Source organism: Onychostoma macrolepis, chromosome 04, assembly GCF_012432095.1.
Source record: "Onychostoma macrolepis isolate SWU-2019 chromosome 04, ASM1243209v1, whole genome shotgun sequence".
Taxonomy (NCBI): Eukaryota; Metazoa; Chordata; class Actinopteri; order Cypriniformes; family Cyprinidae; genus Onychostoma; species Onychostoma macrolepis.
In genome coordinates this window covers 29,971,465-30,115,643 of record NC_081158.1, presented here as the reverse complement: position 1 = coordinate 30,115,643, position 144,179 = coordinate 29,971,465, and the positions used below count along the sequence as shown (strand labels likewise).

The following is a 144,179-nucleotide window of genomic DNA, read 5'->3' as shown; positions in this document are numbered from 1 at the left end:
TTCAACTGAAACATGATACATTAATAATAATGAACAACTTGGCTAACAATGTCCTTTACAGATGGCAAAGCAAGAACTAGAGTGTGTCATCATTACAGCAAACACTAGCATAATAGCATTTAGATAAGGCTAAGCTAGCAAGCTTTTGAGGGGAATTTGACCTATTCAACATGCAAGCCCCTGCAACACACACTCCTCACAGTCATCGTGGACGGTTCACCGCCTGGGTAAAGCCTATTGATTGGAGCGGTCAGAGGCGGCTGTGGGGTTAAACTAATTGTGTCACAGTTCCAAACAGTCTTGTATGAACTTTCCTCCCTAAAGTATCTGTCCTGCCCTCATTAGCATTAAACAACCACAAGCAGTTTGGCAACAAAGCTCAGACCACTCAATCCCTCCAGAAAGGTGAGAGCCCGTGTCCAATCAGAGGGTGGCGCTGAAGGCTGAGAGGGGTTAAAGGAAATTGAAGGCTAGAGGACGATGGCATCACTGGACACGATCTGCCACTCATCCTTTTTCTCGTTTTCCACCCCCTCTGGTTAAAACCGCACTGTCCACAGGCATTTTGAGAGCCGGGGAATGAGAGAAAGCCGCTGGATTGACATCCCTAGCAGTCATTACACGCTGGGTTGAATACTAGATTACTCCAAAGTGGCTCAGGGTCAAGCGGCAATGTGTTCGCTTTTGGCACACGATGACTTTAATACCGGGTGCTGTATTAGACAATTACCGCAAATCCCAGTGCCGCTCCAACCAAAAAAAAAAAACACAAAACACACAAAAAAAAAAAACACCTGCCAAATGGAGCTTCAACCTCATTCACACCAGACAACAAGCAACTCCATTTTGAGACAATAGCACACAGTCTGCTGTCCAAAATGGCCACTGTGAGAAAGCATGTCCCTGTTCGAACCCGTGACTTGCTATCCTTTTTCTTCTGGGTGAGTGATATGACCTTTAGGTGCTTTGGTGACAATTACAGAAAGCGAAAAATTGAATTATTAGCTTTTTCTTTGCCTGCCAGTGGCTGTGTAGGCGTAGCTGTAAAACGCGGTAATTATTTAGCTAAATTGCCATATTATAATTCTTTTTTTCCCCTCCTTTTGGAAAATGAGTAATAAAGGAGATGGCATGCTGGTTGTTGAGAGGGGTTTGAATGAAGGTAAGTGATTTAAATAGCTGGTGTAAGCTCGGCTTGATGTTGACTGTCAATAGGAACAATAGACGCGCTTTCCCAGAGGTCACTGGGAGACAGTTGGAATGATGGGAGGCCGTAGTCCTCCATTTTGCCTCTCTTTGGCTTTCCTAGATTCAGACAAGGTGATTTCCTTGATGGTGTGCACTTCTCTGGCCTTCTCTCTCCAATTCCTCTTCCTTTCCTTTTTCCCAGCGTGCCTCATTGTAAGCATGATCCCGCAGTGGCTGTAATTATTTTCCCCTCGGTATCCGCCTGAGATGTGCGTTTTGCTTAGTGGCTTGTATCCGGCCCTGACAAGCCTCGTTTTGATTATTGCATCCAATGATTTGGCAAACCCTAAACCACGGTGTCGCTAATTAGGTAGCGATTGAGTGGAATAGATGACTGCGAGGTCCTCTCAAGGTCATTCCTGCCTCTCCGAAGCCGGGCAATAAATTTGAAGTTTGAATGGAGAGGGGAGCAACGGGGCCAGTGAATATGAAGATGAAAGTCCCTGGACAATTCGTTTTTGTGCTCACTGGGATGTGAGCGCTGTCATGTGCACTCACACGTCGGCATTAACCTTTTCCTGCCTTGCCCCTCTCATCCCTACAAAACGTATTCCTCCCCCTGTCTCCTGTCCTGTTTGTTTTTCCCAGATGTATGTTTCGGCGAGTACGTTCTTGCATTTATTTGCCCCGGGTGTGTGTGCGCTTTGATTCCATCACGCTTATTCCAGTCAGCTCTTGAGATGTCCAGGGACCAAAATCCTTAATGAAGGCCTGATCAGAGACCTTCTCCGTGCCCCTCTGTCCTGGCACCTGAAAAGCCTGTCTAGCGTGAAATAAGATGCACCAACTGTGGCTCTTTTGTTTCATCTCTTGAAGGGTTAGCCATTATCATTAGCACAGTCCCTCATAGCAGTAAGCAAGGTTAGACTCAAGTAAAGTATTGTTAAGTTGGAACGTCACTACTCTATTTAGAGTGACATTCGCACCGATATAGATGATATAGTCTTCTAGAACAAATCTCTGAATGATTCCTGTCCACCTTAAAGGACATTTCTGTCAGTAGTGTGCAGTGGTGTTCTGAAATGAGGAGGCAAAGTCCTCAAAGTTTTTTTTGTTTTTAAATCTAATGTAAATTCATGTGCCAGTCACATTTTCTTGGTTAAATAAACATTACATTCACTATCAAAGAAAAAAAAAAATCTATTTTATATTTTTACATTAAGAATGTAATCAATATTCTATTTATTAACCCTCTGGGGTCTGAGGGGGTTTTGGGGCCCTGGAGAAGTTTTGATATGCCCTGACATTTGTGCTTTTTTCAGTATCTTAAAACATATTAATGGCTAAAGTCTGATTACTCTGTAATCAGCACACACTGGGCTACAGCCAAGTATGAATTTCATCAAGTTAGCATTTTATATATTTATTCCAAAATAATAACTCAAGGCAGTAGCAATTTAAACAATATATTTTATTTATGAACTTATATTAAGCTGTTCTTTTTAATAGTTAACTTTTAACTATTTTTTGAGTCATCAGTCATCAAAGCTCGGTAAATAATGGTCACAGAACACAGAAATTTACTTTTTTTACCAAGCTGATTACTCACTAAAAACTCCCACAGATCATGTTTTCATGCCATTTTAAGTCTTATTTTGACGTAACAAAGTGGTTTTATCTAAGTGTGTGAGATGTTTACTTACATTTTTTTAATTAGTCTTCCCATTAACACCATTATATTGGTCATTCAGACTCATTCGCGAATGCGGAACACGCACGAACACAAGGTGGGATTTATCGCACGAACCAATTACAGCCGATCATAGCCAGTCATATCCAATCATATTGAGATGGAGGCATTGCCTTCTCTCATGTGACTTTTTCCCATTCATTCTCAATTACCCCTCACAAAACTCACCGCACACTTTAGGGGGTCTGTTAAAACTCAGTGGGCTCAGGGGAGGCGAGAGATACGCTGTAACTTTACCTGCTGGTGTTGCTGTTGGACAGTGTTTCTTTAGAAAAATTAGTGTTTTGTACACTTTTTATTGTTATATTTTGTAATATTTGTGTTTTTATTTTTGTACTAATTTTTTACTCACCCAGTAATTTGAGGAGGCACTGCCTCCTTTGCCTTCTCGGAGGAAATGCCCCTCGTTTCTGTGTAGCGCTACACATCCCCCATAACTCATTGTCATAATTGATGAAACTGTATTTTTTATATTTTATTAATAAGGGTTTTCTGAAGAACAAGTACATTGAAAGAGGACCATTTTTGCATTCAGACTGCTACCTAAATGCTTGTGATGGTTATGACTTTTGCTCATTTTGAACACTCATTTCTCATAAATGCATGATCTGTGTTGAATTTCTTTGAATTGCTATTCAGGAAATTCACATATTTGTCATCACAATTCCAATTTAATTTCTTGTTGTGTGCGGACAATTCAACTAAAATTCACAGTTATGGATTGAAGTGGAGCCAATTTTTCACAACCAGGGTGTCCAGTTTTTGTTTAGTTGCTGTGTCATTTCACTGATAATGTGCTTTTGTGCCCTTAAATCATTGTTTCTCTGTAGAGCCGATGTTTCTTTTAGGCAGCGACAATGGGGGTATATATTTCTTGCCTTTGTGAGTCTGTCTGCAACCGCAGTCGTGGGGAGTGAGTTACCTGTTATTCTGAGGGAACTTCGTTCAGGGAGGCCAGAGACACATTTATCTGTTTTTCAGATGGTGTTAAATCACACAGACGCAGAAAAATGGAAGGTCACATCCTCTTGCAATGGGAGGCCCGAGACTCACCCTAGTCCAAATATTGACATGGGTATGCTAAACTCAAGGCAATAAAAATCATCAATGACTAGCTTTAACCGCCAGTGTTATTCCAACGCCGCGTGTCCTTGAATTACCGCACAACACAGAGGCCGCTCTTTAGTTTTAAGTAACTCCGGTGTTCATTTGGGTTGGATCGTTTTCCCGGTCCGTCTTGTAGCACGTCGTCTGCGTGCATCTCTGGATACTTAGTGCAATAAGAGCACCAAGTCTTGCAATATCAATAAAAACAGTAAGGTAATGTGGTAAAGGGGTCTGCATTAAATCAGAAGGGCCTCCTTCCTCATTCAAGGTCGGATGAAGAATGAGCTTGTGTGCGTCTGAACTGCTGGTCAAATGGCCCTATGCCGATCTGCTGTGTTTTTAAATATGCAATGAGGACTGGAGACCTTCTGGCGCACTCTATGTAACCCTCTTTATGCAACAAGGGGTGAAATCTGCATTCTGTGTTGTGTTGAGAGGCCTTAAATGATCACCTGGGAGTGGGTTTGCCCTCATCCGTGACCTCTAAGGAAGCACGCTGGAGACGGAGGGTTTTATTCCTCCTGTATGGGTGCCAATAAATCCGAAGTTGCGTCGCACACACTCGGGCTCAGTGAAGGACACCTGTGTCAGATGGAGTACTAATAGGCTCACACCTGCCCACTGTAACTCAAAGGGCAGCGATTCTCATGCGGGATAACAGGGGCTTGTGTTTTCTGTCTGTTATTATCATTCTGGAAATGAATATCATGATTTTTTTATGACTCATTATTTTCCTGGCACGGGTAGAGGGCTGATATTGATTGCGATGCAGAATTCATACGGAGACAGACTCGGCTTTTGTTCCTCCACTGTTTCCCTAGTCATGAAGTGTCCAGTCGGTCTTCCAAAGGAGAGCAATTTTTTTTCTTCTGTTGTATCTCTGTTGTGTCAAGCACTGTGGAAAGAATAGATATTTCCCCTTTCAAAGTAGTACCTCTTCAGGAATTCATTTATCTTGGTAAGGCCTTGTGTGCAAAGTGACATGGAAACTGAGGCGCTTTTGTGGCGGGAGGATTAATGGGACAACCGGAGCAATAAAAACGTCCAGCACCCAGAATCCCACTCAAACGCTGATCGTCTCATGTTCAGAACATCCTGTGTTCATCATAGAATGTGGTTCAGTTAGGGTGAAAACATTAATTTAATTATATCGTTTTTCTAAGTCTTAAATATATAAATGTGTGTGTGTGTGTGTGTGTATACAGAGTGTATATATATATAGATAGATAGATAGATAGATAGATACACACACACACACACACAGTATGTTAACAGTATAAAATTGTCATATTAACATTTCTTTAAATTACTAACTACTACTTAGTCAAAGAAAAATGGCAAAAAGTTATATTTTTAATGCACACATGCAACTTTTTAGAAAGTGTAAGTGCTTTGACATGAACAAACTTGGTATACTTAATTATATTCAAATTATGTTTCCTTGAAGTTAGCTTGAAAAAAATTTGCCTAAGCGTAATTTTATTTTGTACTTTTTGATTTTATCAACAACTAGTACCTTCTTACAAACTCTTCTTAGAAGTTACATTTATTAATGAGAACCACAGAAAACTATTTGTGTAAGTAATGTAGCTAATTAGTCAAACTATATGATGTTGCAAGCAACATTAAATTTAGCATATCAATATAGAATTCTGTTAATATGCAGTCAGAGTTTGCATATACTGTGTATTTTACTGCGTCTTCAAGCATTCAGGTTTTGAAGTGAAACAATCCAATCTTAAAAAAAAAGGAAAAATAATTTATACCAAAGTCATACAGTGACCTCAAACGAAGCCCCACACACTTATGAAGGGGAAAATTGCGCTTCGAGCAGATGTAGTTAGTCGTTCGCCATTTAGCAGAATCTTTATATTTAAAGTGACTTACAGTGCACTAATTGCATGGACAGTCCCAGCGGGTCGACCTGAGGTTAAGTGCCCTGCTCAGGGGCACAGCGGTGATACAGCAAGATTATGATCTCTGTAACTCTCTGATTTCGACTTCAGACTCAACTCGCAATCCGTGTTAGCAGCGTAGATCTTTAACCAATAGGCTAACACCAGCCCAGAACAATAAACAAGACAATTAACAATTTACCACATGGAGAACGGCTCATATTTATTCATTAAAGACAGGATTATCACAGCGGTAGCTCAATAAATGTTGCACGCTGCGTTCGGCATCAGGGTAAACTGCGCATCGAACCTTTGTTTGAAACCAAGCAGGGCTTATAATTTTTCTACGGAGGTGACATATCCAAATAAAAGAACCAAAGCATGGAGAGTGACATTTTCTTTTTCCTTTTTTTAAATTTTTTTAAAGATCTCATGACAAATGGTAACCTGACACTACAGAATTACCGAAGTGTGTCTGAGAACTAATGAGAAAAATTTCCCAAGGGAATCTTTATCTATTGCTCCTTGGAGTGCACCTTGGGGACCTGCTCACCCGCTCCTCTGTCTGTCACTCCACCCCCTAACACACACACACTCACACACACACGCCACAACTTGCACTTGACACCCTGCTTCCTTTACACTGTCGGGGAGTGAAGCCATTTCACTTTGCACCTTGCAATTAAAATCCGAGAGAGAGGGAGCGAGAAAGAGAGAGATACACTTACTGTTGTATGACGCGCACATACTTGCCACGTTCCCCACCCCTGAAATATGTGGCATACACATGTACGCAGAATGTGTCAAGATTGTGGAGTTGAGAGCAATGACAGGTATGGAATTAATTAACAAAAGAAATCACACAATTCCCCTTTAGCAGCAGCATTTTATATCAGCTTTTTACATTATGCCTGTATGATTGCACGAGAGATGTGGTATCGCTGTGCTATTTACAGATGTCTGTTACACTTTTAGCTCTCGGATTTGTTAAAGTAGGTGTTGGTGTTTATCTTTCAAGTGCACCCTTACAAAAGAGTACCGTGGCGGTACCGTAGTACAGTAATGGTGCCTGATGGTAATACTGTGGTGATTTTGGAGTTAAAAAAATGTATGTTGACATTTTTGTAATAACAATTTTTGTAAGAATCTAGTCCCAACATTATTTTAATTAAAGTATAATTTCCCTCAAGTTCACACAATTTGACAACCCAGATATGTCCAAATATGTTTTGTGTTAATTTTAAATACACAGTTAAATATTTTTATTGTTTTATTATTTAGAAGCTAAACAATCACACTGATATTGATATTTTGTTATTAAATGCAGTGATATTCATACATAGTTAAATGTGGCTTCAGTGTCAAACTTTGCTTTTCAAATTTCAATTTACAAAATTTGAAAGCAAAAACAAAAATTTTAAATGAAAGGCAGAATATAACAGTCATTTATGCCTAGAAAAGCAAAGTTAGTACAATTTTAAATGGCTTGTCAAAATCTTGGTTTTGAAAAAAAAAGAAAAAAAATGACGATGGATGGACAGATATCGTTCTGAGCATCTTTAAAATTAATCGGGTACATCTGGCCTCTCCTCAGGTGAGCTGTGTCTGTGTGTGTGTGTGTGTGTGTGTGTGTGTACAGTGTTGTTAGAGATCATTTCTAATCTGTGGCGTTACTATACTGACCTCTACAGGAAGTGTATTTGTCTGTCTGTGTGTGTGTGTGTGTGTGTCATGATGTGACCCTCTTACATTTTCTGGTAAATAAAGTGCCGTCTCGGGCTGCAGAGGCGTGTGTAATAGCTTCTAGCGATGTCCCGCAGTAATGTTTGAACACAGCACCACAAACAGACCTGGACAGAGGAAGCTGTAGTATAAAACATTAGAATGGCTAAGAACAAACACACACAGCCAGCACCACTACACACAGGTCAAAGGTCAGGGTAATGTAAACAAGACGCTTGATGAGTATTTCGTAACTGTTCAATTTTTCATTGAGCAACAAATTGGAATTTCATGCGTTACATATGTGGACTCCTCCAGATATGATATTAAACATGTATTATGAGCATCTCAAGCTCCAAAAAAAAAAAAAAAAACCCGTTTGAAAGCATGAGTCCCTTTGGGTCAGGCCATATCTTTACAAAGGTACTTAGTGCATGTTGATATGTAGCTGTTAATTGTAAAAAGCAGCCACTTGACACACTGGGGCCTCTGAGCTCTTATACCAACGTACTGTTCTTATCTGTTACCTGCTTATCTGTTTCTCAGATATTAGATGGTCAGATTGTATTTTCTGCTTTTGCCATACCAACATGATCAAATACATTATCTAACTGAGGGAAAACACTACTTACCAAACAATGTAGCCTAATCTTGGTGTACTTAAGATCGGTTGATATTATTATACAGCTCTCTAGAATGCTTGATTATGAATGGTCAATTGCAGAAAAAAGTTTAATATTTTTATACAGATGTTAGTTCTAGTCCTGGACTGTGAAGACTGTACATTAGTTGTGGGGATGTTGCATCAGTACTTCAATAGATGATGATATCAAGTCGTTAAATGATTAATTGAACCAATTCAGCCAAGTACGAAACAAGTGTATACCTAAATGAGTAAGTCATTGAATCATACATTCGACCATTTTGTTCAAAAGCTCTGATTCGTTCAGGATCTAAATGTGGCTATAGGGAGAATTAATGAATCATTTACTCATCCTCAAACAAATTCGATTTTTTTTTTAATTATCTTGTAACAATATCAATTGTTTTTCTTTAGGCAGGCGTGACATTGAATGCAAAGCAAATGGACACTTTTGTTTCTCCTGATGAAAATGTTTCTCCCCTCATGGCTGTCTCTTTCGGAGTTTCAGAAGAGATCTCCACAGACCGTGCTCATATTTCCAAAGTCTGCAACCAAAGGTCAGTGATTTCAATATGAATATTTCCCTTCAGATTTGTCCAAAGCCAACTAATCTTTGATATACACAATATCATTATAGCTTTATGCTTTTCCAGCACATCAACAGTTTTCTCATTAAGTTATCTTAGAAGACATTTGAATGATACCTAACGGGGAAAAACTTTACATTTCTTTGAAAATGTATTTGAAATGTAGTACATAATTCTATGAATGTAACAGAATTCTGTGAAAGTTTAATCTCTATGCAATAACATTTTCCTCTGGGTGAAGTAGAACTGTTAAAATATGTGACTTTAAAGTCAACACGAACTTCTGAAGTCAACTTTTTTTATACTTAACTTGTCACACACACACACACGCACGCACAAAATGTCCTTTGCCCCACTTTTTATCACTTGTCAAACCTCTTGTATGATCCAATCAATTCTTAATGGATACAATCCAGTCCCACCCTCCTTTTTTGTCACTGAATATCATGTTTCACAAACACGAAGTAAAATTTCATATTGATTTTAAAATGACTTATTTTTTCAACAGTTCTTCCCTCTTCATGTGTTCTGCAATGGACTCTGTCCACACCAGACATTTCACATTTAATTATGTGTCTCTGCGCACCTTACTAAGGGTCTGGGAGACACTTGTTTAGCTTCAAACACCTGCAATCAATACAGATGTCATCAAACATTTATGAGAACACTAGTTTCTGTTTATGGATTTATTTATTTATTTCAATCCTGACCATAAGCATCTCTATCTCTCATTCTCTCGCACATACCTCAGGGGGTTTATAGATTGAGGACAGCGATCTTTGAGATGATTGACAGCTGATTTGTTCGGTGATGATGAGGTGCACGTGTCCAAGGAAAACAGACATGATGGAAAATTTGAACAGGGGCTGGTTCTAATTTCTGCTCGGAGTAATTATGATAAATGACGGGGGGGGGGCGGGCGCCATCCGGGGGCCGTGCACTTCTCCTAGTCACCTTCAAACGCGTGTTTGCTCAATAGAGGAATCACCACGCATCCCAATTAACCCATCGACTGACAGGAGGATGACAGTATTGCCGCTTCTGCCGCCTCTTGTTGTTATGGTAAAACTTTGATTCGATTGCTTTGATTTTATTTCCAAACTTATGAAGCGTTGCACAGATTTCCGAGCTCTTCTGTTGACAATAATGCAACTTCAGTCATTTTCAGCGAGGTGATTGTGTTGAGCAACGGATGTCTCGATTTAATTTCAATTACTCTTTTGAAGGGAGCAGTGTGTTGTATCCTCTGGACCCAATTAAAGCTGTTTTTAACCTGTGAGAGAGACTTCAAGAATAACCAAAAAAAGCAGATCTTCACACACAGGGCTATGAAAAATGCATCCGCTGGTACTCGAGGGTGCATCCGGCATCAAATTTGATTTTGGAAATGTGTGCTTGTGTTTTTTTGCTCTTTTTGTAGTTCCCCCATGGTCAGGCACTTCAATTCTCGATTTGGATTGGATTTAGATTTGAAACAAAACCCAAAATGAGTCTTTTTCTTCGCAGTCTTGATTCAATGAATGTCCGGCCCCGTTTTTCAGGAAGTTAACATGTAGATTTGGTGATTACTTCTCCAGTTCTCTTCTGGATCTTCCATCCCACCATCCGCCCCTCTCTCTGTTCTCCGTGAGCGGTAGGGTCGGCAAACCAAAGGCTCGCTCCTCCTACTGTGGCCTGTGTTGTGTGTGCGTCTCATTATCTCTCTACACATCTGCCAAAACACGCACGTCTATAGGCCTCTCCTGCGCGTCAGCTGCGTTTACCATGGCTTTGAACACCTGGCCCTGCATGTTTTATTGATTGCTTTGTTGGTTGATGCTGGATTCCCCTACAATGTCCAGAGATGGGCTTATGTATTAGGAATGCGGCCCGCAATGGGTCAGGCAGGATGAAAGGAGATCCGAGATGGGGCTTTTTTTATGTTACCCTGAAGAACTGGAGGCTGGATCCTTCATCAGATACCTACATTTATGAGCTGTTTTTGCAACTGTCTGTGTTGGTATCGGGTTTTTTTGTCAGACATTTTTCGTACTTTTTGTAGTCGGCCGCAAAGTATTATTCACCTCTACTGGGCATACTGTAACAAAATATCATCATATTTTCCATTGTTTTGTCCTTGTGTTGTCAGAAAAAAAATGAGGTTGTACCCCTAGGTAAGCATTGCGGATATCAGGCGGATTTCATGTGTTGATGCAGGTTTAGCATTGATGAAGTACCAAAAGTCCTCAGGATTTGCAGGATTAGTTCACTCAAAAAGTAACATTTTTATCTTTTAATCAAGCTTATGCTGTTCAAAACACATATAACATTGTTTCATCTGTGGAACACAAAAATAGAAGTTTAGTAGCATGCTCATGCTGTTCTTTTCCCTATAATAAAAGCATATTGTGACCAGGTGCTGTCAAACTCCAAAAATGTTACAGTCTAGATGATTTGTGCACTATATTCCAGGTCTTCTAAAGCAGTGGTAGGCATAAGTATTTGGCAAAGTAGAAAAATGTATATTGATGAAATATATTAAAATTCCTATGGACTCACAAGATTGTATTAATTAAGGTCTCGAAATCACACTTTTAAAATTGATCTAATTCATATACAGAACCCTGGTTCTTAAAAAATAAGTAAATAAATAAAAAATATATAAAATATAAATAAGTAAACTGTTGTTGATTGGGTGAATTTAAATAATCTAAAGTAAATTTCACTTCTAATTGTAATGCGTCAGCAGTGTTAACATCTCCTTTTATGTTCCACCAGAGTCAAACAGATTTGTGATTCCTTGAATCTGCTTCCCAGATTCCAATGTTTTCACCTGTCCTTTGTGACTCAGTATTAGTTTTAGCTTCAACAGCTATTGTTCCACATCGCATATAGAAACAAACCTAAAGTCCCTCAAATGCTGTTAATTACATCACTAATTCACCCAAGAGAAAGCAAGACAGCACACTGGCCAAAAACAGAGAATGTCACATTAATTAGAGGAAGAAGGGGAGCAGGGAGGAATGTATCACTGTGAAGTCATTAATTACATGCTTAGTTTAACCTCTTGACTCGGTTTCTATTTGTTCTAGAGGGGGTAAGACAGAAACATGCAGATGTGTCAGGACCTGCATTAACGCTCCATATTTTAGAGCCTCTGCAAGTTGCAAACAGTCATCAGATGAAAGGACGCTGCCTTGTTGTCAGACGGTTGCTCCACGTCGACTTTTGTTAGCGCGTGCATCGGCTCGTCTCCCTGCGGTACAACTCTATTGTTAATTCTCGTAATGCACAGACTCTTGTTTCTCGGAAGCTTTTGTTTGTTTAAATGCTTGTAGTTGTTATGACAGTGTTTAAGAAAGGGATCAGAACATAACAGATGGTCGTAGTGACTGCTTGCAATTATACATGTTGGAATATAAAAATGGCTGCTATTTATTTGAATGGAAACGCTCGCAGCGGCGCCTGCACATCAGATTTGAGGCCGTTCTGCTGATACCAGCGTTGCTTTTCAGTCCGAGATGAATAATCTCCCCTCATGTAGACTAAACACTAAATTAAAAAAAGCTCTTTTTTGATCTATCTCTCTCGCTTTAATAAGGCGATGGTGGAAGTGCGCACCGGTGACTTTGAGAGATAAAAAGTGGCGGCGGTAGCCGCGCCGTGGGATAAGGGGAAATACATTTCGCGCATATGTAACGGGGCTTGATTAACAGCCTTCCCAAGCAAAAAGCTAATTATTTTATTGAGTCAGGAGACGGAATCTCACCCGGGGGATTTGGCATTAGCTTTCGAATAGAGAAGAACTATGTCTTTTCCACCGCCTCTCGGACGACCAGCAGTCTGACAGAGGGATGAGCCCCAGGTATGGGTGGTCTCAGCACATGTGTATCAATAAGGAGCTTACCGGCAGAACTGCAAAAAGGAGGGAGTACAATACCGGAGCAATTTGATTCTAAGCCCCTTAGGTCAATCCGTTGAACCCTTTTTTCCCTCCACAAGAGCTTTTTTTTTTTTTATTATCAGGACTCTTCCCATTTTTCGTAACTCAAGTTTTGAGTTGGCGAGAATAATGTTTGCTGTCTTTCATCCAGTCCTTGATTCCTCAATAGCACGGTTTTCAGGAAATGTAGCAATGTTTTGTCGCTGGACTTTGGTTTAACCTTGTGCTGTGGTGAAAATCTTTACATAATTTGGTGCTACTGGCCACAAATGGCTGGCTTTTTTTTAAAAAAAACGTTTAAATTTCTCATTATGCTATATTGTCACCAAATCTTGGGTTCAGTCTTTTAAATAGCACAGGTTTTTGTTTTTCTTTTTGGAACTGATTGCTTGTAGGCATCAGTTTTTGAGTGAATAAACTATTATTTGTGGATAATTTTGACAAAGTTTACTCAAAAACTGAGGTGTGTAAGCTCAAAACAAGTGATACCTACGGTCAAGAAATGTTTGGTGATGAAAATTTCTAAACAATTTTTGTAGGCTAGTTGTTTTTGACCATGAGCACCACAATTGTAACAAGGTGAGGCAAAAATCCTCAAAAAGTGGTGGAAAAAATGTAATAAAAGTTGTTGTACCCTGTCAGTAAGTTTTAGTCCAATGCAATAACATTAACTTGGCAGTTTTGGGAAAAAGAAAATCCTCTCCAGGTTAAAATGACCAGAACACGATATGAGGGTTAAAAAAAAAAAGCGTCATACATATACGTGCCCGAACAATCCATATCTGAAGCGGTGGCACTCCGACAACAAATCGCCCTCTGCGCGGGTCGGTGTCTCCAAACGCTAAGGTTAGAATTTAATTGTGACGCAAGGGGGAGAGCGCGATGGTTATGGACAAAATAGCAACGTACATGTCACAGGACGTGTTGCGAATAGTTCACTTAATACCACTGTATACACAGCGGACAGAGAGCGGCCACCTTTGCTCCCCGCTCTGCAAATCCCTGAATAAGAATGTGACATAAATTCTGCACATATAAAATTAGTAAATGCCACTGTAGCCATAGTTAAATATCACACAATTCCCCAAGGAGGCCCCTTGCAAGTTACCTTGCCCTATTTTGCAATAAAAAAGAAGGGGGAAAAGAAACGGATGAGGAAAAAGGGGGGTTGTAGGCAAAGAAAAGACGGCGACGAAGAAGAAGTGGTGTTGGCTACAGCTGTACGTAGTTAGACACAGAAAAGAGAAAGAGAAGGGTTACGGTCCAGGAACAGCCAAGGTGGCTTTTGCATTTAGCGAGACCTCCCCTCCTGCCGACTCATATTGAAACTATCAAATAAAATGCGGCGTCGAGAAGGCTTTCTCATATGGCTCATTAGGGGTTAAGTGCGGCCTAATCTTTTCTCTAATAAAGTTACTTTGAAGTGAGGAAAGTGGGCGGTACGGGGGCCGCTGAACATTTTGTAAATGAGCTCAGCTAAAAGCCTTGAGTGCGTGTGAGCTTCTCAATGCGATCCGTCACTTTGAACCGCAGTCACGTTTAGATATGCTCTCCTGCGTGTCTCTCTGGTTAGGGTTTCCTCAGCTTCGCTTTGCATGATGGGAGATTTTCTTTTCCGTTTCACCGCCTGTCGCTGGCGCGGTGCCATGTGCGCAAGGGGAAGCCCCTCATTAATTTAGCCACAGATTGCTGTTAGCTCCTTGCGCTCGGGTGAGAGGTGTTTACAACAGTTTAGCTGCAAACTGTCACAGACTGAAGCCTTAATGTAGCACAGAGTCGCGCCGCCTGGACGGGGCTTGTTTGTTTTTTTGCGCATGTTGGCATTTTCCGTTAATAGGCAACGTTGGGCCTCTGCCAGGACGCAACAGGTCCTCTTTGAATGCCTGCAGGGTGCCAAGCGCTGTATCTAACACGTTGCAATATGGTTGTGATTCCCAGTGTAAATGTTATTGTACTTGTCTGTGTGTGCGTGTACGGTGTGTTTTCTATCCATCCCACGTTTTTTTTTTTATTCTCCCGCTCCAATAGGACTGGAGGGGGGTGAGATTCTTTCTTCGAACAGATCATGTTAAATTACCCAAAACCATTTAGCGTCCAGCACAGAAATGGCATTTTTAACATATGGAACTCTTTATTTAATGTTTTCCTTGTTGATATACAGAATCTATAACAAATGGTAATGATTCGCAGCTGCTGAAGGGATGTCAGATGTTTGGTCGAGGCTGGAATGATGAAGAGGTGCCTCGGTTCCACAATAATGTACATTTACTGCTGATTGGACACTTGGGTCAATCGACTCAATACTCACAGGGACAATAAAAGATAAATCGAGAACGATTTTCAAGATGTGCAGCCACATACTATAAATGTCAATCAATACGCACTTTTTGTATTTGTTCCATATGTTTTTATTATTGTTGGTATTTAATCCAATTTTATTTTTCCATATGTAAATATTTTAGGATCTTTTTTGCATACAAAACTGTCACCTATATTTTCACCTGTAGTGGAAATATAATTATGTTATTGTCAACATGACAGTAAGTGTTATTTTAGTATCATTGAGATATTAAAGATTTTATTAATATTTTGAATCTTTTTATATTTATCTTTTTCATTTTCATTTTAGTTCAAGTTTTAACAATGTTATTGTGTCTTTATCTTTAGTAGTTTTTGTCTATGTAGGTTTTATTCATTATTATTTCAATTCTTTTTTTTGTTATTTTAGTAATCAAGTTAAACTAAATTACAATGATAAATGATGTCTTGTCAACTAGCTGAAATTTGATTTCAGCTTCAGTTTATTTCAGTTTCATTTTATTTCAGTTAATGTTTATTTCAAGTAACGAAAATGTTATCTTTGTGGTTTTAATTTTAGTTTTAGTTAACTATAACCATGAGTATAAGTGAAAAAAGCTGCTTATTTGATTAGTTACTTAAATCTTAAAATAAAGGCAAATAATAATTTGAAAAAGTAAGAAATATTTAGGTTTTCTAATTCCAGGTTAAAACAGATTTTGAATCCCAATTTTTATTATTTTTAATTATAATTATTATTTTTAATAGAAATAACTTGTTTAATTAATTTAATTTAGTATTTTTAATTTTGTACGCAAACTTTCTTCAACTTTTTCTTTCATACATACTTTTTTACTAAAATATATTCTGTATATTAACTTTTCCCATATGAAGCTGACGCCATAAAATAAACCAGACAGCCTTGACAAGTGTAAATGAAATCAAACACGCAAGTACATATGCAGGGAAACTATTTGACCTTCTTTGCATTTATGTATGTATAACCTGGAGAAATGTATGTTTCTTATTCAGCACCTCTGTGATTGCCATATTCCCCCCAACTCTGGACCATCACAGGCCTAGTTAACATACCATGCCGTGTTTCAGCCTGTCATCAAATTGACTTGATGTAGCATAGCATGGCAGCGAGAATGTTGATTTTCTGAAACCCCAGGCCTTGATTATACCTAGCCGACTGTGACCAAAGCAAATCATAACAATAATCGCACATTCGACGGTCTCCAGGGGGCCGATATATGAATGTGCCGTCAGTAACAACGGATATATGGAACTTTGTTTCCAACAACAGACCTGCTGTGATCGTTATAGACTGATGACTCAGTCCCTAAGTTGGTACCAGTTCTCTAAGATGAGATTTCTTGGAAAATGAGCAATGGTTAGGTGGCAAATAGTGCTGGTGACTTTGTCTTTTGAAAAGTTTAGAAAATGCATTTTAAGAAAGAAATAACTTCTAAAAATTCAAATTAATCACCTAAAATTTAAATAAGCTGAAAATGTACTCACCCGCCAACCATCCAAATACTGTATGTTGGCGGATTTTGATGTGAGAAGACAACAGGGGATGGACTTTTTAAACAGGCTGTTTAATGAGAGAGACCAAAATGCATAATTAAACCAGTAGAGAGCGCATTAAGAAAGTAAATAGGAACACTTTTGATTTCATGTTGACTTTAAGGTCTGCCAGAGTACAAAGCCTTTCAAAAAGTAGGCTTGAATCCAGCTAAGCTTTTGTTGTAACAGAAAATACAAGGCGCTGCCTTCAGAAAATACCCAATTCATTACTGTATATCTGTACTCTGACATAACATGACACCGAAACAATGCAGAGAGCCTCTTTCAAAATCTCAGAAGTGATTTTCACATTTGATTTCAATGACAGTATTTGGTTACAAAGGGAGTTTATTGGTTTAAAGTTTTGGCCTTTTGGAAAGCCAATAGATATTGGCTTGGCTTTGAGGGGAACGTGGATCATTTTGGTGGATTTGTCCTCAGTCATTTGTGCATTGTGTTTTTGTTTTGTTTTTTAGCCAAATTGGCTTTATTGCATTTTTGAGCAACCGGCATAAAGCTCAAAGCTGTCAGCGACTATCCCGCTATTACCTGCACGTGTTTGTTTGACCGCCTCTATCGATAAAGATAATCTTTGATCAAACAGTGCGTATTGAACTACATGCAACTCCAAACCGATGCCTAGATAAACAAGGCGCTCAATCACTGCACTGTCAGAGGATTGTCCTCCGCCAGCGTAACCATCCAGGCCTGTTTTCCTGACAGCTTCATAAGAGCTTTTTTCCTTGTGTAAGGCATCATGGAGTGATCCATTCTGACAGCGCATGTTTGGAGTCCACAATGGGCTTGTCACGTCTTTGTGCATTTGGATATTTACTTTGTGTTCGTCTCATTTGGGCCCGTGGCACTGAATTCTCTTTCACATCGAGATAAATGTCAGAATACAATGTTATTTTTTTTCCCCCTGGCTTGTTGTGCTAAATAAATATTTAGGCTCGGGTGTCACGCCTGTGTTGTTTTTTTGCGCTTTTATGCATATCTGTTTATCACCCTGCTGAGATAAGAAGCGACCGGGGAGATCGTTTGAATAATACAACAAATTAGCAAACACAACAAGTGCTTGCTATCCGTTGGCAAGCGGCAGCGAATTAAATATCTATTATTTACAGTTACATCTTGTTGCCAGAAGAGAAACAGTTTGTTTACTAAACATGCAGATGCCGAGATGAAAGTGCCGCGGTTGCATAATTCATGCACCACATGTTTGCGCGTGTAAATCGGGCGTCCTAAACTCTTCCTCGTGCATTAAAAATACACCACTGTAACGCAGCAAAGCTCCCAGTATTGTTATCATTTATTCAGTCACATTGACATTAATATTGCACGTGCACCACTGCCCTCCCGGTCTGTTTTTCCGAGCTACCGGGGCGCCATTCGGGAAACCCGTCGCGGCGAAGCCGTCCTAGGTTCTGCTCTGCACCGAAAATGAATCCTTATTATAATGACACCTAGATTAGCCCAGGTGAGACAGCCCGCCGCCCTTCGGGGCATCTCGGCATGTCGTTTAATCCAAATGCCAATTTGGCGTGGGTTTGTTTGGCGCGAGGGAGGGTTGCATGGAGAGGGGAAGGCGCTCCTCCCAGCTTGGTGCGTCTCTAATTGGAGTGCAGGGAGCGGGTGGAACTGCCTGGCGTCAGTCAGTGTTTAGGATGCCCGGGGGCAGCGCTCTCCTGTGGGTATCAAAGTGCTCTAATTAAATGCAGGGTTCGTAGCGCGGCCCTCTGCATTACGGGCCGGGAGAAAGCGAGAGCGGCCGGCTGCCTCCTTGCCTTTGACTAGCCTCTGCTAATTACCTATTGTCCAATTGACTTCCCATTCCACTTCCTACCAAACAATAAAGCTCACTCTCGTCAGGCCGACCCCCATCTTGCTGTTTTTATTTTTTTCCCTGTCTTCCTCACCTTGTCTTAGCCTGGCCGGCCTAATTAATCTTATGGAGATCTCCCTCCTCCGCCAGGTTCCAGCGCGCCTGGCCTCCTGTTTATAATTTGATTTGGAATGATAAAAGTATGTGTGGCTATAAAAGACGAGTGTCATTTTCCCGAGTGCTGGGACGTGCCGGGGCTATCAATCTTCCCAACGTGCCCGGCAAACTGATTTCCCAGAAAATTAACTTCAATTAATAGCACAAATCCCCTCGGCGTGGCCGTGGAGGCAGGCATCGCTTTGAAGGAGAACCTTCAAAGATGTCTCACAATGGTGTTTCGCTCGCATCCGCACATGCCCTTTTGTTTCCCATAGCATAGGAAATATTTGCTGCATCTACACAAATATTCCCACATCAACATGAAAAATTGATTACGCTCGCGCAGCGGAATGCTAAAACAGAGATCAGGTTAAAATAAGGCATTCAGGACGTTTGTTTTTTTCGAGCAACTAACACCTTTGTACTTTAAATGGAGAGTTCTGGGGTATATTTATTTATTTTTGGAGGGTCAAAATGTGAATTTTTTGGGTTTAGCCCTTCAGTGGAGGAGTTCAAACTGGGAACGAGCCCTCTTTCTTTGCTTTTATCCAAAACAACTTTTTCAAATTTTATTTAAAGCATGCATTTAATTAGTTCACGCATTTTCTGGGAATTGAACCCATGACCTTGGTGTTGCTAGCGCGTACTGCCACTGTTTTAGCAAACAAAGAACATTAAAACATGTTGTTAGTCAACATGAAACAGTATTCAAAACCTATTTTACTCCTGTCATGTGATATCCCTGCTGAAAAATATAGAAAATCTTAAAACATATTTTATTTCAACTAGTTGCCAAAGCAACATTTCTCATTTTCATTTATTTTAACTTGATGTACTAAAATAACTGAAACTAAAACTGAAATAAATTTTAAGAAAACTGATACAGAAAAAAATCAACAACTAATAAAAATGACAAAAACAGACAACAAAATGGATTTATTATTTCAAATAACATGCAGTGATGAATCATTCACTGTAAGATTATGAGCGTTTATTAAGTGAGTATACAGGGCCAATTTTGATTTCATGTTGACTATACATTGGGGGTTTTTTCTAAGCTAATGTAGAGTTCTGTAAATCACTAATCAATTTCTACTTGTTAGGACAGCTTATATGGTTTTGTATTGTTTAAGGCTGTAGTTTCCGGCTCCCAGCGCTAGCTCTGCAGCATCTGTGGGCCGTTTGCTGTTTAGCAGCCAGCCTTCTTCTTCTGACTGCACTCCAGATATCACACTACTAAAGCAGTTGTGTCAACAACCGGCAAAACCACAGGCTACAGCGAGGAGACACGCGCACACACATACAAATAAAATATGGATGCCGTGGCGGCCGTTTGAAGGGTCCATTAGAGGGGCCGTTCGAGGCAGTGATGGAGGGAGATAAGTGTCAGACCCCCCGCTGCACTGCACTGGAGCCCTGCCAGCTGTTTACTGCATCCTGGTGCGGCTGCTTGTTACTGTCTGACACAGTCAAGATGAAATATCTTTCTTTATCTCTCAGCATAGAGTGGAGCGTTTCTTCCCAACAAAGCCGCTTTTGCTGACTCACAGGGCCTGCGAGCAGGCCGAGGGGACAAAATAGCACAGCCGTTATTCTTTAAGCATGTTTTTTTTCACATTTAGACCGTAGCATCTTTCTTGGAAACTGGACTTTTGTATCTGTCAGTCTGAGACTAGTTCACTTTGAGAGCATTTTTTTTTTTTTTAATGGTAGGGACCAAGAAAAATGATTTCAAATTAAAATATGTATGAAAATAAGGAAGTATTTGAAAAGCATGAGAAAACAACTATGAACTGTGAACATGAAGTTGTCATTGTATTAAAGCCTAAAGACAAAATATATTGATTGAGACATTTACTTTGAATTTAATGATCTTTTTTCCAGTTAATAATAAATAAGAATTATTTTTTCACAATAAGAGGAGCAGATGTTTTTTTTCTTACTATTAACTAATCATTGCCATTATAATAAAATATTGTAGTTGAGATTAATCTCTATTCAGTATTTAGTATCATTTAAGATTTGTTTTTATTTTTATGTTTTTTGTTTTTCATTTTAATTATATTTATATTACATTATTATATTATATTTCGTTATGCCATGGTCTGTCTGAATACTCGATTCTGATTGGCTGGCAGGTGCTGATTAAATTCGTTTAACCGCACAGGTAGTTCCAGGTCAGTTTAATCACGTTCTATATTAATGCGCTTCCTATAAACATTGGTAACCATAGTAACATACAGTTACAGTTGAATAATAATCAGACGAAAATAACCGTCATTTTTACTGTTAACATCTTTAATATGTGAATGCTGGGAAATGACCATGGAATAAACAGGATAATCAACAGCTAGCTGTGCATTAAACGATTTGAATGCACGATGCACGTCGGGCGGTTCTTCGCCTCCATGTCGTGCATTCAAATAATTTAATGCACAGCTAGCCGTTGATTATCCCTTACATATATATATTATTTTTATTTCAGATTCAGTTTTATTTCAGTAACTAGGTGGCATGAAATAAGTTTTTTTTTTAATTCATTTATTTATTTATAGTTATTTTGTATTCAAAAAGTTTTTTTGGTTTAGTTTTAGATAGCTAAAATAACCCTGTCTGTATTTAATTCTCCTTATTTTATTTATTTAGTTAGTATTCAAAATGTTTTTTTGTTTACTAAAATAACCTTGTCTGTATTTAATTTAATTAATTTAGTTAGTTAGTTGGATAGTATTTCAAAAAGTTTTTTGTTTTGTTTTTTGTTAACTAAAATAACCCTGTCTTCATTTCTTTTATTTAATTCTGTTTATTTTACTTTTAAATTTTTTACAAAAGTGCTTGTCCTGTCCCAGCGTCTTGTTTAAACAGGAAACACGTCAACACAGGAAAAACAGTGTGCCTGTTAAGCTATTTTATAGGGTTTACGAAGAGGCATAGAAAGCAGCATCCTCGCCTCTCAGGTCTTGTTTGGTAACCAGATGCATTTAAAACACTTTTATCCCACATTTTCCCAGCAGCTGCTGTTGAGAGGGCCTTTACGTTCATCTTGGTTCGCTCCACAGGCGTTTAAACCAACTTACCTTCCATCAATAATGCAGAATGACAGTTTCATATAGTCTGACAACACAATAATGCCTTTATTGAGATGTCTTGAGATGCGTCAGAACCTATCGCACACCTGCTGCTCAGTCTAGAGGAATTGTTGGTGTGTGTGATTGAATGAGCGTGAGAGCGAGTGGGCTCTGTGTAAAAGCCAATGTTTCCTGCCTCTCTACCCTGCCTGAGGCACTGCCTCCATTGGGATGGTTTATATGCAATAGTAGGCTTCTGCTTATTGATCAGTGCTAATGTCTCAATGATCTCACACTCATGAGTCAGTTCTCTCTCTCTCTCTCTTTCTCTCAGTCGGGGGATATTGCAGCCCCAGCTGCTGCCTTCATGTTTCAGACTGATTTACAACTGCTCATTAATTAGCCACCATGCTAATGAAGAGACAGTTCTTGTCTGCTCCTGTCTCGTGAATTTACACCTGCTGAAAATAACTGCTTAGACCAGTCTGAAGTGGTTTGCTGGTCTTAGCTAGCCACTAAGCTGTTTTTTTTACTGGTCAAACTGGTCCAAGCTGGATTTCACAGGTCAGGTTGATCTCTTTTAGCAGGGACATTTGTTTTTTGTTTAGATTTGTTTTCTTAGCATCCTTGCATCAACAACTCACAACTAATATACTGGTTGGTTTTTGAAAGAAGTTGCATTTTGCAAGGCTGCATTTGTTTGGTTAAAAAAAACAAAAACAATAAAAACAGAAATTTTGTGAAATATTATTACAATTTAGAAAACAGTAAAAGCAGTAATATTGTGAAATATTACTACAATTTTAAATATCAGTTTTCTAATTAATATATTTTAATATGTAATTTATTCCTGTGATACGAAGCTGAATTTTCAGCATCGTTACTCCGGTCTTCAGTGTCACATGATCCTTCAGAAATCATTCTAATATGCTGGTTTGTGATCAAAAGATATTTTTGTATTATTATTATTATCAATATTTAAAACAGTTGAGTACTTTTTTTTCAGGATTCTTTGATGAATAGAAAGATCAGCTTTTGTAACATTATACACTATATCATTCAAAAGCTTGGAGTCAGTTTATTTTTTGGAGGGGATTATAGAAATGAATACTTTTATCTAGCAAGGATGCATTAAATTGGTCAAAATTGATGATAAAGACATTTATAATGTTACAAAAGATTTCTGTTTCAGATAAATGCTGTTATTCTGAACTTTCTATTCAAAGAAACCTGAAAACTTATACTCAGCTGTTTTCAATATAATAATAATAATATTGTTTTTTGATCAGCAAATCAGAATATTAGAATGATTTCTGAAGGACCATGTGACACTGAAGACTGGAGTAATGATGCTGAAAATTCAGCTTTGAAATCACAGGAATAAATAGTATTTTAAAATATATTCAAATACAAAAGCAGTTATTTTAAACAGTAAAAATATTTCACAATATTACTGCTTTTCCTGTATTTTAGATCAGATAAATGCAGGCTTGGTGAGCGGAAGAGTATTCTTTAAAAAACATTTAAAATCTTACTGTTCAAAAACTTTTGACTGGCAGTGTATATATATATATATATATATATATATATATATATATATATAAAATTTGGTGTAGGCTCATAAATGTAGTAAATTTAACAAATAATTGCAAAGAAACAGCAAATAACACTTAGAATAAAATGTGAAAACTTTAAGTAGAAAGACTGAATATTATGTAAACACAAGACTGTTTATATTATTGTAATATACCCAATAATCTTATCCAAAACAACTTATTATAATTATAAGTTACACTATTCTGCAGTCTTATTCTCGAAAACGTGGACACAACTCATCAATATTTTATAAAGACTACGAATTTTAAGTGTTTATATTTGCTAAAATTAACACTTTAGTCCAATTTTAGGAGTATTTATGTGTGTATATTAGAGTCAAAGCTAAACTCAAAACTCACATTAGTATTTTATGGTGTTTTCCAACAGTATGCCACACCATTCCCGGTCTTTATTACCCAAACGTCTTTACTAACCCAAAGCTGCACTTGTTCATGTGCGTTTGTGCATCATTCTCTCTTATTTAAAGATGAGGTCGTAATTCAACCGTGCTTGTAAAGTCTCCAGTCTCTGTGTTTGTGCTGAAGTTATTCTCTCAACCCCTTTTGTTTCCCCATGCCTTTAAATCTCCCCTCGAGTGGACCTAAACTGGAAACAGTAAATTAAAGAACAATGCTGAGGTACTGACCCTTTAGATCTCTCTCTTTATCTCTCGCTCTCTTTCTCTCTTCGGCTGGTGTGTTTGATTACGGAGAAAGCGAGCAGACTCTGCCTCGTTTGTTTTCATTAGGGTGATTGCCTCAACGTCTGAGCGACCTTCAGCTGTCCTCTCGGTCCAAAAGAAATCCACACACACACACACACACACACACTGGCTGTCTGTCTGTGACTAATGGCATGTGTGTACAGATTCAGTGTTAGGGTCAGCACTGGAGCATGATGGGTTTGGTGTAATAAGGGAGGGTTTGACTGACATGGTCGCAGAGTTTTCTGCATTTGACTCTCTTATACGACCCCTTTATTTAGGGCTTTGTCTTCAGATGCCGCTGTGTTTTAGCAGGTTGTGGTGAGTTGGCTCGGATGGATTTGGAAGTGTGCTCGGTTGGCTGTGACACTGTCTTGTTTCTGATTGGCTGTGACAGTTTTTCGGTTGTTGTTCCATGCTGCTGTGTCCTGCAGCTCAGATATGATGCAATGAAATCTGAGAAGTTGTAGTTGAGATAAAATCCCATGTGTAACACTCACAGAGCTATGAAGGACTCCCAGAGTCCCTTATTAAATTAGACTTTAATGTCTGTAGCAGGGCTGGAGCTGGGTGTGATTATGTGTATAATTATCACATGGTGCTCTGGAATACTTGATTCTGATTGGTCAATCACAGCCTTCTGCAGTTGTTTTAGTAAATCTTACATCTATTTATTTATTTATATATTTGCGCTCATATGTTTACAAATGTAAACAAATTTTTATTTCTGACGGTGATTAATATTAATTAGTGGCAGTGGAAAGCAGGATGCTGTGGGTGGTGTTGTGCAGTGTGATTGAAGGCCTTTGTTCTGCAGAGAGGCCCATGAACTCTCCTGAGTCGGACACCCACGCAAAAAAAAAAAAAAAAAACCTGAGACAGAGGGGGAGAGAAAGGAAAAGGCTGTTCTACTGCTTCCCCTGTTTTCCTTGACAAAGGTGGTGAAGTGTGTTCGTCATGGTATTATTGGATAAATTCATGTCTTGTTTTATTTTATTTTATTTTCACTTTCTAGTGTTACTGAAGTATTTTTAGTATTTTTATTTTAAATAATACAAAAAAAAAATCTCAAAATTAAAGTCTTTTGTATCTATTTTGTATGTATTTTTTTTTTTTTTTATGTGCTTAGTTATCAATAAAATAATGCCACAAAGCCAAATATCTTAATGATCCTTTATGATTTTCTTTTAGCAAAATATTGTCTTATTTCTATCTGTTGATTTTGGGATGAACTACACTGTAAAAAAATAAATAATTAAATAAAATAGTAATTTTCTGTCAGGACATTTCCGTTAACCATAAAACACAATGAAATGCAAAATACAGATAAAACACCTGTAAAAAATCAATACGGAAAATTCCTTCTTATTAATACAGTACGTTGTGCTCTCTTCTTGCATGATTTATTTATATTTTTTTAACACATTGAGACTACTGACACAAATAAAGCACTTTTTTCAACATCCCTAGACATGGAGTGCTGCTTTTTTACAGTTTTGTATATACGTGCAAATTTAAATAAACACATAAGATCACACACTACACAACTGCTGCCAGCGGTTGACAAGTTACAGTACAGTGAGAACAGTTAGACCAATTATATTGTGTCAGTGTAACTGGCTTCCAAACGACTTTCCCTCGTGTGTGTTTGTGCCTCATGTTTCTGTGTGCCATGGAAACAAAACTGGTGCTAAGTGCGATTGCATGTTAAGTTTAATGCTGTTTTCAGCACGTTTTGCAACACAAACACTAAAGCAGGCGCATACAGCTATGTGCATTGCAAACACTCTTTATTAACCAAGAAATATTGCGTCCTATAATTTAAGACGCTAATTTAGACAGCTGAAAGGGGCAGTGAATTAGTCGTGGGACTGAATTTGAAGACACAGGCGTTCTTTGTGTGCGTTTGTGCAAGCCCTAGTCTGCAACTTGATGAGTTTATAACTGTCAGCAAAATTGAAATTATTATCAGGTTACGTCAGTTAGCAACATTTCTCTTGGCCATACTGAGGGTGTAATTAACTTTTAGACCTCTCCGTTTGAGCCAAGTTTCTCAAAGCAGGTGTGCCAACTGAAACAAGCGCAGAGCCACCTTTTCTCGCCTGCGTGTCTGTCTCACTCTTTTCTGCTCTCTCTGGCTTTGTGTCGATGTAGACGAGCGCTCGCTCTGGAGGGCCTTGTTACCAATATGAGCGCCTTTCACTTTTCAGCCATCAACGCAAAAGCCTTTCCTTGCTTTGTAACAATTTAGCATTCCCAGGAGACCTCCTTGTGTTTTGAGCGCGCTTCAGTCGCCCTGGCACTCTGGAATCGCTTAACGCAGCAAATTTCTCATCAGCAAAGAAATGTGCAGAACTGAGAGGAAATAAAATCCAGGGCATGTTTTTGTTAAATACATCCTGATGCACTCATATGGTCTCTTGTATTCGAAAAGTGGATGTGTTATTGACTCACAATTGTTGTTTTATTCTGGCAGTGAAAGTTGGACAGTCCTCTCAACGAATGCGTGTTCTGATGATTTCTGTTACTGTTGATCAAACTATAGTGCATTATATTTGGGCTTCTGTTATGCCTCAGTTTGTAGAGAAGAGTTGTGCTGTTGCTTTTATTAGGTGGACAAACACTCAATACTCTGTTTGGCAAATAAATAATTAAACAGGTGAAAAAATTCTATAGACTTACATTAAAGAATCATAGAGACTTGGAGGTATTTTTTTCCCACTTGGGCCAATAAGCAGCCATTTAGATCATCTTGCAACCACCTAGCAACACCCTAGTAACCATTCAGCGCACTACATATATACATAGCAGTGTTAGGGTCAGCACTGGAGCATGATGGGTTTGGTGTAATAAGGGAGGGTTTGACTGACATGGTCGCAGAGTTTTCTGCATTTGACTCTCTTATACGACCCCTTTATTTAGGGCTTTGTCTTCAGATGCCGCTGTGTTTTAGCAGGTTGTGGTGAGTTGGCTCGGATGGATTTGGAAGTGTGCTTACATTTGGGCTTCTGTTATGCCTCAGTTTGTAGAGAAGAGTTGTGCTGTTGCTTTTATTAGGTGGACAAACACTCAATACTCTGTTTGGCAAATAAATAATTAAACAGGTGAAAAAATTCTATAGACTTACATTAAAGAATCATAGAAACTTGGAGGTATTTTTTTCCCACTTGGGCCAATAAGCAGCCATTTAGATCATCTTGCAACCACCTAGCAACACCCTAGTAACCATTCAGCGCACTACATATATACATAGCAACTGCATAGCAATGCCTTGGCGTCCATTTGAACTTTATTTGCAGGATTTTATACCAAATTAGCAAAGCATGAGAACATTAATATTAATATTAATTATACATTTAAAAAGCAGTAATAAAATTAAAAAATAATGTTCCAGTAAATTAAATTAAAATATTAAATTAAATTTAACAAAAATAACAAAAATTATCAGAAAATTAATTGTTTTTTTCATTAACATCTTTTTTTCTTTTTGAAAGAATTTAATGATTTTTTTTTCTTCAAGGATGCATTAAATTGATCAAAAAAGTTACAGTGATGGTAATGCTACAAAAGATTTCCATTTCAGATAAATGCTGTTTTTTTTAACTTTCAATTCATCGAAAAAGCAGTGAAACTGTTTTAAATGTTAGTATTAATAAGAAATGTTTTTGAGCACCAAATGAGCATTTTAGAAGGATTTCTGAAGGATCATGTGACACTGAAGACTAGTGTAATGATGCTGAAAATTCAGCTTTGCATCACAAGAATAAATGTTAATTTAAAAAATATTAAAATAGCAAACAGTTATTTTAAATGTTTCACAATATTACCATTTTGACTGTATTTTTGATCAAATAAATGCAGCCTTGGTCACTTTTTTCAAAAACATTAAAAAAAAAAATGATATAGTGAGATCATTTACATGAGAGTCGGTTACAGAATTACAGATTGTTACAGAATGCATTCAGTTTAGTGTGAAATAATGAAATGCACCAGTTTGTTTCTAGTGTTTAAGACGATCAGTTAAAGTGCACTGTAGTTGAGTGACTGGAAAGTGGCCCCTTAGTGCAGGTGTGCACCTTTGCGTTCACATTCCAGGGCCCCTCCATCACTAATGAAGGATGATGCCTGGATCTCTGTTTATTTACTAGCTGCGAAACCAGATCTGGCCAATTTAAAGCTTCCCTCCCGTCCTCTCTCTTTCTCTCATCCATTGATACGTGGTTAATGGTTGTCAGATGCGGCAGTGTTAGTGGGGCCCGAGATGTATTTGTTTGCTCTGGCTGATTTCCTCAGACTAAACTGGTATCGGTCCTCTGCAGTTGGTTTATATCAAAACACGAGTGACTGTGGCGGCTCCACCTGGTAAAACAAGATGGGAGCCGCTCTGACAGGAGCGTAACATCTTTCTTAACATACGAGCAGTTTACTGAGCGAAGCCACCTGACCTGCGGCTGTTAGTTTAGTGCTAAATCCTGCAGCGCGGATGGGTGATAAGGAACGTGTGAAAATAACATTTCTGTGTTTGTCTGCAAGAGCTATCCAGACTGAATTATGAGGCTTGGACACCACAGGCCACACGCTATATTTAGTTTAGCAGATTGTTGTAGGAGAAGGAACATATTGCTTGATTTGAAGTAAAACACTTTTCTGATTAAACCGTTTGGTCTGAGAGGTCTGGTTTCAAAACACTGTTGGGCATTAGATCCAAAAAAGTCCAGAAAGTGCTGGGTTTACATCTTCTGAAGCTGTTTTAGGTATCTCAATTATGGCGTGCTGTCTGCGGCGAACCGCGAGTTTCTTTTGCCGTTACGAAGTGTTTATGCGCAGATCATCAGCTGTCTGCTTGAATTAGCCGTTTTCTGAGTGCTCCATATGCTCGGTCCTGGTAAGTTCAGCGAAAAATGATCTGTCTTGAGATGTAGTTTACGTTTCCATATCGCTGATCCACAGGTGCGTCACGTCCCCATCACAGCTGTGTGGAACGGCCCACCTTGAGCTCACCCCTTCTGGGCTGGAGAGGCACTGCGGCCCCCTGTTTCCCTCCACAGGTGCGTCGATATCCAAGTTCAGTTGATTAGCAGGATAAAGGGCTGTTCTCCAGGGAACCTCTGTGATTTCTTCATATCCTGTTTTTCTGGCTGTGAAAACCACAGGAATATGTGAAGCTTCAAAACAATACAATTGTATTTGAAAGAAGCCGTAGAAGATGGTTATACAGTTAGAGTTAAAGATACAGTATCAGTGATGTTTCATTCAGAGAATAGGGCCCTAAAAAGTATTTTGACACTTCAAAATGTTTGACAATTACAAATTGTTCAAATACATTTGTCTTAAGCTGTATATTTTTATTTTATTTTTATTTAAATGTATTTATTTGTTGTTGTTTTTTTAATAACACCTAATTTGTTGTTCCTGTCAAAAATGGCCAGCTTTTTTAAATTGTTTGCAAATTTTTTGTCATGCTATATTATTACCAAATATTCAAACTGAATGGTCATAGTCTCATGAGCTTGATCTCAGTTTTGGAGTGAAAAAGTATCATTTGTGGATATATTTGGCAGTATTTGCTCAAAAACTGAGGTGCATAAGCTCAGACCAGTGAGACCTATCAAATCAAAAAAGAAATACAAAACCTGTGCTAATTGAAAGAATACAAGTTGATAAAAAGATTGAATCCAGTATTTAATGGTGAATAATGGTGAAGCAGTTTTTGTATGCTGGTCATTTTTTTAATGGGAACACCTTAAGTGTAACAAGGTGGTGGGAGGGGTGGGGGGAATGTACAAAAAATATCAATTTTAAATAGCATTTTAGAGAAAAAAGAAAATGACCAGAACACAACTTAAGGGTTAAATAAATTACACTGGATTGCATACTTTGTAAAGTAACACAATGATTTTCAGACCTTTTTAGGTGTGCCTTACATTTTCAAATAGTTTTTGGAGCCGCAGTATGTGCTGAACGTTAAATCAATTTTAAATGCTTCTCCTCAAGTTACAGATCTGAAAGAAATGAAGACGTGCCAATCTGCTTGGACTTCTTTATACATCACAGTCATTCCTGTAAGGCTGTTTTTTAATAACTATCCTATCTGACTGTGATCAATTCAGAACTCTAGAGTTTCTCTGGTCTGGAGTTCAGATATCCATCATGCAGTTGTTTTACACTGCCAGGACTGATCCAGGTTACTGCGCCAAGTGAGGGAAGGAGATGGAGAGCCTCATTTATACAAGCTCAAATTCAGAACAGCCATTTAAAGATAGTCTACTGTCAGAATGCTTTTCTGTTCTGTCATATGTGGTTTTCTTTACAAAACAAGATATGGTGGTACTATGGTACAGTGATAATAATACCATGATATTTAGGTAGGTTATTGGTAAGTGGAAATGTCATGTATATCTACACTTTAGGTACTAATATGTTCCATTTAGTAGTAAATAAAATACCTTTTAGCTTTTGTACCTTGGGTGTAGTGGGACATTCTAGACCGTCCAAAACCATTTTAAACAGTGTTATACTAATTATTTGATACTTATAATTCATGCAACTTCATGACCTCATGTTTGTACTTTTTAAAAATTCATTCGTCACACAGCAGGACCATTTAAAATGAACCAATTATTGAATTATTGAAAGATTAGGGAAACTTAAAATAAATGGTGACCAGTCACAGCGTCCTTATACATTCATATAATTTCTTAACTTAAATCTTGATGTATTTAAACCATGGTACATATCCAAAAAAAAAATAAATAAATAAATACTATATTCATATCAATATATGAAGAAATACTATATAATGTAAACACTATATCTTGTTTTAATGCTAATTGTATTTTAATTGACTGAATGTATTATTACTTTATAGAGATGAGTTTGAGAAAGCAGAATTCATTCTTGATTTGACATAATGGATGCATTTTTGTTTTTGACGTCTACCCATTTATTCAGGTCTCTTCGGCTGTAAAGGAAGCTCGTGGTGGGCAGACTTCCATCATCGCATCACGTTTGTCCTCCCAGCGGCGACTGCAGCCTCTCTTCATCCCTTCACGGAGCTGTGCAGGAGAAACAGGCGGAAAAGGGTCCGAGCGAGAGGTGAGGCCTCGCTGAAGTGTGTTTGTTTGTGAGGAGTTGCAGTGTCAGGTGTATCTTTGTTGTGTGGTGTGTCTGGTTTTAAGAGTTCACTTTTATCACCTCTACACTGAGGGCTGATGGAGGGATTACGACTCTCTCTCTCTCTTTCTCATACACGCTCACTCACATGTCTTTTTTCTCTCTGTTCTTTCTCTCCGGTGAGCAGTCTGTCATTTTTGGAGTAGTATGCAGGTAGGAGACATTGATAAAAAAATATATATATATTTTTTTTTTTTTGGTGTGTGTGGTATAGTTTTTTTTTAAAGAAGCAGTTTGAAAAGCTTTTTTTTTTTTAATCTATGAAGAAGAATGATATTAAATGTTATTTAAAAGTGATAAGATAGATAGACAGACAGACAGACAGACAGACAGACAGACAGAGAGGTAGATAGATAGATAGATAGATAGATAGATAGATAGATAGATAGATAGATAGATAGATAGATAGATAGACAGACAGACAGACAGACAGATAGATAGACAGATAGATAGATAGACAGATAGATAGTTTTATTTCAGAATCACTGAGATTATTACTGTCTATTATTCTATATTTTAAATATTCCATTTACTTCATTTTAGTTTTAATAATTAGTTAAGTTTTAATAATTTAATTTAATTTTGTTTTGTCTTTGTCCTTTTCATGTATATCGTGTGTGTGTGTATACATACACACACACACACACACACACACACACACACACACACAAACAGTATATCCACAAACACAAACACACACACACACATATATATATATATATATATATATATATATATATATATATAAGCAACAATGGTTTTAATTTTATTCTTAGATAACTATAATAACCCTGATATAAATGTAATATATACTTTTTTATTTAATTTTATCCTTTTTTTTTTTCTGCTAGCATATGCATTTCACTTATCCGATTAATTTGTAATTTTTAAATAACTGGACAATCTTGCTACTCTAAAATGTAAAGGAGTGTTGAATTCTGAGAAATCATTGCTGGAAAAAAATAGCAAAAGCAGCGCTGCTCAATTGTAGATGAGTGGACGTTGAGCAAGGCATTCTGGGTAGGTCTGTACAGCACAGTTTTCTGGTGAAAATAGTTATTGTTAATAAAAAAGAAAAACTGCTCAGATTTGGGCTTTCAAATTTTGATATATGCACACATGGAAAATTTGATGTGCAAATAAATAGAGGTACTAATATATATATATAAACACCCATTCCCTCCTGCAATGTTTACTTCCCCGCTCGCTCACACTCCGTCAATCCCACACTTGCGTTTAGCATCCTTCAGTGGAGATCATTATTTACCAAACAGGCTTCCTAATAAGCATGGAGTGATTACCGAGAGCAACGCATGGAGGAAAAAAGAGAAAAACCTCCGCTAGAGGAATATCCATCATAATTGATGTGTTGCAAAGCAGATTACACACATTAGCGCACACAGTTTTGAATATGACAGCTCCAACTGAACATGACAAATTCCATAATGTGGAAAAAAAGGAAGGTATTTGACTCTCAGGGTATTAGGATGCTCGGCAAGCAACAAAGCAGCATTTGCATGTGAGTGTAACCAACCCCCACCTCTGTTCCTTCGGCCATAATTATCTCTCATTTGTTCTTTATTTCAGACGGATCCTGCGTGCCGCGTTTGCTGGACGGCTGTTGCGTTTGTCTCGTAACGCGTCTCTGATTGAGCCGGGCTAATCCACAACACACCGTATTAGATGCATCTGATTTACTGAAGCTGCTTACTGTAACAGATACACAGAGCTGCTTCACAGCTATCAAGTGCTCCTTTTGAAGACATTCATAAATAAAAAGGATTTGAGAGATTTACTAAAGCACTTCTACACCGAATGCATATGTAGAATAAGAGAAATAGAAAATTACAATTACATATCATTTAGGTGTCATACAACCAATCTTATAGTATTTTATGTATTATTATTATTATTATTATTACAACAACAATAATCTAAAATATTACATTTATATTGATTATTATTTTTTATATGCATATAGAGTTATCTACCTTTCATTTTTCTATAATTTTTCTATTTATATTTTCATTATGGATTTTTATATAGATTTTTAATGGCATTCAATTATTATTATTATTATTATTGAGTTGAAAATGTCTACATGAACTTTTATTTTTTTTAATTTTTTTTTGTATATGTATATAGAGTTGGATAAAATCTACCTTTAATTTTTTGTATTTAGATTGTCATTATGGATTTTTGCATTATGGATATAAAGAGATTTTAATGGCCTGTAGATCTATTATTATTGTGTATATGTATATAGAGCTGGAGAATGCCTACATTATTATTATTATTATTAATAATAATAATTTAGATTATTTTATATAGAGAGAATTTTTAACGGTGTGTAGATATTACCATTTTGTTTTTGTTTTTTTGTTGTTTTTTTTGTTTTTTAACTATAGTTGCATTTCACATGAGGATTTATTTGGATTGTTATGTTTCTGATTCCAGTTCTCATTCATCCTCCTTTTATCAGGCTAAAATGTGAGGGTGTTTGATTGGAAACGCTCCTCAGAAGTGTCATTTCTTCCACACAAATCCTCCATCCCTCCACCTCACACTTCATGATAATCACCTTCCAGCACAAGAGAAGGAAAGAAATAATATCCCACCTTCTGATTGTAACGCCTTGTACAATATTTTCGTCCTCTTTACCAAATATGAGCTTGAATTGATTTTATCATGCAATATGTGAATCTGCTAATAGTACATCACAAGTCAGGTGGAGTAAATCTGTCGAAAGACAAAAAGTAAAGCAGTACTCTCTCCTCCACGCTCGAGCACAATTAAACACTTGTGCTCAGATTTCTCTCTGGATCCATATGTGGTTTCTCCCACACAGTCTCTCATGTTTTCTTCAACACGTGTAAATTCTAATAAGGCTGTTTAATTTCTGTCACACTCCTGGGTGTTATTGAAGTCCTTGGCAGATATTTTACTGAACGTACACTGTCGTAGATTTATATAAATTGTAAAAGCATGTTTGCTGACTAAAAGGCAAATGGAAAATGTGTTCTCTGCGTAACTGCCTTTTTATTCTATTTATACTGATAAGAATGAAATGATTTTTTTTCATATGCTCTGGAGTAGTTCCATCAAATTCCTCCTGGGATATCAGTAATTTTGCTGAGAGTCAAATACCCGTGTTCTTGTTTGTAAGAATTATTTTAAGCTTTTAGCGATTGCTTATGGTGCTGCTTTAATCGGTGTTAAATTAAAACAATCAGTGAGGTTGTGTGTGGCTGCATGAGTTGTTTTGAAATGCTATGGGTTGTAGGGTGGCACTCAGATGAGTGAATTCTGCTGCAACACTGACCTCTAGTGGCCCGTCTTCCCTAAATAGTGCATAAAAATGTCACACACACTAAACAGATCTGGTCTCCTGATACATGCTCAAACCGTGACCTGTTTGAATGACTAATTTAAGTGACTTTTCCCTTAATTAGGAAGAAACAATTATAGCTAAAAGGAATTAAAGTGACCCATACAAAGAACAATTAAAACATGTAATTAAATTAGAATTTTTACAGTTATAATAACTTAACTGTCTAAGGAAAAATGACAGCCTTTACCCATGAATCTATGCAGAAAGACAAGTAAAAGAAATATACTGAAAATAAAACAAGTCACTTATTGCATTCATTGGCGGGATTTATGTACAACATAATAATAATAAATTGTTACTATTCTATACTATACTACAGTATTATTATGTAATAATAATCTAATAATACTATTGCATATATATATAAATGATAGTTATTACATGTTTTATTATTGTTGAATTTAATGTTAATATTATTTTGAAATAATAATAATATGACATGTATATATGATAAATGATATTAGTTTTTTCATTAGTTATTACTATAGCATTTAATATTCATATTTTATTATTGTAGTATTAATTTTTTCACTATTTTGTGAGAATAAATTGGTTTAAATGTATTTTTTATTTTAATGCTATTTTATTAATGTTGTATTTCATATTAATATTTTATTGTATTCTATTATTGTAGTATTAATGTTTTCACTATTTTGTGAGAATAATGTTGTTTAAATGACTTTTTAAATTTATTTTAATGCTGTTTTATTAATGTTGTATTTCATATTAATATTTTATTGTATTCTATTATTGTAGTATTAATGTTTTCACTATTTCTGGAGAATACTATTTTTTGTATATAACAGTTATTTTTATATTTTATATTTATGCTATCAATGTAAGGACAGTTTGTATTGTGATAGCAGTTTTTCGTTGTAAATATCCAAATGTTAAGATATGTTGAATACATTTTTCTGAAAAAAATAAATAAATTAAAATTAAATAAAAAAGTATAATTTAGTGTTTAGGCTGAAAACTGATATCCCAACCTGCCTGCCATCTGAAGTTAAGCACATGACCCTCAAAAGCAGCATTAACTCGGTCATAAATATGTAACCCTGACTCCCTTTTGACCCTGCACCTGTTAGTCCGCTTTCTTCTTCATTCCCTATCATCCTCTTCATCAGCATGTCGTCCCACACCTCCCACCTGTCCCGCAGCTGTAGGCCCCGCACCACGTCTTTCGAGTAGGTCAAACGGCGAGTGTATACTGCACAGGCTGTAATAGGCATAATAGGGTCAAGCCTCTGCATTTAATAAACAATTATCCATTAATAATAAATGTGTCTCTCTCTAAAGGGCGTGGCGACGGCCCGCTTAAAGCCTGGAGATGAATAATGCACAGAGTCCTGGTCAAACGGGCCGACCCACACAGCGCCAATTATTCCGGCGTGATAACGAGCCTCTGAAACCCGACACCGCTGCATGAACACGCACACACACACACTCACACTCTCCAACACCTCCAAGTGACGGTGGCAGTGTATCTAGGATTAATATCTCACTCCCGCTTATGTTATTTTCTTGATTTCCCTGCAGTGTTTAGGAAGGAGAGGGCCCCAGACCTGTCGCTCTCGTTTTGAATTACAAATCAATCACAGGTGCTGTCCGTCGCCCCGCCAAGGTCACTCAGATTATCAGAGGTTATGAGGAGAGACTGACGGACCGCCTGCGGATTAGCATAGTCCGGCACGGGGTCTCGAATTAAAGAGCCCCTGTGGACCCTTTCAGAATTCCCAGAATTCCCAGCTCGGCCTCCCCAAACACTCTGCTACTGCTTATAATGGAATGAACGCTTTGCACTTTGCACTGGTCAATTATAGATATTAAGCATAAAGAAAATATACAGGGCTCCCACAGGGCCATGGGATATCTGACAGCACTGGGACAGATATCGGTCAGTATGAGATGTGGGTTATTTTGAAGCTCTTTTGACTGTCCAATAAACTTAATGTACATTAATAGTCATATTTCTTAACTGTTTACTAGTGACCAGTATAACAGCACATTAACTGGCCAGTTAGCTGATATTTGACCTTTTTTTAGCGTCCGTTTAGCCAAATTGTACAATTTCAAAAATCTTCTGGCAACATCATCAAAAGATTATAAACAATTTCTGTTGTTTCTGCCATCACATCAGATTTTGTGATTATAAATTACTATACATTTCTGCAAATTAACATTAAGTTAATCAGTTTTGTGATCACAATGCCACATAGTTTTTAACTAATTTTATACCATTATTCATTCAGTTTATTCAATCTATTTTTGGTATTTAATATTGTGTTAGATAACTTAGGTGAAAACTGTTTTCACCTAATTTATCTAATTTTATATCATTGTTTATTCAATAATAATAATAAGTATTATTATTATTATTCTATTTTATTATTATTTGCCAATATTATAATGCATACAACTTTTTTAAAATTGTGATTAGTATGATTAAGGTCGAATGATTAGAACTGTAAATAAAAAGAAAGAATTAATCGTGTTTATTTTTTAATGTTCTAATGTTTCCACATGCAACTTTTAAATAATGATTAGTGTGATTATGATTATGATTATAACAGGGATTATAACCGAACGTTTAAAACTATTTGTTTAATTTAATCATGTTAATCATCTGTTTTCACATACAACGTTTTATATATAGAGAGAGTGTGTTTAAATTATTATTAAAAAATAATTAGGACATATCATTATATGACAGAAAATTCTCTCTCTCTCTCTGTTTTATTCCCTTTTTCACATTATTATAAACATATATACATACGATATGTAATGTTTGTATTTTATAGTTGGATTGTAGTGGCCCTGCTTTCCAGATATCTGTATCTACATCAGCCACTGACAACCAGGTATTGGACAATCGCTACTATTTATGGTGGTTTCAAAACAGATTCATTGTGGTACATTTGCAAAAGGAACATGCGTAAGCCAGAGTCTCGGTGCATTTGCGTCACACACGCGCTAGTAAATGTAAGTAAACCTGTGAATTAATATGCACTCATGTATATGCATTAGAAAAGCAGAGCAGCGAGTTTCCCTCTGATTTCATTTCCAGAATGAAGGTTTGGCAGGAGGCAAATTAGCATTAAAGAAATGTCTTTGCTAGATGACTGCTCCCCAGCACCTCCAAAACTCTGTCTCTCTCTCTCTCTATCTATCTCTCTCTCTCTGTAAATGATCTTGTCCATTAATGGCTGTCTGGAACTCTGTCAGTTCACTTTGTCCTAATGACACTCTCTCGTCTCCACATCCGCACCGGCCGTCTCAACATCCTGCCCTGATCCCAGTGATTTAAAACACACTCCACCGTACCCCATCTTTATTGTGGAATAAAGCGCAGCGCGGGCCTGAGATACCTTCGCATCTGCGGCACATCTGGAAGTGTGCGTCTAAATAATTGGAAGTCAATTTGTTTGAAGTTATGTTTTGGCATCTGGTTCAATTCATTCGATCTCTGGAAATCACATTCAGGGGTTTTATAGCGCTGCCCCAGCTGGAGGCTTTTCATCTCTTTGTGCTTCATCGTTAATTCGGCGCTCTCCGGCCAGTGATGTGGGAGTTTGGGAAATACTGCTGGGTGTGGTCCTATAAACACAAAATGGAGGCTGGGCCCCAGAGGATTATGGGAAGGCTGTGTAGTGATGTGGCAGAGTCTGGTCAGTGGGGTTCACCTGGGGACGTTACGATCACCTTTATATCAGTACGAACCTTGCGGTCCTGCTAACAAACCTGATTTGTCACAATTAAACACACATTGTTCTTACTAATGATTTGATTAGAATTGGAATATTCTATTCTAATGAATTATCTTTACCTATAATAGTGAAACCTGGACATTTACCTTTTCTAGGACCAGTCAATGTTTGTGTAAATTGTTTATTTAAATGTTAAAAGTTATTTTAAGTGGCCTCACAGCAGATTTTGGGAGCATAAGTTGCTCTACATTATATTTAAGCATTATTTAAATTATTTATTTCAGTGTTATTTTGGTTAAATTGAGAAAATTATTTTTTCATAATATTTTATAATTGATTTATATATATATATATATATATTCTGTTTTTATAATTTTGTTGTGTTTTAGTCATGTTTAATTGTTTTTGTTATTTATTTATTTTTGTAAATATGTCTATTGTAGGATATAGTAACATACATGCTTTATGGTTTTAGTTTTAGTTAACTAAAAAAAACCCTGGTTGCAATGCCAAGTAGATTTGATCTAATTTGATCTAGTTTATTGTTTTTACATGCACCTCAGATGCGTCAGATGTTTGTTTGTTTTGTTTTTTTTGTTCAGATGATAGGAATGATCTCAATTACAGATTGATTTATATAGTCTTACACAAATAACATCTGACGCTTTTACAAATCTAAGATGCAAAGCTGTATATTTTCCGCCTAATATTTCCCATTTTCTTTTGTTTCCCAGATTTATAGTCACCAAAAGCTGATTGAGGCACAATCCAGAGGTTGTTTTGAAGCATATTCTTATCCTGTGTGAGATCAGACCGTGTGGCACACATGAGCATCCCAGTCTGTTACCACCATCTGCTGGTGACACACAGGACAGCGGCGACAAATTCAGCTCAGAACAGGTACAGTAACATTACGTTTTCTGGGATTGATGTCCCATGTCAGTGTCAGTTTTTCTAAGAAATTCAAATATTTTGACCTGTATGGCTTAAGATCTGGAATCTGAGGGTGCAAAAAAATCTAAATATTGAGAAAATCACCTTTAAAGTTGTCCAAATTAAGTTCTTAGCAATGCATATTACTAATCAAAAATTAAGTTTTCATATATGTACAGTAGGAAATTGACAAAATATCTTCATGGAACATGATCTTTACTTAATATCCTAATGATTTTTGGCATAAAAGAAAAATCAATCATTTTGAGCCATACAATGTATTTTTGGCTATTGCTACAAATATACCCCAGCGACTTAAGACTGGTTTTGTGGTCCAGGGTCACAAATGATTTTTGTAGCGTGTAAGTGAGACCATTTAACCAGTGAAAAAATCCCATAGAGTTGCATTGAGAGATGGACTTGTAACTTTAGAGACCTGAATATCACAGGCAATCTTTTAATCTGGACCAGTAAGAAACCATGTAGCCATTCACAAAAACACCATAACCCTTGCATTACGGCAGCGAGTTTTCTATATGCAAGTTTCACACAGATTGTCTTCAGAAAATGTAAAATTCTACACTCGAAGTATATACCATTTCATGTGTAATTCAGTGTTACTTGTTGTTTCTTTGCTATTATTTGTGTAATTTACTAACAATTTCTGAGTGGCAATTGTTACAACGTAAATCCTACACCATTTTTTTTTTCAGTATACTTTCTCATCTGACTACAAAAATTGTAGATCTCTAATCTCGCAAACCGTTCTAGCATATAGTATGATTGCTTTTTTGCACTGAACATAATATTTGTTCCTTTTTCAATTCTTTTATCCATATTGAAATAAATCAAAGGACTATATTTGCGGAGGAAAAATGGTTTGGAAGTGGCTGAGCAAAAGAAAATAGGAAATTGCACTTCCATGAGGCCTCGTCCATGTTTGTAATTTAATGAAAATCCATATTTACTTTGGGTAATTGCGCTGGCCAATTAAGCGTAAACATCACTCAGCACTTTGTAGTTGGAGTATCAGAGCTTGATAATGATGTGGCAGTTCAATTTTATTTTCAGTCTGCGGCGGAGATGCAAGTCGAAGCTTTTTCGATTTCATTACAGAGAAACATATAAGCTAATAACATTCTCAAACATTAATTTAGCCTGGCTTTGATGAACACGGGCTATCTGCCGAAATGCATTGACGTGTTTTTTTTTCAGCAAGCTAGTGTTTGTTGTATTATTAATGTGTTATTTCATTTTCGATTTTGGTTAAATAATATCTGCTAATGAAATGTTTCTTTAGAAGCCTGCCTATTCTGGGCAAGTGCAAAATAAAACTTTAAATCAACTTGACTCATAAGAGACTCAGAGCTGCTGTGTTACATGTTGTTGCTAACTATTTATGATCGTTAGTGTTTGTGTATGCAGCAGAACTCAACTCGTTTGGGATTCAAGGTCTCGTGTGATTTTGATCATGACTGTTCTGTGGTAAACTTCTGCTGCGGATGGGTTTTGTTTCAGGAGTTGTTCAGAAGACGGTTAGCGTGTAATTAGGGCTTGTTTGAGAGTCATTAGCGTCCTGCGGTTGGAGGTCATCCTCATCAGTGGTCAATCAACACGTCACTCAATCTGTGAGTCTCCCAGTGGGCGGTACCTCAGACAGCCACGGCTCTCATCACTCGGCAGGGGTCCACAATCTGGGGCCATATTTAAAAAAAAGTTCCTAACGTAATTGAGCGTTAAGAAATAAATGTCTGTGTGTTTGTTTTTTGGTCAGCAAAACAGTTCAGTTACCAACATTCTTCAAAACGTCTCTTTCTTTGTGTGTGTGTGTGTGTGTGTGTTTCAGAAGAAAAAATACCTACAAGTTCGAAGCTACATGAGGGTGAGTAAACCATGAATTAAGAATTGTATTCTTCACAATGTTTTGATAATCCAGAATATAATAATGGCTTATATAGTATGCTATGGAGCTCATACTCACGGAGGAATACAACTTAAATTTTATTCAGAGCCCAAACTGACTAAAATATGCAATTTGGTGGAGTTTCTGATATTTATATGGTCAAAAAGCAAAATGAAATGCTGAACGATTATAATCACTGAGATCAGTATAGCTGACTAATTACATAAAATTCATACAAATATCAGTTGTAACTCTGTATCTCTCGATAATTTGTCATTTTAAGATGTTATTTAAATGCTTAGTTTTATGATGAAAGCTATGTAGTTCTTATTGTGGGGTTAAAACATATAATGCATGATGTATCGTACTTAATACTAAGATTTTAACAGGATTTTTCTAAAAAAAACGATGTGTGGATATTAATCAAGTAAACCTGAGTTCATCTTGAAATATTACCAACAATATAGAAGTAATGTTTACAGTACTTCATAAAAATAGTCAAAAAGACACCATTACCTGAAGGGGTCTATATTTTGCTTACTAAAAAGTATAAACTATAAACAGATAACACAAGGCATGTAGTAGATTCAATGCAATAGTTTTTTTAGCTGATGATTATTATTTTAAGGCCTTAGAGATTTGTGTGTCAAATATGATACAGTAGGCTTTATGGTTAGGAGCTCGACTGAAACTTTGGATATGAATTAAATGAGACTATATATTCAGTTTATGAAAAAGGGGGTTTATTGTGTTTTCCCACACCCCTAGAGTTATATATAAAAAGTAACATGGTAGGTTAAGAAATGTTTTTTTAAGAATACAGGGATTAAAACATAAATACATGAACAATATGTTTCTGGAAAAATACAGAATGTATGAAACAGAAAGATGCGTTAGGGTTTTTTGCATAGCATAATAACAGCTGCATTGCTTCGGGTCTCAGTGGTAATAAAGTTAGCCTGCTCTGAATAAGGCACAAAAAGAACTCTCTCTAAAGTGGTCCGTCTCAACAATGCCATTAGGTTTCAGAAATATACATTTTGTGATCCAGTGATCATACGTAACCAGTGTTATTGCTGTATAGACAGTCTTTGAGGTCAATGTCAGTAGATCAATCAGTCAATCTCCCTTTTTTGATGTGTCTGACTCAACATTGGAGTAAGATTCTCGTCGTCTTTGTAATCCAATGGAAACGGGAGGTCAGTTACACAGTGTTACATGTCAGCGTCTGGACGGTCAGAGCTCGTCTGCTTCATCTGAGCTGAAGCTGCTCCTGTGGCTGCTCCCTTTGGACGCGGCGGGCGATCCGGCGGAGAGGAGCGGGTCGGTCCCGAAGGGCGAGAGAGGGTCGTCCATCAGGATCTCGTCCAGCCGGTGCTCTTCTTTCAAGGTGCTGCAGAAGAAGTCGGTGAAGTGGGAGAGAGGATCGGAGTAGGTGTTGGAGCCGTCTGTCTGTTCTCCGGCGTTCCCTGCAACCATGGCCGCCGGTAAAGGTGTCCGCTGGGTGTACTCCGGGTTGCTCATGTCCTCCGGAGGGTAGATGGGTGGCTGGCCTGGCTGCGGTGGGGCCTGGGTGCTCGGAGGGGCGGGTGTGCCCGGCTGGTGCTGCTGTTGTTGCTTTAGGAGATGGGATGAAAGTTCAACAGCTCCCATAGAAGCAGCCATACTGGGCAAACCATGAGCGCGAGCCTGGATTTCCAATTCCTGTCAGAGATAACACACAGGCAAGCGAGTTAAAGAAAAATTATAATAAAGAACACTCTAATTTGGTCTCTTTCCTGCTTCTTTTTTGCTCTAGGCCTTCATCTGCCCCATAAACACATGAAGGGATGCATTCAACTTCAAAAACTCATTCATCACAATGTTATATTCTGAGGTAAGGTCCAGCCAGCAGGGCTTCCCATTAAAACAGTGCAGCTAAATGCCACCATTGCGAAGGTTTTTGGCAAAAGCATTCTTAAAAGCTCAGCATTTCATCGTCATGTTTATATGTTTATTGATTTTAGTCAGTTTTATAGACTAAAATGGCATCTAATTATAGTTGGTGGAGAAAAAAAAAAAAAAGAAGTATTTCACATATTTTCTATATTTATAAGACCGTTTGGTCTGAAACCATCACAATGGTTTTTAGAGAAAATATTAAATAAACATTAAATAGGCCAAATTCATTGTAAATTTTACTGAGATTAATGTCAACTAATTTTTGTTGACAATTAACATCTAAATAATGCAAAAAAAAAACTAAATTGAACTGAATATTTTATACATTTATAAATATCTGATTAGTATCATATGTATAGAATGCATTTGGGTGGGTTAATTTACCTGATTACAAAATTAATATTATATTAATATTCTGGATTTTTCAATAATATCAGGCATCACTGTTTGGTGTTATTTTTATTTTTTAATACTAATTTATTTTTATATTTTAAAATCTACTTTTTATTATCTGGTCTTTATTCATATTATTTGTTTTAAGTATAATGAAGATGTGCATGTTTTGACTCATCTTCACTATCATTGATAAAATCAAAAAATAATACAAATGAAACAACACTTTTGTCACTTACATTGTTGATGAGATGAGCACTGATTTCTAACCTAGTACTCTTGTGAGTGTCTACACTAACAGCTATAGCTTCATATTTTTCTCTTTTCATTACTCCCACACATTATCTGTAGCGGAGACAGTTTAAATGAGCTATTGCATTGCCTCTTAACGTGGGTATCTTCAGACACTCAATTGAGGCATTATTAGCATTAGCTTTTGGATAGGGAGCCTTGGGGTAATTACTTTGAGGGCTAATTGCGATGTCTTCACATGTGTGAAGAAGACTCGCGCCCGGTCTGCGAATATGTCAATACTGTGGAAATGTAATGCATAAATTCAGACGAGGAGCCCGGCTCTTCAAAGTTATTAGCCCTCATAATCTAATTCTAGGCCCATTCCGCTCCTGACGAAGCTGTAGCTGCTATTTATTAATCAGGTAATTACCTCAGCTCGGCATGTTTCAAAGCGGGGCCGGATAGGCCGTTACAAACATCAATAGGAGCAGGCCAGGCCGCTCAGCTGTCAGGCACATGGACAGCTGTTTTTGTACCTTTGTTTTCAATGTAACCTGGTTTAGATGGCGATCATGTGACCAGTTAAACCCATTCATTACAATGATAAAATATATTTGAGGCCTGGTTTGAGCTGCTATTTTATTGATACTACTAACAGTCATTTGGCTGATTTAAAACAGCTTCTTTTTTTTCCAGTGACAAGCTACATTTCCAAAGACTATTAAAACACTATATGACTGTATTTTCACCGCATTTTACCATGCACAAACGGTTTGAAGAGCAAGTTTAGGGAATAATTAAATATGCTAAATGCTCTTATGTAATGGTGGAAAGCCATTCATTGTAGAGAATCACTTTTTTTGTAATTAAATGATTTACTGGTCAAATAAACAGCTCACCAATTCATTTTTTATTCATTTTAGTCAGCTTTACCTGGAATAAAATGGCGTCTAACTTTAGTTGGTGAAAAATAACATTTACTACTAAGAAATGTCAAAAAACAAGTATTTTACATACAGTATTTTATAAATGTATAACATCTGAACTTTTGGCCTTACGCTACAACCATTACAAGGGTTTTTTTGGCAAAATTATTCCTAAATTGGCCAACATTTCTTCTCCATATTTATTCATTTTACTCAGTTTTACTCTAATTAAAATGGAAACTAATTCTAACTGTATTCACTGATTAAATAAATGACTCGCCAATTCATTTTTGCCCTTTTGTCTTTTCTACTTCTGCCATTGTTTTTGACTCAGTTATATGGTTTTTTGTTTTTTTTAGGTGTGTTTATTATAAAATTAAGGTTAATTCAATTCTGTTAGCCCAATTTAGATGTTCTTGTTTCAGATAAATGCTCCATTTGTAGAATTAAACTGTTTCATCTGCTAGTTTATGAAGATATTATAGTCTTTAAAAGCTTCAATGCAGTTGTTCTACTTTTCTGGAAAGTAAGCTAGTCTTTTTTCAGCGGTTTTGTTACATCCTTGTCGCTCACTCCTACAACCGTCTCTCATGTCTACATCTCATTCTCGTTCTCTCTCATGGCCATATTCCCCTCGTTCTCTTGTTCTTTTTGTCTCTTTACCTGGATTCGTAGCAGGAGTCTTCTGTTGGCCTGTTCTAGTTTCTTCTGTCGGCTCTCGAGATCACGGGCGTGCTGCTGCTCTTTCTGCAGCCACTTAATGTATTCCACCGAGGCCTTGAGGATCGTCCCTTTGTTCCAGCGCATATCACTGCCAGAGAAACGTAAAAGATAACCTTTCTCAACACCGCCTTTGCATCAGCAGAACTTTCATACACAGAGAAAAGCCTCACAAGGGTCTCCTTTTTTCCCAGGACTTAGAAACTGTGATTTACATGGCCAATTATTCATTCTCGGACATTACCTTGCCTTTGAATGGGGAATTTTAATGGAATAGTTAAGTACGTCTGCAGAAAGACCATTCTGCGGCCCCTTGTACGGTAAAATTAATCCCCGAGCAAAAATAGGTGTCGGAAGAGGTAGAAAAAAAATTGGACTTCGGAAGCCGAAGTAAAGTGCAGTCATTCCCGATACCATTACTTTTTAAAAGGAGGAAAGTGTCGTCAAATTGTCTCTTTCTTTGGAATAAGACGTTGGCCTGATCGCAGCTAATAATCTCCTTTATCTTGTGTTAATGGCAAGGTGACAGCACTAGCCTTCCATTTAAATTCGATAAAAAGTTCAATTAAGCTGGGGCAATGGACTCACCGTCTGCACTGTACTTCATCTCTGGGTTCAGTTGTGCTTAAACTTTAGTTCAAATGCTCTATACTTTGCCTTGAACCTCATTTTCATCATTCAGATGGGGGTCTGTTCGCGCTGTAGGTATTTCCTTGAGAAATGAGCACTGTACTGTCATTTTCTCTCTACTTCGGTGTCATTTTGCCCTGTCTTCATGAGTCTATCTCTGATGTGATTTTTTTTATTTTTTTTCTCAGACTTTTAGAGTTCAGCTCGACTGTTATTGCGTGAATCAAGGAATATTTTGACTTACGGGTCGTTTGACTTTGGTATCAGGGTTCCGAGCTCCTTGATCCTGTAGTTGATGTTGTATCGCCGTCGTCTTTCAACTGGCAATTGTGAGAAAAAAAGTATGTCATACACCACAAACCTAATATTAATATTAAATCGAAATGATTCATAATGCATACTTTATTAAAGCATTAATTGTGTATTATTAAATATAAATAAATTAAATATAAAACCTCATATTTTGTTGAGAATGACTTGACAGTCTTTAAAAATAAATAAAAATACAATTATTCTTCTCAGAATATTAAAGAGTATTTTCTCTGACCTAGTCAGAATCCATTTGACAAATTTAATTGAATCAAAACAGACCGTTTTTGTTCACAATAGTTTCTTGGAAATTTAGGAAAAGTATCAACCTTGACAGCCCAAAATGAAAATTCTATTTTCATTATCTAAATAGAAGATATTTTGAAGAATGTTGGTAACCAAACAGTGGAGACGGAATACTATGGAAGTGAATGTTTGGTTACTAACATTCTTCATAATATCTTGTTTTGTGTTCAACAGAAGGAAGAAACGACATGAGGATGAGTAAATGATGACAGAATTTTCATTTTTGGGTAAACGAGCCCTAATTTGAAGTATTTTGGAAGCATTTACAGGACCTCTAAATAGAACATAAGGATTAAATAACCTTTTTTTTTTTTTTTAAGTGTATAGACCTCCTTACTTAGATTGTGGTTGTCTTTTTTCTGTCTTTCTTTGGCCAGGACTCTGGTGTCATGTTCTATAAGAGAAGAAATATGGGAAGGTTATTGCAGAAACTCATCAGTGTATATCCAAAGGTAAGTTGAACACCATGCTGATGCAAAGCGTGTCTTTAAAGAAAGCCGTCAGATTAGTAATGTCATTAGTTTTGGTAATTTCCTCAAGATTCCTGACCCCTGCCTAAGACTCCCCAAACAACACTAACCTCTGTTGAACCCATCACGTGCAGCCACGCATCAATACAAGCCCTCTTTTTGTGTGTGAATAAGCTGTTTTCATTCACCCCAGACTCGTCAACACCAGATCTCTGTCTTAATGTAGAAAAGCTGTGTATCTTCTTTTAATCCTTCCTGACCTTACCATTAACCAATCTGCTGACATCCCGGAGCGGGTGAGAGGAGGAAGGCCAAATGCTTCTGCATTCATATTCACATTCACATTCTTCCAAATTATATAATTGGGAGCAGTGATTGGATTTCTCAATTCATTTCTGCTGATTCAATAAGGTCATTTGAGCCGCGCGTAACCAAACAAGAGCGCCGTGCAGCACGCTTCTGTGAAAAAGACAGTAATGCACTTATTTTCCTGCCGGAGTGAAGAGTTCTCCAGGCATCCTTTCTATTTCCTGAATCAATTAGCTTTACTTGATGCATGACATTCATAAGAAAAAAAGGCGCCCACAAAGGAGGCATTGTGCCGTGTCTATCATGCTAAGAATACATGCTACCATATTCCGCTCATTGAAGCATTGATAATGAAGAATGAGAGCAACACAATGGTGAGCTAAACACAGAGCGCGCTGACTCTTAAAATAAGACATCTGGATAATAACATGAAACATACAGGCTTGTGTTTGGCTTTCAAAGCCTGGGCCTTTTGGAATGAGCCCATCTGGGTTTGCTTTGCTAGATCTATTTACAGTATGCTCTTGATTTTTTTTTGGGGGGTCCTGAATTTCCAGAATGGAAGACTATATTGTGGTGTTTGTTTTTAATAGTCTTGCCTACATAAACCTTTAAAAGACATTGTATTTGTGTAAATTACATTTACATTAATGGATTTGGCATACTTTTTATGCAGTGGATGTAGCATATTTTTATTTTTATCATTTTCATACAGACTTTTATTATATTTTATCAAATTATACTTTGTTTGAAGTGTAACCAAGAAGCATATTTAGTAGTAGTAGTATTGTTATATATTTTTATATTTATTATGAAAACATTTATCATTGTATAATATTACAACATATAACTGAAATATAATAATGTAAAATAATTATTTGAAGAAAAAAAAAAGTATGCCAAATGCATGAACATAAATGTACATACACTACAATTTTGAGACCGCTAATTCATCTGGTAAAATAAGTACTAAAATGCTATTCATAATTTTTATAATACAGTTATACAATAATATAGAAAAGTTTATACGTTGATACATGTTTTATAAATACTTTAAAATGACCTAATTAAATAATATGGAATGGAATGGAATAACCCTAATTACTGATATTCTCCAAATATTTGGGTTATGATTATCATATTTCTTTTTCCAACATAAACATAGAAGCTTGAGAAAAATTTCAGATGGCACTTAGAGGCTTTTGCATCTGAACTCTTCATATATATATATATATATATATATATATATATATAATGAAAATAAGTCAAATATGGCACTAACAGAGACAAGGTGTTAAATTTAATATCCTAATAATCAATTTATCAATATTTATTTATTTAAATGTTATTTTATTTTTGTGGACTTCAGCTTGACATTGTCATTGCTATCGTGACACTCTACCAGATGAACAACAGAAAATTAACTGTCTCAAAACTGCAGTTTTGTGGTTTAGATGCATTTACATTTAGTCATTTAGCAGATAAGATAACCGTAACATAACATGAGATATAAGATACCCTTATACCTTATATCTACAACATAAGATACCCTTAACTGATTTCTCTTTAATGTGAAACTAAACTGCTCTTGTAAATGTTTCTTTCTGAAATGCCTTTGCTAACAGCACAGGTCCTGCTCGGACAGGCGTCTGTGCCCTTCTGTGCTCCGTACCTGTGACTTCCATTTTAACTGAGAGCTTTGTGGGCAATGAGGGTGTCAGTCCACCGTGAGGGGCAGTCATACCTTGGTCACCGCCGTACACCTCCAGCATGCTGTTGTTCAGGGACACCTTCAGAAGAAAGAGAGAAAGTAAGTCTAGATTTACACACGGACATTAAATCTTCACCATGTGTAGTTCTTCTGCATGTATGTAATCTTTTATCCAGTCTATCTTGCTCCACGTGTAATACGTTTGGTGTTTTGTTACATGCATGATTTTTTTATGCAGACTTACTGTATATTAAGAGTAAAAACCTAAAACAACACCAGACATTCTCTGTTCATCAGACTTCGACTTCAACTTATTACACACTGATTTTGTGGAATAAAATGTGTTGATTAAAGCATAATCAAATGTAAAACATAACACAAGGATGTGTAGGATGTTATGAATGATGGGCGTTTAAATCCTGGATATATGCAGCGCTAACATACAAACCTTGTAATTAAATATTATTCAAAAAGTTGTAAATAAAACAAAGATTATTGGAGTACATTTTACTAGAAAACACTATTTCAGTTTTTCTACTTCCCAATTTTTACACATAAATCAATGCTGTTTCTTTGTAGTTGAAAAAAATAGTTTCCACACCATTTTTTGTGCAATTCAATATAAGTTTTAAATGAGCTGAGAAAATCAGCAAAAAGATGCAGCACTTCAAGAGACAAAAGAGGGCGCTGTGGAGCAAGTGATTTTTATTTATTTGTTTGTTTTTGCTAAACAAAAATAAACAAAGATATTATTATAGTTTGCATTACTATTTTGAATTATTTTTTATTTTTATTGTGATTTTCTATTTTCATTTTAAATTTTAGTAAAAGTTTTAGTAATTTTGTTGTGGTTTTGTAGTTTTTATTTTATTTTTTAATATCTATAGAGTTCTATACATTTCAGTTATTTTAGTACAAATTAAACTAAATGAAAATGAGAAATACTGCCTAGGCAACTAGCCAAAATCATTTTTTTTAAAATATATAATACATGTATATTAAGTTAAAGATTATTATTATTATTAACTATAATAAGCCTGAATTGAGTATGATTTTTTTTTCTTCCCTGACTACCAATCCCACAAAAGCCAGAGCTGTGGAAAGCCAATTTCTGTCAGCGTCATGGATGAAAAAGCGAAGTGTACAGGATTAAAGAGGAGGTCAGAGCGTTACAGCAGGCGTTATAGTGTTTCCTCCGCTCGTACACGCTCTCCATTATCTCAGTGGGGGAAAGAGCTCGCTTATCAACATGAAAGATTGCCACGGCCCCTTGACTGTTCGCGTCGTAATCGCTTCAATCCATTCCCATCATGTTAGCAGATATGTTGACACGGGGAAGCGGCTTGATGCGTCGTGCTGTATTACTAATTAGAACGAATTGATCCGTTTAAGCATGCTATCATTTCTGAACAAGTCCACTGGGAGAGAAGATATTAGCTCAATCCGATGCTCGACTGCTTACTCAGATACAAAACTCTCGCTCGCTCTTTCTCTCTCTCTATCTGCCTTATTCGTTCCCGTCATGCTCTTTATTTTGTTCAACAGTATCACATACCTCTCTAGTGAGTTCAGGTGTTGCTGTAATCACGGCTCAAGAGATGCTTTGTCCCTCCACAGACGTCAGTATGACCTTTACAATTTCATGCTGGTCTCACACATACTTGGGCCGCTTGTGTGCGCACATGCTTACCTAAGGCTTTTCTCCTTCTGTTTTGGAGAAGTGATCACTCATTAACATAGTCGGGCTCTTCTAAGACATACCTCTCTGCATGCCCACATCATTACCAGACTAATCTGTATTGTTCCACTGTTTAAAGCCTGAGATTTAAGTCTGGTTCCCCTTTGACTCTCAGCTGGACTCGGTGTGACCTCACGCAAAGACAAACCCCTTTTCGCAAGCATACCAAAGACCAGCACGTGTTTGTGTTATTAATGTGTTTAATTCATTATATATGAATGTAGCTTACATTTTGGATTCAGACATGTTTTATTCATCTAAATGTGTGTATATTTACGGTCGCGGCAGCCGTTGTGTGAAGACCGAAGACGGACAGGGACACCGGCAAAGGATATAAGTATCGCCTATTATTTTTTCCTCTTTCCTACTACTTGTTTCACTTCTGTTTCAGTTTTTATAACCATTCCTTACCATGTGTAAGTAAGTTGTTGTTGTTTTTTTAGCATGTGTGTTTGGCTCAGTGTTATTTTTTAGGATTACTGATAAACTAATGTAGTTTGATTTGTATTTGTTATCTATTTTAGCTTTAGTTACAGTTGTAGTAATGTTGTCATTTTATTAGTTTTTTTATGTCTGTCTAAGTTTTAGTTTTATTTAATTCGAGTTATTTTAGTACTTCAGCATACTACATGGAAATGAAATAATATATATATTGAATTTATATATATATATATATATATACAGAGCTGGGTAGTAACTGATTACATGTAATCTGGATTACATAATCAGATTCCAAAAATTAAGTACTTGTAATTAGAGTAAGTTACATTTTAAAATACTCATAATCAGACTACAGTTACTTTTTTATGGATTACATGATTACATATTATTCACACAATAGCAATACATTATTCATAATTCATTGATTCTCCCTAATTTCTCTTTTTCATCTTTTAAATTTTCATTTCTAAAATAGCCTAGCAATTATATACATATTATATATGTATAAATAGTCCAGTTTTGTGGACATTCACACAAAGATCAGTCATTAGTCAGGTGGCGACCACTGGACCACTGGATTTACAAAAATCATTTCAGGTTTAAGAAGGGTTTCAACATTGCATCAGCTACTGATGAACACATTCATTTTTATTTGAATTATTACTCTGTAGGTTTTTTTAACCATGTATTATTAATTATAACTAATTAAAATGCACATATTCACATTATTTCTTAGTTACATGCAATGCAGGCATTCCAAAACTTTTCGTCATCTAAACCTTATTCACCAAATATATTTGCTTTAAGTACCCCCAAGATTTTAAAATAAATATTTCAATAATTAAGTATCACATTTGCATGTTCACGGTTTCTTTTATGTCGATTAATGATCACATGGCATGCAGGTAAATAAAAATATTTCATCTTTTTTAGTAAGTGTTTTATTTAAAACAATGACTATAAATACAAAGACGGTTCTCTCCTATACTTATGAATGAGAGAAACTGCAACGTGCAATATGGAGGAATAGTCCCACCTTCTAAATGAAAGAGCCAAATTTCCCATAAAAACCTGACTAGACCAGCCAATGCACATGCGCTGTATAAGCACGTTAGGACTCCGCATGCGCATTGGCTGGTCTAGCCTGAAAAATAAGCTTTTAAACGCTATTTGAGCATAAGAGACAACATTCATGGGGCAATTAATTTCAGATTTTTGTTGCTGATTTAATTGTGGTTTCAGCGAGCGAGGATTCCCCCATTCATTAAGATAGGTCTTGTACGAGCTGATCGTTTATCACTAAATCAATGTGATCAACGAGTTAAATCAAAAGTAATCCAAAAGTAATCCAAAAGTAATCTGATTATATTACCTAAAATGTGTAATGTAACGGATTACGTTACTGACTACAATTTTTGTCATGTAATCTGGAATCAGTAATGGATTACAATTTGTAAGTAATCTACCCATCTCTCTCTCTCTCTCTCTCTCTCTCTCTATATATATATATATATATATATATATATATATATGTATGTGTGTGTGTGTGTGTGTGGCTGTACATACAAATATGTAGTTGTTTTTTTGATGTTTAGCTTAGTGTTATGTTAGAATCATTATTATACTCATACCTTTTGTTGTTTTAATATTTTGAATTGTTTTTAGCTTTATTTTTTGTTTTCATTTAAATGTTTAGTTTTGAAATGTTGTTGTATGCATTTGTCATTTTTATTTAATTTCTTTATTTTCTTAAATGTGTATATATAGTATATTTAGAGTTTTAACTTTTAGTTTTAGTTACTTTTTGTCATTTGTAAGTCGCTTTGGATAAAAAGTAAAGTAAAGTAAAAGTATATTTATGCACTTAAATGTACTTGATTTTGGCATTTTCATTTTATTACATGTTAACATGTTACTGAAGGTTTATATGATGCATTAAAAATCTATGTTTTATAGTTATATCAGTTTTATAGTTATTATACTTTTTCTAACACTTTATAAACATTTTATAAATAATATAAAATTACATAATGATATAAACTAGTATTTAATATAATTATTGTTATTGATATTATTCTACAAATATTCAAAAAATTATACTTGTAACTCCTTATGATTTCATACAAAGTACATATTTCAGTGGTCATCAAGACTAAAATTAATTAAGTGATAAAATATTAATTATTTATTCGAATAAAATACAAATGAACATTCTAGAATTAATATTTTAGAATTATTATATAACTTAATACTTTGAGTCTACTTTGAGTTAACAGCTCATTACTATACATATATATTTACTTGATATTTTGACTTTTAGCTCAGTAAAATATTGATATTTTTAAATTTTACATTTCATAATGTTATATTAATATTCTAGAATTATTCTAGATATATTAGATATAGATATCTTATTCTAGAATATTGTACAACTTAATGTCTACTCTGAGTTAATAACTCATTACTATATGTTTTGTATGATTTTTTTTATATTTCGACTTTAGTTCAGTAACATTTTGACATTGACTAACAGAAATTAATTTTAATTCCCTCCATACTGTTTACACCCCTATACACAGGTCGTTATTAAAAACACTCAACGTAACAGTTCAACACAGTGAAGAGATGAACTTGACTTATACTTACATTATTTTGCATTATGATGCCTGGCTCCATACAATCCAAAACCCCATCTTTGAACCCGGTTTCAAGGCTAATAAGATCATCAATAACTTCATCCATTGGAAACTAAAAGAAAACAGTGATTATAGCGCACTCTTTGTCCTCCGTCAACAGTGGGTGAATTTGTCAATCTGAGATTTGTTGATTTGTTTGCTTGTTTTGAGTTTCATTATCACTATCATCATGTCAATGCAGAGTAAAAGTCTGAATAAAACCAGGCCACTAATCCAATAACAGCTGATTCATCATCTCAGAAAGACGACTGTGATGAAGAAACGCCTCTTATCAGAGCAGCTGGCCCATCCTTTCATTGGCAACGTGATCAGAGCTGAATGTTTGAAACACACAGACCGTGACAAAGGTAGATGAGATCACAGGAAGTACTCACCTCACTGTCGTGATTGTTGGCCAGCGTGAGCAGGGTGACGGGGCTTCCTGGCGTGCTGCTGTCGCTTACGGGCGGCATGTGTCCATTGCGCATGATGGGCACCGTTCCCAGGGCCTGGCCCGGGTGAGGATGTGCGACCGGGTGGGCCTGGCTAGCAAGCTTGCTGCCCAAAGTTAGGTACTGCTTGACCTGCTGGGCCTGAGTCTGGTGGAGGTGGTACTTGGAGTTCTCCAGGTGATTTTGAACCTTCAAAAAGAAGAGAAAAAATGGCATTTTTAGGCCTATAAATTATGTCTTTATGCGCAAGTGTCTTTCATATCACTTTTTTCCCCAACATCTGTGCAACCAAAACCAGCAAGAAAACGGCAGGATTTTACAAAAATGTGCACTTATTTACACATATAACAAACCCAACATCTCATTTTAAGGACATTTTTAATATGTGACTTAAAGGGATAGATCATCCAAAAATCTAAATTCTGTCATCATTTACTCACCCTCAAGTTGTTACTTGTATGAGTTCCTTTCTGCTGCTGAACACATGTTGAAGAATATTGGTAGCCAAACAGTTGACAGTAGCCATTGACTTCCATAGTATTTTTCCACGCATACTATGGAAGTCAATGGGTACCGTCAACTGATTGGTTACAAAGATTCTTAAAAATATCTTCTTTCATGTTCAACAGTTGAAAGAAACTCATTCAGATTCAAAACAACTTAAATTTTCATTTTTGGATGAATTATCCCAGTAAAATCCAACATCAGACAAAATATACGCAGGACAGTTGACCCCAAAATCATCATTTACTCACCCACATGTTGTCCTGTACGACTGTGAAACACAAAAGAAGATATTCTTTTTTTGTCTATGCAATGAAAGTCAATAAGGCACCAATACTGTTTTTGGACCCCATTGAGTTCCATTATATGAACCAAAAATCTTCAAAATGTCTTTGTTGTGTCCTGCACAAGAACGAAAAGGTTGGGAATGACATGAGGATGAGTAAATAATGACAGCATGTGAACTACCCTTCAACCAAGTGCCAAAACAGCCCTCGTCTTGCACAAATCAAAGCAGAACATAGCAAGTCCTTACGTTGGAAACTCGAGCTCCGTCTCTCATCTTGTAGAAACTACAGTCAGTTAAATGTGGCATTCTCAATCCCTGTACGTCCACTAAAGTAGGATCCCAAGCTGTAGAGAGGAAAGTCCCTGTCCGGTCTTAATAAGCAAGCAGGAGGATCTCAGTGACCTAATAAGCACTAAGGCCAGGCCTTTCCTTTTTATTGCAGGTCGTAGTAATCACCTCAAGCAGAGATTACTGATCTGACAGGTTTGATCACCACAGGGCCGAGGTCTTTTGCCTATATCGCTAATTCGTTGGGACCGCCCAGTTCTGTTTGCGTGAAGCAGCCAATCCCAGACTTCCCCCTTCTGCCACTTCTGCTTCAGGGGGTCCAAGACAAATACTGCTTGTTCTGTGCGGTTTCCAAATGACCCAGGGGCCCATCTCTGGATCAGACTCACTAGACAACATTGTCTTGTATCTGTTCTCAAAAACTAACTGTCATGAACCCGGTCGCTCCTCTAATTTTAGTCTTTAAGATATCGTAAAGCTAAATATAGGAGGGAATCATTCATTCTGGGTGATGAAGGCGACCTCTAGTAGTCATTATTATGTTGTCTACGCTCACAAAAGCGCAACTGTTGAGTTACTTTAATGGTGCTCTGTGTATTTTCGGAAAAATCCAAAAATGAACTTTTGCTGACCACTGACCAAAAAACACTCAATTGTGTGAACTAAAGTTATGTTTAATTTGATCGAAATGGCTGTTTGCTCTAACAAAAGAGGCGTTTATTACTCACGCTCGTTGAATTAGAAACACTTACTGGATGGCAGACTGTATCGCCCTTCAATGGAAATCTTAAATGGAAAATATTATCCCATACGCACCGAAATAGTTATTTAAGCCCTTGACGGATGAATCCGAAGACCAAATCGGATCTTCTATGCCCTTCTGACTGCGCATTCAACAGTTCAGCGGAGGTCTGTCTCTGTTTATCAGCCATTGCAAAGCTCTTTTCATTACGCACACTGGATTTGGCTTCAAAAAAGACCCAAGAGTGTAACTTCTCTCTTATCCCAGGCAAAGGTGAAAGAAGCCATTGTGTGTCTAAGGGCTCATCTCTGCAGTGTGGAAGGGAAGGGTTAACCTGGTTGTGTTAGAGGGCATCTCCCCTGTCTGTTGTGAACGCAGGATATACGACTATTAACTAATTACAGTCTGTAATGTGATTGAAGTTGAAGTGATTTTGATCACAAATGCAGTGTAGACAATGAAAGCACTATGTGTGAAGATGCATTAGAGACCATAGACACTCTAGGGTTCATTTACTAAACATTCAGCATGCAGATTATGAGCTGATTTTACATTAACTCGTCGTTGATACAGTTTTCAGGGTAGGCTTTCCAGCACCCCCTAGTGTAAATGAGATTTGATAGTTTATAAACCTGTTGTTTTGTGTTAACGTAATAATGTTAATAAATTGTATTCATTCAAATAACTTTAAATGTCTCTGTGTGTGTGTGTGTGTATATATTAAGATAAGCCCATTTAGATAAGAATGCCACATAATAGCAACATATTAAATTAATAATTGTATTTTATATTATATTATTCAAAGGCACAAAAGGCAATGATGCAATGACAGTATGGAAATGCATAAAACTAACAAACAATTTCATCACCTTTTGCAGATGGACACACAAATCAATTTAAGATGAATATATTTTAAAAAAATAATAATAATAATCATTTACCTTAATTTGGACTGCAAGTGTGCATCTTGCTTAGAAAACCTATAAGTGTGTCTTGAATGGCGAGGTATAATCTATTGTGCATGTGTTGATGTTGCTTAATTTTGTTTCAGCATTAGCCAAGTTCTGGTTTCACTTCAGAAAAATCTGCGTTTTGAAACACTGGGGAGGGGAATGATTTTTACCCGCTGTACAAATTATGGACAAAACCTTTTCCTGGCCAAAAGGTCAGGTGCTATAGTAAGTTGGAAAGAGAAGTTAAATCATTGCAATATAAACATTTAGGATATGTTTTTACTCTGACAGATGGGAGTCAGAGCTGGTTCTTTTTTTTTTTTTTATACTTGTTTTGTTTCTAAAGAAATGAGTTGTGCTATACTGAATATTCCTCCTTAGAATCAATGCTGTTAGACCACAAAAGTTTCTGAGGGGAAGAGAAAGTAAAACACACACACACACACACACACACACACTCACTCACTAAAAGAGCAGAATCACATTCACATCAAGTATTCATCCTTTACCTTAAAAAAACAGGTTTAAGTTTGTGAATTTATAATTTGATGCTGTCTTCTTGCTATTTTGATGTATGTTACAGCAGCAATAAACATATTTGGACAATTTAGTCAGACTCAAAGATGCAAACCATCAAAGTATCATTAATTTTAAATATAGCTTTATTGTATTTTATATATATATATATATATATATATATATATATATATTCATTTTTATATTTATTATTAAAATAATACATGCCATAATGTTTCATTTTTCTCAATAATAATTTTAAGAAATATAGCTCTAGCATTATATTGACATATGGCGTTTTTTATTATATTATTTTAAAGATATTTTGTTTTCATTTTTATTTTTGAGAGTAACTAAATACTTTTTAGAGAGTGCACATTTTTAAAACTTGTCATTCACAAGATAACCTTCTACAAAATATTACAGATATGTATTAATATTTAAAATTTTTGCTAGAATCGATATGCTTGATTATATCATCTTCGTCCATTTAACAAGGAACCATCCTAAATATATATAATAGATCAATACATTTATGCATTAAACAAAAAAAAGTGTGTATTCATTCAAGCTATAGATTTTATAAGTGTGTATTCACTGGGAATCAAACCCATAACCTTGAGTGCCATACTGTACTCTACAAGTTGAGCAACAGGAAGTAATCTCTCCAAAAAAACAATTTCACAGATTCAGAGTAACTAAAGTTCAACCTGAACTCAATAAGCAGGTTTCAAAACCATTTCCAAGCGTTCATTTAACATTACACACAAACAGTATTTGAACTTAAACTCTCATCCCAATTTCTCTCTCTTTTGCAGCTACATACCGGCAGCAGTTGAATCTCAGTGAAAGAGATGACTTTAACCACACAGCAGCGGCTCATGGTCCAAAAGAAGGCCTTCAGGTATCACGCAAGCAAGATGCACAAACGGCCTACAGTCTTACCCTTAAAACCACAACCCAAGAGGAGATGGAATCACTCAGTCCAGTGTGAATGCAACCCGGCTGGGAAAGCAGAAGGATAACTAAGCGTGTGTGTGTGTGGCTTTCCTGAGCTGTGTGTGCAGAAACACTGGCCTGGAGAGGAAGGCATGACACATCAGCTTTCTCAGCTCTCCAGCTTCCTCTGTACGGGATCGTTCCTGCTCTAGTGGTCAGCCAAAGGCCTGACTGAGGCAGAATTTCAGGTGCTAGAGACTCTGAGCATTTTGTTCTTGGTGCTTCCTGTCTGACCATCTTTACAGCCTTACTCAGCACATTCCCCTGAGAGGTTATCTCTTTAGCGCACACACGATGTACATAAAAATTAATCAAACGAAACACAAGTGTGGACACACTTGCTTGCATGTGCACTCCTAAGTAGGGTAGTGCACACACGTTCACTACACCAACAAGTACACTCAAGGCCAAAGAAGTGCAGAGTGCTGCTTGCTGAAGCCTCTTGGGTTAAAATTACTCCGCAAAGCTTGACTGAAGCACATTGTTTTGACTGTTTTTCATTCAATTTTGTCTTCCAGGGCAACTTTTTTTATATTGTACCATGGATTTTTTCCCACAGTCTGCAGTATTGTTTGTTTCTCTGTACAAACACTACAAATCTGCCATACTGCTAGTTTAAACCACAAAGTCAAGCTCATGTTTAGCAGTTTCAGTGTTTTTGAGGTGAGGCAGGTGGGAGAAATCAATAAATAAAATAAAAATAAAATAAGAAATAATCAAATTGTGAATTAAAGTCACATTTATGAGATATAAAGTCACATTGTGAGATTTAAATTGGCAATTGACCCTTCGCAAAACCCTGCCCTCCTTAGTTACTGTTGCCATGTCCAACAAACAATGCCACTCTCACAGTACACATCATTTTCTCAAGCAATGAAATATTGAGAAGCAAAGAGGAAACTGAACACACGCCGACAGACAAGACAGAGCCGGTTACTTCTATAAGTCTCAGCTTTCAAATTTTGTCATTTTTTAAGAAATTCAAACAATAAATAACGTTTTGTGGCTCTTTAATGTGTCGTGACAGATCGCTGTATTGCCTCCATTTACGCTGTACATTCATCTTTTCATATTTACTTAAAGCACAAAATAAACATGAACATCAGAACTTATTTTATTTCAACTGCAGAAAAACGTCAGCACACAATATTTCAAGTTTAATTCCACCTTAGTTAATCTACTCTCCTCTCTGATTTGTTTGGTGGACAGGTTCGGCGTTATGATTTCTCAGATTTCTTTGTGAAGGGTCAATTATGAGAAATTAAGTTGCACTTAAAATATGCACTTTTGAGATATGGAGTCATATTAAGAGATATAAAGCTGACATTTTGAGCATCAATTAGTACTCTGCAGTTGTGTAATATGGAATCATATTGTGAGATTAAAGTCACAATTCGGAAATATAAAGTTGCAATTATTAGAAATTAAGTAGCAAATGGGAGATATCAAGTCACATTGCAAAATATAAAGCCACAATTGAACAATAAAAGTTGCAAATTATGAGAAATGTCACAATTCTTTACTTTTGTGCTACAATAATATAAACTAATCAGAAAAATCAAGACCATTACAAAACTAGTATCTCAAATACTCAAGAACTCTTCTTGAAAGCCAGAAGATGCTTTGGAAAGTGTTGAAATCACTGCAGAGCTGTAAAGAAGACAGGACGTGTGTATCAGCATCCTTTTGTTGCCTTGTTTCCTGTGTTAAAGGAAATGCTGAGGAAAGTTTCTAGTAATGGACCAGAGTGCCTTTGAACCTGTGTGTGTGTGTGTGTGTGTTTGCCAGTGTTTCTGTATGTGTTTGTATATTTACTCCTTACTGAAAGTCCTGGTTGGCCATTTTTCCATGTTTTTCTCTGGGCCCGGTCTGAAATCTCACCTTTGTTAGTCCCACATACAGTATGTATAAAACATGAGCTACTTCCTGTAAGAGTTGGGCCGCTTCTGAGACAAGACTTCAAAGTCCAGCTCACACATCTGAGAGCTGTTTTATCCAAGTAGAAAAGGAATGCATAATAACCAGAAGACTTTAATGATTCATATATAAATTAAATATTACACTCATTTTAACTGTATGATAGGAGTGCCAAACTGTCCTCCCTGAGCTCAGTGCTGCAATCTAGTTTATCAACAAAAAGAAATATAGTATGTGAAAGATGTCCAAAATTTATTCATGAAATTCACCTGGATTCGCTTTCATTGTAGGAAACAGTGACCTCAAAATGTAAGCACTTCAGCCACTGTTAAAATTAAAGTTTGTTATTTTGTTATTAAATAATTAATCGAATAATCTTGAAAAAAAAAAAAAAGTATTGCACTTTACACAAAAATATTAAGCAGAGACTGTTTTTAATAATAAAAGGAAGAAATGTTTCTTAAGCAACAAATCAGCATTAGAATGATTTTAGGATCATGTGACTCTGGAAGACTGGAGTAATGATGCTGAAAATTCAGCTTTGGATCACAGGAATGAATTATATTAATAAATTACAAAAAAAAAAACACTTATTTTAAATTGTATTAATATTTCACAATATTACTGTTTTTCACTGTATTTTCAATCAAAAGCAGCTTTGGTGAATAGAAGTGACTTCTTTCAAAAATATTTTAAAACAATTAGATCTAAAACCTTTAAATATATATTTTTTCAGTTTTATGGTAATTCAAATTATTTTATTGCATTTTATTATTCGGAGTGTCTATTTACACTAAGTGCACATAGCCCGTCTTGTTGGCAAAGGCTATTTACACTAACTCCGCCCACAAACGTGTGATTGAGTTTTTGTCAACACTACAAAAAGAAGCTAAATAAATATCAGTTTCATTGGCGTAGATGGTAAGACATATGCTTTTTGATGCGATCGACCCGAGTTCGAATCCACCTTTTGCTGAACTTTTTTTCTCTCTTTTCAAATCTCATATTGCATCATAAAGGCATTTATTTTAAGTAAAAATGAAGGAAATAATCAAAAAGTTTAAAATAAGAGTATTGGGTAGGTGTAGGGAGGGCTTTATTATCCCAATAAGGTGGCATCCAGTTAATAATTTGAATTAAAACTATAATTTACACTCAATACGTTATTATTGCGTACTGTTTCATAATGTACTACAATACTGAGGTGCATATAATTGCCATTATTTGCAATAAGTAGTATAAATAGCAGAAAATCTTGCTATTTTAACATAGTGTAAATAGAATCTATAGCTATTTGCACTTAGTGTAAATGGAATATCTTTAAAAAATACTGCTATTTTCACTTAGTGCAAATAGAATCCATTGCTATTTGCACTGAGTGTAAATAGCATCTTTCGCTATCATAGGCTGCTAATAGGTTTGTGCATTTAAGAGTGGGATGAATAGAAATTTGGTTCCCCCAGAAAAGATGTGATTATGTCTAATGAGATTTTCGATTTAAATCAATTAGCCTCTACTCCTTCAGGGGACGACAAGGCAACCCGTTCACAGGCACACCTGAGAGATATTCACTCTACCCCGTCCCATTCAGTCCCACCGTCCCTGTGCACGGGCAGATTTAATTGCAGACCCAATACAAACAGTGACTCTACAACACATTCAAATACAAGCTATCCGCTTCAAATGCACTGAAAAGTAGCTGTAGTGAATCTGATCAGTTAACTGCTTTCATTAGAAAATTTATCCTCAATAGTTGGGGGCCGAACCACTTTTCGTACGCATCTAACCGTATCCCATGATCTTCTAACTCGGCCCCCCGCTTTGCACTGATCCCCTTAAAAACACAAAATGACCAAACCGAATCACATGACTTCCCTCCACACGCCAGACTCACAAAAAGGACCCAGCGCGCTCAGAGCAAGGGCTTATGGGTAAGCTGTGGTTTTGAAAGGCCTTCTTTATCTGGGTTTGGGCTAATCACTGGGTTGAATCACCTAAATGGATTTGCCTGCACTGTTACTTTTTGGCTGTGGAGAGTTGTGTTATAACGACAGATCGTAAGTTAATTTCAGGGTTTATCACAGTGAGAGAGGAATGCTTGAGGACATTTCTGATGCACACAAACATAGCAAGCAGATAGAAAGCAATATAAGCATTAATGAACGTACACTATATAAATGTGCATTACTGTTAAAAAGTTTGAGGTCAGTAAGAAAGAAAGTAATACTTTTATTCATCAAGGATGCATTACATTGATCAAACGCGACAGTAAATTCTGTTCTTCTAAACTTTATATTAAAGTATCCTAAAAAAAAATGATCACAGTTTCCACAAAAATATGAAGCATACTGTTTTTAACACTCTAACATGATAAGAATATGAGAATCGTGTGACGCTGAAGACTGGAGTAATGATGCTGAAAATTCAGCTTTGTATCACAGGAATAAATTACATTTTAACATTCAAATAGAAATCACGTTTGATCAAATAAATGCAGCCTTGGTGAGCATAAGATACTTCAAATCTTTGAACATTTATGTATTTTCCAATTTCCATCCGCCACTGTAAACCGAACACTGAGGGATGTGTTACAAGTCAAAGTTTAATACTTAAGCTTAGGTTTCTGTTCAAATCACTAACATTAAGTATGAGGAATATAGTAAAAGCAAACACCACTATTTATATTAATATATACTGATTTACCATGGCTGGAAACTATATTACAGACTCCTCAATGTCAGACCAGACTGCTTATTTTGAGTACTTATGCTCTCATGTCATTGTCTGGTCTGTCTGTTGTAAAATAACTGAAAACAATCAATCCATTTTACTTCAAATGTCATGAAAGATTGAAAGGGTAGATTAAATTTGGCCTTTAAACACAGACTCTTGTCTTATCTAAATGGAAGAATGTACATAAAGTGTCTAAACTCTTATTTATGAGTGTAAGATGAAAGCTGTATCAAAAGTTTAACAAGTTGTCGCTCCAGATATCCGCACAATTGCTGGCATTATCCTGAAATTTGAGTTTATAATGCGAGTGATCGTATGGCCTGTGGTCCAGAGTAAAATATATTTAACTGTACAATCTTTTTTTTTTTCAAGTGCACACAAAGTGCATTTGTGGGCTAAATTTGCAAAGCCCTGTTCAAAAGCTTTAGCTTGAGATATATTCATTATGGCCGAAATCTAATTGTGTAAAATGAAATAATGCAATAGCTGTTTAATGAAGACTAAGCAGAAAATTAGATCAACTTTGACCTTACCCGAACTAATAATACGCGGTTTGAAGAGTGACAAAGAAACGTTTGTGTCCACGTTCTCTTTAAGTCAGTGTCATTTATGTGTGTGTGTGTGTGACTATGGAGAATCTACACAGCGTCCATGTGCATGTGTGGACATACACAGAGGCACAAGTGTGTATCTGATTGTGCCGTAACATGCATGACATGTTAAAGCAGCCATGGCTGTCTCAAATAATGTAAAAGCCTTCAGTCATCACAATGAGGCGCATAAATCTACTGATAATCCACACATATACAGTAAGTTTGTTTATATACAGTTCTGTTCATACTACACTCAACATTCTAGCTCCATCTCTACTCAGACGTCACTGAATTGTCCTCAAATTCGGTTAAATTAAATTAAATGCACATTATTGCATTGCGTAGCTACTCGAAACAAAGGTTTATTCACAAAACCTATAAATATCAGCTCATTGACAGTGTTATCAAAGAGAGGGTGAACTTTTCATATTTCAGACCTATTCTTTGTATGACTTAATCAAATGAATTGTAATATCCAGACATTTCTTTAAAGATTAATATACCGATTTTGCGATTTAAATTGGATCATTGTAATTTCCTTCCACAGACCGAACTCTCCACACTCTCTCCCGGGACAAATTGATTAATCAGCACAGCCTGAGTTGAATTTGATGGTGGAGTAGAAGAACAGACGCTAGTACAAAGTGACCAGTGTGATGGCCTCTCATGTTCAGGATTGAATGAAAGGCCTTGTCCGTCTGAATGGAACAGAGGCTGATCTTCTGGACTGTCATGCAGGAAATCACCTCTGATTTGTGGTGTGTCAGATAAGATATTTTTGGGGTATGTTGGGAAATTGGATACCGCAAGAGAGAGGTTTATTACACAACAGGTGCATCAACTACAGCTGGCCCGAAGAGTATTTTTAGCCACATGTCTGAATGTCATTGCATTAGGTAACAAAAAGTTTAACCAAGTAACATCTGTAAAGGAATACTATAAGAGCTTTTCTCAGAATTAACTTTAGTTTTCAAGGCAATTTTTCTTTTTTTTTATCAATCAAAAATGCTCGTTTTGATATTTTGTTTTCTAATGCAGCGAATTTGCATAGGCCTACACATTTATATAGAGGCCATTTTTGCTTCAACAAAAATTCTTTTATAGTAAAAAATTATTTATAGTTATTATGATTTTATATTTCACAACTGTGAATGTACAGTATGTCACAGTATGATTAATATCTCGATATAATAACTCTCAATTAACTGTTTCTCATTATTATGACTATCTCACATAATTGTGGCTTTATATATTTTTTGTAACTAACTAAAACAATGCAAAAAAAAAAAAGGAATTTATTTCTCATAATAGTGACTTTTTCTCCTTATTGCAATTTTATATTTCACAGTTATAACTTTGCATCTCATGATACGGCTTTTCTATCTTAAAATGTGACTTTACAGCTCTCAACTTTCACTGTTTCTTATTATTATGACTTTATATCTTACAATTGCTACTTTTCTCTCCCATAATTGTGGCATTACACAGTTGTCACTTACAATTACCATTTCTCATCATTTTAACTTAATTTCTTGTGATTTCAATTTTATATTTCACGGTTTAATATGAGTATTTTATATTAATTTACTAGTCTATTATATTAAATATTATTAAATTAAATATTCAAGATGGAATACTGATATCGTACTCTGCTCAGAAATCTCACTGAAATTCTTAAGATGTGTGAAGTGATTTCGTTGTGCTTGTTTGTGTGTGTGTAAGATTGATTATACTTGGTAGTTAGAGGCGTGCGATATGATTTTTGATCGTGAACGATTAAAATGTCATGGTCTGCTTTTGAAGAAATATCGTGGTACAGCGCACATTCTATCAGATGCAGTTCTGGCGCCTAAGTTGTCTTTCGTGTCTGGTTGATTTCGCGTCTAATATTGTCAAAAACACACATATAAACACAGTTATGTCTAAAATGAAAGTAAACAGTTGAGAGAGAAACCGATGTGTGCAGCGCTTGTCATTAAAGAGATTAAATTAAATTTCTGTCATTATTTACACACTCACATGTTGTCCCAAACCTGTAATAATGTCTTTCTTGTGCTGAACACAAAATAATATTTTGAAGAATGTGGGTAACCAAACAGTAGCTGGTCCCCATTGATTTTGATAGTAGGTTACCTTGCTTGGTTACCCACATTCTTCAAAATAACTTCAACAGAAGCTATTCAGAATGTTCAACATAATATTCAACAGAAGAACGAAACTAATTCAGGTTTAAAACAACTTGAGTGAGTAAATGATGGTATAAAAATAAAACACTATGACGAGCAGAATTTTCATTTTTGGGTGAATGTTAATAAAACAACAAAAGAAAACAAAAAAAATCACTCAATGCTCAAGACTGATGAACTTGCTTTAAAAAAAAAAATTAATTGATGTATATAGTGTATTTAGTGTTTTATTTTAATATTTGTTCATTAAGTTTCTTGAATGTTACTGCTAAATACTCTACCTGAAAAATAAAGCACTGTTTGTTTTATTTGTAAATTATGTGTATTTGTAATGTATACCTTTGTTCTTATTTTCTAACAAAGATAAAATAATGACAAAGATTTTTATCTTCACCCACTTTGTCCTAAATGTCTGCCATTCTTTTTTATTTTATATTTTGTTACCTTTTAAAGTGTTTTTTTTACAATAAGGAAATTAGTTTGGCTGTACTGCTTAGGCAAACTGCAAAATGTAAAACCAACATGAAAAAGAATCGTGATAAAATTGTGAATCGTGATATTCCGGAATAAAATGGTGATATGATATTTTTGCCATATCGCCCACCCCTAACTTGTGCTACAACTGTTTAGCCTGTGCTACAAAACTTTCAACTTCTGTAGCGCCAGTGCTATGTGCAAAAAAAATCAGTTTCTGTTCTCAAACTTTATAACTTTATTTCTCACATTTGTGACTTATCACACAGCATAACTTTGTTATAAATTTTCTTATAAATCTGTTACTTTTTTATTTTATACTTTGAGGCAGAAATGGGCTTTAATCTTTTTTAAAAGCTTTGAACCAATGAGATTGATATATGTTAAGTGTATTGATATCAATTATGACTTATGAATGCTGAGTCATTTGTGCTGAAGAACAATTCCTTTTCTGATTTCTTTCCCTCTTGAAGTTTTCAACTGGCATTTTCACATGCCCAGAAGTCTTTTGAATTCCTATAAACCGGTGTAATGGCATTAACGGCTGTCAAATGGTGAGAATGCATCTTTTAAACCATGCCACCGCAATGACGAACAATAACACTCTCCAATTGGAGGGAATCCCACATTCTTGAGGGGCTTTCGCTTTTTGTTTCTCATCTCGTTTTTCTCTCAGCTGAGTACTCGGGTGACGTTAATATGAGACGATGCTTCTCCTTTCATCACTGCAGGGTGCTCCTCAAACCAAAAGCCTGACTTTAAGACCTATTAGGTTATTAAGTGGCTGATACGGCACACCCAGGTATGGGAAAACCACCAAAGTCAATCCTGTACCGTGGTAGAGAGGTGGAGGGTGTTCGTCTGAGTATGTTAGGTTTGTAATGAACCGTTATGAGGTATTTTACCTCATCACGTGTTGGCAACTTTAACATTTGGACTCTGGCAATTGAGTTTAGCCCGTATGTGCGTGAGCAGAGCTAATTGCACGTGATAAGCAAGGACAACACGGGTCAGGACATTCTCTGTCACTACAAAGACCATGAAAGCAGTACTGTAAACACACACATGCTTTTATTTACACAGTAACACACACTTTGACAAGCTATGCACAACATCAAGTCAACATCACGCTCCCATCTGTATTCCTATCTGATTTTAGCGAAGGCTTTATAGAAGAATGTTTGGAAGTGCTACTCGTCATGTTAGTATTTGAGTATTTCTTTATTTTTCCAGTATATAACATCGAGTTACCTAAGTACCCCCTTTTTTTTCAAAATGTTACGTAAAAATGCATATCAAATTAAAGGACTGTAATCTTATGGCTGCTATCACATTAGTCAAGGACATTTTTGAAGCCAAAAAAAATGAAGCGTAAAATGGCCCGTCACTGTACCACACGCAACACCAATGATACAATTATGTGAATTAAATTATCTAGATTGAATTTACTTTGTCAAATGTAGCATAACACTGACACATTATATACGTTTTTCATTATACAGCTAGTTTGTGATTTTTCATTACAGGTTAATTTGATGCAACACAGGAAAGGATTTAAAAAAACTTTCTCTGTTCCCTGAAGTTTGCATCTATTGACACTTTCTCCAAAATAATACACTTTATATAAACAATATCTCAATTTACTATGGTTCTAGTATAGAAAGCATTCAATGCTGAATTGACTTACCGGACCGTACCAGTTATATTCCAGCATTTTGATTTTACGAATGAGTATCGCTCACAAAAGCCAAACTGTCGCTCTCTATGGCACAACAATATCACGCATTACTTGTGTAGACTCATCTGCGGGTACCTCTAAGCCATCGACGCACACCCCGAGTCCGTTTAGCACTCCTAAGCTTACGACCTGTTGATAATGAACCTGAACCCATTATTTTGAGTCAATGAATTGAAAGAAATGGGGCAAGGAATGAAAGCCACAGGGCCAATTACTGACGCTCTTTGATGTATTATTCTCCCTCACTCACTCAAATGGCTCTGCACATTTTGTCTTCATCCTCTGTTTTTCATTAATTATTCTGTTGGGGTCAGAGTTCGGCCGGCTAATTGTGCAGACGGTCCAGCTTTGAGAATGGCAGCGATTCTCCAGAAGCTGACACCCTCTCCGGCTGTGCTCAGCCACCTTGCATTATGCCAATTAATCCAATTCTTTGATATTTTTTTCTTGTTCAACCTCTCTTTCTACCTCTTCTTTTGTAATTTATAATCTCTGAGAGTTACTGGGGGTCTTGGACTGACTGGGAGTTTGTTAGGTCAACTACAGTAACTAATAGTTTAGTGTGGTGAGCTTTATTCTACATACTGTATAATAACTCGTAACCTGGGGAATGTTTAGGGAATTTATTTATTTATGTATTCATTTATACTTCATGTATTTACTTTTTTCTTTTACAGAATCCTCAAATTTTACTAAATATTCATAGCAAAAATTGCTGTTCGGGAGGGCAACTTGGGGAAACATTTAATAATAAAGTATTAATTTTCATATGAATTCATATGAATATTTCATATTTTTATAAGACTACTGTTTATATTCACTATTAAATTCACTACTGTATTAATTAATAATATAATATAATATTTTATAATTTACTGTTATATCGCCAATATTATATCGAATACTGAATACTGAAATTATTGAGTATGTAAATAAATACGTTTTTAAAATAAATAAAATACTAAAATACTTTTCACAAAGTTTTACATTGGACAAGGATTTCATTTACCATGAAATAAATAATACATTTTAATATCTTTGAGCTGAGCATGAATAGAAATGTTTATTAATTAATTCCTTCATTATTAATTAAAAATGTGAATTAATTTCAAGACTATTTCAGGCCTGGAAATTTGGATTTTAAATATCCCTGATATTTCTAGATTTGCAAGAAACTCAAACATCTGAGGAGTGATTTTAGGTTTCAGATTTCATCACACCTGGGTCATGAAGGACAACAGAATAATCTGATCGTAAATTTCCAGTCAGGTGCAATTCAAGATGCAGAGAGAATTGATGAACCAGTAAATGTGTGCTTTGTGTGCAGTTTAAATCAGATTTGTGATCTAAACATGCAAATCACTGGCAAATAACACCAAATGGCTTTTCACACTATGCTTGACCCTGGTTTAACGCGTTGACTCTGAGTTACAGCCACTTTTAATTAGGGTCTAAGCCATGTTTCACAACATCACGACAGCCATGTCTGTAATTTTGAAAGGTGTTTATCAAGGGGAGTAAATAGGGGGGGTGAGCCGGGAATGCAGTGCAACATGGAACAAGATAATAACCTCCATATTTCCAGTCTCACTTTTTTTTTTTTTTTTTTTTATGTATGTAGCCTTGAAACTACATGGCTTTTCCACAGTGTGAGCCAACTGATCACACATATTAGAATGCTTTCACCCCTGTTATGGCTATAAAAGTGGCCTTTCTTCACACCAGGATAGTTCACGCTAAGTGATTTGTATGGCATCTTCCATGTCGATCAGAACAGATCCCAGTTTCTCTCATCTTGCATAAGACCTTTTCAAGTTTTATGCAAGCATGGATTTAATTACTATAATAAAAAGCCTGCTGGGGGCCTGTGGAGAAACTCACTCACTGACAACACAGAGGATTCCACAAGGATTTAGAAAACAAAAGAAATATTATTCTAGAGATTAACTTTGCTCAATGGGAAGAATCGAGTAATCTGAATGAGATTAGGTATTGCTAATGACGTTCTCATCCTCAGATCTTGATTGGCATTTATCTGACTTCCTCTAGGAAGCATTGGCCGTCTTTATACCGGCTAATACTAGCCACTTTCCTGCTGGAGAATTTATACAAAATTGGAAGATTTATCACCACTATATGGTTTTATTTAACTGATTCCACAGAATAATTCTACTTTAATCATTCACGTAATATTATTTTATATTATTTTTTATTTTATTTTATGATCTTCATGGTCTATTATTCTCACAAGTGACTTGCACAGCCTAACTGGAGACAAACCCCTGTGTCTCAGTCATTTGGTCCAAAAGACGCCAGCAACTAATCAGTGTGGCCGAGCCATGACTCTGAGACGTCGGCCTGGGGGTTTTGCGAGGGCCCCTGGTGATACACCATATTAAGGGCCACAGTGGCCCTGTTTGATACATGTGTTTCCATCAAACACAGACATAGACTCACTCTGATCAGAAGCCAAAGGTCAGTCTGGACAGACAGATAGTATCTTTTAAGAGTCTAGTTCTCTTGCTTATTACCGTTTAATCAATACGATCAAAGCAATTCTATGTAGTGGAAAATCACGTGCAAGATCCGTCTCATAACAACTGACAACTATGCCACTGTTTTATAATCACATTAATGACTCTAATCACATTTTGCAATGTTAGAATAGTTATTATTATTATTATTATTATTATTATTATTATTAAAATTTAAAATAATAATAATATAAATTATTGATATTATTATTATTATGATATACTGTAGCCCTGTTAATGCACAAAATGATTTTTTTTCTTCAGTAAAGCTAAGTGTTTTTAAACAATCATTTATGTGCGAGATTGCGGAAAAACAATTAGAAACACAAACGGTTTCAAAAGTGGAAGTACACATTCTGAAGTTTTATTCTACTGTCAGGATTTTATTAAAAATGAAAATGTAAAAAGTAAAACCTTTACTGCTTATAATTATCCCTGCGCACCTAAATTGACCCCCTCCCGCTTAACGTCCCGTCTAGCCCTCTGGCCAGATCAGGCCCCACAGGTGCCCCGGGGCACAGCGTTCTGCCCCGCTCAAGACTAAAAGCCCATACTAGCATATATTCCATGCACTGAACCTTTTTCCTTTGAATCCTATTAGTGGCTGAACTTGGTTTAACTGAAAAAGACTGCCGACTTCACTCAATTAGGACTAATAGGATTACAGAGCTGGTATGGGCTGGGCGGTTTAAATAAGACTGGAATTTTGGCAGACACCTGCTACATGTACTGCATTAATCTTATAAAGGAGAGTACGCTTGCTTGTTAATGTGGATTGCACATGTCAGGACTTCAGTTGCCATCTTTGTTGAGGCAAGAATGAAGCTTGTGGTAAATTGACTGATCACTTGTTTCAGGCTTTACGCCAGTGCATCTGGTATTCAGGTATTCATTTTATGGGCATCTAAGCATGTATGTAACATGTAGTTAATAAAATCTTTATTATCATTCAAATGCATAATCATTACATATTTAATATTATCTATTCTATTATTTTATGTGGTTCTAATACAATATTTAATTAGGGCTGTCGAATTAATGCATTAATTGTTTGCAATTACCGTAGTCAACATTTGAAGTGGATAAAAAAGTTTTTGGTTTTAGGCCAACTTTGATGAAAGATTTTGATCCACTTATTTTGTATTTTGGAAAAAAATAAAGCATTTAAATAATTAATGCATTTAACACACCTGCACGTCATCTGACATTGCATGCAGTTGCTGATGAACATGATGCAGGATGACTGACTTGTGTGATGCAAAAGTGATTTTGATTTTACACAAAAGTTCAATAAACATTAATATTGTTCAATTTTAGACACAATATTGTCTGCTTAATTTTGCCAATAGTGAGCCAATGATTCAATGACTCCTTCATAAAGAAAGTCACTTGCTTTGTTTCTGAATGAATCAGCGGTTTGAATGAATCGAAATGACTCAGTGACTTTTTTAAGTTTCATTTTTCAAAATAAAATTTAATATCTAAATAATCAATAAAAAAAAAAAAAAACATTAATTCCCATTTATTATCATTAGCAATGCTTATCTCATCTAACATACTGTAACTTTAAATGATGTTTTGGCGGTAATTTTTGCCAAATTTGATGTGATTAATTTGGGATTAATTAGATTAACTGACACATCATGTAATTAGTATATATATATATTTTTATCTCTCGACAGCCCTAAATTCATTCATTCATAAATAATAGAATAGAATAGCAGATGCTACAGATTCCTTTTGAATTCCTTCTTTTTCATGAAGAAGATGAAGGAATGTGTGGAGCATCTAGACAGAGAGGGTAATCCAGAGAGGTCAGACAGATAAACAGGTTTCTGACTCACATTGAGTTTTTACACACAGTATATAGAATTTAAAAGACCCCTGGTTTAATCCTATTAGCAGGGAATGACCCTGACGGATCAAAGAGACACACGGAAAGAACGAGCAACACCACCAAACCACAGAAGTCAGTCTTTGTTTTCCATTCGGAAATGTTGTACTTGATCAAGAGTACTTCTGATCAGAGTCAGTCATTTCTAAAAAGGGAGAACAGTGACGATATTGGACTGAGTCACTCAGCTGTCCTGGAAAAACCCCATCTCATGTTGCAATTGATTACAGGCTGTTTGTCATAATCAATGCTACTAATTCGGTTTCCTCTCACTGCTGATTCATAATGATTGGATAGAAGTGGATTTTGATGTTCAGCTTCCTCTGCTTTTATTTACATCATTCCTTCGTTCCATCTGTCTGTCTTTCTTTTCAGCTTTTTCTTCTTGTCCTGAACGATTGAGTTCATTGGAGGTCGTTTTTGTGATGTGTTTATAAACGCCACCATGTGCTTCACGGAACCACCCTGCTTTAGCAATGCTTCTTCATTGCAAAATAGATTTCATACCGAGTGAGTGCATAAGTATCAGTTTTATTTGCATATATCATGCAAATATGCAGTTGTATAAATGCATAATGCCAAATTGGATACTTTTTGGTAGTATACTCATAGACTTAAAATGGCACATGCAGACGTTGAATAAGCTGACACAACACCAATAAATGCATTTATATATAAATTAGTAGTAAAAAACATAATTAGCTGATTTCCAGATTTAGTGACCAATATATATATATATATTTTGAACATATTGTGACGCACATCTCATCTCATCACGTTATCAAAAAAATAATAAAATGCAGAATGAGGACAAGTGTTATTTTAGAATCATTAATATACTACTGTAGTTTTTGTTAATATTTTGGTTTCCTTTTTATATTTTCTCTTCATTTTAATTTCAGTTAAAGTTTTAGTTATTTTAGTAATTTTGCAGTGTTTTTTTTTTTTTGTCTTTTATATTAGTTTATTTTATTTTATTTAAATATGTCTATATAGTTTTTATAGTTTATTTTTTTAGTTTGTTTTTTATAAGTTTTGGTTTCATAGAAATGAGTAAAAAATGAAAAATGTTTTAGACATTTTATTTTTACTTCAGTTAATGTCTATTTCAAGTAATTAATTGTGTGTGTGTGTTTAGTTAAAGATAACCATGGCAGGGACTCTCCATTGGATTCTATTGATCACAGAAAATGAAACATGCACTGATAAAATGCATTTAGAAAATAGGGTGAATTGTCATCTCATGCCAACTTTAAACCATTTATGATATTTCATGAAAGTTTCTGACAGCCATTTACAGGGCCATACATGCTGATGGTTTATTCAGCATCATCAGCATAAGATTGTACATGAAACACTTGACTGCATTTCGCACAGAGCACTGTGTTTCCAGTCATCCGCTGTGCCTTTCACAGATATCTGTTACGAAACACCCGTGCTAATCTACGCTACACAACTGTCTGTCCCATTATATATCTGTTGACCTTGCCTCCTCCTACCAGTCCAGTGGCTCGCAGGATGTCAGACAGAGTTTGGGTCTGAGCCAGACGGGGTGGGTGGTCTCCCTCACAGTCTGCTTTGGTCCTATTAGTCAGTCAGGATCCAAACAGCACCCCCCACATGTCCGTCTCCCTACAACACATCTTCCCATAACCCCTCGGCTCTACGACCTACCTCCGACACACTCAGGATAAACCTCATAGACGGGGGGATACACACTTATAGATCTGTGTCTTCTTGAGCGAAAGTGTGTGTGTACGTCTGCCGTAGCCTCAAGGTACAGTGCGCTTCAGAGAGATGAGACTCTTTCCTCCAAACACAGGTAGTGCTGCAGTGTTTGAAATACACAGCCCCACACCAAAACACAGACGCACCCACACACACATACTTTAACACATGAAAGGCCTCTTGTGGACCAGAGCAAACACAAGGCAGCTTTGATGTGCTCCAGCCTCTTCTATTCCCTTTCCGCTCCCTAAAACTGACTGTTGCTTTGCTTTTCCATCTGAAAACCTGATTTCTAGCTTTCTCCTTCAGACAGTTTTTAAAAGTGCAGCTGAAGTGTTTTTCTTTTGTCTGATCAATTTAAGCAGATCATAACTCATTGACAAATGATCACAAATTAGATGTATTATTATTATTATTATTACATTTTTTGTTAAAATTTCATATAGAAAGTTTCCTGTGATTAAATCTGAGTAAAAATTAAAAATAAAAATAATATATATACTGTGTGTATATATATATATATATATATATATATATATTATAATACATTTATAATCAAATTTATATATATATATATATATATATATATATATATATATATATATATATATATATATATATATATATATATATTTATTTTTATTTTTATTTTTTTTTATTTTTTTTTTTTAATTAACCTGCTAACCTGCTTTCTCTATTCTTTTTCTATTCTTTCAATTTTTTATTTTTATTTATTTAAAAAAAAACAATTGCTACATGTACTGAGTTAGACTAACCAAAACTTGTCATGGCACTTAAATATTACTGCTCTTTTGTTGGTTTTCATTGCTTCTATTGTCCTCATATGTAAGTCACTTTGGACTAAATGTAATGTAATGTAAATGTAATGTTAAACTATATATATATTTTTTTATGTATTATATCACTATGTCAACTTTTGGCATTTCTCCATTAAAAAAAACAAAAACAAAAAAAGGACAAACCTCTGAGACAATTGATGCTTTTATAAACATAACTGAAAACTCAGTTAATCTTCTGAGCTATTCAAAAGCAAGCAGGTTTTTCTTAATCCTTTGCAATAAACAAGGGTAGAAGTGACCAAAAATATATCGAAACAAACTCACACCCCAGTTCAGGACCTTTTGCTTTTTACAGTCAAAATAAACACTTGTCGAATGTGACTAGTGTGATTACAGTAACAGAGGTCTTGTGTTCTGTCAGCACATAGTGTGGAATTACGCTCCGAAACAAAACCACCAGCAAATCCACAGCATCGGAATTCCAGACAAATGAGTCCTGCGACACAAAGGGCTGTTTGGGTGGTTTCTGGCTCAAATGTGCGAACATAGGCATGCGTCTATAATCACATTACGGGGTTAAGAATCAATGCGGCAGAAAGGAGAAAGAAGACATTGATTTTATACAATGCATTTCACACGCATGTTAATTATATACAGTGTTTACATGTGCAGGAGGCGCTGTTAATGAAATATGAAATCTTAGCAGTTATTTATTCCTGATATCTAAGAATTGTTTATATAGATTTGATTGAAATTGAAATGTTTTATATGGTTGTCACCCTGTCACTGAAATTACATATTTATATTTTTATTAGTGCTGGGTAACGATTAATCGCGATTAATCGCATCCAAAATAAAAGTTTTTGTGTACATAATATATGTGTGTGTATTGTGTGTATTTATTATGTATATATGAATGCACACCCATGTATGTATATATTTAAGAAAAATATGTTATGATTATATATTAAATATATTTATATATCATATAAATTATATTAATAAATATATACATGTAAATACATGTAAATCTTTTCAAAATATATACTGTATGTGTGTGTCTTTATATACACATAATAAATATGCACAGTACAACACACAGATATATTATATAAACAAAAACTTTTATTTTGGATGCGATTAATCGCGATTAATCGTTGCCCAGCACTAATTTTTATATATTATTAAAGCTAATATTAATCATGGCCTTAATTTATTCAAATAAAATAAAGTCATCATCTAATGAAACAATGTAATAATAACATTCACATATATGCCAAGTGATTAACCCTCTCCGACTCTCTCTCTCTCACGCTCAGATCATGCGAGTTCTTGCTCCCTCAACCCCAAGAAATCATTATAATTTGTGTTATGATGCATGTAACTAAATTAAGATCAGCTGTAATGATCCTGCCAGCACTCCTGTGTGCTAATGACTGCCAAATAAAGATTGACTTAGTCAACACAGAACCCAAATTGATCTAATATATGCTGTGAATGCCACTTAACTCATAGTTCCACTTAATAATATCAGTCGAGACATGTTTTCCGTGAAGACATACTTGTCAAAAGCAAAACACGCTGCATAGCATTCAGTTTCATACACTGTAACATCATGACCTGTTTTTCACAATTTAAAGGAGTATTTGACCCAAAAATGAAATTTTGCTGAAAATTTGCTCTCCCTCAGGTCATCCAAGATGTAGATGAGTTTGTTTCTTCAACGGAACGGATTAGAAGAAATTTAGCATTGCACTTTCTCACCAGTGGATCCTCTGCAGTGAATGGGCGCTGTCAGAATGAGAGTCCAAATAGCTGATAAAAACATGATTCCAGTCCAACAATTAATTTCATGTGAAGTGAAAAGCTGTGTGTTTGTGTTAATCATCACTTCTGCCCAAAATACCAGTCCATAATAACATTTCCTCCAGACCCTTTATCAGCTGTTTGATGGCACCCATTCACTGCAGAGGATCCACTGGTGAGCAAGTGATTTAATGCAAAATTTCTCCAAATCTGTTGCAAAGAAAAAACAAACTATTCTTTTAAATGCCATCTAGCAAAAACAAAATAATGTGTTAAGGATTTTGCATACCTCCCATGGAGTCCAGGGCCAGGTGTAGGGCTGACTGCTGTGGTTGGGGCCAGGGTTTGAATTGGTGTTGTAAAAGTAGGGGCAGGAGGAGAACGAGGGCCCCGGGACCCACTGGTTCTGCTGGTTTGCTACATTAGTCGCAGGGGCCGATTGAACAGTGGAGAATGACTGGAACATTGCGGATTCCTAGTGCTGCAGAGTGAAAACACAACAGGAGGGATGAGTAAGCTGTGAAATGTGAATGTCGCTGTATCTACACTTACTGACTTTTATTTAGTGTATCATTCAGTGCACGTTTCATTCAAATTTAGCAACGTGAAAAAATCAGTGTCATGTGTAAGTCAAAATCCATAAAGCCAGTTGAGCATACTGTCCCTAGGGTTCATCTCAAATCACATTTGAGGGATGTTTTCTTTCAGCCTGTGATCATATTTTGAAATACATCTTTGTTTAAACTCACGTCATCTATGCATGAGATGATTGAAACAGATCTGAAATAATAAGAGGCAGTGTGCCGCATATATAGTCTCTCAGTTCAACTGTCACGCTCAATCAGTGATTTTAGTGTAAAAAAAATCTCGAGCTAATCGGCCGTTTCAGTGTTATGTAGTTGAACAGCAGTAGTTTCTCATCTGAAAGCGACAGACGGTTTGAAAGTGTTTGAATTATGTTGCACTGTCATTTACACATTATATGTTATTGAAGGAAATTTGTAAGGATTTTTTCTTATATTATTTAATTGAATAATTAACATTTTATCATACTGTCTAAAGGTCCTTGCACACCGAGTCTGTAATTTTCGTGTGCGTTTTTTCGTATTCATCATCCTAAAAATTTGTCATGCACAGAAACCTTGTACACTGAGTCCGATGTGTATTAATTAATCCGTTGCGAAAAAATTGGCAAAACTGCTTGGAAGTTTCTAGTAATCCTAAAGACCTTGATCAGCTGGATCAGGTGTGTTTGATTAGGGTTGGAGCAAAACTGTGCAGAGCTGTGGCCCTCCAGGAATTGAGTTTGAGACCAGTGCCTTGAATGTTATTTACAGAATAATATCAATACCAAGTCTAAATTATTGGCTTGGAAAACATGTTGACATTGTACTGTAAGATGCATGATTTTTTTTTTTTTTTTTTTTTTTATTATTAGTTGTTCTGACTGTTTCAGTCTTTGTGTAAATATTTTTGGTCAATGATGATGTAAAGAGGCCTTGCACCGAGCTGGAAAGTGGCTGCAAATAGCCCGTTGTTCTTCAGCGCTGATCCCACACTGGTCCTGAGGAGAGGACATTGTTCCTGAGACCGTGGGATGACCGGCTCTGATGGACACAGATGCCACTCTGAGCTCTCAGACGTAATGGGCTTATGAGAACATGTCTTTTCTGCAGGACAATGTGTGATTTGGGCCGTTTCTCCTGAATGATGAGGGACTAATGAACTTGACAGACACAGGGATGACTGGAGGGAGAATCACCGAGAGCTGGAAGTCTGGGAAAACTAGGTCACCAAACTGAAGTTCACTCAACATTTATCTGTCTATCTATCCACCTTACTATATGTAAATTGATGACTGTCTCATATTTATCTATCTGTATCTGTGTATGTCTGTCTGCCTATCTATCCATCTGTCTGTCTGTCTATATATCTATAAAACTGTCTGTCTATCTATCTGTCTGTCTATATATCTATAAAACTCAGTCGGTCTATCTATCTCACTGTCTTTGTCTCTCTATCTATTTGACTATCTGTCTCTCTCACCCTGATGTAGCTACACTTCAAATGATACATTTTAAAAGCTGTTCGCTATCCATGTTTGACCACGGTGCATATGCAAGGAATGATTCTTCCTTATTGTTTGACTCTCCTACATGCTTTAATTTCAGATATTCGATATGTTACAATATATGTAGGTATGATGTAGAGTTATGCAGCTTGAGGATCTCATTGTATCAGCGAGAGATCAGTGAGACAGTGACGCCTCACACAATCAGAGAGGCCACGCTGAGGAGCCAGACAGCACTGTGAAAGGAAAGAGCTCCATAATGGAGGAGCAGGAGGTTGAGCACAACATAATTGGCAAGTCTTCCTCCTTTTTTGCCCACACCTCTCTACTTCCATGCACGGTACAAGTGATGTTAAATTGCCTTCTCTCTCTCTGTATTCCCTCATTATTTCTCTCTTCCTGTCAGCATTGCCGAACAGAAGAATATGCGATCCTAGACACCAGTCAGATTCGGAGGTGGACCGAAATGCTGCCAAAGAATGTTCCTGTCCATCTGTCAGCATTCCAGGGACAGAGCTGCTTTTAGCTTCCTTTATTTGAGACAATCGTCCCTGTCAGTGCTTCACTTGGGTTTGTGTCCACATTGGGTCACTATTTGTGTGTGAGCCTCTCCATTATGAGGCGAGTAAGTATTCCTCTCAAACAACAGGGGCATTTTATAGAGCTAATACTATAACGAGGGAAGGTAATGACACTAAACCAGGGTTTTTGTCACAGGCCTCTATGTCTGCAGCAGAGGCAATGTTTGACACATTCAGAGGTTAGAAATCCCAAGCCATTTTCCATTTACTACAATTTACCAAACAGTAAAACCCTATATTTGGCGTTCATCGGGATTCAAGGGGTATGCTGGCAAATGGGTTGTCGTGCTAAACTGCAACCTGCTGCATTTAGCATTCTAATCATATCTTTCACATGTTGATTTAAATATTTTGTAAAGAATTTCTTACTGGTGTTTGCTAAAGCAATTGTTTTTGTGCATTTTGTGCATACAAATCATACAGGCGATCAGGTGTTTTGACCTTTTGGATAATAAAATTCATTAAAGAAAGTATTCAAGCCATATCTAGAAACCAGAATAGCATGGGTGTAACTTGAGCCAGTAAGCAACAAGGTGACACATTTTGCACTAAAAATCAGTTTTTGATAAGAAATATGGCTTTTTCTCTGTCAGTGTTGTTGATTTGCAAAGGGGTCATTTTTGGATGTCACCAGGGTCAAGATGAGGTCAACGAGACACTGGTGAGCTTTAACTAGTGATTTACAGTGTATAGTAAAACCCTTCAGGCTTATGGGTCATTGGTTAGCTGGTTGTGTAGGTGGAGACAAGGAAGTATAGGATATACTTAGAAATTGTAGCCTCAGGTGAAATGCATATCAGTGCAAAATGCCCTCACAGGATAAAATCCTGCCATGCTCTTGTTAAAAGTCTAGAGAAAGAGCTTTAGAGTATGTATATGTGAATGTATGTGATATAAAATGTGTGTGTGAGAAAAAGAGAGATCTTAGAGGATGTGTCTCAGTCTGATGAGCTCTCCTTTCCCCCCAGGCTTCATTAAAAGCTTTCCCTCAGAAACGGCCCTGTGTGGCACTTTGCCCCTCCAGCAGCTCTGGGCTGAAAGACAAAACACTTGTTTCCTCTCTCTCTCTCTCTCTCTCTACCTCTCTACCTCTTTCTTTCTCATGTCGTCTCTCAGGTCCTTAAAAGGCTTTGTTACAGGCTTTTCAAGTAGAAGCACCTATTTATTTGCTCTTTTCACGGTTAATTCTTGGTTTTCTGCTCTCCTCAGATGCTGAGCAGGGCTATGGTGCTTCTGCCTGTGCTCAGGTCCTGAGTCACTGGGTCTGGATAATTGACAGACTCAATGCATCTCAAACACACTCAAATAAAAGCTGTTGTAGCTGGGTCAGTCCTACAATGCAGTACATTTTCAACTACTCATCATATCTCTTAATGTATCGGATAAAATATTAAACTCAGTTTTATATGATGGGACAAGTTTTCATTTATCCGAGGTGAACTTATGGTAAATAGATGAACTACTTTGATGGGATTTCTATATTTGTTTGTTTATTTGTTATATAGATGTCCCCAAAAAGTTTTGCCAACTTCTGTTTCTTTTTTTTTTTGGCATTTTGCCTTTTATTGTGACAGGACAAAGAAGTAAAGTGGGAGAGAGAGCGGGGATAGGGAAAAGTCCACGAGCCGGGAATTAAACTTAGGAAGCCCAAAGCACAAAAACAAAAATTTTTTTAAAATGTATTTTTAGGGCCCGAGCACCGAGGTGCGAGGACCCTCTTGGAATTGCGCACGTTTATTAATTATTATTATTCCTAGTTATTTTTTAATTTTATTATTAATTTATTTAGCATTTTTGTCTTTTGTCTAATCAAAATGCTTCATACAAAACGTGTATATTTCAGAAATTATATTATAGTAGATGTTAATTAACTTTTATTTTATTGCATTGCAATAGCTTGCATTTAAACGTTTCTTGATCTTGACTGCAAATGATCAAATAGTTGCTACAGTGCTCCCTCTGAGTTTGTTCTACATCTCTGTAGTTTTTCTAAAGGAGTTCATTTGTACAATGCTGAGGATTTAGGTGGCCGGAGTGAGTTTATTTGGTGACTTTTCATATTTAGTGTAATCTGGCAGCTGTAATAGAGCCTGTCTGGACAGTTTGACTGCTCAGTCTCAATCTCAGTTGTGTATCTCTGTTGTAATCCTGTTAGGAATACCCACTGAGCTGGCATGTGAAGTCACTGTTTGCATTCCCCACTCCTGATGAACCCAGAGAAGATTTTGCACATTTTACTCACACTCGGGTTCACTATATTAGTGAGGACATCTCATAGAGGTAATGGGTTTTTGTATGTGATGTCACTTCTTCTTGGTGGGGCCATAAGATTTATGGCAAAACAGTGAAGCACTTCCCATTTATGGAGTAGTTCACCCAAAATAAAAATTTGCTGAAAATGTACTTACCCTCAGGGCATCCCGAATGAATTTGTTTCTTCATCTGAACAGATTTGGAGGAATTTATTTCATCAGTTGTATTATATCAGCTCCTCTGCAGTGAATGGGTGCCGTCAGAATGAGGATCCAAACAGCTGATAAAAACATCACTATAATCCACACCACTCCAGTCCAACAATTAAAGTCTTATTAAGCAAAAAGCTGAGTCTTTGTGCTAAACATATTCAACATAAGACATTTTAAGTCCTCTATCCTTGATATTGCTTTCTTCAGTGAAAAAGTCATCTTGTCTGAATCAGGAGAGAAATATGCACAGATCAAGCACTGTTTACGAGTGAAAACAATACAAAACAAGATTATGGACTCGTACTTTGGATTTGCTTCTTACAAACACAAGATGTTTATTGATGGATTGGATTATTGTCATGTTTTTATCAGCTGTTTAGACTCTAATTCTGACGGCACCCATTCACTGCAAAGGATCCATTGGTGAGAAAGTGATGTAATGCTACATTTCTCCAGATCTGTTATGATGAAGAAACAAACTCATCTACATTTTCATTTTTGTGTGAACTATTCTTTTAAGTAAATTTTATAATGCGATAAACTTCCCCCCCATTGCATATGTTTTCTTGTGCACCCCATTTAGGGAAGTTGTTCTTATTATGTACGTTGGCACGCATAGTTCAGATACAGAAGAAACAATATTAGCAGCTTTTCCCAAATGCACCAGACAGGGAAGTAGAGGCTTGTGTTTGTGTCTGTCTAGCCAGCGCTCCTCTCGAGTCGGTCTCATCTCAGACACGGAGTCTCGGTCAAACCCAAGAGCCACAGGCCAGGGAGAGAGCAAACATTCAATGTCATCTCTGATTGGCCAAGGTTGAGCAGCGCCTCACCTTCCCATGAACCCCTCCGCTGTCACTGATTGGACGAGGTGAGCCGAGCCTCACTTGTGTCTGAACCCTGCCTCGTGTGATACGAGAGCTGCTTTGTGGGCCTCAGAGACGCTGTAGGGAGACGGACTCAGGGTGGGTGGACGTGTCCTCGAGGGCTCTCCAACCATTGCTCGCTGTGGAGAGCTCCTTCATCACCACGCTGTCATGATAGCACTACTCATAAGAGCACCATACCGCCTCTACTCGACAAGGCAATTCAGACTCCTTCCCTGTCATTAAGCAATATGAAGTCTGGAATGTGAATGCCGAGATGTTTGATTCCTGCCCTTTATGAACTTATCTGAGCTAGGTGAAGGTATTAGACTTGAATGTTGGAGAGGAACTCAGTGTTTTACAGCTTTAACTGCAGTTCCTCTGATTCCCACAAGAGGTCACTGTGTAGACAGCATGGCAGTCGGCATTGGAAACTTGAGAAGATGAGAAGTCTGACAGTTTGCATAACTTTCAGTTTTTCTTTTGCTTGCACAATGAAACTCAGTCTATTAGGCAAACATCTTCAGCCATTACACAATTTCTTAAAATGTCTAATTTCTTTAACAGATTTATTTATTTTAAACAATTTTCAGTAGTATCAAGACCATATCATTTTGAATAAATCGTTACTTTAAGTTTATACTAAATTTATAATAAAATGCGAAGATGATTATGATAATGACAGTATATATGACCTCCATTAAACTAATTTGTGAACAGTTGAACATTTTTAACATTCAAATTTACTGAAGGAAGATGTCAAGATCATGTTATTTTGAATAAATCATTAATTTATACTAAATATATCATAAAATGTGAAGATGATAATATGATAGTATCATAAAGAGTATATATGACTGTTAAAACTTAATGTATTTAATATAAGAGTAATAATATAATATTATCACAGTATATTTTACAATCATTTAGATTATTTATTCAAAATAAATTATAATACCGTAATTACTACTAATCAAATAAATCAAATATAATTAATTTATTAAAAATAAATTAAAACAACACTTTTTCTGTCAAACAATTAAACAAATAAATTACATTCATTTTTAATTTATTAAAACAAATGTCATTAATTTATTAAAAATAAATTAAAACAACATATTTTTTCTGTCAAAAATTAAACAAATCTGTGAAATATGAACTAATTTATTTAACAGATCATTTCTTAACATTTAAATTAATTGAAGTGGGATGTCAAGATCATGTTATTTTTAATAAATCATTAGTTTATGTAATAAAATGTGATGATGATAAGAATACAGTAGTTCTCATCATTATTTGCATATTAATATTAATATAATGTATATTTTAATATTAATATAATATATTTAAATATATATATATATATATATATATATATATATATATATATATATATATATTACTGTAATATATAAATATTAATCATTGTTATTATTTCTGTTGTTAACACTGTTGTCCTGAGAGCTTTCATTTGCATATGTTATGTAAAAACGCACATCCTACATCTGTCCACACATCTGTCCTCTCTTTCTCAGGACTGTGATGATCTTGTGACCTTTCAGAGCTGGGTGGGCGATGGTCAGATATTGAGCAAGCACAGCTGTGTGAATCAGAGGTGAGAAATGGCACGCTGGCCTTCAGCATACTGCCCTACTTCCTCTCAACACAAACACACAACACTCTCTCTCTGTCTTGCACACATCCCTCTGTAAATTGCACACATCCCTCATCAGTTCTGTAACATTTCAAGTTGTTTCGAAACTTTTTTTTTTTTTTTTTATCTTTTTTTTTTATATCATTTCTCCCCCTCATGTGGAACAGGACTGTAAAATAAAGTGCTACCAATAAAATTTTCAGAAACTTTAGAATCTGCTGAATCTTAATCATTAGTCAATGATCCTTCGTAGACTTATAATTTAATTGTAAATTGTAATTTTGGAGGACATTTTGAGTTCTAAAAGTGCGCTTTTTTTATAAATCGAACTCAAAGATCAAAACTATTCAATTTCTAATAACATGATCGCTTTAAAAAATATTTTGTCCTTTTATGGCATATTTTAAGCCTAGCTGTCCCTTTGTAGGATGCCTATGTGATGTGGGAATATGGTACAGAATAAAAAAATAAAGAATAAATAATGTATGGCATATATAATACTACTTATAAAATGCCTTGTTTTGTCAATTCAATAATTTTTTAATGATTTACCGTAAAATAATATGCTAAAAGAATCTATAAAATGGCATCTTAGAACTCTTAGCTAAATAAAAATCTGAACATGGCATGCATAATATTTAATTGAATATTTGTATTTAAATACATACATTTGTGAATTAGGGTACTCTTAACTCTTGTTTAAAAAAATTGTAAACTAAATGTGAAAAAAGTTAACATTGTAAAAGATATTTTTAAGGAAAACAATACAGCGAAAATGTGACATGGATGCATTTTAGGGTTAATCTGGGGCTAAAGCCACTGGAATGATGGTGTTCTGTTCAGTCCATCTCCCTGTCACCTAACTTTATGCACACGTTTTCTCATTTTTCCCCCTCACACCTTGTCTCTCAGATTTTTTACTTATCCATTATCTCATTGTCATTCAAATGTTAGATGCCTTTCCCTCTTTATTTTCACCTTGTCTGTGTCTCAGATCACCTTTGCGTGCCACCTGACACTGATCAACACCTGCGAATCTCCCGCTCTCGATTTCTCACTCATTCTCTCTCTTCATATAAATGACATTAATCTTTGGATGGCTCTCGCTCTTGCTCATCTGTCTCAGATGTCTCCATGTGTGTTCTTTCCTTTCTGACCATTTCAAGTAAAAGTCTGCGTCTTGCAGCCATGTGTCTGTGGTCTCATGAAAGATTCCCATATGCTACTCTTCAGATGCTCAGCATTAATGCCCATCGACTGCCCCGCACTTCTGCTTTATTTATATCGCTCCTGTCATGCAACATTATGTAATGCCTGGTGTAGGGTAACAACTGCTAAACATGGAAATGTTTGTTTCCTGGCCCCAAAGTTTGATTTATAAATCTTTTCATTGTGTTTTATTCTTTATTTTTATATTAATATTTATGTCATACTTTTATTCTGCTGTAGGCTTCAAGGCTAACCTCTAGTCCCAAATTTTATGAATATATTATTTTTATTATTTATGTTTTAGAATTAGTTTTTAGAATGTTTTTACAATTACACTGAAAAAAAATTATACTCAACTTTTTTTTTTTAATTGTTTAAGGTAAGTGGTTGCAAACAGTTTATTTTAGACCCATCTAAATAAAAAAATAATGTTTTTTTTTTATTTAAATGTAGCTAAAATAAATTGATTGCAACCACTTACCTTAAAAAAAAATTTAGTAAATTCAATGAATCATTTTTTTCAGTGTATTTCTTTATTTTTATATTTTATTGTGGTATAACATACTGTATAGTGGGGATAAAGGAAATGTTTTTTTTTTTTGTTTTTGTTTTTTTCCTGGTCGCAAAGTGTAATAAATTATTATTATTATTATAATTATTATTATTTCTTGTTTTTATTTTATTCTTTTATTCTGGTGTATGGGACCATTGGGGGAGTTTTTTCAGTCCAAAGAGGGGAATAATATTTATTATTATTATTATTATTTTTATTATTTCTTGTTGCTTTTTATTTTATTATTTTATTCTAGTCTAGGGTACAGTTTAGCTGAAGAAAATGTTTTCTGTATATATACATTTATATTACAATATATTATATACAATATATTACAAGTTGTTTAATTACTTTAATATTTTTTATTTATTTGTATTAAAATTAATAACAAAACTGCACCCTGAACAAAACTGAAAACTATCAGTATTTTGTCTTTAAATGCATGTGATAATACTCAATAGCATAAAAGTGCTACATTTTAGCATTAAAAAATTAAATGTTTGATCAGATTATTTCAAGCTCAACCGGTTGTTTTTGCACGTATTGAAATTCTGCAGTGCATAGTGACAAAAGGTGTTTAGGAAAGCTGTTTTACACCTGGGTGTGTTCAGTCCATTGTGCATCATTGTCTTTGTACATGCTTTTCACCCACTCTTATATGGGGGTAATGGTCTTGAACAATCGTTTTAACTGGCAAATATAAATCAATGTGCCGTTTTTGCAAAGTCATACCTCGTGTTGTGATTGTGACAGTCACTCATGTGCTCGATTAAAATGCCCCCCGCCCCCATAAGTGGCACCCTTTAAAATGAGTGCAAAAGAAACCACATCCTGTCCAAACAAGAAATGGGTGCAAAAATCCCATGATAGATGGAATTTCCTGTATGTAAAACAATATATGTGATGAGGAAGTTTATTAAAGAATGTGGTGGAGGCAGCCACTTCTCCATTTTTGTTTTTTAATAGTTTTCCTTTTTTTGCCATGTCACTTTGTTGCTGTAGACACTAATTTCACAAAGCGATTACTAGAAATGCATTACTCAAGAAAGAGCAGATAGACTTACTTCAGAAAGCCCCTCTCAAAATATCTGTTTTCCATTTATACATTTCGCAAACACTTTTATCCGGATCAACTCTTATATTTAAACTAAACATTTGGTCACACTTTATATTAGGTGGCCTTAACTACTATGTACTTGCATCAAAAATAAGTACAATGTACTTATTGTGTTCATATTGTATCGCAAAACACTTCTGCTGCTATTGAGGTGGGATATGGGTAAGGTTAGGGACAGGTTTGGTGGTATGGGTAGGTTTAAGGGTGGGTTAAGGTGTAAGTGATGGGTCAACAGTGTAATTATGAATGTAATTACAGAAATTAATTACATATAGGTATTTTTAAAAATATAAGTACAATGTAAAAACATGTATGTACATAATAAGTGCATTGTACCAAATTATTAATTTAAATGTAAGTACATATTAGTTAAGGCCACCTAATATAAAGTGGGACCAAACATTTTATTAGTTTAAGCATTCTAGAAATTTATACCAACTGAACTACACTTACAAAAGCATATGCCTATTACATAAATGTAAATGTTTTAGTACCTTTAGAGGCATTTTAGTACCCTTTTGAGTACTTAACATCCACTATTTTCAGTATACATTTTATTTATACTCAGAAAAAGACATTTTTGCCTTATAAAGTAACATTAAAATTATAGTAAACATCTTCACTTTGTATTAAAGGACAAAATGCAGAGTTTCAGCAATGCTAACTGAAATATTAAGCTTTAATGTGTCCCGCTTTAGATGTCGTCCTTAAGCAGGTTTGTTAGATTTTCTTCTTGTTCTACGATGATTATTGTTTTAAAAAGTGATTCTGTGATAAATCTGGATAATATGTGTGTGTTTACTGAAATATTGTTTAAATAAGACCATTAAATTATAGCATATCTCTGGCCTCGCATAACATATAATATCATATGCATAAGCATGCATGGTTACTGGACTTTACTGGACTGGTCTTTACCATAAACACGTAGCAGAAGTAGCCAGCTAGATGAATAGTTCTTGTGTATGTGGCTGATTGAGTTTGACGAAAGATATAACTTACCTGTGATTGTCGGCTGCAGGTGTTTTTCTGTGAAGTCAGCAGTTGGTTGATCTCTTGCGATTACTGTTGGCCAGCAAGATCAGTAAGACTCAATCCATTATAAATCTTTATCTATTTCCTCTTTTTCTTCGTCCATGGAACCGGGTGCAAATGGGAAGTCTCTACACTTTCTGACATACATCTTGAACCTAGAAAGTGAGATATTGTTCATTTTTATGTAATATAAACTGATGTTCCATCATTACCAAGATCAAGAGTTGTTTCAGATTTTTGTGTTCAATGTACAATAATGTTGACCACACGTTGAACAAATCACAACTGATGGAGATTTTATGCTTATTTTTGGTCTCGTGAATAAAAAATGTTAAAAACATAAGTATTGAATTGAGTTTGTCCTGTGATGTCCAATGGACATCTTTATGGTAGATTTTGTCCTGACACCAGATTGTTGAGTGGACATGTCTCTGGTTTTCAAATTATATAATTATTGATGTATATTATTTTAGTGCCATGTATATTTTTCTGATTGTGTTTTGTGTGCGTGTGTTTGAGAGAGAACACTAAACCACATAGTGTCCATATTAGTAATTGTTTTGCCTACTGTGACGACTCAAATGTCATATGAGTCGTCATTACTAACGTTACGTTAAATGCCACATTAGAAAAGTCATTTGGGTTTGGTATCATTTTTGATGTTTTGGAAGAGTCTCTTATGCTCAACAAGTCTTGATTTATTTAACCAAAATACAGTAAAAAAAAATAATAATAAAATAATAATATCATTACAATTTAAAAAACAGTGTTTTCTGTTTTAATATATTTTAAAATGTAATTTATTCATGTAATGCAAAGCAGCCATTACTTCAGTTTTTAGTGCCACATCATCCTTCAAAAATCATTCTAATATTTTGACTTTACTGCTTAATATTTATTTGAAAACTGCGACACTTTTTTTTTTTTTTTTCAGTATTCTTTAAGGAATAAACAGTTCAAAGAACAGCTTGTATTTTAAAAACAAAAATCTTCTGTAACATTATAAATGCCTTTACAGTCACCTTTGATCAATTTAATGTGTCCTTGCTGAATCAAAATTCATTTCTTTTTACTGACCCCAAACTTTTGAATGGTAGTGTATTAGTTTAGTGATTTATTTATTAGATATTATTCTCCAATTTAAAAAAAAAAAAATGCATCAAAATATGTTAATGAACAAGTTTTTTTCTGTACTGTAATTTTAGTTTTAAGGGCTAAATTAAAAAAACATTGTATTGAAATTTTTGGATAAGGTATTTGAAACCAGTGTACAAAACCTGTGGAAACACCTTTGTGTACTTTGACTCGAACCTTGTATTTGGTGAGATACTTCCCTTGTGACAACTAGCCCCATCTATATATTTCACGTGTGTATGTGTGTGTGTGTGTGTGTGTGTGTGTGTGTGGTCATTTTGTCAAGAAATGAAAGATGTGTTTGACTTGAGACAGGCATCTCGGTGTTTAGAGGATTATAAGCAGGGAAAAGATAGTTCAAAGCTGAAAAAAAAACTTGTGAAGCGTTTTAAGTGTCCCTTTACCCAGCGCCCTCACCTCTATCCCAGAATTCCCTTTGTCCAAAAGTTTCTAGCGAGAACAAACTTCCCCCCACATCTTCAAAACCTGATCACTTTGCTTTATTCTGATCAATGTGCTCCACGTTTCTCCTCTCGGTGTCAGAGTAGTCAGGAGATAAAAAAGCAGGAGGGAAGGAGGGGTGTGAGGGTAGACGGCTTACTTTTTTAGATGCCAATTGTATGTGTCTCTGTGGCTGCCTTACCTGTGTTCCTTTGATCATAGCGGAGCATGGAGTGGCGTTTGATTCCAGGGCTACTTTGACAGTTCGCAGGCTGGCAGAAGCCTTTCGGATGACTGGAGATCAGAGAAGACAGGCTGGAAAGCAGAAGTCCAGCTGAGAGAAGATCAGAAGAGGCACAACTTCAACCAGAGCTATTGTGAAGGAACGTAATGGCTTAGATAACTTTTTTTTTTCTTGTGAAAACTTACCCTTCAGAATTTTGAATTGCCCACTTTAAGGTCTGTGGGGCTTTGTCTGGCTTTGACAAAAGAGGCATGTTTTTCTTTCCGCCTTGTCCTGGAGAGCCTGATCTATTTAAACAGTGTCACTTCTGCTTGACGTTCTCTTGTTTTAAGCACCGCTGGTTCAGCTTGGTTCGCTTGCTGTAGATGCTCACACTATGAAGAGAAATATAATTAAATGTACAAACATGCATTGTTCATGTCTATAAATGTGTAAAACAGCTACATTATAGTCAAATGCTTATGTAGACTTCATTAAATGTGCATGTGCACGTCTTTGTTTTTGGTTTATGCTATTTTGTGTGTGTTTGTGTATGTGTGTGTGTTAGGAACTTCCAAATTCAAATTTTGAAGTTGAATTAGTGTTTTCTTGAATGTGTTAATTTAGCTCAATTGTAAATCAATCCAGTGCTGTCTGATCCCGCAAAACATACAGAGGGCTCCTGTGGTGTAATGTCGCCCTCTGGTGGAGGATGTGATAAACATCTTGCACTGCATTTTATATATTTGAAGTATATTAAAACAACTTAATTAACCTGAAATGTTAATTCTGTTATCTTTACTCAAGTTGTTCCAAACCTGTATGGTTTCTTTCTTCTTCTGAACACAAAAGAAGATATTTTGAAGAATGGTGGAAACCAAACAGTTACTGGTAGCCATCGATTTGTACAGTATTTTTATTCCATACTATGGAAGTCAAAGGCTACAAGAAACTGTTTGGTTCCCAACATTCTTCTAAACATCTTTTTGTGTGTGCACAGCATAAATGAGTACACCCCCTCGAAAACTTGACAAATTCAGCAATTACTCTTTACTTATACCACATGTTAGGGTTCTTTGGAGATATACTGTTCAAACAAGCCTGCTTATTAAGGCTATTTTTGATTAACCAGTAAGTATATTGAACCAAAACTTTTAAAGACAAATAATTTCCTGACGATTAAAAGTGTTATATAGCCCATTGAATCTTAATGCAGGCAGCAGTGGAACCACTTGGGAGAGAACTTCCTATTTCAAGAGGAGAAGTACAGTGAGAAGTGCTTGGTACCCACAGTGACGTTCAGTGGTAGTAAAGCTCTTATATAGGGATGAATGAGTGCTGAAGGTGTGAGGGAGTTGTGCTTCATCACTGTGTGATGGAATACAAAAACAGAAGATGCTGCCTTCCCCTCATTCCCTGCATTACTGGGCATTTTTTCAGCATGACAATGAAGATATTCATTCTCCCAAGGTGCTGAAAATCTTTCAGTGGACATGTATTTCACTCGATCTCAGCGCTCTTGACACTTAATTTCTAGCGATTATCGTCGATTTGATTGCACAGATACTATTTAAACTAAACTGAGCTAGACAATGTCATCTCTGAATTCAATAATGAAATGCCTTTAACTGAAAATTGAGTGTTTAATCTTATCATTATACATTACTGACACTCTATCCTCCAATTTGATACTGTTAAGTGCTTTGACACAATCTGTATTGTAAAAGCACTATATAAATAAAGGTGACTTGACTTGACTTGACTCTTGAGCAGCTGTGGGGGATTCTGTAGAGACGAGCTGAGCAAAACTCCCCAGTAAATACCAGAGCAGAGTTAAACAGGACAGATGTGAAAATTTGCCATGAACTTGTACACTCAGTCCTAAGAAGGGTCAGAGCAGTATACTTAAAGTTCTGGAGAACATACTAAGTACTAGAATATTATACATTTGCTGAATTAAATCTAGGGTGTACTCATTTCTGCAATCCTTCATTGGCTAATTTACTTATCTTACAGAAAATATTGGCATATATTTTGTTGTTTTTATTAAGTATGTTTAATTCATTGCAATTTTGCCATCTTTCTATTAATTATATTAGTAATCATTAATAAAATGCATCTTTTATATTTATTCAGAGAGGGTGTACTCATTAATGCAGTGCACTGTAAGTTTGGAACAACTTGAGGGTGAGTAAACGATGACAGAATTCTCATTTTTGGGTGAATCCGCCAGCTGGTGGCGCTTGAAAACGCTTTGGTGGCACAGCGTTTTTCCCGTAGACTGTAAAAAAAAAAGTTTTTTCCAGCTGTTCCGATTTGGAAGAATATTACTGAAAATAAAAAAAGCAGTAACCAGTAATATTAACTTCTCTATTGTTATTCAGATGTTGTACAAGTAGGATGATTGGTCGGTGTAGTATTTGTCCCGCCCCTCCTCCATTGATTGGACGGCTGACTAAAAAGTGACAATGACAAGTGCTGTGTTCTACCCCAAGCTAAACCGGAGCTAAACAGTTTATCAATTCTCAGCTGCAAAAATAAATAAATAAATAAACAGAGCAAACGACCTTGTAAAATATTATAATGGAAGTGCATCAAAATTCAGTGTCATCAGTTTGCCAAAAAGAACACAGAACGTTTTACGCACCATTTACACCTGGTAAGGAGCAGGTGTAGATTTCTTTCATACCAACTAACATTTTGAAAATACGAAGATTTTCATGAATCCGAAAAAACAGCTTTACGAAAGATTTACACAAAAATTCGTTCTGCTCGTGTTTCATGAATGAGGCCCAATGGCCGTAAATACTCAGTGATTTATTAATGTTGCTGGCACTCATCACCTGTACTAATAACATTCAACATGAAAAACATACAATATGCATAGCCCAACACTTTTACTCTGCCATCATGGTAAAGGTGACATGCCTTATGATTTTTGCACAGGTGCTGTAGTTTTTTCTCTTTTTTTGTATCGCTGAAAACAAGAGATACATATTAGCAGACATCTTTGCTACACAGTGTGTAATTTGTAGGCATATCTAAATATAGTTGTAAATTAAGGTAGTAAGAAAGGTAAGGTAAAAGGTTAGTAAGGTAAAATCACACAAAGAAGTTATCATTAAACACTTTGACTCAGAAAATCGATCAAAGTTTGTAATTAGAGGGATTCCTCATTGAAACACATAAGGTGGGCTTAAATGGTTCCACAGTGACCCAGACAGCAACATAGTTTTGGCCCAGATCCAACCCACATCTGGCCCGTGTGAAATCCATGCAGGCCAGATGTGGGCCGGATCTGGGCCGACACTGCTTGTTGTCTGGGGAGTAACGGTGAAAAAAGACAATGTTTCCCTTTAAAAATGTATGATATGTGTACAAAGATATGCATGGAGCTTAAATATACTGTGGACTAAGCAACATAATTATGGTCTGAGGGGTTGTGCTCACATTAAAAGATGTTATTTTTAATTGAAGGCTAGCTTGTGTTGGCTATAGTTTGTATACGTTTTGTGGCACTGTACCATTTAAGTATATCTTTCAAAAAAGTTAATTTATGAAAATAATCCGCTCTACAAAACAATTTATGATGCATTTATTTGTAAATGAATGTAAAATGATTCTCAAAACATTTAGTGTTTGTAGTTCACTTGCTTAATTTTTGGCAGTTTCACGAAGGCTAATGGTTTGACCTTGAGATTAGATTTGTGTACAAGCCAATAAAACTCATCTTTCCATTTAAAGTAAAATTATATAAAATTATAAAGTATTATTTTTTCATACACACACACAAAAACAATACATTTATCTCTTATTTGACATAATTTAAATGTGCTTAACAAAGAAAAGGCTGAACAGTTTTTGGGTGTCTTTGTGTGAGGTCACAAAAAAAATTGTCAGGGAAGTAACAAATCACTGGATTAGTTAAAATAATGACCAGCATAAAATATGACTTTTTTCTTTTTTTAATTTCACTTCAGAGTTGAAAATGAGCTTAAAGGGCACATGGGCTACACTTACCCTAACTTGTAGTTTTATGCTTCAGCCACAAGAGGGCCTCAATTTACGATTATATATTTTTCATGGCATTTATCTCAAAAGTTATTATATATTTAATAATCATGGGTGTTAAACAAAGCGCCTACTTTTGTAATTATGTCTCCCCTAAAACTTTTTATTTTTTTATTCATCAGTAAAATATTACACATTCTTGTCATTTTTAAAGTGATATTGCTATCACAAGAGATAGACCAGGTGCTTTTTATTTAATTTATTCTAAAAATTCATTAAATGACAGAAATTTATTTTAATCTGTCCTTGCTGCTACATAATTTGTTCTTTCTTAAGTGTATAAACGTTACAGTGGTCTCAAGCAACTTGATGATCCAATACAGAAAGATTGAACCGTATATTTGGACAGTTCAAAGTTCCTGTCAATATGACAAAACATCTATTTTGTTTTTTCACAGTATCCTGCAGTATATTAACCAGAAACTGAAACACAGAGACAGGTAGAAGGCCATAAGCTCAACTTCAACAGCATGTGAGTACATAAAGATTCAAATATTATTATTGAGAAAGCGTTACAGAAGAACAGTTAAATACTCGGCTATATTTCTTCCACACTGTACAGCTTTAGGAAAATGTACATATTTTATATATTTCTATTAAGATTCTACACAGGCTGTACAGTGTGTTTATACATTATATTTAACATTTGTTTCTTTGCAAATCTATATGATGGTTATGAAGAATTACTCTTTTATCTTTGTAGTGCACAAAATTTATGAATCATTAGATCCAGTTCATCTGGTTCATATCACTCTATCAGTGAGTATGTGTATCTACTTACATAATTACTCCATATATGTGAATATAAATGTTAATACATATGCCTTTATCCAGCATAAGGGATGTGTTTGAACACCAGAAGAGCTCTGGGACGTGTGGACAGACATTCGCTGTAATGATGGACAGGTAATGCTTATAATGTGTGTTGTTTACTAGTTAATGTGTAGGTTACAATTATTTTCTCTTTGAGGGGTCACTCCTTTAAAAAGCAAATGATGGTAACCTAAGTAGGTGGGGAAGGGACAGGCAATGAAAAAATTTATACAGCAATTTTTTTTCAGGCTGAAAAGCATAACTTCTGCTGGACATCGCTCTGGGATTCAGGGATGACCCAAACCATCCCTACCCCTTCATTCACTCATATCCAGCTGGGATCAAACCAGCAACCTCTGAACCGTGAGGCAGCACTTTTACCAGTGAGCCACAGATCTCTTGTTAGGCCTTGTGAAGGAACTTATATTTCACTGTTAACCTGTAATTTTACAATAAACTAATTAAAGCTTTCACTTGTGTGACAGTCATATGACATGTTGAGGTGGGACTTGAACCCATGCCTCAGTTGCAGCTTTAAACACAAAGGAAGTGTGTTTAGCTACTAGCTCCACTGTAGAGTGTTAAGGTTTGGGGCACTTTGTTGGATATAATGCCAACAATTTAACATAAGCATTTTTCAAGTACAATTAGAATCACAATCAGAATCAGAATGAGCTTTTATTGCCAAGTATGCTTACGCATACAAGGAATTTGTTTTTAGTGTCATAAGCTTCCAGTTCACAGAGACAACAATGATACACAGACAATAAAAATAAGATGAGAATAAAAAAAATACACATGTAAATATAAATAGACAAAAATTGAAAAGTAAATAAATTGCATGTACAGTTGTGCTATAGATGAATAGAATAGAAGGAGATGCAAGAAGAAACTGTTCTTGTGCCTGGCTGTCCTGGTAATTGGGGCTCTGTAGCGCCGGCCAGATGGCAAAAGTTCAAAAAGGGGATGACTTTGATGTGAGGGATCCAGAGTGATTTTCTGAGCCCTTTTCCTCACTCTGGATGTATACAATAAAACTAAAATAAAACAAAATAACTAAAAATATAATAAAATACCTAACTACATAACACTATTATTGTTAGAAATTGCAACAATATAAAAATAGAAATATAATGCATTTATACATTTAAAATTTTAATTAAAACAATAATATACAAATATGAAAAATGAATAAATACATTTTAAAATAATAAATAGTATGATTATATATATATATATACACACACACACACACACACACACACACACAACAGAAATATATTAAATAAATTAAACTATAAATTACAATTATAATAAACAAACAAATATATATTACAAAAATAGACCGAGAAGCAATAAATGCATTAAACTATATATTACAATTATAGCAAATGAATAAATCACATAAATGAAAAACTTCAAATAATGAATAAAACACAAATATAACAAATACATTAAATTATAAATTAAAATGCCCCATTGGGACAAGACCACGGATTCAGATAAGTCGTTTGCACAATCTGACATGGCTGCGGTTGGAATTGAACTGCTGGTTCGTCTGGTCAGAGGAGAACTCCGACTGAGCCTGGTTTCTCCCAAGGTTTTTTTCTCCATTCTGTCACAGAGGGAGTTTTGGTTCCTTGCCGCTGTCGCCTCTGGCTTGCTCAGTTGGGGACACTTAATTTCTAGCGATTATCGTCGATTTAATTGCACAGATACTATTTAAACTAAACTGAGCTAGACAATGACATCTCTGAATTCAATAATGATATGCCATTAACTGAAAATTGAGTGTTTAATCTTATCATTATACATTACTGACACTCTATCCTCCAGTTTGATACTGTTAAGTGCTCTGACACAATCTGTATTGTTAAAAGCGCTATATAAATAAAGATGACTTGACTTGACAGTTCTTGAAGGGTGGGCAGGGGGGCACCGATAATCCGTTCAGCAGTCCGAACCGTTCTCTGTAGTCTTCTGATCCCTGATTTTGTAGCTGAGCCAAACCAGACAGTTATTGAAGTGCACAGGACAGACTCAATGATGGCTGAGTAGAACTGTTTCAGAAGCTCCTGTGGCATGTTGAACTTCCTCAGCTGGCGAAGGAAGTACAACCTTTGTTGGGCCTTTTTTACAATGGAGTCGATGTGAGTGTCCTGAGAGATGATGGATCCCAGGAACTTGAATGTCTCCACTGCAGTCACAGTGCTGTTCATGATGGTGAGTGGGGGGAGTGCAGGGGGGTTTCTCCTGAAGTCCACGATCATCTCCACTGTTTTGTACGTGTTGAGCTCCAGGTTGTTAAGACTGCACCAGACAGCCAGCTGCTCAACCTCCTGTCTGTAAGCAGACTCGTCACCGTCCTGGATGAGGCCGATAACTGTAGTGTCGTCTGCGAACTTCAGGAGCTTGACAGAGGGGTCTTTAGAGATGCAGTCGTTGGTGTAGAGGGAGAAGAGCAGTGGGGAGAGAACACATCCCTGAGGGGCACCAGTGTTGGTGGAGCATCTGTTTGATGTTTTTAAAATATTTACTACGTGAAAATGGTTTGAATACACATAAGAACATTCAATAACAACAAGCTATGTCTTGACGGCACAGAAATGTGAAGTGTAACAAACAAAACGTAAGAGTGTGTGTCTATGGGACAGGAGTGTGTGTTGGGGTGGGGGTGGGGGGGTATCTATTCATACACATTTGAGCACAAATATAAACACACCCTCGAACACAATCATGCACACATATATCTGTACTCATACAGTATACATGCTTACACTTTTATATGACCTAATAAATAAATATAGACTGTAAGCATTGAAATAAATGATAAAATCTGAAGACTATTTAATATTTATGTTCAATAAAACCATTCAAGTGTAAATTATATCATAATTTTAATAAAACATACAAAATAAGGCAGAACCTATAAATAGGCCCATAGGCAGAATTATACCCTTTGGTACATGACGTCCACTGAAGTGACAGATATATTTTCTGTTACAGAAAAAAAATGTACAAGAAAAATATTGTTAAAATCTGGATGAATCTATTTCTGACATCCTATTTAACTGAACTTTTTTTTTTGTACCTGTCTGGTTTTCTGAGAATAAAAGTATTTAACACTTTTTCCTGAGGTACATGGTGCATCCCCTTTTCCCGCCGCTATTTTGAATATATTATGCAATATCTCAAAACCAAAAAATAGATAAAAAGACAACAATTAAATGGAATCGTAGACAACACTTTGGGGGTTCGCCAGTTGGTGGCAGGGACATGATGCTACATTCCAAATATCTGTTCACTGTAGTGACCACGAGGCATCAGAGGGTTAAGTTACAAATACGTTTTATTCAATATTTTGTATCTATGTACAAGAATAAAGCCCCATAAAATGTTTTTTGTGTCGTCTTTTATAGGCTGTGTTTGTATTTGGTGTGCTGGGAACTGGACTGATCGACACATTAATTGCGTTGATATTTCTGTAAACTGTAAAAGCTGTAGTGTCAGTGTCACAAAACCATTCTTTATCATGCACAGAGAACTAACTCAATAACTCATTGATTAGCCTACTCTGTTTAGAAACAAACAAACAAACAAAATCTGGCTATAGATTTTTTATACTTTAGATTGTTTGAATTGTGAAATGTTATTTTGGACCTAACTTCTTAGAGGATAATTTGCATTAAATACTTAGGTATGCATCTACACTGTAAAAAGTGATAAGTTGACTTAACTTAAAAAAAATTGAGGAAACCTGTTGCCTTAAAATTTTTAAGTAAACGATAATTGAAAAAAAAAAAAAGTTAATTGAATTGTCAAGTTCTCTTAACTTTTTTTTTATTTTTTTTTATTATGTACTTAATAATTTTAAGGCAACAGGTTTCCTCAATTTTTTTAAGTTAAGTCAACTTATCACTTTTTAGAAACCTTAAATAGACAGATTTGTTGAATATGCAGTATGATTGGATGAGATAGAAGCATTAGGATTTTATATAAATTCTGAATCAGTGTATCTCTCTTGGTCTCAATCTGTGTGACTGTTGACATTTTCTTGCAAAAAATAAATCTCCAAAAGACTTTTTGTCTCATGCCTTTATTGAAATAGAAACTTGCCATGACTAGTTATTTCTTGTATCATTTAATTAAGTAATTAATTGACTGTATCATAATATTTTTGTGGTTCTGTCCTAAAATGATTTGCATCCTTCTATGGTGATTTTTGTGAATTACATCGCTGCAAATCGAGTCTAATGAACTTCAACATATTGTGCCTTTCTGTGGTGATTTTTCTGAATTACACAGCTGCAATAACCTGACAAAACCTGAGGTACTCTTGTAGAAATGTTTTGTTTATCTTTGTTTTTTCCAATGAGACTTGTGTGAAAGGTCCAAAAAACAAATATGTTGGAAAGAAGTTATTTCTTTTATCATTTAATTAAGTAATTGCATTAACTGTATTGTAATATTTTTCCTTTTTTGTGTGGTTTTGTTCTTTCCTAAAATGATTTCCATCCTCCTGTGGTAATTTTTCTGAATTACGAGTTTAATTAACTGAATTATCGAGTTTTATAAATGGGTTACGCCCTCCTGTGGGGATTCAAGTGAATTACGCCGCTGCAAATCGAATCTAATGAACTTAAACGGGTTGACAGAGTAGCATGTGACACTGCAAAATTTAGTAGACATTTAGTAACATTTATTCAAATCATATTTTTTTCTGTAAACATTCTTGAGGACATGTATTAACTATTATTTACACTAATATGTTGGTTCTGCAGTATGGAGTAATTATGTATGTCTTTATCCTACAGAATAAAGGATGTGTTTGACCACCCAGTCAACAGAAGCAGAGCTCTGGGACGGGTGGACAGACATTCGCTGTAATGATGGACATCAGCTCATGGACAGGTAATGCTTATAATGTGTGTTGTTTACCAGTTAATGTGTAGGACATCTATTTTGAATTAGAATATTAAAATTGATTAAGGCTGGTTATGTCTTGCATGATGCTTGCATTACAAGCTAAACATGAAACACTGCAGCCCTACAAACCACAAACACATGGGTGAGTGTGCTCACATATAAGCATTACCTGTCTGTCCACGATCAGATTTTCATTATTAAAGCCACTATCTGTCCACACATCCTAACTAATACCTAACCTTATTCTGTAGTTTAAAGAGACAAATAAAAATCCTTATGCATAGTGTACTCATTTACAATAGGAATTTTGTCTGAATTGAAACATACATTTCAAAATGACCTTTTCTAAAGGCTTTTCTGTCGAAGAGAAAGCATGTAGTAGAACAAACGGTTCATCATCAACTTGCAATAAATGTGTCTTTATGAAGCATCTGTGTCACACTCACTTTCTGAAGGGATCTTGGAAAACGAGTGTCAGGGAATATGAAGATTAGAGTGTTTATGATTTTAAAAGAATAAAGAATACATTTTTTATTAAAGCTGCAGTCCGTAACTTTTTGGTTAAAAATTATCCGAAATCAATATTTGAGCAAGTACATAACCATTTAGCCTTTATATATATATATATATATATATATATATATATATATGTATATGTATATATGTGTGTGTGTGTGTGTGTGTGTGTGTGTATGTGTGTGTGTGTGTATATATATATATATATATATGTATATATGTATGTGTGTGTGTATAAATAAATATATGCATACATGTGTGTGTATATAAATATATGCATATGTATATGCATACATGCATGCATATATGTATAAATAGCCTATATACATATATGCATCTCTCTCTCTCTCTCTCTCTCATCCTTGGCTTGTTCAGTTATTTTACTCTAATGGCAATATATAGGCCCTTTTCTATGCAATTAAAGTGAAATAACTGAACATAAATATAGGAGACTCATAAAAATACTCATTTTAGAAGAAAATTTCAGATGGCATTTAGAGGCCTTTGCATCTGAACTCTTCATATATATGTATATATATATATATATATATATATATATATATATATATATATATATATGCCATGGTCTGTCTGAATACTCGATTCTGATTGGCTGGCAGGTGTTGATTAAATTCGTTTAACCGCACAGGTAGTTCCAGGTCAGTTTAATCACGTTCTATATTAATGCGCTTCCTAAAAACATTGGTAACCATAGTAACATACAGTTAGAGTTGAATAGTGATACATACGAAAATAACCGTCATTTTTATCATTCCGGTCAAATATTTCAGCGCAAATATTATTAACATCTTTAATATGTGAATACTGGGAAATGACCATGGCATAAACGGGATAATCAACGGCTAGCTGTGCATTAAACGATTTGAATGCACGACGTGGAGGCGAAGAACCGCACCGACGCGCAGCGTCCCTTACACAACGCCTTTGTTATTGTTTACGTCCTTGATTCTTTTTTTAGTGAAAAAGGCCAAGCTTTATTTCCGTTTTATTGCAAGCATTATGAGGGCTTCCGCTATCTTGTCAGCAGATAAATGCAGTGCGTAACACGTTATAGAAATGTATACTGTAAACCTGAATGTTGTGTAGTGTAACAGTTAACTGCAGTAGTTTACAAAAGGTAACGGTAAAAAAATGTCATCACTTATTAAGCTTGTCTAATGTTAATTCCAACATGTACTGATGTATTAAACAATAATAGAATTATTTTTAAATATTGTGCATTAAATTAAATAATTGTTTTTCTACTTTTGTCTTTAGGAAAGCCATCATCTGTAATGTCACTGAGTGCTACAGGGAGACCGGACAGTGCCAAACCACATGTGACCATATGAACACCCAGATGTGTTTGAGAACTTGAGGATGAAATGCAATGTAGTACTTAAAGCTGCTCATGGCCAGGCCAGATACTGACTGCTTCTTTTGATATTGATCACATATTAATACATTTGGTGGACACAGTTGAAAGTGAGAGGATGTCTTTTGTTTATATGCAGTATTGGTCAAAGTCACACTATACATTACTATTAGTATTAGATTTATTACTATTAGACACATTACTATTTTTAATGTTTTTAAAAGACGTCTCTTATGCTCATCAAGCCTCCATTTTATTTGATCAAAAATACAGACAAAAACAGTAATATTGTGAAATATTATTACATTTTAAAATAATGGTTTTGTTTTAATATTCTTTATATTTATTTGTGATGCAAAGCTGAATTTTCATCAGCCTTAACTCGTCTTGTCACATGATCCTTCAGAGATCATTCTTATGTGCAGATTTGATATTTGGTTATTGTCAGTGTTGGAAAAAATTGTGCTGCTTAATATTTTTCTGGAACCTGTGATGCTTTATACAGAACTGATTGATTGAATCCTGGCAGGGATTTTCAAAATATAGAAATCTTTCCTAACAGTATGTCCTTACTATCACTTTTTTAATCAATTTAAAATCCTTGCTGAATACATGTATTAATATTCTTTCAAAAAAAATAAATAAATAAAATACTGACCCCAAACTTTTGAACAGTAGTAGCATGTTGTTACAAAATATTTACATTTTAAATAAATGCTGTTCTTTTATTCTTCAAAGAATCCTAAAATTATCACAGGTTATAAAAAATATTAAGCAGCACAATTGTTTCCAACACCGATAATAAGCATATTAGAATGATTTCTGAAGGATCATGTGACACTGATAACTGGAGTAATTATGCTATAAATTCAGATTTGATCACAGAAATAAATTATATTTTAAAGCACATTAAAATAGAAAACCATTATTTTAAATTGTAATATTTCAAAATATGACTCTTTTTGTCTGTATTTTTGATCAATTAAATGCAGGCTTGATGAGCATTGGAGACTTCTTTCAAAAAGTCTGTTTTGTTTTGTTTTTCTCGTCTGGTCGACGCTACAGAGTTCTGAGCACCAGAACGACCAGCACAGGAACAGTTTCTTCCCTCAGGCAATCCATCTCATGAACACCTGACAATAATTGTGGAACACACACTATTTATACACTTATTTATCTAACACACATACTTAGTCTACATTTCAATTGCACATAATATACCTGTACATATAACTGTCTATTGTTATATACCTGTACATGCAATTGTCAATTTGTATATTGTAATTCCTTATTTACTTGTTCTATTGTTTAATTCTTCTTTTTATTATCTGTGTTTTTTGTCCTGTCGCTGTCATTCTGTTGCACTGTGGAAGCTTCTGTCACAAAAAAAACCAAATTCCTCGTATGTGTAAACATACCTGGCAATAAAGCTCATTCTGATTCGGAAAAACATTAAAAATAGTAATAGTGCCAACACTTTTGACCAGTACTACTGTATGTGTTTACAGTAAATGTGCATAAAAACATTTATACCCACATATATACTGTATTAAGTGTGTGTGCATTTATTAATCTGCATGTAGGCTATACTTTTATCTTTTAAAAAAACTAATAAAGGTGTGTGCAAAACACGGTAGCCAGCACTGAATTGCATTCATCTTATTTGTGACAACATGATGGCCGATAGTGCAATTATTTCTCGCAATTTTTTTTTATTAATATTTGCATAGATATACAGACTGACCCAGCAATGCAAGTGAAATGTCAACTAATCAGCTCCCCGGACATCTTGGCGACAAACCATGATAAGTACGTAAGTGACACTGTTTGTCTAGCTTCAGTTTAACCAAACATAAGACTGATGTCATCCATTGTACGAACAAATGATCCCAAACTTTCCGCTATGGAGTTAATTGTAAGCATCCAGACTGCGATACATTTACCGCCATATCTCGCATACACGCACAGGCAGCATCAGTCAGAGCCGCTTTGAGCTGTCCGGAAGACTACTTTTAATGCTCCTTGTAGGTTTGCTCCTCAGACATATTTAGGGTATTCCAATAACCGTTTATTTATTTATTAAATAACTTAAATATTACGCGCTTGTTTTGACAGATCTGAGATTTAAAAATGGCGCTACCGGAAATGCTTCAGGGCCAGACATGCGCAGTAGAGTTCCAACGCCTTTGTTATTGTTTACGCCCTTGAAATGGTCTATATATATATATATATTAGGGGTGTGACGAGACGCTTACTCCACGAGACGAGACGAGACACGAGATTGGGTTCACGAGAACGAGACGAGACGAGATTTTTACACTATTTTTAAGAAATCCTCAATGATGAAATATATGAATGGAAAATAGTATTTTATTCAAATGAAAATCACAAAATGCAAAACAATTTAGGTGCATTTTGAAACCAACTTGTAATTAATGTTATTTTACTTGTATTTTAATGAATTCTATGCAGTAAAGAACATGCAAACACTGCAAAATGTTTTGCTATAAACTCTACCGACTGGCTTCTCCCCTTTACCATTTCACATGACGGTGGAAGAGATGCAAAGGCATTTAGAGTTGTTTGCCCTTTTAATTTTTTCATCACAGGTGCGGCTGGTTTTAGTAGAGAGCTGTGGTAGTTCTGTATGTGTCTTTGCATAGTGCTCGTGTTAGCCGCGGTGTACGGCATTGTTTTCTTACAATGTTTACATATTGTGTTCGTCTTATCTGTCACTCTTTCGCCGTTTCTTATTTCCACTGGAAAACCAAAATGTTGCCACTAGTGTTGTCACGGTACCAAAATTTCAGTATTCGGTACCGATACCAGTCAAAATCCACGGTTCTCGGTACCAATTTCGGTACCACATGCTAATTAAAAAAAACACACTATTTTTAATAAAGTCAAACAAAAATAAAAATGTTCAAAAATCAATGCCATTCTTTATACTTTATTTAAATTGTGTTTCAAGTTTTTCCGCAAGTAATAAAAGTATGAAAAACATTAAACAGGTTTCACCCAAATTTAATTTGTCTTTTAATTAATTAAATTTAAACACATTGTATTGTTTTGGTAAATAAAGGGGATTTACTATTAAAATTAAACTATGGAAGAAATATTGTGACTTCTTTAAAAAGATAAAAAATAAATTTAAAAAATTATATATATGTAAAATTATATTTCTGGCACAATGTCTTTAAGATGAACTTTTATTTTGACGGGTTGCCGTGAATACCTTTACATTTCTGTGTAGCTATATGATATGAAGCTGGTTTTACTCAATGAAACGGTAAAATGCTCGCGAGGGGACTCTCAGAGCAGTTCTGTAGATGTTGTTTATGTATTTATGTCCTCATTGAGACGGCAGATGATGAATCACCGCGGGCGTCAGGCGCGCTTCAGTGTGTGTAGCAAAAAAAAACCGCGCGTCTCTGCCATTCATTCACTCACACAGAGACTCGCAGAACATGCGGGATTCATATTTGAATCGACTTTTGCAGCTTAATATTTACAGATACTAGTCCACGTCGCGATTTGATTTAAGTGCAATGACCTACTTTTGATTAATTCATCCAAACTTTGACAAACTCCGTGACATTCCGTGCTAAACTGTAAATTCCGTTTTTATAACTGGATTCCGAGATGCATCGCGGAAATCATAGGGCCGTACGCGTCAAGAACCGGGTTGACCTGGTACCGTGACGTTTTCACTTTTTTAGTACCGACTTGGTACCGAAGTACCGGGTCTTTTGACAACACTAGTTGCCACACAAATGATTTAAAAGTGGCAGGGGGATCTTCAATACTAATTTCACCCTCAAGCTCCATCATGCTGACATCACAATTTACGAGACAACTTTTCACCTCGACGAGAAATCTCGTCGCGTTTTAATCTCGCGAGATCTCGTAACACGAGATCTCGTCACACCCCTAATATATATATATATGTATACAGGGGTTAAAGCAAAAAAAAAAAAAAATCCTGAGCCTGAACTTTTTCCCGAGGGTTGGGGGGGGTTGCGGTGGTGGACACATACACAGGATTATTTGACGAACAAACAAAATAAATTGAAAATGATTTTCCTTGAAACTACCTGATATATAAACTAATAAAACAAAATGATACAAATAAAGTGCTGCACATGCAAAGAACACAATGACTGTGGCATTCCTTATTCTAACTGATTTTTTATTTATTTTATGAATATATGATTGACCTGAAGAAAGAAAGCTGTATCATGCACTTGGAAAATTATGAGCTGAAAAACAGGCCTTAATATGACTATATTTATATATAAACTAATGTGAGGCAATAATAATTGGCTTAAATAAAGTATCAAAACCAAGTAATTACATGGTTTTATTGTTAATTACATGGTTTCACTGTTAAAATACATGTAATATGCCTATATCAGGGTTCCTCAAATCTTTCCCTGGAGGGCTAATCTGCAGCAGAGTTTAGCTCCAACCCTGATCAAACTCACCTTCCTGTGATGTTCTAATGATCTTGAAGACACTGATTAGCATGCTCAGGTGTGTTTGATTAGGGTTAGAGCTAAACTCTGCAGGAAAGTGGAACTTGTGGGTCAGATTTGAGGATCCCTGGCCTATATCATAAAAAAAAAAAATTATAATAATACCTGCAGAGGGCGCCAACGGCCTAGTGATGTTTCATGTGATTCAACGACGTTTAAATCCATTTAATTTTAATGTTTGGCCCTAAGCGGCAACCTCCCGCTCCCTCTCTTGAAACCAACACTGAAGTGACTAAAACTGCAATTCATCGACTGGCCGCTGGAGACTGGCTCCAAAAGGGAGTCAATCCCATAGACTCCCCATGTTAAAATGCCCAACTTTACAGCAGAAAAAAACATGTTTATAGCCTGGTACAAAAAATTATTTTGGTCTATATAGCTAATTTTGCCCTTCGTGACAACTGTGAGGGCGGTGAATTTTTTTATAACTCATCCGTTTAAATTATATTAAGCCTTAAAGTTCTGCATAATTAAGGGCGTGGCCACTTGAGTGACAGGTGGACTGCCGCTCTGCTCCAGAGTGTGAAACTCGCTAGAGTGTGAAACTTTTGTATTTGTACAGAAAAAATAATTATAGGTAGGACACTGGGAATCTGGCAATTAGATGTTTTAATGAAAATGATCTCAAACTTGATTTTTACGGCTATATTGATATTGTACTCTGCTTTTGCACTGTCTGCAAAAAGTGAGATGTCACGCCAAGGAAAAAGGCAGTAACACATTATATAGGTTGCTGATCACCATTTACAGAATCATTATAGTAACATCTGGATAAAATCTAGTGATCATTGGCTAGGAATGCAAACAAATGCAGAGCACCGTAACTTAATTGAGCTTTCCAAAACAAAATCAAAGAGCGGTAACTGATGCTATACTGTGTTCTGCCTTGGTTTCTCCGGGGCTTTTCTCTATGATACAACATGTTAAACACATGTCCCAAAATGATCAATAACTCATTTTCGACCAAAAATGAAGTTATGGTGTTTTGTCTTTGCACGGCAGCGCTGCTGTCAGTATAGAGGGGCGTGGTTTCAGCTCAGCTTCACCCACGTCCCGCCTTTTTGCCCATTTTCGATTATCCGGGAGTGACGCGCGGTGACGCGCTTCCAAGATGGCGGCGGTCGGCTCCGCCCACTTTAGGCTTCAAAAACCATAGACATATAAATACCACTAGATGGCACAAAAACATGGTTTAGCACTTTCCAAAACATTCCCTTTTCAAGATGCACGTGTAAATCTGTCTGATCCTTGACACGATCGCGCGCAGCAGCGCAAAGTTTATTCTGTGCTTACTTGATCTAATATTTTATGATTTAAGTATCAAATGAGAATCACTAAAATTAATGCATAGATTTTGAGACAAAGGTGGTCTTTATGATTTTCAGTTTTGTTTAAGATAATGAAAGCAACAGTTTTTAAATAACGAAAGAATATGTAAAAGTATGGTATTTGGGGTAAAAAGCGCCCCTGCTGTTGGGGCTAAAGGCGCACAGTTATTAACATGACATGTTTTTGTTGACGTGACTTAAGCCCTATTCGGACGGGGCTAGTTTTACAGGGGGTCGTTAGAGAAATGTGTTTCACAGACGTACGTTACTTGGTGATTTTAATCCCGTCCGAATCTGCCATGTCTGTGTTTTTCTCACACAACCTCTGTAATAATTCCAGAGCAAATTACCTACTGTTTTTCAGCAAATTCAGTGATCCTCTGAGAAAACTAATCCCGTCCGAATGCGATGTCTGTGATTGCCGGTGAGATTTTTTTTCACAACGCGTTTCCTTGTGTGTTTTGGCCAACGTGAAGTACCGTAGACGCTCTTACCGCGCTCATGTTTGATATATTTGCCTCCCGGCAAGGAAAAAATAAGTAAATTAATTAATAAAATTAATAAAATCAAGAGTCAGATCACGTAAACCATTCAGGCTGGCTATTGTAATATCTGCATCAGGTAAAATTACTGCACGTTTATTTTACGTTCATTTCTGCACTCAATTACTTAATGCTTTAATTACATATGCACCTTTATGAAAATTAAACACGGGTTTACTACAAATAAATAACTAAAGTAAAACTAAAGCAACCACACATTAACATGGTTTTGCTATACTAGCCATATAGCTTCACCATGGTATTTGTAGTAAAACTGTTATACTAATGGTAATCAATCCGAATGACACGCAATGCACGCATACAGAGCGCGTGACCTCTGAAACGCCCAGATGTACAAAACAGCCCCTCCACCTCTGTAATAAACACAGATGTTAGTCCCGTCCGAATTGGTACATGAAAATCGCAGACGTCAGGTGATAAGAATCGAAACTCAAACGTAGTTTAGAAAACTAGTCCCGTCCGAATAGGGCTATAGTTAGATTCAGATGGTAAATATATATTATGTTGGGTGTCCATATTAGAGATAATCACCATGTTTAGAATGAAACCATCATATTTAAAAACATGATATTAATCATATCATATAATAAAATATAATTTGTTGTTACTACAGTAAATATATATTCAATTATTATTGGATCTCCTTCAATGATTTCAGAATCTTTACTTATTAAAATGATTTTGTTTCTGTATTTTAAAATATATTTTTTATATTAACATATATATATATATAAACATTTTTAAACAAAATAAACAACTTGAATGATTTATTTTCACACAAAATCTGTTGCTCCATTAATGTTCAATACAACGTATATATATTTTTTCCGCAATTATACATTTTTTCTTAAGGTGAGCCTTTAGCCCCGGTGTACCTTATATGTGTGTATATGTATGTTGAGCAAATTTACATATGAAATGCATATGTTTATGTGCTGCTCACCATGATACATTTTGTGCTGGATAAAAGAGCAGATACCTCTTCTACAGATGAGTTTATTACAGACCATTACTTTGGACATATCATAAAAAAGGATATAGCGGATCCTTCATACCAAGATATGCTCATTTTTTAACACTGAACTACATGATACTGAAAATGCTTGTTTTTTGTTCTAAGCCCTGAGACTGAGACGTAAAAAAAAAAAAAAGCAAGCTTTGGCCAATGAAGAGAAAACCATTCTGCACAATGGTTTTCGAGGTGTGAAATGCAGTTTTGTATCTGAGTACTAGGTTGAAGCATAGAAACACTGCTTGTGTGTAAGAAGATCAGGAAGCAGCATTTTAGCCATCGATTTTCAAATCTTTGGCCACCAGCATGGCTGTGACGGGGTGCAGCGCTCCACGGTGCTCCTTAAAAGTCTTCACTGCCTCCTCGCTGTACTTGGAGAAGTTGTAAACTTCCCTAAAGGAGAAAGAGAAGGAGGTCAGGCAAGTTCACTTTGAAATGGTCTTTATGAGCTGTGGACACTTGAAAACAGAAGTGTGCACAGCTGCTCAATGTAGCAAGGAAATTACAAAACTCTCTGTAACATCCTGTTCCTTTTGGTCTGTTTTTAACAAGTGACCCAATTTTTTTTTATTTTTTGGTCAAACTATGGACTTCTCAAAAAAATTGAATGAATTTACTTGAAGAGTGGGCGAGTGAATTTCATTCTGCCCTGTTCAGTAGCCATCTTCAGCGCCAGGGGGACGGCTTCCTCCCAATGTGCTCTCACACAGATGCGCAACCACCTGCATAAACAGTCAAATACTGAAATATGTAATAATCGGATAATTAAAAAACAACAACAACAACAACAGGGTGCTTACCTGAAGCGGACCTCTGTGTTTTTAACACCGTTCAGCTGGTAGACCTCCTGCATCTTCTTAACATGCAACAGAGGAAGGGGCTCCTGGCAATATGTGGAGGAAACACATTTCAAGACTTTCAGTTCCCGTCTTTTGATCTGCAGAGCTAAGCGTGTTTTTGTTACAGCATCACTTATATAGCTCTGCAACAACATACGGAGGCATTACAGACTAAATTAGATTTATACATTTGAACTAATTAATTGCACATTTTTCTGAAATTAATCGCGATTAATCCCACCTAACATTACAGTTTTTAAATATACTTTTATATTGCAATAATTTTTTTTGACTGAAGGCCAGTATCACTGATACCAAGTAATACTGATTTCTGTATAATATATATAGATATAGATATAGATATAGATATAGATATTATAGATCTTAAATAAAAATTAAGTAAAATGTAAAAATTTAATGAATTATAAAATATTTAATATTTAAATAAAATATAGATTAAAATATCACATTTATATAAAAATGTGAACAGCTCTTGCTTATGCAAAACTGTAATTTAGATTTTTACATTGAAGAAATAAAAATTAAAAATATTTAAACTGTAATTAAATAGTTAAAATTAAATATTTAATTAAAACAAAATAAAGAAATCATGTTTACATAAAAAGATGTGAAAATCATTAATGTAAATAACTTTTTCCCCCTTCTTTTTCTACTTTACATTACATTAAAAAATGTGAACAGTTCTTGCTTGTGACTCGGTAAGTTCTAAGGTTATTGCTAGGATGTTCTTGACAAAAACTAAATATTGTGGCTACTAGACATGACTCATCACCCATTTCAACTTATTTAGTACCTCTTGGAGCAACAAAGCCATGAACTCAATGAGCTGAGGAGAGTTGAGTTTCTTCAAGTCTGCCTCAGTGAAACATGTAAGGTCCTCTTCTTTTGCCTGAATAGAGAAAGAGGAGGCTTAGCCTTTAAACTATGTTATTTAGAGAAGCTTCAAAACTGTGAAAGGCTTTGGTGTAGTTTAATAGGAGAAAGGCTCACTTTCACCCATCTCTGGCACAGAGCAGTGCAGGCGTCTGCCATAGTGGTATCATACCTGTGCACAAAGAGGACAAGTTAAAATCAAAATCACGCACACACACATACTCCAAACATGTGCTCCAGTGCTCACTGTGGTTTGACGGGGGGCATTCCTGGAGTGTGCATCCATCCATTCCAGTCCACTTTATTCAAGATCTCCACCTGACAAAGAAACAAACAGAGATATTTAAACTGGAAATAGAATTTTCTTTAGAATTCTCACAGGATATTTGTTTGATCCCATCACGAACGGTTCCAAATTACTATTATTATGTTTATTTTTAATTTTTTGACAAAAGCCTGAAACGAATATGCAACAATGTGTGTTCCTATATTACTGGGCTTTATTTGGCATCTTGCATGTATATGTAGTACAGAGTGCATTAGTTCTCACCTTGTCTTTGAAGTAAGTGAACAGATAGTTCTTCCATTCCTCTGTGGTTGCACTGCCATAGGCAAACAGCTGAATGTAAGACTTCACGAAACCCATGAAGACCTCTATAATTAAAAGCAGAGAAAGACTATTTTCCTTTTATTGGTTTAGATATTTGATTTTTTTTTTTTATATATACATTATTTTTCAGATATATGTTATACATATGATTATTTGACATACAGTATATACAGTAGTCATATAATAAATATTATAACAATTATAATTAATTTTGGCTTACTTTTAAGTAGTGTAAGATATTTTTGTGTATTTTTAAATGCATTTAATGATATTTTATTGGTTGTGTATTTATTTTATTTATAAATATTATACATTATTAACATAAATTGTATCGTTGTTAATATTGTACATACATTCTTTCATCATGGAAAAATACTATCAAAGTCAATGGATACCATCCACTATTTGGTTACCCACATTCTTCAAAATATATTCTTTATGCTAAACAGACGAAAGAAACCGGTTTGGAAACTCATGAGGATGGGTGAAAGAATTGTAATTTTTCACTTTAACGCTTTATCTACTTGAAGCAGTATTGGCACTTTAACCTGGGAGAGGAGAAATCATTGTGTGTGTGTACCTGGACCTCCCATCAGTTCCTCAAGATGATAAAGCAGAGCAAATCCTTTCTCATAGGGCACAGAGGAGAAGGCTTCATCCGTGTCCACCTCATGCAGATTTGGGACCAGGTTTGTGAGCACATTGTTCGCTCCAAACTGTTTGACCTACAAAACGATACAGCAGTGACACAGCAGTAAATAGCATCAGGAAATCACCAAACAGACAGAAAAGTAGTCGACACAGCAGCACAGTGCATAATTTATCAGGATTTGAAAATAATCGGCTGTCAATTCCTGTGAGAATCAGATAACAGTTAAGTGTAAAATGTATGTGTGACTTACAGACTCTTGAAGTTCTTTCCACCCTCCGATGCCTTTAAACTGCCTGAGCTGTTCACTCTCCATAGACCTGGCAATCATTCTCTCAATGTACACTGTATGACCCTCATTCAACCTGCAGAGAAAGACTTCCCTTGTTACAGGGGTCATATCATGGAAAACAGAATCTTTCTAACCATTTTAAAATAAAAAAATTAAATGTACTACACAACACTGATCGATCATCACAACCAAAAAACGCCTCTTTTGCATATTCTGATTGGCATATTCAGTGTGTCGAACTGACCAGAAATGCTCCCAGGTCCTATTAGTCACCAGGTTCCCCGTCCAGCTGTGGGAGATCTCATGAGCAATGACCTGCCGCAAAACCAAAAGCACAGAGCGCATTCACATTAGCAAAAGATAAGCGATTTAGAACAAATTCAGTCATTAACCTAAAAATGTTTTGATGCACAGATGACTTACACCAGCGAGGGATCTGTCTCCAGCCTGAAAAACACAACGATGGAGTAAGACCATTGAGTTTTATTACTTTCATTTAGTTTAACATTTTATATATATCTTTGTTTTTACACTGATGTGGTTCTGGTATATTTTTCTGTTAATTAATTAAATAATTCATTATAAAAACAGATGTATATTCTATAAACATGAACATAATTCAAGGTTATTACACTGTATGACCAATGAATCTGACCTCTCCAGTTGAACAAGAGTAATATGTAGTGATTAAATATTTTATAGAAGAGAAACTTTACACAGAAATATACAATTACTATAGAAATATGCATTGCTTAGCAATAAAATATATAATACATTATATAACATATAAACATAAGTATCTTGCTTTGGCTGGATTTTTAACAAAACAATCTAAAACAACCATTTTATTTTTACTGTTTTTTTATATTGTATTGTAATGTATTTTAAATTGTAATTTATTCCAGTGATGCAAAGCTGAATTTTTTATTAGTCATTACTCCAGTCTTCAGTGTCACATGATCCTTCAAGATTCTTTTTTTTTTTTTAAATTTGCTGCTCAACAAACATTTCTTATTATTATCAATGCTGAAAACAGTAGTGCTGCTTAATATTTTTGTGGAAACCATAATACATTTGTTTCAGGACAATAAATAGAAAGTTCAGATGAACATTTATTTTATTATAAAAGCCTTACTGTCACTTTTGATCAATTTAATGCATCCTTGCTGAATAAAAGCACAAATTTTTTTTTTTTTTTAAACATCTTGACTCCAAACATTTTAAAAAAGTGTATATAATGTTGTAACTTTTATTTATGTTTTATACTGCAAGTTCACAGGACCTGTTCAGAACCTTCATAGACCACGATTGAAAACTTGTTACTTTCAGTCTCTAAATGTGGCTTTGCATGTCTGTGTGAACGCATCTAATATTTGCAGAAGTCTGCATACATCTATGAAGAGGAATTTTACGGACCAGTACAGTGGGAGTGACAAATGTGAGGCAGGGGTTCTCCATGCCCCCATAAGGAAAAGACGGAGGCAGCACCAGGAGATCATATTGGCCCCACACATATGGCCCTGCCAGACTCTCAGCCGTCTTCAACATGGTCTCCGTCTGATGAACAAAAAGAAGAAATCGGTGTTATCTGTTAGTCATATCAGATTGCAAATGCAAGCAATGCGTGGTTTCTGGTGTAAGATATGTTTATCACAATCTGTCCAGATGTCTAACATTCAAAAGTGCTGAAAATGCAGTCTAGGGCATCAGAAAATAATCCTCTAACCTCCGAAAACTCAAACGCTGCCTCATCCACATACTCCTTCTCAGACCAAACTCTGGATCGGGGGCCGATTTCCCTGTAAATCACAAACAAAGATCATTTACACCAGGCGTGCACATAAATCTTAAATGTTTGGAATTATTAAGATTTCTTTCTTATGCTCACCTAGGCTGCATTTATTTAATTAAAAGTGCAGTGAAAATAATAACAATGGAATATTTTTACGATTTAAAATAACTTTTTCTATTTTAACTACAATGTACTTACATTTAAATTAATCATTTGGTACAATGCACCTATTGTGTACATACATGTTTTTACATTGTACTTATATTTTTAAAAATACCTATATGTAATTACATCTGTAATTAATTTCTGTAATTACATTTATAATTACACTGTTGACCCATCCCTTACACCTTAACCCACCATTAAACTTACCCAAACCACCAAACCTGTCCCTAACCTTAGCCGTATCCCCCCTCAATAGCAGCAATAGTGTTTTGCAATACAGTATGAACACAATAAGTACATTGTACTTTTATGTAAGTACATAGTAGTTAAGGCCACCTAATATAAAGGGTGACCCAAGGTTGTATTAAATAGATCAAAAGGGACATTCTATCTTTTAAACATTCTATCCAAAGTTTCCACAAAAAATTGGTTTTAAACTGATGAACTAGATGCATCAACTGTTTTCAACACTGATTACAACTGTTCATTGAGCAGACCTTCAAGAAACGGCTAAAGACACATATCTTCCATCTACACTTGACCCTCTAACACAAGAAACATCTATTGTATTTCGATTAAATCTACTGGTTTTCTTTTTATTTATTTAAAAAAAAAAAAAAAAACATTGCTATATGTACTGCTATGTACGACTAACCAGGACTTGTCACAACACATGTATTGTTGCTCTTTTGTGGATTTGCGTATTGTCCTCATTTGTAAACAACAAGTCCCTTTGGGTAAAGCATCTGCTAAATGATCAACTGTAAATGTTTAAAAAAAAAAAAATCTTTCAAAAAAACGAGAAAACATAATTATTCCAAACTTTTGATAACCAGTGTACATGATCATTTTCCCACTGTTTTATGGCCCTTTTGAATTAAAACAAGCTATGTTTGCTACTGTACCTTTCCATATATAAATGACTTCTTATGATTGGCCAACCAATGTGAATGTGAAATACAGCCACAACTGAGTGCTGAATATGTAAATATGGTTGGTCATATGAAAATATGAGAGTGGTGTTGAAATCAAAACTATGACAAAACAGAAGGAAGACAACAGAAAGAACAGCAGAAGAAGGATTACCTGCTTTCCAAAGCGCCAACAACAATAGCAATGAGGTAAGAGGGCATTGGGACCTGCAAGAAAAAAAAAGATATGAAGACAGCATTTGGAAAAAACAACTCTTCATTAAAAACAACAAAAAACAGGATGTGACACTGACCGGCTGCCTGAAGCGATAGATGACTCTGCTGCTATCACTCGGATCTGGTTCCTGACCATCACGCAACGCACTCATCAATGCCACCAATTCTCTGGGGACAGACACCTGAGACACAGACAAATTTTAATTAGTTTCCTTTCAGTGTAGATTGTTTATCTTGGCATGCACTTCAGTGCTGCTTCGTTGAGTATATAATTAGTACTTTGAGCAATTCATGCATGTTACCTGGGCATAGTAAGTGTGCTTCACTGATGGAGTGTCCTGACAAGGCACCATGGTCCTACAGTGAGTGGCCTGTGTAGACAGTCAGAGTAGATGAAAAAAGTAAGAGAAAAATAACAAAACACATGCAATAGTTTTAAATGCAATGTAGTACGCTCATTAATTGAAAACCACTACTATAAAAACCCTGGCTGGAAAGTTTTCAGCCACAAGCTGATGTGAAGTTCTTTCTAACAAGTAAAAGGTTAGAAACATTTGTTTGACCACATTGCAAAAAAAATCTTTCTCCTTACTTATTCCTTCCCTTGCTAGCTTGTACTTATTTAAACAATGCCTGAGACTTGGTGTTACAAGCACTTCCTTTGTCGAATTGCCTCTTCAAGATGAATCGCTTCATGTGTTCCCCAAATTGTAAGTCGCTTTGGATAAAAGCGTCTGCAAAATGACTAAATGTAAATGTAAATTGCAAATGCATAAAAGACGCATTATAATGCAAGTCAAGGTTTATTACACCAAAACTCAAGTAATGTAGTTTTCCTGGCCTTTAGAATTAAAACAAGCTGTTTTTGAAACTGTACATTTAAGACGTTTATATGTAAATGACCACTTATGACTGGCCAACCTCCTTGGAAGAGACCAAAAATGCACATTTGATTTAAAATGTATATGGAATAGCACACAAGAAAAGTGCAAAACCCCATTTGGTTTGCTCATAAATTGAAAACTGCTATTCTGAGAACCCATAGGAAAGGCTGGAAAGTTTTAAGACTAAAATAAAGCACTCAAGCTCTAGATGGACTCTTCGTGATAAACTAGTGAAGCATAAGGACTGTGAAACACTGTGGTTAGTATTTGCAAGATTGCACAAATGTTAATATTTCAAGGAGATTGCACATCAACCACAAGTCTTCACACACGCGTGCTGTGTGGTTGTGGAAAGATGAGAAATGGCGACGAGCAGGGGTAGGCGATAAACCGGTACACGCGATAAACTGAATTTGAGATTTTGGATGATTGTGATATCGTAGTGCTACGCCATCACAATAGTTTCACTTTTAAGCCTTGTGGTTAAGTGTGTCCTAAGTGAACATAAACAGCAGGGAGAAAATCGGATTTGTGTCAGATATTGGACCTGTGCATTAAGTCTTAAAGTGACAGCAGCCTAATATACCTGCTGCTGTTACTCTCGTCTTCCTCCATGCATCCATCTACAATAAGTGTATTATAAAAAGAGTTAAAAGTGGGGCCACTGCATGCTTCATGATTAAGCCTATGAATACTGTACTACAGCTAAACAGCTTGGGGAAATGTAAATTATTGAAGCCAAATACTTACATGTTAGAAATGTATGTGTAATAGCATAACCTCTCATAATTATAATATAATAAGTGTAAATAATTTAATTGTCTTCATAGCTCCATTGTAGAAGTTGTGAAGAAGACTGCAACTATTTTAATTAAACTATAACACTAATAGCCTGTGTGACGGATCGGTGGCCCTCCCCCTCATCATCATCACCACCCCGTCCCTTATTCGCCGCCCTTCACCAGGCTCCCGACTGGAGTGGGTGGATGAGAGGAGGGGCGTGGGATCAACGCGGGCTGGCGGCGTGTGATGAGGCACAGCTGGACTGAATGAAGCCTCATCACCGCCGCTGTTAAATGCCCAGCGCGCCTCTCCTCGAGAGACCGGTCTCTTCCCCCGTGCATGCACGCTGGTGTCCTCGTGGGTCCAGGAAGGGTGTGTTGAGGGACTCGCGCCACCCAAGATGTGAGCTGCCGAACATGTGAGTGCGCCACCCAAGATGTGAGCTGCTGAGCCCGTGAGCCGGGTGAGAGCCGCACCACGCGTCGCCGGACCAGAGATGTCGGGCCATATAAGTCCTGCCGAAGGCCGAGCAGGTGAAGAGGAAGAGCCGCCGCTCAAGAGAAGCCGCCGCCTCGTGCCCAGGACGAAGAGGAAAAGCCGCCGCTCAAGAGAAGCCGCCGCCCCTCGTGCCCAGGACGAAGAGGAAGAGCCGCTAGAGAGAAGCCGCCCCTTCCTGGACCCTTCCTCCTCCTGGAACACTGCCCTCCTTCACGAGCCCCGCAGCACAACGAGGACACCAGATCCCCCCTGTTTTGTTGGACACCTTTCCCCCTTGGACACTGTTATATTATTTCTGTTAAATAAAAGCCTCTCCGAGGCCTGACGCCACACCCACTGTGTCTGTCGTTGGCTCCTCCCGTCACACCTGTTATAGGCACACTTGGTTCAATAGCCTATTGAAATGTCACAATTTATGTCGTCCTAATCTTGGCCTATGTGACAGTATCTTAATCTTAGCCTATGTGACAGTAATTTCGATTCGTTTTAATTTACAGTGCAGTGCAAATGAAGCCATAAAACATTAATTTCAATTATCTTTTAATCAAATGATTGTTAAATTCAATTTTATGGCAAACAAATGGGTTTACCATTAAAATTAAAACATGGAAGAAATAGCGTATTGTGTGACTATTCTTTTAAACTAAAGTTGTTGTTATAGTAGTAGTAGATAAACCGAACCTTTATTTTGACGGGTTGCCATGAGGACCTCTTAAGTTTCTGTATAGCCTGTGTATATGATATGACGATCGTTTTACTCAAATGAAACGTTCAAATGCTCAGGAAGTAACTCTCAGAGCAGTTCTGGGGATGTTGTTCCATGTATTTATGTCCTCATTTAGTGAGACGGCAGATGCTGAAAACACCGCGAGCGTTGCGCACTTCAGTGTGTGTGTACAGGTGCTGGTCATATAATTAGAATATCATCAAAAAGTTGATTTATTTCACTAATTCCATTCAAAAAGTGAAACTTGTATATTATATTCATTCATTACACACAGACTGATATATTTCAAATGTTTATTTCTTTTAATTTTGATGATTAGAGCTTACAGCTCATGAAAGTCAAAAATCAGTATCTCAAAATATTAGAATATTACTTAAGACCAATACAAAGAAAGGATTTTTAGAAATCTTGGCCAACTGAAAAGTATGAAAATGAAAAGTATGAGCATGTACAGCACTCAATACTTAGTTGGGGCTCCTTTTGCCTGAATTACTGCAGCAATGCGGCGTGGCATGGAGTCGATCAGTCTGTGGCACTGCTCAGGTGTTATGAGAGCCCAGGTTGCTCTGATAGTGGCCTTCAGCTCATCTGCATTGTTGGGTCTGGTGTCTCTCATCTTCCTCTTGACAATACCTCATAGATTCTCTATGGGGTTCAGGTCAGGCGAGTTTGCTGGCCAATCAAGCACAGTAACACTATGGTCATTGAACCAGCTTTTGGTACCTTTGGCAGTGTGGGCAGGTGCCAAGTCCTGCTGGAAAATGAAATCAGCATCTCCATAAAGCTTGTCAACAGAAGGAAGCATGAAGTGCTCTAAAATTTCCTGGTAGATGGCTGTGTTGACTGTGGACATCAGAAAACACAGTGGACCAACACCAGCAGATGACATGGCAGCCCAAATCATCACTGACTGTGGAAACTTCACACTGGACTTCAAGCAACATGGATTCTGTGCCTCCACTCTTCCTCCAGACTCTGGGACCTTGATTTCCAAATGAAATGTAAAATTTACTTTCATCTGAAAAGAGGACTTTGGACCACTGAGCAGTTATTTTTCTCCACAGCCCAGTTAAGATGCTTCTGATGTTGTCTCTGGTTCAGAAGTGGCTTGGTATCCCTTTTCCTGAAGACGTCGGAGCGTGGTGACTCTTGATGCACTGACTCCAGCTTCAGTTCTCTCCTTGTGAAGCTCTCCCAAGTGTTTGAATCGGCTTTGCTTGACTGTATTCTCAAGCTTGCGGTCATCCCTGTTGCTTGTGCACCTTTTCCTAACCAAATTCTTCCTTCCAGTCAACTTTGCATTTAATATGCTTTGATACAGCACTCTGTAAACAGCCACACCTTTCAGTAATGACCTTCTGTGACTTACCCTCTTTGTGGAGGGTGTCAATGTTCGTCTTCTGGATCATTGCCAAGTCAGCAGTCTTTCCCATTATTGTGGTTTCAAAGAACAAGAGATACCCAGAATTTATACTGTAGGGATGGTCATTTATTCAAACTCAAATGTAAATATTCTAATATTTTGAGATACTGATTTTTGACTTTCATGCGCTGTAAGCTCTAATCATCAAAATTAAAAGAAATAAACATCTGAAATATATCAGTCTGTGTGTAATGAATGAATATAATATACAAGTTTCACTTTTTGAATGGAATTAGTGAAATAAATCAACTTTTTGATGATATTCTAATTATATGACCAGCACCTGTATAATCAAAACCGCGCGTCTGTGCCATTCACATATACAGAGACATGCAGAACATGCAGAATTCATATTTAAAAAAGTATTTTTGCAGCTTAATATTTACAGATACTAGTCCATAGCGTGAGTGCTGACCTACTTTTGATTAATTCATCCAAACTTTGACGAACTCCCTGAATCTGCGTTATACAGTAAATTCCCTTTATATGACTGGATTCTGCGATTCCATCTGCGTTTTCCCCATCGCAGAAACCATACATAGATAATTTTGAGGTGTTTTGCAACTTCAGTGTAGTGGATTGTGATTTATTGCAACTTAAGCGACGTCTGCTGCTGCCTTTGAGAGACAACTGATGCATGATCACTGAAACTGTAGCAAGCGCTTTCAGTGTGAGAGTGCCTTAAGGTGTGTTCGACTTCATGCGGCGCCGCACAGACCTATCGGCGAGAATAGCCGCTTGCAGTCGGGGGCGGAATTGAAAGTGGAGACGTGAAGTCGAACTCTTTCTGCTCCCGGTAGTGATGCTCTCGCGGTGTTTGGATACTCTTATCACAGATGAAGTGAATAACATGCTATATTTGTCAAATGCACGGATGTTTTAGAAATGTTTTCATAAACAACAGAAACACTTTTTATATACTGCTTAATACAGGGCCATCTGTTCAAGAATAAAGTTCAACATAAACATATACTATTTAAATAACAATAATATAAATAATATTAATTAAATAATTTTATCAGCACATCGGTTTTGAAAATGACCGATACCGATAATCATAAAAAATGCTTAATATCGGCGCCGATAATCGGCCAGGCCGATAATCAGTCGACCCCTAGTCACATCACCCACCCCTAGTGAGGACATACCTGGCACTGGCTGAATAGGTATGGATGTTTTTTCCCAGCAGTCTGTTTGGGGGTCAACCACTGCAGTGCTGTAGCACTAGGAGACGTCTCATATTCGATCTCCACAATCACATGTTGCCCACTGAAACACACACAGATCATTTAAATACAAGTTGGAAACAATGAGGAAAAATTTAGCATTGAAATTAACAGGACTGTCAAGGTTTTTCAGATTATTTAAAGCAATTAAAAACTAAGTTGATTACAAAGCCGCATTTTCTGCTGGCAAACTGCAAATAATAATAATAATAATAAATCTATTACATCTTATTTTGATTTCTTTCCTTATAAGAAGTAAATGACTTAAAAAATAATAATATTAAGCAATATTATGGATAGAAGAAACAACGCAAACAACAGGTTTGACGTTAAACGGCGTGATGATAGATTTGTTTTTTACAAACACACATCTTTTCACTTCAAAAGACGTTAACTGATGGACTGGAGTTGTGTGGATTACTTGTGGATTATTGTCATGTTTTTATCAGTTGTTTGCACCCATTCACTGCAGAGGATCCATTGATGAGCAAGTGATGTAATGCTAAATTTCTCCAAATCCGTTCTGACGAAGAAACAAACTCATCTACATCTTGGATGACCTGAGAGCGAGTAAATTTTCACCTAATTCATTTTCCATTTTTGGGTGAACTATTCCTTTAAACTGAATGCATTAAATTAAATCATTGCATTTTTATATTAATATAATATAATTTGCATAATTAATAAAAATAATTAAATATTAATTATATAATAATTAAATATTTTTCCTTTGAGGAACTTTGTCAGATTTAGCTCACTGGTGAAAACTTTGTTCGCAAAGCATAGCATGCATTTGTATGCATGTTTCATGGTGCATTTATCTTGGCAGTGAATTACATAATAGAAATACCTTAAATGTTAGAAGCAGAAAAACAAACTGCTATCTGTACCGTGAGAGTTCAAAAGGCAGAGTGATCTCCAGTGGGGATCCCTTAAATTTATGCTTAGTCCCCAGTGCAAACTGCGCAGCCTGGCCATTTGCAGAAACCTTAAAGATCTTCAAGTCCTTTGAGTCCAGCGTCTAGAAAGAAGGATCAAAAGTGAGACAGGGAAAGATCAGATATAAAAAAAACAATATATACCTAAATCTGTCGGTCTACGGTTGCAAACTGCATGTTTAAATAGGCGTGACTTTTGATATTTAATAGTAGGTATTTTATGGTTGATGTCACATCTTGTCAAAACAATTAATGGAAATCAATGTTTGGTATATTTGTTTTCACTTCACACCTCTGAAATGCAAACTGCATAGCAGTTATGTAAACTTAGATTTATCTGAAATCTTATGACAAGGTGCACCTGTACAACAAGCTCAGGTAAAAGTCTATCAATGTGATCTGGAAGGTCCTGGAATCAAAGTTCAGGTCAAGTGCTGAAAACCAGGTACACAGTACGTGACTAATAAACCTCATTAATAATGAGATACATTTTACATGATTGACAGTATGACAAGCAAAGCATAAGCACATGCATTTGCAAACGCTGAAGGTTGAATAAATGTAGTAAATTTATAAACAACACACTTTGAATGCGAGTACAAGTCATCAGGTTACCCTGCGGATATAATTACTGTATCAAGTTCAGGTAAATATGTAACCCAGTCCTGCAGAAACTAATGTTACTGTAAGACGAGCATATTTAACATGCATCGCTAAATAAATTGTTTTTATAATTAAATACTATTAGCTAAGAAACAACCCATTAGATTCTTGTACTTAATACTTATGAACTAAAGCAATAAAAAGCATGTAAAAGCATACACCACACTGCATCTTATGCACACATAGGTGTGTACGTGAAGTGTAGTGATTAGTCAAGCAAACGCAATGACAGATTTGATGAATCAAATGAAAACTGTACCAGAGAAGAGAATTTATCTTCCAGAACTTCCACAGTCAGGGCGACTTTCCCTTTGAGCACGTGCCTGTCAAAGTCAACATGGTAAATGAGATTTAAGTGCTTGGTAGCGCACTTTGAGAGAGAGGAGAAAGAGCTGGGGTCTGACACAGGAGTCATGGTTGAGACAGAGAACACTCCGCTCGCGCTGCGAATGGATTTTAACCCACACATAGTCACGTGACACCGGCCGGGTGAACGGCATCATGGGAGTTGTAGTTTTAGTTTCTTCTCAGCGAGAACCATGGCGAGAACGATGAACTACTGTCCTCTAGTGGCTGAGGGTGTTCATACAACTCAAACGTGACCCTGGACCACAAAACCAGTCAGAACAGAAGTCGCACAGGAATATTTGCAGCAATAGCCAACAATACATTGTATGGGTCAAAATTATAGATTTTTCATTTTATGCCAAAATCCTTAGGATATTAAGTAAAGATCATGTTCCATGAAGATATTTTGTAATTTTTTTTGTAATGATATTTTGTAATATCAAAAAATAATTTTTGATTAGTAATATGCATTGCTAAGAACTTCATTTGGACAACTTTAAAGGCGATTTTCTCCAAAAAAAATTTGCACCCTCAGATTCCAGATTTTCAAATAGTTGTATCTCGGCCAAATATTGTCCTATCTTAACAATTACATCAATTTATTCAGCTTTCAGATGATGTATAAATCTTAATTTCAAAAACTTGACTCTTATGACAGGTTTTCTGGTCCAGGGTCACAAAAAAAAAAAAAATTGTAACCGTAATAAAAGACATAAAAATACATACAATTTAGCTTACGTTCTTCAGAGAGAGAGAAAGAGAGAGAGAGAAAGAATCAAACTGACCATTGAGATTTTTGCACTGTGAAATTATTGTAATGCACATACTCTCACGAATGGAAATTACGCGAAACTTAAATCTTATAATATTTAACGTAGACCTATTTATGCAGTTTCCCCTGGCTTTAATTGCATGATAATTTTTTTTTTTTTTAAATTCAACAAAAATATATTACAGTAATTACATTGTCACAACTTAAAAAAAAAACATTTATATAATTTTTAATATATAATAATAACCTTTCTATAATTCTATTATTAATATTATTATTACAACATTAATTGTAACTGTTAAAGTTTGACAGGCGTCAGTTCTTGTAAAGACGTTCACAGGCGCTTGTTGTAATGTCTTCACGCTCCACTAGATGGCGGAAAATGAACAGTCATTTTAAATACAGGGTAATTGCTGAGGTCATAATTGTTTTCATATGCCCCTTAAAATGTCAGTGTGTTAACATCTCGAGTGGACGGACTCAGGCCTATTCATTAATATCAGCCATTCAGTTATTACTTAAACAACATCAGTTAAATCAGAATTTAGAGAAGATGTTAAGAGACTGGTCAATTTTGTGTGTGTGTGTGTGTGTGTGTGCGTGCGTGTGCGTGTGTGTGTGTGTTTTGAAGGATCCGGCTTCCTGTCAGTGGATATCCCTCCAGGAAATCGGAAGATGGTTCCACCCCCCTGTGGAGCCCCATGCCACTAATTTACTAAGAGAGAGATTTATTTGTAGTAGCTACAGAAATATAGATATAGGCCTACGTTTTATTATTTGAGAGACATTTTATATGCTAATATCACTTGTTTATTTGCACTGATGGTATTTGCATTGCACGTGTCTACAGTCTTTTGATATGCCAATAAAGCATACTTGACGAGTATTTATTTATTTATTCAGTCATTTGCTCATTTATATAGGATAAATTAGGCTATTTTTTTATTATTGTTTTTTTTTAAATGTGCATATTTGTAGGAAAATAACATTGTAATATTTCTAAGCACTTTTATTAAGCTGGCAAAGCAAGTAACGCATTTACCGTTCTGAACCCGTAATCATATTCTCAGTACAAATTAAAATGTATTAATTTAGCTTGCGATGCCACAATAGAAAATTATTCGGCTAACCTTTTTAAAAATTTTTACAAATTACAACTCATTTTTTTGTCTAACAGATTGTTTAAAATCCTTTAAAAATGTACAAAAGTCACAATTTCAAAAGGAAAATCCACTCATTTCACAGAATGACCTATTTATTCTCTTTAAGATTTTCTTTCCACATATTTTTTTTCCTCCCTGATTTAGTAAAGTTATGAGGACATTTTCTAGCAACTTGATCCCCAAACGTCAGAATCAGACACACACACACACACACACACACACACACACAAAATGTGTGTAGAGGAAGGAACACGGCTCCTCCCGACGGGTCCCGGATAGGAAGAGGGTGACGTCAGTGCGCTCCGCTCGCAGCAGATTCAGATTACAGTATACTGCGTGCGCGCGCGTGTGTGCTTGTGTTCTTGAACGTCGGATGGTGGCTGGAGAAGGAAAAGCGTGTTTACACAGACGGGCCGAGCGCCTGGGGAATAGCGCACGGCGAGAGGAAGTGAGCCGGCTCGCTGTCTGCCTGCACCAACTTCCTGCTCAGAAAGAGAGAGAGAAAGAGAGAGAGAAAACAGTCGGGATCCCATTACAGTCCGACTGAGAGCTGCCGAGACGGCCGACAGCATGGAAAAACAGCGCATTATACGGAATTCTTTTTAATAAAGCGAAAAAGGACCCCAAAAAGCCTGACCATTACGCACAGGTATGTGAATAATCCATCCATGCTATTCGAACGTTTTATACATGTTTTTAAACGTGTAATTACTTCATAATAACACTGAAAGGAAGAAACCTTCCAAAGTACACGACTGAAACTTGATATCCCCAAAAAAGAATGAACGTATCCAAACGACGGAGCTGTTTGAAATGTTCAGAAGTGAGGTTTGAGACTTAAGTTATAAAGTAATTAACGTTTTAAAACGAATAGATCTCTTTTAGCAATAACAGCCACAGAAGACACTTCAAGTGTCCACCGTTCCCGTTACTTACGCGCAATTTGCGCACCGTTTACGCACGGCTGAGGAAAGTTTGAATACCTGTTGAGCTCACGATTTCGGGAAGTATATTCGAAAGATTTTGTTGGCTGTACTTTCGAAAACAGGGCTGCTAGAAAAGGCTGAAATCTGGCTCCTGGCGCTTTAAACGCACTAGTAGAGTTTCTGGTTTGTCTGGAAACAGCAGCAGACTAATTGCCATGCGCTTCCGGATTGAAACTGGCAGCAGACAGCATCTTGAAAATGAGTCATTGGGGCAAACAAAGAAACTTCAGTTCAGTCCTAGAGCTGATGTTACTCCTGCATCTGGATATGCTGGGGGTTATTTAATATGATTGGAGGAGATCGATGTTTGTGAGCCCAAAATGTGTTTGGAGACTTACTGTAAGTCAGACTTCAGAGAGCAGATGATGCTAGAGTTTCCTCAGATCTAACCCAAGATGTCCCCAAGTTCACCACAAGTGTCCTAGCACAGTAACCTGGTGAAGTTCATGTTCAACTCTGACAAGGAGAAAGTGTCCACATACATACTTTTGCTCTTCATTTTAAACTACCGTATTATCATTTAAAATGAGATCTTTTGGTTTTAAAAGCATGCTTGTGCCATCTTTCTTTAAATCGAATGCCACATTGGATGCAGTTTCCTTCTGGAGTTTTGGACACACTGCGTGTAAAGTCTACAGTCACGTTCCTCCTGTCTACTTCCTGTATTGTTAGATGGGTTAAATAAATTTGCAATTATGTCTTACATAGACATTATTTCAAACACAAGACATTTAAAATGCTCAGTGGTAAAACAAATAAACAATCAACTGTGATTAGTAGGATTATTATGTGGCATTTCAGTATTTTTTAGCCTTGTATTTGCCCTGAAATGGGTTAAAAGAGGAACCATCATTTTGATTAAACAGCCAGTTAGATTCATACAGTTTATTGCAAAATGCAGTAGTAAAATGCAGTGAAATCTAGTTTAATGTAATCAAGGAATGCTTTCCAATCCCTTTTTGACTATTATATTTATATTTTTATGCCATAATATTCTGTATTTTCCATGAAATTGCTTAAAAGAGGAACCATCATTTCAATAGAACAGCCAACTAGATTTAAAAGTTTAATGCAAGCATTCCAAAATCTAGATTAAAGTATAAGGAATGTTTTCTTTTTTGATATTTTGCTACTAAAAGCAATGATTTTTTAAAGTGTCTGCACTCTTTCTGAAGCCACTGCATGGACACAGACACGCCGCCAGACGTTCTCGGATCTGTCTGCGTAATTTCATGAGCTGCAGCTCTCTCTGGAGAAATGTGGTCGTGGAGAGAAGTCCTTCACGGCTCTCTTTTCTCCCTCTCTTCAGCAGGAGCTCCCTGAATTTTCCACTGCAGTCTGTGCGCGCAGGAAGAGCGCACATTTAGTCATGGCGAAGTAATGTCTGCGCACACCAACTAATCTCATTACGAGTTTCCGCTGGCGCTACAGTGGAGGGGTTTGTGAGCGCGACGGCAAGTTTGGTGTTTAAAAGCTGTCTGGGGGCCATTCAAAACACTGGGCTTGGGGTTTTGGGTCCAAACTGTCCCTGCGTGTCTGTTACATGAGTATTGAAGGGTGTGAGCGTGTCACTTTACGCTGGAGAGAGCCTGGAGTGCATCTTCTCACCTGAAAGATTCTCCTCTTTCCCCTGTTATATACACACACACACATGCAGTGTGTGAAGCTTTAAAAAGCAGCCTTATCAGGCAGTATACTGTAAGCCACTGGTTCTGTGTCTACAGACATGTTCCTCCTGTCTACTTCCTGTATGGTTAAATGGGTTGGATAGATTTGATGTGTGCAGGTTTTCTTGGTGTTTTCCATTGGCATTTTTTGAAAACAAGTTCCAAAAGAGTTTCTCACCTCTGGCGACCTGAGAAAAAAAGTTCAGCTGTACACTGAAAAATGACTTGAAAAGTGCAATTTTAGGTAGTAAATTTTGACCGTATAAAATTAAGCAAAATATACTTTTTAAAATAATATTAAATGCGTATATCTAAAATTCAAAATGCATCCGCAACTTGTAAAAATTGTAAAACTAAATAACATCTAAATTAATAATGAATAATATACATGAACACTGAAACTAACTACAACTATAGCTTATATTTTTGGTACATAAAACACAATTATGGTGGGTAATTTTTGAGCAGTAGAAAATGAACTCAAAACGCAAAATTAACAAAAGTGCAAATAAAACTGGCAAGTAGTGCAAAAACATGCCCTTAATTATTCATTCCCCAATGCATTATGGGAACAGTGCATTGTAAATGTAGGTAGATTATATTAAATGTTATATTTTTTGAAACCTTTTGCAAAGTTTTCTACTTTGAAACGAATATGAGACACCGTTATAGAAAAAAGTATTTGAGTAGATTTTAAAGTTCAGATAATTTATTGGAGAAAATAATAAATCTTTCCTGCTGTATTTACTTCACAACAAAAAATAACAATTTTTTAGTGTATCTTCTACAATGTAAACTCAGAAATCGAGAGTTTTTCTGTGGCAAATAAGCATTTAAAGTGGCAAAACAGTTTATTTTCTTACTGATGCTTAGGATTAGATGGTATCTGTAGACTTTTTTTTTTTTTTACATTTTCTGCACTATTTGGGAAAAAAAAAAAACATGGTTGAACAGCACTAAAAAGTACTACTCATATTGTTAAAATATTTAATAAACAAACATGATTGATTGACAAGCGGATGTTGAGAGACAGAATCCCTGTGGACCTACTGATGCCATCTAACTGTAAAAACTATGGATGATTCATTTATTTCATCCCAAATTTCATGCAGTGTGTGAAAACATCTTTAAACCCAATGACCATGAAGCTGATGCATGCCAGACAACGGCAGAAGAACAGAGCCAATGCAGAGCTATGTTCGAGTGTGTCTTTTTGTTTAGCGCACACTGTCTATTATTTATTTGTGTGTCTTAGAAAATCCTGGCTTAGGATTCAGACTTGGCTTCTGCACAGTTTATGTCATTGCTCATATTGAAAGATAAAAAAAGAGACTTTGCATGTACATTTTTCTTTTCCATTTTTCCCCTCTTGCGATAATCTAACAATTACTTTTACAGCCACGTTCCGTGCAGAAACCTCTCCAAACTGCCAAGAGCTTTTGAAATCAGCTCCCTCTGTTTATTCCCTTTGATTAGGGCAGTAAATCTGAGTATCAATGAGTCCGTTGATCATGGTGTCTCACACACAGCACGTCTGTCTTTAGACGTCCATATGGGCGAGAGGTTTGTGCCAGCATGAAAAGAGAAGAGGAAACCTCCCATTTGTGCCTTGTGTCCGTGTGGTCCCCGCGTTCCCGTGTTTGCTCCCCGCAGCAGGAATTCCTACCTTTCAGTTCGGGATCGGCATTCCCAGGAAGACGCCCTTCAAAGGAGAATTGGAGGAAGTCCTGATATAGACAGTTTTACGGTCGTTTAACGCAGATGCTCCGCTCAGAGGATGCTGGAGCAGGAAATGGTTTTATTTCACTTCTTTGGGGGTTTGGAAAAAAATAACTGGGTATGTGGCGTACGGCGAGCTTTCATGTTCTGCCCAAGAGTTAAGTATGAGATCTAACAGTAAATTGGTACATGAATATGTATAATGAGGTCTGTGTCACATATGTAAAAGACTATAGTATTCGATGAGCATGTGTGTGTGTGTGTGTGTGAGAAAGCACACAATACTTCCTGATAAATATCTATAGCCTGTATTGGCAGCATTTTCTGAGCACTTCCTCCTTTGTCACCACAGGTTTGGCCGAATCTTGCTGTTTGTGTCTCTTTACACTCCCTCTGGCTGATATTCCAACCAAAAGCATCTGAAAAGACAAAAATAAAAGTCTTGCACACCAAATTATGAAGCAGAAAGTCAACATGAAATCAAAATCTTAATACATGTTCCAGGCTTTCAGGAATTATCCACTGATTGTTATTCCAAAGTGAAAAAATGAGCATAATCTATCATCAAATTGTAGTAAAACTTTACTTATCATCAGTTGATTTCTGATGGATAATCAAGTGTCACATTACTACATTAAAATGTAATAAAATTTTATTTTTCTTATTTTCTTAAAAAAATTTACTCGTTTTGCAAACATTTTTCACAACCAATTGATTCCTGGTGAATAAAATCAAGCGTTTTATTCAGAAATGTCTATTCATCAAAATGTAATACATTTTTCTTTTCTAATTTTTCTTTCTTTTTTTTTTTACTCATTTTCCAACCATTTAAATATGTCGCATTACCAAATCAAAACGAAAAACAAACAAAACAAAAACTTTACTAAATTCTACTAGTAAAACTTTGGTTTTATTATTTTCTTACAATAAATAAACCAGGTGTTTTATTAGAAAATACGTCACTTTACTACATCAAAATTGAATAACTTTTTTTTCTTTTTAAATATTTTTTATATTATATTATATTATATTTACTCATTTTGCAACGATTTTTCAAAATCCTACTGATTCCCAAAGACAATATTCGGAAAAACATCACATTACAGAAGCATAATAATGTGTCACGAACACCATTTCATGTTGACTTAAAGTGTTTTAGGTTTGATTGTAGCCTGTCCTGTTAGAGTTTGGGGTCGTTTGCTCCTTTCAGCTCATTATTCGATCAATCCCTCGATGACTTCCAGAGCCGGCAGTTTGATGAGCGAAAACCCGGGTGAAAGTTTAAGCTTGTGTGTCTTTGTCAAAAATATGACAAAGACTTTCCCAAAATAAGGCCGTCTGCAACAAGGGAGTTCCACTTGGCCAATAAAACATGCTCCGTGTCAGAGCTATCCACACTAGTGAGTCAGCCAGCCTCGTTTCTCCATCTACCACTCCGTCTCGTTCGTTCCCTCCATCCATCCGTCTCGGGAGAGCATTGGCTCAGACAGCAGGAAGGCTGCAGTAAACGCCAGCCCGCCCTGTTTGACTGACTTACAGTTACCAAAGGGCATGATGTAACGCTAGTTAAAACTGAGGAGTTTGTTCAAACACACACACACATATTTGACAGCTTTGAATTAGAGTCAAACTGGTTTCCTTATGTCTATTAAACGCCTCTCAGACCTCAACCTGAGGTCCTTTACCGTTCCTCCACCCAGGTCTTCCTGCTGTCCTGCATCCCAGCACTCAACACCATCCCCTCAACTTTAATCTGTCTTATGCACCAGATATCCACTGAAAATAAGCAGAAACTCTGTGCTACAACATATTAAGTATATGCATGTTTCTTAAAGGGATAGTTCACCGAAAATGAAAAGTCTGTGGTCGTTCATGAGCCATCATGATGTTCCAAGGCCACTTAATTTGATCCATTCTGTGAAACACAAAAGGAGAAATTTTGAACAATGTTCATGCTGCTCTTTTTCATACAATGAAAACATGCTCTTATTGAAATGTGCGCATTTATGTGATCTTAGAAGACTTGACAATGCACAAATCATATTGGATTACTTATATGATCATTTTATGGTGCTTTATTTATTTGTTTGTTTGTTTATTTTTAAGCAACTGGTCTATTTCTATTTATTTATTTGTTTGTTACCATGTTATTATCTAAAGTGATTTTCATGATTTTTCACAATTAAAAATAGATAATTAAGCTATTAAACATATATATTTTTTAATTATTTATATTTAAATTAAAGATTTAATAACTGCACTTGAGAAAACTTTTATAGAAATATTAAGTAGCAAGTGTACTGAAAATACTTTTCTAATTTAATTAATTTATTTTAGTTATTTTTCCCTTGTTGTACGTTCCTAATTGTATATTGCATTTTATTTTAACTTATGTTAACTTGCCTGTTGTTTGAAAAGTAAAACGTTAGTCTTGTCACCATAAAAAGCACAATAAAACAATGAAAATGTCACATCCCCTGGTCAAAGTGTACAGGTTTTGTAATGTATATATAATTTTTATATTTCCTAAACTTTAACCAGAGATGTAGAGGAAGAGGTTATGTGAGTACACTAAGGGTAAGCATGTGGTTAAAGGGCATGACAACAGCGGTCACAGGAAGTGGCCCAAGCAAGATTTAAACTTCTGTAATGTTGGGCTTTTAACATTGAACCACTGCACCTTCCTGTTGGAGTCAATCCCAGACCGCATTGATGAAAAAACTCACTCCTGTTCATTAGAAAATCCTGTGTTGTCTAAATCTAAGTGTGTTTTTTTATGTTTTGTGCAGGACAGTTTAGCATCACTCAAATCATGTTGTCCAAACTATAAATGTTACAATGAAAGGCTCCGCTTATGTCTAAGGTTTCTTGAAGGAATGTGAGCAGATATCATTGTGCACATCCTGTTTCGTGAGATTGCAGCTTCCTGTCTGTGTCCAACCACAGCGCCAGAATATAAAGAGCACTTTTAGCCATTTTCTTCTCCGAAACCCATTCACAAAAACTGGACGATCTATCCGTCTTTATCTTCAACATGGGCAGCCATGGTGTATAAAGATTAAGTATGTGTGTCTGTGCATGTTGAACTAATTTTGGCAGTATTAAAGTATGATAATAACGGTTTGGGTGATGTGCAATCTGTTTGACTGCATGTTTTTTATTACTGTTATTCTGGATCAGCCGGTATTTTGATCAAATGGAACTAAGATATACACTATCGTTCAAAAATTTGGTGTTTTTAATGTTTTTGAAAGTCTCTTATGCTTACCACAGCTGCATTTATTGGATCAAAAATACAGTAAATAATATTCATAATATTGTGAAATATTATTACAATTTAAGATAATCATTTTCTGGTTTCATATATTTTAAAATGTAATTTATTTCTGTGATGCAAAGCTGAATTTTCAGCACCATTGCTCCAGTCTTCAGTGTCACGTGATCCTTCAGAAATTATTCTAATATGCTGACTTAATGCTCAAGAAACGTTTCTTATTATTATTATTATTAATGTTGAAAACAGTTGTGCTGCTTAATTTATTTTGGAAACCATTCTTTGATAAATAGAAAGTATAAAAGAACAGAATTTATTCAAAATAGACTTTTTTGTAACAATGTATTTACTGTCACTTTTGATCAATCCTTGCTGAATAAAATAATAAATTTCTTTAAAAAAACAAAACTAAATGACCTTTGAACTGCATTGGCGTTTTGAACTGAATTTTCATTTTTGAGTGACCAATACCTTTAAAAATTCCCTTTCTGCTTGTTGTAGGTTTTGGCTCTAGGTTTGGGACATTTTAACTATTTTGTGCCCCCTTAACCCACTTATGTCTACCTGGTCACTCGAATCTGTTGCTAAACAGGATCTTGTGGATAAACTCCATGTTTACCCTGTTAGTAATCTCTGTTCACCAGTGGGTGTATTTGCCCGCCTTTGAGCGGACACCTCCGTCCCAGAGAGTTCAGGAGCACGGTCGATGCTGGAACATGTTGCTTATTTGCAATTCATCCCCATGTCAGTCTTTCTGGCTGATAGCTCTTTGTTGTTTATGAGCCTGTGCGTTAATGTACAACAGAACAGGAAATGCTTGCAGAGTTTGTGGGAGGGCACTCAGGAATGACGTTTTTTTGTTCATGCGAGAGATGAAGAGTGCAGAGGGAAAAGGGGAAATTAAAGGAAGAGGATGAATTCAGGAGCGTTCTTTAATGTGGCCGTGTTTATACGGCTGATGCTCTGGCCTCTCCCTTTTCACCACTTCCTGTTCAAATATGAATATGGTTAAAGGAAGGTTTTTTTTACGAATGCTGTCAACTCCTGGAAGGATGTCTGATTATCAGATCAGTTGAAACAAGACGCCAGTCCGTGCTTATTCATAGACATATACTAAATTTGGCTTTGCGGTACCACAGCATCTTCCTTCAGATCCTTAAACCTTGTTAGGGTCATTAAACTTGTCCTCAAGCCACCTTTTCTTTCCAAATAAACACACAACACATGCAGACAGTGTGTAAATTTGGCAAATTTGAATTAGATTGAAACTCTTATGAAATTATGCCTCTCACTTCGGTTACAATGATACACACATTTTAAATCAGAACAAGAAGCAACAGCTTTGTTACAAAACAGCAACAGTGTTAAAAATAAAGGTTCTATATTGGCATTCTATGAAGAACCTTTTACATCTATGGAATCGCTCCTTAAAAGTTCTCAAAAGAAGCGTTTTTTCTTAGTGTTAATCAAAAGTAGAAGGAATGAATCAGTCAAAAATACTCACAAAATCACAAATTGAATTGCTCTACTGACCCCACACTCTTAAAAACAAAGGTTACAAAAATTGATTTTTCACAGTGAAAAAGAATAACCATTTTTGGTTCCGAAAAGAACTTTTCAGTGAACAGTAAAATGTTTCTTTAAAAAAAACAAAAACATTTAACTAGGTTCTAATTAGGTTCTAGAGCAAAATATCAGCCTGATTATGACTATTAAAATGTAAACTGTTAATGTTTATAATTTTACTTCTCTTGTCTGACAGATATGGAGAGTGCTATCACGCTGTGGCAGTTTCTGCTGCAGCTACTGCTGGACCAGAGCCATAAGCACCTGATTTGCTGGACGTCCAACGACGGCGAATTCAAGCTGCTCAAATCGGAAGAAGTCGCCAAACTCTGGGGCCTGCGCAAGAACAAGACCAACATGAACTACGACAAACTTAGCCGAGCACTACGCTACTACTATGACAAGGTTACACGCTCGTTTTGGATAAACGCAGCAATTTTACGAGGTGGCGATTTCTCGTAATGAATTCATACGGTGTGATTTGTATGGAGAAGTATGATTTTCCACCCCTACAACTAACCGTCAATGGGGCATTAGCAGATCATACTAAAACATACCACCAAGATTGTACAAATTCATACGAATTAGCCACAATTTCGGGGTAAAATAGTTACAAACTGCCATTTGAGTGTATTGTAATAATCCCTTTTCTTTTGCAGAACATCATAAAGAAGGTGATTGGCCAGAAGTTTGTATACAAGTTCGTCTCGTTCCCTGATATTCTGAAGATGGATCCCCAAGCGGTGGAGCTCGGTCGGGACGGGGGTCACGTCGCAGGGGGTGTCATGTTGCAGGAGGTGGAGTCAGATTGCGGCGAGGGGGAAGAGTCTCCAAAGCTGTCACTGTCATCGCTGAGAAGCCCCGCCTGCAGGAACGAGTATCTCCACTCTGGTCTGTACTCATCCTTCACAGTCAGTTCCCTCCAAAGCCCGCCTCCGCTGCTGCGTCCAATCAAAGTCGAGAAGCAGCGAGGGGGCGAACGAGGGGATGAGGGACAAACGGTGATTCGCTTTGTCACAAATCGATCAGAAAAGGTCGTTCCCCTGGCTTCCTCGCCGCCACCTGCATGCGCGGAGGTCTTCTTCGCTTCAAAAACCTCCCCTTGTTCATCCCGTAGCCCCTCCCCTTCTCATAGCCCTGTCTACACGCTGCGGCCGGCGCGCAGCCCGGAGGCTCGCATAGACGAATCAGAGCAGAGCGCTCAGCCTCTAAATTTATCATCCGGCCACAGGGAGCGAGCCCAAAATCGGGCCACGCCCCCCGAGAGGAGGACCGGTAGCAACGGACTGCCTCCCAAAGCTCGGAAACCCAAAGGGCTGGAAATCTCCGCCCCTTCCATACTGCTTTCAGGAAGTGACTTGGGCTCCATCGCCCTCAACAGCCCAGCACTGCCCTCAGGGTCACTTACACCAGCCTTTTTCACTGCACAGGTATTAAACTGTGTCACATGTACATTTACATTTTCACATGTATATTTATGTCACACATACATCTGTTTCCTAATGATCAAAGCAAAGGATTTTTCTAAAATATAGAAAGAATATGATGCCTTCTTTTGGCTAATAGCAAATAACCCCAGACTGCATAGCGACAAGCTCAGTCAAAGAGAAAGAAATGTCAAATAAATTTCATTCAATACCAAAAATTACTGATAAAGAAAAAAATTTACTATTTTACACAACATTTGTGTGCTATGTAATTTTATACTTCTGTATTAGAACAGTGTAGTTAGCTTAGCAACATGCTAATGTAAAGCTGTATTTAATTGATAGTGAAAATGGTGAAAATTGAATGTCAAAATGCTTACATTTATGCTTATATTTAACTTAATATCATACATTATAGATTAAAATTGTTCAAATTTAAATAATAAATTACATTTTAGACAATATTTTTATGTTATGCTCATTAGAATATTGTGTAGTTAGCTTAGCAACATGCTAATGTAAAGTTCTATTGGATTCAGTTGTGAGAAGGCAAGGCAGCTATGTTTTTAACAAATTGGTAATATTGGTCTAATTATGTTAGTGATGACAAGGCTAATTTTATCATTCTCATACATTAGAATTGTACTTATATTTAACAAAAGTATTAACAAAACCGTTTTTGTCTAAGTAAAAACAGACTATTTATTTCAATATGCTAGTACAATATAAATGCAATGTATTTTTATACATTTTTATGACAAAGTATCATGTTGTTAGCTTAGCAAGAAGCAAATTTTGTAGTATTTAGTTGCTGCCTGTGTAGAGCTTTCGGATTAGGTTTCATTTCGTTGTAGGAAATTTTCTAGGTTTTGGAACTGAGCTATAAATGAACAAAAACATCCTCTCCGGCACTGTTTATAAGCCTTCAACAGGTAACAAATAGACAGGGCACACACCTATACTGGTAATACAGCTATTCTATGAGATGTTTTGGTCTTTACTGGGTGTGTTGGAAGAAATGCGTGGCAGGCAGACAGGTTTTTAAAAAGAGGTAGAGAGAGACAGGCAGAGGAAAAAGACAGACAGAATGGCATAAGCAAGAAAAGAGAGACCTGTAAGTAAAGCCATATGTCTGTAATCTCACACACTACAGCATAGTGACACAGGACAGAGAAAAACTGAGTGAGAACGAGAAATTGATTTCACATGCTGCCCTATAGCCACAACCTGGTGATCCAAAGTCCATGACCCATGGGAAGCTACATGCTTGTGTGGATTTTTTCTCCCACTTTCTCTCTTAAAGGGACAGGTCACCCAAAAATGAACTTTCTGTCATTGTTTACTTACACTCATGTTGTTCCAAATATGTATACGCTGTTTGATAAGTTGCACGAACACAGACGTTTCATCCTTGTCCAGTGTCTGCGCTATTTCTCTCCAAAAATTGTACACATTTAAACTAGAGTTTCCAATATCTGTTAATCCCGTTTGTCATCACAGGTGTCTATAGGGGCTTTTGCACTGGAGGAACCTTTTCACAGTTCCTAGAACTATTGGCGGAAGTTCCCGCTTTTTGGCACCGCAGGAACTAGGAACCTTTTTAGTTCTAGGAACTCCATTTAGGGGAACTAAATTAGCTCCTATATCAGAGTAGGGTCTAAAACAGTTATATAGGAACTATAAGTGACGCAGTGTACACTGATTGGCCAAACGCATACGAAGCACCGACTACCCAGCATTTTTAAAAAGGCATTTAAAAATATTTACTCCACGAACATGGAAAACCACGATAACGGCACTTACCTGTTGTCTGCGGCATTGTGTTCTTTTCTTTTCTGAGTTCCTAGAACTATGTGGTAAAAGACAAGTTAAGCTGCTCGAGTTCTCAAGGGGATGTTTTTCTGTCTTAAATATCAGCCTGTTAATTTTTTGACAGGAATGAAAATGAGGCTGTGAGGGGACAGTGTGTTCAATGGTTTGTACTGTTATTTAACAGCATGCTGACTGTCCAGCTGATGAAACGTATTTTTGAAAAAACCTTTCAGCAGACAAAAACTCCATAAAACCGTTTTGAAAGCGAGAATTACGAAATCTAGGACCTTCATACACTGTGTGCCATTGTAAAGACTGTGATGGTGTGTGCACACCAAAAGCAAATTTAATTATTTGTGCACAAGTAGATAACATACAAAGTCAATGCAAAGACGTGAATTCGCGCAGGGCACCGCGGATGACGCAAATTGGGCAGTGTGATTGCCACGAACGCACAATATGCTTCAATCGCATCTTCTGCGCAAGTTGAAAAATTTCAAGCAAGAGAGTGGAAAATTCGCAAGACGCATTGTCATGCAAGACAATCAGTGAAGAGCTTATTGACAAGTCCAGTTTGACATGTCCGGTTGTTTCAGAAAATGGAGGAGAGCATTATGGGATGATTTTATTTGGGCGATTGAAACAAAAAACATCCTGCGAGTAATTTAGAGTGATAACACGATGAGAATATTCGCTTCGTGTTTGGTGTGTACACACCATAAGTCCATCCATCACAGCCTCATTTACATTCAATACGGCGTCTAACCTGACTAAGTTCTATTGTATGACTTCAGAAAGATCGAAATATATAGCATAAGCCATATGGACTAATTTTACGGTGCCTTTTTGGAGCAATGTTGCCAAATCCGCAGTTTTCCCACGGAATTGGGCTATGTGTATTTTACCCCCAGAACACAATTGGGCTAGTTTTGAGGAGCAATTAGGCGGGTTTTGTTGTGAAAACCTGGCAACCCTGTTTTGGAGGGCCACCTTCAGAAAATTGAAATTGGGACAATTGTCCACAAAAGGCAAAGTTAAACAGATTTTGAATGACATGAGTTTGAGCACATGACGGAAGTTTAATTGGGGGTGAATTGTTGCTTTAAACATACTGAAACATCTACAACAGCCAGACAGTTATTTCATAACACCAGATTGAGCAAAATGCTCCATCTGCTTGGACAGATAAAAGTGTCAACTATGTCCAGGACAGTCATCCTACCGCTTGCAGGCATCGCATTTGTGCTACATACCATTGACGCTCCAAGTTTGTCCTGTTCAGGTGAAAAAATCTGGGAAGATTTTTTTAAAGGGGTTCTCAGACTACTTGTGCATGACAGGCTTCACATGCTATCGCCTGCAAACTGATGCAAAGACGTGTCTAGACATGCAGAGACTTACTTTTGTCTTTTCAAAGTTTCAAAAAGACACTGGGATTTCGTGATCCATGACTTCAGTGACTAATACAAATAACATCTCATGTTCCTGTTCCCCCCTTTCACAATACCTCCCCTACTCCTCTCTCTCTCTCTCTCTCTCTCTCTCTCTTCAGACTCCCTCTGGTTTGCTGTTGACGCCCAGTCCTCTCCTGTCCTCCATTCATTTCTGGAGCAGCCTGAGTCCCGTAGCCCCTCTCAGCCCCGCCAGGCTACAGGGCCACGGGTCACTCTTTCAGGTACGCACAAAACATTCTCAAACCTATAAAAAGAGGAATTTGAATGTGAGGATGTTTTAGCACTGACATGCGAGTGTGTTTTAGAAAGTGATTTGCTTGTCTGTTTTGCGAGCGTGTTTGTGTTTGGTGTCATGTTTCAGCCTTCATGTGAGCGAGAGGGGAAATCCTGTGGATACTTCCTGTTCTGGCCCGGGGGAGAGTGAGTGTGTAGGGAGGTGTGTGTGTGTGTGAGTGAACAAAAAAGACAGAATGCAAACTGTATATTTATGCTCATCTTGCTTTTTTGAGGGGAGGGTCCAGTCTTTACTGTAAACATTGCTAGCCAGCAGGAAACCATTAAGGTAACCACGGGCGACTGCTTGGCTCCGCCTTTACAGGAATAGTGTCAGTTCGTGATGTGCACTTTTACTACCGCACACACACACACACACACACACACACAGACAGACGTACACTCACTCCCCCACTCTCACTTCCTCCCTGGGCGGCCGTAGTGGGAGATTTCTGGTTGGTCACATGATTGTTGTTCCTGCCGTCATTGGCTGCAGTGGAAAACTTTTGTGGCACGTCTGGCTTTTTTTTCTTTCACAGTGCAATTCTTCTTCTGGTTTTTTTGTTGATTTTTCTATACCTGTAAAACAAATACCAGGAAAAATAGATGCTTTTGAGATGTTTTTCAATCCGGGAAATGGATTTACTGGTGTGTGAGTGTGTGCGTGTATTAGGGTTTGGAAATAAGCTACAGATGTTTCCTCTCTGCATTGGATATGGGGGAAAAACAGCTTCCTGTTAAAAAAGGGAGGGGGTGATAACTGAAAAAGACTCTGTCTGTGTGTATAGTCAGCTCTCACATAACAGGAAGTTCCTCTCCTAGCGCTACCGTGATGGACTACGAGTGTGTTTGTTTTCTGAACCACAAAGACAGGGTGTTTTTTTTTCACCTCACTGAGGTGTATTAGGGAGATATTTACAGAAACTTAAGAAATGCCCAGGTATTCTTTCAAAAATCAAAAGAAGTAAATGATATGGCTTTTTGTTTTCTTTGTTCTTTTTTGAAGTCCGATTTTAAGGATATTTTGGTGGCATTTGTTGTACTGAATTCAGTTGATGGTATTTTTAGAATTGAAAGAATAAAGTAAATAATTTAATCATTTAAAAAAGAAAGTCGCCAGAGAGAATGATATTCATTTCTGTATTACAGGAATACGATTTCTGGGGGAAATATCATCACAATGCCAAAATTAGTCCAACAGGCTTGTTTGTTTGTTTGTTTATATTCATCTTTATTAGGTTATAATACAATAATCATTTAATCATAATATAATAATTAAAATAACAATACTACTGCTACTACTACTACTACTACTAATAATAATAATAATAAAGGACTCACGTCCATTTAACCTGAAAATCAAAAATAAATAAATAAATGAATAAATAAATAAACAGAAACTGTTAAGAAATGCCCAGGTATTCTTTCAAAAATCAAAAGTAGTAAATTATATGGCTTTTTTTTTTCTTTGTTCTTTTTTGACGTCCGATTTTAAGGATACTTTGGTGGCATTTGTTGTACTGAATTCAATTTATGGTATTTTTAGAAATGAAAGAATAAAGTAAATAATTTAATCATTTAAAAAAAAAAAAAAAAAAAGTCGCCAGAGAGAATGATATTGATTTCTGTATTACAGGAATACGATTTCTGGGGAAAATGTCCTGAAAATGTCATCACAATGCCAAAATTAGTCCTACAGGCTTATTTATTTGTTTATTATCTTTATTAGGTTATCATAAAATAAACAGTTAATCATAATATAAAAATTAAAATAATACTGCTACTACTACTAATAATAATAATAATAATAATAATACGGGTAATAATAATAATAATAATAATAATAATAATAAAGAACATGTCCATTTAACCTGAAAATCTAAAATAAATAAAATAAAGTAAATGAATAAAATAATAATAATGAAATGTAGTATTTAACCTCAAAATCTAAATTAAAGAAATAAAAAGTATTAATAATAACAATGATAATAATAATAATAATAATAATAAATTTAACAAAGAAACCTATAAGGAAATTCCCAGGTAGTATTTAACCTGGAAATAATAAAAACCAATAATAATAATAATAAAATATATCCTAACATAAGGAAATTCCAAGCTAGTATTTAACCTCAAAATAAAAAAGCAACACCACCAACAATAATAACAATAAAATATTTCTAAAATATAATTTACAAGATTGACAAGATTCAACCATTATGATGTGTAAACTATTATTTGATCCAGTTAATTTACTGTTAGATGACATTTCCTGATGCAATCATTTAAATGTTTCCCCCACCCCACTATAAGGCATTTGTTGTATAGTTAGTAAACATAGCATATGAAGACATGTGTAACATTACCTCAATGTCCTGTTTGCTTTCTGACTCTCACAGTTCCCCACCCTGCTGAACGGGCCGCTCCCGGTACCCCTCCCCAACCTGGACTGTTCATCATCCTCCTCCTCCTCCTCCTCTCTCCTCCTGTCCTCCAGCGCCCAGAAATCCTGATTTCTGGACACTCCACAGACCCCTCCCCAGAATTATCCCTTTACTCTCACACTAAGAAGGAATTATGGACCTTCGTGTCATTTTTGAGCCAGACTGCACTTCACCCCCTTGTGGCCACCTACACCTATAGCACCCTTCAGTTCTGGACCAGCAAACTGTGTGTTTTCTTCTTTAACTCAGGCTGCAATCCAAACAGCTCACCAAAATTCCTCCGCAAGCTCTTAAAATAGGGAATTATGATGAGGTAATGCCAAAGAACATGAAGTGTCCTTTTGAGAAGATGGTGAGTCATTGGAAACGGAGCCTTAGAGAATCTGCATCCTGGAGAACGTGTTCAAGACTGGACATTTTGGCAAGTTATTTTTCATAATCTCAGTTTCGGATAGAAACAAACAATGCTGGACGACGTAAAACACGTTTTAAACAAAACTTCAGCGTTCCCTACTGTTCTCCATTCCTAAGGTGCTTCAACTGGAAAGATCTCGACCAGTTCAAAAAGAAGAAATGTTTAAACCATATTAAAGGAATCTCATTAGCATTTAAGTCTCTTTTTTTAATCTTTCCGAGGCTGTGAACCGGGTTTCTGTTCGTATGTTGTTTGTCTGGTATTGTATTGTATAATATTGCGTTGTATGCACTGTGCTTCAAATGTACTACCGGCTGTGCCTTTTTTTTTTTTTTTTGTAAGAATTGTTTATTTGTATTATTTTCCTGCTTAAATGCGTTTTTGTAATAGACGAAATTCCATTTCAATATTGGAAAGAAGAGCTTTGTAATAGCTTCTGTTTTTTTTTCATTAATGAATTGATTAAAAAAAAAAGTGTATTCTCCTATTAATTTTATATTTTTTTTGCTTTTCAAGAGTCAAGAAAATGTGCCTTGTGTTTTTAAAATAAAAACAAGCATTGAATGCGACGCAACGCTCTCGCGTCTGAACAAACACCTTGCGTTAAGTAGATGAAATGCACACAGACACACACACAAATATAATAAACAGACGACAGAGAGTTCGCTGTATGAAACAGACCATGTTTACTTCACTGATTAAGAGAAATAAATATCTGCAGTACAAAGAGTTAAACGGTCAATTCAGCCGACAGCTGGGACTGAGAGTGTCAGTGTTTCACGGAGGCGGAGCTTACAGGACACCACGCACTCCATGCGTCACGTATACACACGCAATCACGCACACACTCACGCACGCATCTCCAGAAACAATCGACTCCGATTTGACAATATTAATCAACATCTGTCAGTTCAAAAAAAAAACAGTCATCTAAAATCTGTTTGATATCTTCTGCGTACTTCATGTTTATAAATGCAGGGAAAAAGAAACATTGGTCCAATGCTGCTGTCAAAAGTTTTTTTTTGTTGTTTTTTTGTTATTACTTTTTTCTTTTTATACACACAATTTCGTTTTCTCTTCTGAATAAAATCAAGCAAAAATGTGGGACAGTCGGACTCCAACATGCCACATTAAGATTCCATTATTCACAGAAGGGTCAATATGTAACATTAAAAAACAAAATCTCTTAATACTGTTAATGAAACTAGCTCATCTTCATAGCCATCGCTTGCATGGAGCCTTTAAAGGGCTCTGTACAGTTAGAGCTCTCCATTTTCACACATACAACCTCACTTTCTCGCGCTTTTACAAGCGTCGCATACACTCGGAAGCTACAGAGGAGCCCTATTAATAGAAGAAACTGGTTTTGATGATGCATCAGGAGCTCTAAGGGTCAAAGAAAGAATTAAAAACACATCTGGCATACAAGCACTTCAGTTCCAATAGGATCACTCTGAATGAATGCAAAAGGAGAGATGGTCCGCTTCTCAGTTCAAAACGGTGAGGTCACAAAGTTCCTGCTGGTCCAGTGTTTGCTTTTTTCACCCTCGTTTTGCAAGTCCACCTGGTCGAGATGGTCCCTGGTTCACGTGACGTGGCCTTTGAGGAACAAATCCACTTTTTCTTGAAATGATACGTTAAAATTTGAGGTTTTGGAATGAATGTTTTGAGTCTGTCGCTTGGTTTGAAGTGCAATTGCCATGCCAGAAAACCAAAAGCAAATTCAAAACACTCGTATAGGCATTCCACCTC

The 144,179-nt window shown here is 36.2% G+C and overlaps 3 protein-coding genes and 3 long non-coding RNA genes across 11 annotated transcripts; 4 read left to right on the top strand and 2 right to left on the bottom strand.

Annotated features, from left to right (window-relative positions):
• Positions 1 to 41,863: 41,863 nt before the first annotated feature.
• Positions 41,864 to 90,810, bottom strand: tfec (transcription factor EC). Of its 6 annotated transcripts, XM_058774307.1 has the most exons (10): positions 90,417 to 90,810; positions 88,607 to 88,794; positions 77,381 to 77,572; positions 54,341 to 54,586; positions 53,917 to 54,018; positions 49,125 to 49,170; positions 46,939 to 46,995; positions 46,231 to 46,306; positions 45,300 to 45,447; positions 41,864 to 42,846 (listed from the first exon to the last, which is right to left on the bottom strand). In XM_058774307.1, the coding sequence occupies exons 3-10, from the start codon at positions 77,555 to 77,557 to the stop codon at positions 42,379 to 42,381; spliced, it is 1,320 nt and encodes a 439-aa protein (XP_058630290.1). In that variant the 5' UTR covers positions 77,558 to 77,572; positions 88,607 to 88,794; positions 90,417 to 90,810; the 3' UTR covers positions 41,864 to 42,378. The 6 variants fall into 6 exon arrangements, with proteins under 6 accessions (XP_058630290.1, XP_058630289.1, XP_058630292.1 ...); XM_058774306.1 differs by lacking the exons at positions 77,381 to 77,572; positions 88,607 to 88,794; positions 90,417 to 90,810 and adding an exon at positions 58,635 to 59,298; XM_058774309.1 differs by lacking the exons at positions 77,381 to 77,572; positions 88,607 to 88,794; positions 90,417 to 90,810 and adding an exon at positions 58,516 to 58,754.
• Positions 42,855 to 52,666, top strand: LOC131539647 (uncharacterized). The gene is made up of 3 exons (XR_009270936.1): positions 42,855 to 43,018; positions 46,979 to 47,053; positions 49,006 to 52,666. It is a non-coding gene; the product is annotated as an uncharacterized LOC131539647 (long non-coding RNA).
• Positions 90,811 to 94,912: 4,102 nt separating the features above from the next.
• LOC131538551 (uncharacterized) lies at positions 94,913 to 95,769 on the top strand. Its single transcript, XR_009270594.1, has 4 exons — positions 94,913 to 94,980; positions 95,212 to 95,267; positions 95,343 to 95,414; positions 95,570 to 95,769. It is a non-coding gene; the product is annotated as an uncharacterized LOC131538551 (long non-coding RNA).
• A 3,497-nt stretch (positions 95,770 to 99,266) lies between these two features.
• LOC131539195 (uncharacterized) lies at positions 99,267 to 105,498 on the top strand. The gene is made up of 3 exons (XR_009270798.1): positions 99,267 to 100,232; positions 102,042 to 103,599; positions 103,869 to 105,498. It is a non-coding gene; the product is annotated as an uncharacterized LOC131539195 (long non-coding RNA).
• Positions 105,499 to 109,544: 4,046 nt separating this feature from the next.
• Positions 109,545 to 123,580, bottom strand: lta4h (leukotriene A4 hydrolase). Its single transcript, XM_058774191.1, has 19 exons — positions 123,367 to 123,580; positions 122,397 to 122,527; positions 121,429 to 121,549; positions 116,268 to 116,336; positions 116,043 to 116,147; positions 115,904 to 115,956; positions 114,587 to 114,659; positions 114,277 to 114,417; positions 113,284 to 113,307; positions 113,105 to 113,175; positions 112,822 to 112,933; positions 112,500 to 112,644; positions 111,860 to 111,963; positions 111,557 to 111,627; positions 111,427 to 111,481; positions 111,230 to 111,325; positions 110,377 to 110,459; positions 110,194 to 110,298; positions 109,545 to 109,969 (listed from the first exon to the last, which is right to left on the bottom strand). The coding sequence occupies exons 1-19, from the start codon at positions 123,574 to 123,576 to the stop codon at positions 109,849 to 109,851; spliced, it is 1,890 nt and encodes a 629-aa protein (XP_058630174.1). The 5' UTR covers positions 123,577 to 123,580; the 3' UTR covers positions 109,545 to 109,848.
• Positions 123,581 to 125,721: 2,141 nt separating this feature from the next.
• On the top strand, positions 125,722 to 142,906 carry elk3 (ETS transcription factor ELK3). The gene is made up of 5 exons (XM_058772153.1): positions 125,722 to 126,039; positions 134,799 to 135,007; positions 135,262 to 136,032; positions 139,394 to 139,516; positions 141,968 to 142,906. Exons 2-5 carry the CDS (start codon positions 134,801 to 134,803, stop codon positions 142,079 to 142,081), a joined length of 1,215 nt encoding a protein of 404 aa, XP_058628136.1. The 5' UTR covers positions 125,722 to 126,039; positions 134,799 to 134,800; the 3' UTR covers positions 142,082 to 142,906.
• The last annotated feature ends 1,273 nt before the right edge of the window (positions 142,907 to 144,179 follow it).

Coding starts and splice junctions, on each gene's coding strand:
- tfec (XM_058774306.1), bottom strand. CDS start 59,036: ATGCAAGCAAGTGTGTCCACACTTGTGTTTCGTTTGATTAATTTTTAT. Junction 49,171..53,916: donor GCATCATAATGCAAAATAAT/GTAAGTATAAGT, acceptor TTTCTTCTGAAG/GTGTCCCTGAACAACAGCAT. Junction 46,996..49,124: donor GGTGTACGGCGGTGACCAAG/GTATGACTGCCC, acceptor CTTCTCTTATAG/AACATGACACCAGAGTCCTG.
- lta4h (XM_058774191.1), bottom strand. CDS start 123,576: ATGTGTGGGTTAAAATCCATTCGCAGCGCGAGCGGAGTGTTCTCTGTC. Junction 116,148..116,267: donor AGCACACTTACTATGCCCAG/GTAACATGCATG, acceptor TCTGTGTCTCAG/GTGTCTGTCCCCAGAGAATT. Junction 112,934..113,104: donor AGGACCTGGGAGCATTTCTG/GTCAGTTCGACA, acceptor CTTTCTCTGCAG/GTTGAATGAGGGTCATACAG.
- elk3 (XM_058772153.1), top strand. CDS start 134,801: ATGGAGAGTGCTATCACGCTGTGGCAGTTTCTGCTGCAGCTACTGCTG. Junction 136,033..139,393: donor CAGCCTTTTTCACTGCACAG/GTATTAAACTGT, acceptor CTCTCTCTTCAG/ACTCCCTCTGGTTTGCTGTT. Junction 139,517..141,967: donor GCCACGGGTCACTCTTTCAG/GTACGCACAAAA, acceptor TGACTCTCACAG/TTCCCCACCCTGCTGAACGG.